Below are 124,304 nucleotides of genomic sequence, written 5' to 3'. Positions count from 1 at the left end.
CAAAGAAAAGCTCCACATCGCTCCTCATCTCTGCGAGCCTTTGATCAACCTCTAGAACTCAAGTTTTAAAAGAAGGAAGGAATGCTTGATTCTTATTGGTTGACGAATGTTCTGAGGTGCAATTATTTTTTAGGGAAAAGTAGTTCCAGGCAGGTCTTTACCGCATTACAGTTCCATATCACTTCGCCAAATGATTTTATTTATTTCAAAGGTCATTACAGCCTACAACAGCAAAAGAACCAAAACCCACTGACCAAGCAAATAAATATAGAAAACAATAAAAACGACAAATTATTTCCAAGTTTTTTGTATGTATTATGCATTTATTAGTTATTATGGATAATTGCAAATCTTTTTCTCTCTCTCCCACTCAAACGCACACACATACAGTACAGACACAAACTCGCGTGTTGTCAGCGCTGCTCTGACAATTCTATCAGTAAAATAATTTAGCAACTTAAAAGCTACATGACGTTTCTCACTATATGCAGATACGTAGTTTCGCTATTAGTAGACGCTGGTGCTGAACACTGTTGAGAGACGCACAGATTGAGGTAACTCACACACGCTTAATCTCTCTCTCTCTCTCTCTCTCTCTCTCTCTCTAGTAACTGCATTAGACTGTTACCAGTGGCTCAAGTCTCTAGCTCTAAAATTACGTTTTGGAATTAGCAACGGAGGCTTGGGATGAGATGTGTAAGAAATTAGTCCCACACACAAGAGTGTTTTAAGGACAAAAACCTGACAAACGTCTTGAAATACAACATCTGAACAATGTTTTGAGGTGTGGTAATTGAATAAGTGGTTCACTCCCAATGAATTATTAGAAAAATAATGCACACCCGAGGTGTAACGTCCAATAATTCAATGGCCCGTCGTCAATTATTCCTTACATGTTCCATACTAACAATAGGGGCTTTTGCACCGGATAGTTACCAGGGTGGTTCCCCGAGAACTAATGGTTCCCCTAGGAAAATTTTCTGGTTGCATTCGCACCGCCAGTAGGAACTCTGAAGTGACGTAAGCCGCGCTTGTTGTTGTGACTTTTATTTTGACGGAGCCTGAGCAAACAAACAGTGCTTGCATTCTCCGTGTTCATTAGTTTACGATCTGTCTAACAGTCCTGTCTAATATGTTATTTGATAGAACTATTATACATAGAAAGTAGACAGTAATGAAAAGTTAGTTGCGTATGCCGTGTGGTTGATATCCAGTGTTGCTGAGCAGAAATACATCATGTTTGGCTTGGTCCCCTCAAAGTTGCTTTGGATTTTATCCTCAGCATAAAGGTTAAGAGGCCCATCTATCACTATTTTCCGTGTTCGAAAAGGTTCCTCCGGTGCGAAAGCTCCTAATGGTTTGAGGTACAGTAGGTCTTCTATTATTCTTCTTAAAATGGCCAATAGTATATGAAGATTAGTATGAAGATTTCAAATTTTTCGCTATACAGACAGTCACACCAGGACTAACTTCACATTTAGGTGGGTAGTGGAGTTGAATTCACACACACACACACACACACACACACACACACACACACACACACACACACACACTAATAATTAGTAGCAATTTTATAGGTACACTATGTAACTCTTTTGTTCAAAATTTAAATATTGAGTCAATACATCATCAATCCTTCTTTCAAAATGTGATTCGCTATTGTAAGCCTACTATAAATGTTTATATTTTAGACCTTTCGGGATGGTTTTCTGTGGAATATGCATACATACGCCACTCACTCATGCATGTCTCGATGAGAAAAATAAAGATAAATATAGCATGTCGTAAATAGAGAAACATTGCTGAATAAGTTGAACCCCCACATTCATTCTCTGTTCAGTCACGTTCCCATTAGGTGTGTTTCTCTGCCCTTATTGGATTATCTTGCCTGTATGGATTTATTAAACTTTGTGTTGGAATGATGTTCATCTTCTGACTCTTCGTCTGTTTGTCTGCCTGCTACTCACACCCTGTTCTGCAACAGTATTAGGCTGATTTCAGAATCCTTACAACTTACAGTGCTATGCATAAGTTTAGACACCCATGCTAAAGTTGACTAAAAAGAGGAATAAAAAATCATCTTTTGGAAATTGAACTTAATGCCTTAATTAAAAAAAATAGGAAAAATCCAACCTTTAAGGACACCAATTTTCTTTGTGAATGAATAATGTATTGCAAATAAATAAATGTTCTTCCTTAAAATACAGGGTGCATAAGTCTGGACACCCCTATGTTAAATTCCCATAGAGGCAGGCAGATTTTTAAATTAAAATAGCCCCACATCATCACATAGCCTTCACCATACCTAGAGATTGGCATGGTTTTATTTCAGTTAGCCTAATAGCTGGTTTGATTTGCATTGAGAGATGATCTTATGGAAAGTACTCCATGCCAATCTCTAGGTATGGTGAAGGCTATGTGATGATGTGGGGCTATTTTAATTCCAAAGGCCAAGGGAACTTTATCAGGATGCATAGTATCCTGGATCCATGAAGTAACTGGCCTTTAAAAATAAAAATCTGCCTGCCTCTATGGGAATTTAACATAGGGGTGTCCAGACTTATGCACCCTGTATTTTAAGGAAGAACATTTATTTATTTACGATACATTATTCATTCACAAAGAAAATTGGTGTCCTCAAAGGTTGGATTTTTCCTAATTTTTTTAATTAAGGCATTAAGTTCAATTTCCAAAAGATGATTTTTTATTTCTCTTTTTAGTCAACTTTAGCATGGGTGTCTAAACTTATGCATAACACTGTATTTCCCCTTTTCCCCTTTATTTTACAACTTGCTTTTGACTGTCAATACAGTGTTGTGGAAGGGGAAAAGAGAGATGAACATGAAGGCTCAAAAATGAGAGGGAGCTCTAATGAGGTAAGTGGCCACTTGTGCTGTTCCCCGTGGAGATGACCCAGTTAAGAGTTTGATCATCCAGGTGTTAGCAATGCTGCCAAGCCAGCTGGGAGGAAAGGAATACTTAATCACTGTCATACCTCTGCACAGAGAATACATTTACCCCCCAATAACCACTATTACCAACAGTCCCTGTTAAATGTTGCACATTCAGGGTTCGTACGTTCATGAAAAACCTGGAAAAGTCATAGAATTTTAAAATAGCAATTTCCAGGCCTGGAAAAGTTTTGGAAGAATAAATAAACTCAGAAAGTTTTGGAAAAGTCATGAAAATTTGTTTCAAATTGTTATATAATTGAACATATGCTTAAGTGATACTATTGGTACAATACTTATCGTTCATTCGATTTATCCGACTGCGGCATTCCATCAGATTTATTTTTGGAGGGTTAATAACCAATCACAAACGTTTCTGTTGAGCTTATGAATGTGATTGCCAATCAGATGCGTTCAGATTAGTCATTGTTGAAACGAAGAGTTTTGTTCAGCGCGCAAGCTCTCTGACTGAATTCTGACTGAAACTCGCGAATTCTCCCATCATAAACTACAAAGTGCAGATTTGATGCAAGAGATTCATGTCGCATTAACGGGAGTGTTTGCGAGAGTGTGTAAACTTGTGCTATAAGTTATGGACAGCTTCACGATCGGTCATATTCTCTGCTCCCTTTCAGTATACAGTGTATTCCAGTTAATATAATTTATTCATCATGCTGATTGTCACAGGTTGTTTTGGGTTTGGTTCATGTTTATTGTCTTGTCATGTGATTCCCTGGCACTCATGTGATTCTGCCATGTGTTCTGTGTTGTCATTGGTTCATTACACTTAATTACACTTATTTCACTGTAACAAAAGTTATAATTACACTGTAACAAACATACACTGTGATAACAACGTATTATTAGACTTCATATACTGTAACAAATGTCTTATTACACTGTAACAAAAGTTATAATTACACTGTAACAACTGTATTATTACACTTTAACAAATGTATTTTTACACTTTAACAAACGTATAATTACACTGTAAAATGTTTTATTACACTGTAACAAATCTATTATTATGCTGTAACAAATATATTATTAAACTGTAACAAATGTATAATTACACTAAAATGTAATATAAAACTGTAAAAATATGTTTACACTGTAACAAACCTATAAGTACACTTAAACAAAAGTTATAATTACACTGCAAAAACTATTATTACACTGTGATTACAAATGTATAATTACACTTAATACACTGTAAAAGAATGCATAATTACAATGTAACAAATGTATAATTACACTTACAAACATATAATTACACTGATAACAAATGTATAATTACACTGAATTATACTGTCAACAAATGTATAATTACGCTGTAACAAATGTCTTATTACACTTAATTAAACTAATAAACATAATTTGGGGAGAGTGGGGCACAACCTAACGCTTTTTGACTTTCTCAGTTTGTGTAAATCTACTTTTGGTTCAGAGTATTTATTTTTTCCCACATTAATTTCCCATGTCTAGTACAATTATGTGGTTTTGTTTTATTAATACAGTGTATACTTTTTTACACATTGTAACATTGACCCTATGACAGCTTAAAATGCTATCTGATCCAATAAAAAACAAGACAAACTAAAATATATTCTCAATAAAATACAATTCTTAACTTTTTCATATAAAATAATGGCATTTTTAATAATTAAAAATGAAATAATTTTTGAGTTTGACAACGAGCACACTGGAAAACACAGCTATACAACATAGTTCAAAACATAATAATAATTGATCATTTCTGAACATTGACTCTCAGTCTTTATTCACCTTTTTCTCATGTTTTCTCAATAGAATTCATAAAGTATAGAATAAAATGGCATAGTTCTAAAAGGGGCATCGTGTCCCACCTGCAAAAGTTGTATTTAAACCCTGCTAGTGTCTTCTGCTAGTTAGCGAAGCATTAAAGAACCATATCAACTGTTAAATAACATATTGGAGATTCAAATAATATCAGATTTGTCTAATTTAAAATAAACACCAAAAAAAGTAATGTTCAGTGTTTTGGCGCAGTTTTTTCTCTTTATAGTGTTGATATGCCAACTGGTAAATACACTAAGTTTCGTCAAGCTAGCATCTGTGGAAGTATTTAATACAAGGGTGTTAGAGCTGCGTTAGGTTGTGACCCGCTCTCCCCTACTCTAAAAATGTTTAATTACACTGTAACAAATGTATAATTACACTTAATTAAACTGTAACAAATGTATAATTACATTAAAAATCTATCATACTTACAAACGTATAATTACACTGATAACAAACTTATAATTACACTGAATTATACTGTGACAACAAATGTATAATTACACTTAATACACTGTATTAAATGTATAATTGCACGGTAACAAATGTCTTATTACACTTAATTAAACTGTAGTGAATATATAATTACACTAAAATGTATAACACTGTAACAAATGTATAATTACGCAGTAAAAATGTAAAATTACACTTAATACACTGTTACAAATGTATATTTATACCAAAAATGTGTGATAACACTGTAACAAATGTATAATTACACTGAATCAAACAGATAATTTCACTGTAACAATATATTTACACTTAATTAAACTGTAACAAATGTATAATTACACAAAAAATGTGTAATTAACAAATGTATAATTACACTGTAACAAATGTATAATTACACTTAATTAAACTGTAACAAATGTATAATTACACTAAGAATTTGTAAGTTTGTTCAAATCCATTCTTTATACAGCGAGGTACCCGTCAGGGTTGCCCACTTTCTCCTTTGTTGTTTGCTTTATCCTTGGAACCCTTAGCTCAAGTGGTTCGACAATCTGAAATTATCTCCCCAATAATTATAAGGAACACACACCATCATATTTCATTGTATGCTGATGACATCTTATTGTTTTTGGAGAAACCGTCACATTCTATCCCTCAGGTGTTAAATTTATTTGACGATTTTGGATCCCTCTCTGGGTTTAAAATTAATTGGAGCAAGTCATGTTTACTCCCCCTCAACTTTAAAATTGACTCCACACCCCTATCCATATCTATTCCAGTGGTTCAATCCTTTAAGTACCTGGGGATAGATATCTTTCCATCCCTGCAGGATATTATCTCGAAAAACCTGAATAGTATTTTAGCAAAAATATCCTCAGACTTGGAAAATTGGTCTCGTCTCCCTACTTCTTTTCATGCTCGTATATCTGTAATTAAAATGAATGTTCTCGCACGTATTAATTTCTTTTCATCTATGATTCCTCTTTCTCCACCTGCTGGCTTCTGGAATAAACTCGATGCATGCGTTTCTCGTTATATATGGGATGGGAAACGTCCTCGAATCAAGTTGACTACCTTACAGCGTGGCATGGAGGTCTGTCTTTCCCTAATTTTAGACTTTATGCTCAAGCCTTTGCCCTCCGCCCTTTATCAGTCTGGTTTGATCCTGATGCTTCTGTGTCATGGAGAGCAATTGAGGAATCTATAGTTTATCCCTATGAACTGAAGCATCTTGTTTTTTCCGGGGTTCCATTGAGGCAGTGTAAATCTCAGTTTGGTCCTATTGTAACTCATCTTCTCTCCACTTGGAGGGAAGTCGAAAAGCAAACACACCAAGTTACAATCTGGCATAGGCATTCGCCTATTTTCCATAATAACAATCTTTTGTCTGGCAAGGCCCCTTTTCATTGTCTGCAATGGACGACAAAAAAAGTAAACACTTTGGGAGAGATCTACAGTATGACAATATGGGTCTAAAATCATTTCAGAACATTAAAGCTCAATATAATTTACAAGGTACATCTTTTTATATGTATTTGCAAATAAGATCGGCCCTTTGGGCATATGGGGTGCCTTGGGACTCCCATTTACCTATTCACCCACTGCGCAAATTAATCCTTCCTTCTGAGAGATCTCCCTCTTCTGTTTTGGTTATTTATTCGTATCTTCTTGAGCACTCATACAAACCCTTATCTATTACAACTGTTTGGGCCAAGGATCTTAATGAAGATGAGCATAGTTTATTTTCGGATCAGGTATGGAGGATGTTTAAGCTGTCTTCAAAGAACCCAAATCATCAAATGATACACTGGAAATTACTACATAGGGTTTACTTGACTCCTATGAAACGTTTCTATATGAATCTATCCTCCTCTCCCAAGTGTAATCTTTGTTCTCAAGGATCTCTAGGCACGTACTTGCACTTCTTTTGGGACTGTCCCTCTCTCTCACCTTTTTGGACCCAGCTCTCACAGGACTTATCATATCTGTTGGACACTGATATTCCTTTGACCCCACATCATTTTTTCTTGAACGATTTTAGGGACCTCACCCTATCCATTCAACAAAGATATTTACTGTTAACCGCTCTCACAGCGACAAAAAAAATGTTAGTTAACTGCTGGAATCCTCCTCACACAATGGACAGACGAACATGGACAGTATATTTGCTGGACATTATATCGATGGAACTCTCAACTTCTCGTATACATGGATCCAATGTCAAGACTGTGAATTTATGGCATGCTGCTTTTGATATTGTGTCAACTTTTTTAACATCTATTTTAACATCTGTAATTTATCTATTTTTATCTTCCTTTTTTTTTTTTAATTTATTTATTTATTTTTATTATTATTGTTTTTTGGGTTTTTTTTGGGGGTCTACATCTATGTTTGTATTTGATTTTTATTTTCTTGAAGTCTACCAGGGGTGGGATGGGGTGGATTCTAGATTTGTATAGTTGCTTCTTGCTTTGTATTTTTGTTTTTCTTGACTTTAAAAAAGAAAACTCAATAAACAGTTGTTAACAAAAAAAAGAATTTGTAATTAACCCTTTAGCACGTACGATCACACCGGTGTGATCAGTCTAGGCTGGTCCCTGGAGCGTACGATCACACCGGTGTGATTAGAACGGTCAGTGCATCACGTGATCAACTGCTAAATTCAAATGTGCTTTCACGCGTTGGCTGGCACTGAGACAGTCGCGCTCAGAGCTGTCATTTATCACAACCTTTCAGTGTTTTCAACCACATACTGTTTATTTTAGGTTTCAGACATATAAATTCACATAAGTACTAAAAAAACAATACATTTAGAGTTTGTAAAATACACACTGATGTCTATGGAAGAGGCAATAATAATCATTTCCATTATAATTAGACACGTTTTATTCATATCAGATACACATTGTGTAAGTAACTTTAAAGTTTACTCTATTCTTCTCCCAGTTCACCAGCCACTTACTTGTGTGTATTTCGGGAGAAGTGGATGAATTCACGTTGAAAATCCAACAGATCCGATTCTCTGAACTGCGTCTGCGGCACAAACTAAGATGGCGGCACCCATAGCGCATACAGCTCAACTAACGCGATCGTTATAAAGGTCTTTAAAGGGTTAGTTCACCCAAAAATGAAAATTCTGTCAGTAATTACTCACCCTCATGTTGTTTCAACCCCGTAAGACATTCGTTCATCTTCGGAACACAAATTAAGATATTTTTGATTAAATCTGAGAGCTGTCTCACTCCTCCATAGGCTTCTAAGTGATTGAAACTTGCTGGCCCAGAAAAGTTATTAAAGAGATTGTTAATATAGTCCAAGTGACTACAGTGGCTCAATCTTAAGTTTATAAAGCGACGAGAATACTTTTTGTGCGCAAAAACAAACAAAAATAACTACTTTATTCCACTATTAATTTCCTTCTCTCTGGACCTCGAGTCTTTTTACGTAGTGTTTAAGCGTAGCGCGTCTGTGTTGCACGTCACCACGCATCACACACATGATCAGCGTCGACCAATAGTGAGCCTACGTGGTGACGTGCAACACAGACGCGCTACGCTTAAACACTACGTAAAAAGTGATCAGCTCTCAGATTTAATCAAAATTATCTTAATTTGTGTTCCGAAGATGAACGAATGTCTTACGGGGTTGGAACAACATGAGGGTGAGTAATTACTGACAGAATTTTCATTTTTGGGTGAACTAACCCTTTAAACAACAAAACACTTCCACTTACATGTATTTGACAATCGGAATATCAGATATTTCATGCCATAGCTAACAAATTTGTGAATATTATGAATAAAAAAGGAAAAACTACATAAAAGCAGATCATCATTCATTCAGCGCTGTTGCTGCTGCGGAGTGTCACGTGACAAGCAATGACGCGTCACCATGGAAACCATAAAGTGACACAAAACTCACGCTGGGGGATCAGCCAGAATATTTTAAACTTACGTGTGAAAGGGTTAACAAATGTATAATTACACTTAATTAAACTGTAACAAATGTATAATTAAAGTTGATTAAACTGTAACAAATGTACAGTTACTGTAAAAAAAAAAAGTTATAATTAAACTGCAACACACATATTTTTACACTGTAACAAACATATAATTACACTTAATTAAACTGTAACAAATGTATAATTACACTGAAAATGCAATGTTTCATGGAACGTTAGGTCATAAATATTTGGCTCAAAAGTCATGGAAATGTATTGGTAGGAATGTGTATGAACCCTGCAAAGTGATTTCTGTATACATGCACTAGAAAAATGACTCACAATGCATTGGGGTGTAGATAAGATGACTGTATAACTTTACTCAGAAAGCTGTACCATTACTTAAATGTGAATCTACTGAAGTTAAAAAGTATGGTTTCTACTTTCCAGGAATGTAGATGTTGTCACATATTTCACCACTTACTAACAGACAAAGAATGTAAAATGTTCAGGATACAAATCATATTTGTTGATATGTAGTTGATTCTTTTAACAGAGTTAGAATCTAGGAAACAAAGCTGAATTATTTATAAAATAAAAAGAATTATAAGGTAGAATGCCACAAACTTTCAATTATGATATTGGAAACTAGACATTCTTAATATTTCTGACTGTTCTTTAGAATGCAAGATATCAGTATAACCTACAATAGCGTTGATGAAGTTTGTTGCTATTGTTCATTGTAACTGTCTATTTTTCTGTTGTTTCTGAATGTAAAAGACCATATTAAGTCAGAAGAGACATTTCAAACTCATCAAAAGTTGTGCTTGCCAGGAGTACACTGTTCCTTAGCAGAGTTAATGTAAGACCTGACAATGTGCCGAGCTACTGAGGTCCAGCCAAAAGCAAACCATCTGAATCCATTACCAAAAATAATAAGTGCCTGTGATATTAAAACTTTTAGAGCTCAATGTTCCCTAAAACAAAGAATCTAAATTTAGCACAGATACTCTTTAGATGTAGCTGGATCAAAATGTTCATAAAGATTTGCCGAAGGATACTGCAGATATGAGTGACAAAGTCTACAATTATGAAAAAAGTGTAGCTTCTAGCAATGGTACTGTGCCTGGTGTCTTACTTGAGCTCCATATCCCCTGGAAGTAAAGAGGGCAGGCATATCTCTGGATAAGGTTGTGTAACAATACTGGCACTGAAATAGCCAGCGGCTGTAAAGCAAAGCTGATGCCCTGCCAGACTCAGAAATGCCTTTGGCAGGAAGAGTGAAATAAAGCCTTTCATTTTAGAACTCTATTATCCAGACTGCCCGATCAATCTCTCCTGGGCAGGGCAATATAGACAGAAGTGTCAATCCATTCAGAAGTGGCATAGGCAAACAAAAGAAATATTCAATCCATTTTGAAATCCCTTTTCCAGTTACTAAACACGGATTGATTAATGAGGGAAGCACTTGCATTTAAATAGGATTTCAGAGAAGAAAGGATCACAGCTCACATGGTCATAAAATTGTGCTTCTATAAAGTCACTCTCTTCCTAATCTGACCGTATTTTTATGTTGTTTATTAATTTTTTATATCTCATTTCTCACTTAAAATTTTCAACACTGTAGCACTCTGAATTCTACTCTAAAACCGACTGATACTTCCTATCCTATAATACTTTAACGTACCTCCCTATAAATTACATTTAAATGCTTTTGCGTTGTTGCGAATGGTTTGCATTCAACTTAATGTTTGCTTAGCCGAGTTTCCACTGCCAGGCCAAAAGCGGGCATGCTAGTGTGTGCCAGGGCCAATCACGTTTCCTCTGTCACTTCCGGGGCTTGATCGGGCCTTGTCGGGGCTTCCTCTGGGCCAACGTCCCGGGTTTTTTGGCCCGCCGAAAACCTTGGTCCAAAGCGGGCCAGCTCGGGCTTGAGGAGTGGTTATGAACAATGGCGGAGTTTACCCGAGTCTCCAGACGGTAGCACCGCAGATTATTTTATATACCAGCTAAAATCAGCATTTAAGACTTTTAAAATCATTTTAGTTCAAAACTCACTTTCATACAGCAGCGAGTGTTTGAAATAACTTCTGTTTGTGATCCGATGTGGATTCTGATCACCGTACAAGGCAGAAATATTTATATGCGATGCAAAAGACTATGCGTGCTAACCATTACCATAGTAAACATAGTAAATACGACCGCTTGAAGAAATCAGACAAATCGGCTATCACAATAGTGTATTTATTTTATCTGTCAGTACGTCTCGTCTCTTTATACCGGACTGTCTGATATCCATATTTAGCTCTGCATATGTCATAAAATAAAACAACTCCGGTTTTTCGGAAGCTTCCTATATTTCTCTGACTGAAAATATAACTGTATTGGGACTGTCACTGGAAAGAGTGCTAAAGCTCCTCAGGTCGTATTTTTGGTGGAAAATTTGTAGAAATGATCATCGTCCTGTGACTACAAATAAAAAGATGAGACAGATGTGTCCTCTTTCTTTTGTGAAATAACGGTAAATACCACTTCATGTCTGTACGACTAATGTGCAATCTGGACACAAATTAATTCATTATGATCAATGTATCACTTATTATTGTAAAACTGTTGTAAAACATTGATGCTTGCGGTTTTAATCTTTAAGTAAACAACAAAAATGCCAACAAACGGCCGCTTTTATCATGTTCGTTTTTCGATCTCGCTAGAGTCCAGTGATTTCTTTATGATTCGTTTTCTGATAAAACTTCCATTTGTTGGTGAAATGAAGGTTTTGGTGATGTTGTTCCAGAGAGGCGTGTTACGGGCGGGTTTTAGTGAAGCGCTACAGAGCTTCTGGCCTGACGGTGGAAATGCAGCTTGGTTTTGGGCTCGGTGCTACAGGTCCAAGGCTATTAGCCCAGCAAGGCCTGTGGAAAGCCCTGGATCGCACCGACCCAACAGTGGTAAAGCGGCTAATGGGGTCCATCAACTGCTTAGTTACCACCATTATGAAATACTGTATGTTCTTTTGTGTTAAACAAAAGAAAAGGGTTTAATTTTGGGGTGAACTATCCCTTTAAAAGGTTCTATACTCACTAACCATAATAACATGGTCAAAACCTGGACCACCAATATAAAATGTGCTATACTGTACTATTGACATCTGACACTTATTCAAGAATTAAGACAAAAATGATGGGAGAGCTGCTTTCATTATTGACCTTGGACTGAGACAGAAGACCTTATCTGACTTATTCTGTGTCTGCCATTCTAGGCTTCAATTATGTGCACCATAATTGCCAACTTAAAGATGTGCAGTATCTATCTGTCCATCTGCCCCTTGGTCAACTTACATATTACATCACAAAACATCTTCTACCTGATCTTCAGGATGATTTTGCAGTGTGTGATAATACTGTGCTTGTAACAAAGAAACACAGGCACATATTACTAACATTAACTGATGGTATAGACACGCACATCTGTTGCATGCTCTTGATTGCTGATTGCACACATGCATGCCTCATTTGGATTAAAACTAAATTGTTTAAGTAAAAACTTGAACTGTTATGTGATTTATGTATAACGAGTGGTTCCCTACATTATTACAGGACGTTTACATGGCAAGAAGTTTACTGTGCTCAAACATTCGAAGTACGTTCCCAGAGAGCCAGACAGCGCTTGAATATGCATTGAATTTTTTCTTACACGTTGTCACGATCCTTGTATCAGGGTTCCTTGTTGGGGACTCTTATTTTGAAATGTATTTTCTGTTCTCCGTATATCATTACTTCCCCGTTCCTGTTTAGTTCCTGTTTGCCTTTTGTCTTGTTTATTACCATAGAGATGAATCAGTTTCAGGTGTGCCTTGTTTACTTCTTGTTATGTGTATATATTCCCATGTATTTCAGTCTTGGTTTGTCGGTTGTTGTCTTTGCATGTTGTGCGAAGCTGTTGTGTTAATGGTCTTTTACTATGTTTTATGTTCCTGATCCTGGTTTTGAGCCTATATTCGGATTATCTTTGTTTTTGTTTTCAATAAATACTGCTGCAAGTGCATTCTCACTTCTCTTCGTCCCTGCCTAAACGTAACACACCTCTTCTTGCGCTTGAACACCCGTCTTTATGAGTATCCTACTAAACATAGGTCTGATTTCACAGACAGGGCTTAGATTAAGCCACAGAATGTTCCCCTAACGTTAGTATTTGGTTCCCTTTTGTTTTTATGAGAACCACATAATAATGTTTTAGGATTATTTTTTATTTATTTTTTTGTTTTTTTGCAACCATAACATTGGTTTTGTTGCAGGAACGTTGTAGGGAGGTTATTTTTGAGTACATTACAGTTATACAGTTATATTACAGTTAATAGGCCTGTTGTTGTGTTGATTGGCCGATTGTTTTGTTCATTGTAACTGTCTATTTTTCTCTTAGCAAAAACTTTAACATACAGTTGTAGGTAATTTAATTATGCAGTTAACTTCACACAAGTATGTGCTACTGCATTTATCCAAAGTTGTTTCATCAGCAACTAACGGTTGTATCTGTGACCAAAGACGCACACAAATTGACCAGCACTGTATAAAAATGACAGATTATTCTCTCACAGAGATTAATTTGGCTGTGCATACTTGACAAACTGCCCAGACTAGATTAAGCTGTGACAGATGAGGTTAATAATGTTGATCCAATGAGGGGTCATGAAGACTAGAGATTTATAAAGCAGACAAATTAAGAATAAAGCTTCCATCATCAAGTCTCATTAAATTCTAATTGTAAACTAATTGTATTTGTAAAGTTAATGTACTCACAGTGAGTCAGTTTATGGAAACTGATATATTTACCACAAACCACAAACAAAATCCATTAGAATTAATAGGCATATCTATAATATAGTAAAACAGAATGGCAACATTAAGTCCCATAAATCCATAAAAACAACTGTGAAAAGAAAGTATTCCAAAATGAAAAATCTATTCTTCTGATATCTAATATTCAATTAAATTCATATTAATAGATGCATAGACTGTGAGCCTTTAGTTTTGAGCTACTGTATATGCATAAAAGGACAGGAATGCCAATCTAAATGAGTTGACCATTGAAGATCATACTGTAGGTTTGGCATTATGAGGGTCGTGCTGAAAAGAAATCATCTCCTTACTTAAAGTAGGTTCGCAGCTGCCTTTGAAGCAGAATCATTCATCTCATACTGAAGAGAGGGAAAGGAGCCAAGAGCCACAGGCGGCTAACTCCCTTCTCAAATCTCTAATCATACCTTGGACGTTCCCTTTAAAAGAAAAGAAATAATTAGGTGGATTTAATGATACAAGGTTGGTAATTATTTGTAATCAAGATTTAACAGCCAAGGTATTTTTTCATTATCATTTTCAAGATATCATTCAATAAACATGCTCCATAGCACTGCATAGGCCTGATACAATAGAACTACTGAATAATTTAGTGAGATTACAGAATCAGAAACACAAATATTAGCTGCATCTTATGTTACAATGAGTGTCTCATGTTATTGCATGTCTAGAATGGTGAGTTTTGTGTAATAAATTCTTTCATAGCATGCCCTTGGCTCTATGTTGCAAGGGATGCCTTATTTCCATAGCAACACTATCTTGGAGCAGACGTATGTGGAAGGTTGGCATGAAAGAAAAAATGGTGGGTGGGTGTGCCTTTCTAGCAGCGGTGTGCAGTGGGGTTCTGAAATGAGGAGGCAAAGTCTATATTTATATATATATATACAGTGCAATGCATAAGTGAATACACCCATGCTAAAGTTGACTAAAAAGAGAAATAAAATTTTTTGGAAATTGAACTTGAAATTGGAAATTGAAAAATCCAACCTTTTAGGACACCAATTTTCTTTGTGAATGAATAATGTATCGTAAATAAATAAATGTTCTTCCTTAAAATACATGGTGCATAAGTGAGTACACCCCTATGTTAAATTCCCATAGAGGCAGGCAGATTTTTATTTTTAAGTATTTTTTTTATTTTATTTTTAGGATACTATGCATCCTGATAAAGTTCCCTTGGCCTTTGGAATTAAAATAGCCCCACATCATCACATAGCCTTCACCATACCTAGAGATTGGCATGGGGTACTTTCCATAAGATCAACGATCCCAATTCACACGGATCCGCAAAAAACGCTGTATTATGCTGCCAGGCCAGTAGATGGCAATGCAACACTATAGACTGAACACGTAATAGGCACATGCATGATGTCATCATTTTCACAGATTCGCATTTTTGTTTTTTACATGGAGACGGTTTTCAAAAACTTGCACTTTGAAACCCGTTTTCAAAAGTTTGCGTTTTCAGGCACCCAAAACGCCGTAGATGTGTAAATTAACGGCCAAAATGCATAACATTTTTACGTTTTTAGTTTAGTAATTTTGTTCATTCAGACTGTTTCGCAAACGTGGAACATGTGTGAAATCAAGAGGCAGGATTATCGCACAAATCAATCATATCCAATCATAACCTTGCCTTCTTGGAGGAAATGCCCCTGCTTTCTTGGCTACTCTGAGAAAACAGCATTGTTAGATAAACAGAATAGACAAAATTCTAATATAAGATATACTGACTGAGTAACACAGAGTTAATGATTTAACATTTAAAAGAGCACTGAAATAAAACCTGACACTCTATATAAGCATTTGTAACCACAGCTCATTATACTTAATGCCTAACATACGGGACTGTAACAATATCGCCATTTCCTAGCATTCTGTCATGCTTGGTCGCTTCTTTTTCTTCTCTCCGCCTCTTTGTCTTTCCTTTTTATATCCCATAGTTTAATTTCTGTCTGTTCTATGTTATGGCAGCCACACCCTCATAGCTCAAGTGTTATGACAGCTTTGATCAAATCTTGGGTCTAGACAATGTGATGGGTGGGTGGCCAGATTTTCCTGCTGTTATACACAGCATGCAACTCAGCTGTCTTTATAAAGTGTAAATGGTTTATTAATCATATCATAAGGGTTCTAACCTGAGGGCAGTCCTGTAGCTTTCTTGGTAAAGCAAGGTGAGGTTGTGGGTTTGATTTCCAGGAAATGCATGAACATTAAAGCCCATTAAGGGACTGGAACGTAACATAAAAATATACAGGAAAGCTATAGACCTTATGCGCCAGAGAAACAAGCACACAGCCATCTTTAGAATATTGTCTTTGAACTTCCGTTTTTGTGGTCGCTCTGTATATCTCTATGGCATCGCTGTCGAGGAGCAATTAGCTGGTGAAGTGGATTTACTTATTGTAAAGTTAACAAAAGTTATCATGAGAAAATACAGACCGGAAGACAAAAGACAATGAGCGCAGCGCTGAAAAGAGGCGGAGCTACATAAGGTCTATAGAAAATGGCTTTGGATCTTGTTTGTGAAAAGAAATACACTGTGGAAAAATAATAAACAAAATGTCTTCAGGGGTGAGATAAAGGGCCCAAAGAACAAACCAAGACCATTACTGTGTAAGAAAATCTATTAAAATGGGCTAGTCACATAGATGTGTTTTTACTTGTAAAAATGATGCAAGATACAGCGGAAAATAATGGGAAACTATGCAATGCCTCGAGACAAGTTTTTAAATGTTGAACAACACTTAACTTGACGCTGCAACTTAAAAGCGTGCCGCTCATGCACAAGATACTGGAAGAGCAGCAAGATGCGGTGCAACAGTCAAAGACCAGTGTTGCCTATGGTACTGCCAGTTTAGGTTTTTTATTTATTTACAAATTTAGTGATTTTCTCATTATTGCTGCAACTATTATTAATGATTTGTGAATTAATTTGTCTATATCTAAATATATTTGGTAATTGTGGCAAACAAACCACAATTTAGTATTTTAGTCACTGTTCCATAATCGTTCTGTTGTCTGACAACAGAAACAGAAAAATACTATACGCAAGCGTGTAACACCTCAGCCTATGACCAGATCACCCCTCCACCAGAGGGAGCCATCACCTGAGATTTAGTGGCACTTCCTGTTTGTATTCTCATTTCCTGTTTGTAGCTTTATAAGCCATGTGCTTCACTGAGCACATTGCAAAATATGCCAGTTGATCTGTCTTACCAAGTGTTTCCTCTTGCCATTGTCTGTTGTTACCCTATTTGTCTATTGATTGGATTTTGTTTGCTGTCTGCCTGCCTTGCTGTGTTTTGAACCTAGCCTGGACTTTGATTACATCTATTGCCTGTCATCTTGGATTGTTTGACTTTGATTGTCCTTGACAATAAAGAACCTCTGCAACATGCATTCTAATTCGCCTCCAGCTATGGGATCATTACAAAGTGAGAACAGCTTTATTGGGAATGAGGCTGTATTAAAAGAGTATGTGAGCACAGAGATTCGAAGATAAGCAAACAAACATGAAGGGCTGACACTAAGCAGAATGCAAATCTGACATGGATATCAAGGATAGGCTATGCTAGCATCTAGCTAATTTCCAATTAAAGTATTTGGTAACACTGGCAAAGATACAGAAAACTGCAAAAACCCATTCTCTGTAAACTGCATTTAAGTTAGCTTTGATAAAAGCATCTGACTGATTTGTTTTGCTGCACGGACAACAGTACATACTATGTAATGTAAAAATAGTACGAATAGTATGCTATTGCATGGGCAACGCTCTGGCTTATGGTGCTACAGAGGTTCGGGCGACTCAGGTTTGAGGCTAGGTTGGTGGTCCTTTCCCAATTCCATTTCCCTCCCCAAATGTTTCCTGTCTCTCTTTGAGAATCTGTAAAAAGGCCAAATAATAATAGTAAGTTATTGAAACATATACAAATAGTGCAGCTGTGACTAGCTGGGTGTGGGGTGTGTGGATCTGCTAGGATGTCCAGCTTGAGAGGAGGGAAATGGAAATTGTTTTGGTATTTTGTAGCAGATGCTTTGTTTGGGCTAGACTCTTTTGATCTAAATGAAAATCACCAGGGAACAGTGTTAATCGGTTGTATCAAAATCAAAGAGAATGAACACACACACACACACACACACACACACACACACACACACACACACACACACACACGTGTTTTCCCACACATCTCATTGTAAGTGTGAGCAGTCTGTTCCTCTGGTGACCCGTGCCCTAGGAGTGCCATCATTTTGATCTTCCTCAGCCCTGGCATTGTTCACAACTTGTTGGCACGGCACCTTTAATGGAAATAGGCAGAGAGGAAAAGAATGAGAATCAAAAACTAGTCTCATGCGCTGCACATTTAAACAGATTGAGAAGAGAAAATACCTTAAAGACCATTTAAATAGCTAGTTAGCCATAAGTTAAGTTCAGCATTTGGGCAACAAATGAAGGATGGTGAAAGTGAAACAACCCATCTGACACAATTGCATTCTGGGAAGACGCTGTGGCTAGGCTGGAGATGCAGATGTTCTTATAGCCCATTCATTGCATGCTCTTTCACACTATCTTTTAATTTATACTTCACTTCACTCCTTTCCTGAGGTTTGGCCTTCACTTGCACGCTTTTCTGGCAATTTCATTTTCCAGTCAGAAAAGAACAGCATTAGCATGGCTGTGCAATTAGTACAATTTTTTTTCTCTAATACAGACCAATCACACACAAAAAAAAGTGTTATATTGAACCACTGTGTTTTTCCCTGGGGTAATGCCGCCAGAATAATTTTTATGAAACATTAACATATTTCATCAAGAAGTGATAATGAGTATGATTATTCTTTAATTGCTGCAAGTAAAGGGCACAGTCATGCTGTGTTATGATAACTCCCAATACTGTTTTGTTAATGTAAAAATGTTTTATATTCACCCTGTAGCTAACATTTTGTAAACTGCAGCAGTTTTAAGACTGCTAAATGATTTAAATAAATAAAGTTCTCTGTATTTATCAAAAGTTTGGGGTCAATAATATATATATATATATATATATATATATATATATATATATATATATATATATATATATATATATATAAAATCAGTATGCATCAGTATGCAGGGTGCATTAAACTGATCAAAACTCAGTTAAAAAGGTTTACATTATTACAAAAAACTGCTATTTCTGATAAATGCTGTTCTTTTGAATTTTCTATTCATTAAAGAATCCTGGAAAAACATCCTGTCATGGCTTACTCAAAAATATTAAGCAGCACAACTGTTTTCAACACTGATAATAATTTTAAAAAAAAATGTTTCTTAAGCACCAGATCAGCATATTAGAAACGATTTCTGAATGACTAAAATAAGTAATGGCTTTCATCCCAGGAATAAATTACATTTTAAAATACATTAAAATAGAAATGTATTAAAATTTCTAAAAAATAACATTAAAATTTGTATGTAATACAATTTTTTTTTTATCAAAAAAAAAAAATGCAGCCTTGTTGAGCATAAGAGAATTTGTACGACCTCAAACAAGATGCAGGCCTATTTCTTTATTTCAAAACCAAAATATCCATTTTATTTTAATTCAGTGGCAATAAACAACTCCATGACATTTCCTGAGCAGTGCTTTACCTTCAGCTAAATCTCAGAGCCAACCGTCTCCAGGCTGACCTGTACATGATATACTGTTTTGATTGTCATGAGAACTGAATCAAAGTGACATGCATGGATCTGATCTGGGTTTCAGCTTGTATTTTAAGTAGAAACCAGGGTCTTCCTCTGAGAGTTCCTCCATCAGCTGTATCATCAAACCTCCACTTCACATCAACATGAATAAGATTTGGAATGACTCATTTGTCTCACACTGACAGCCTGAAACAGTCTGATCTCACACAATCCCTGACACATCCTGCTTTTCCATCTTCTCCTTAGGGGGAATTGTCTTAGGTTGGGTGGTGGGGATGGGGGGAGTCAAAGAACAATTAGGGTGCCTGATTATTCTAGGATAAAAAGAAATCATCCATTTTGTGCCATTTGCTTGTCAGGGGAAATTTGACGTCTTTGCGACCTGTTTGTTTCAAAAACTTGTTTTGAAAGGAGGAAATGTTTTGTTTCCCTCATGGTCCCCAAATGTAAAATTATAAAAGGAAAACACAATCCTCAATGTCATCTTTCTGATGCTGCTTGTGTTGCACCACTTCTACAGCCATATTTTTCACTTGCATTATGACTCTGTCATATGAAATGGTGTAATTTGGAGCATAATGACCACCAATTGTGTACTATGCACCCAAGTCCATTTGTCTTATTTGTTCTCGATGCAATATGACTCTGCATTAAAACAGCACAGTTTGACTTGCTCCCAGCAGTCAACATAAATCCAGCAGAAATGAGACTATTTTCCCACCCAGAATAAATGTCTGCCATTAGACTGTCTGACTGGCTACAGCTGACATGAGATATTACCTTTTTCTCATGACTTGGGGGACATTGTTAACTTCCTCATAACTCTCTGTGTCTTAAGGCCAGTTTGGAGAGTCGACCTACTTTGGAGAACAATTTGCAATCTTTTTTTCTAAAAGTCCTTTATCAGATCTCCACATACTGCTGGACAAAGAGTTTCAAAGCCAATAAAGGGACAATTTATACCTGACTGTTATGGGCTTTCTTGCGGTATAGTTATGAGCTGTGTCACACTGGCGACATGAGACTTAATAATAAAGTGAAAGAATTTAGGAAAGAGAAGCTCCAGACGGGCAAAAGAGACAATAGTATAGCATTGATTACAAACTCACTGCTGAACCGACAGCTTTAATGTGTGCCAGAAATGCCGAACATTGACCAAACCTACAGCAAAAAACGTGTTTGAATGTCTGTGACCATCGTACCAAACCCCATGTTGCTGGAAGTTAGGTAACACACATAGATAACTTTTTTTATCATGACTTCATGGTAATTCTTTTATATTGAGCTGTTTGATCTTACAAATGGAATACAGACTTCAAAGGCCTGTTGAGAGTAGACTAAGAAGTTTGATTTGCAATAAAAGACATGGAATCAAGTGTGCTAAGAGGTATTATGTGAGACAGCACAGAGAAAAGAGGCATCTGATTTTACAAAGAACTTATAAAAAATATTCCAAATATCCAATCTGTAGAAACCATCAAAGTTTTCACTACAAAGCCTTGCAATTTATCTTCAAAGAGCTCAGAAATACTCTTAACAGATGCTTTGAAATTCTGAGACACTGTGTTTATATGATACTTTTTGTTCTTGGTGAAATTGGACACAACCCCGATATACAGTGTAAGAAGGCGAGGCTGTCAAATGCTTGGAGGTATACATCAGCTAAAGACTCCGCTAGTGTTCAAACTAATTCAAAGAGGCATTGTGAGGCTTTGTAACCTCTTACCATGGAGCGGACCAGTGATTTAGGTCAATGGCATCCCAGAGCAGCACCCTGCCTTGGAGAATCTGGACCGTTTGCCTTGGACAGAGGCCATCTGAGTGAAGTCAAGCAAGTTCCACCCTGTTCAGACTCCCACAGAGAAAGAGGGAGAGCAAGAGATGGGTGTACATTGACATAAAACCATGACTGAGATCACACAAAAAAAGGATAATGCTTCCCTTTTGGTAAGGAATAAGCTGGTAAAACAAAGATTCAACAAGTAAGAGATAATGCATAAAACCACTCAGTAATCTGTTTCATTCACAATATTGATATACAGTACTTACTGTATTATGCTGTTTATTACATGGCTACTCAATAACTTGAGAAATTATTTTATAATATTTCCTCTTTATATTTTAAAGCTTCTGCTAAGACAAAATAATTCATTACAACGTACAAAATAATCAATGAACACTGTAACAATATTACAGTAATATTACCATTGAAGTTGATGCACAGTGTGATACAAGACATACAAGTCAATCCGGTTTAATTTGCGAGACCACTGAATATAACGATTGACCAATTAGAATGAAGTACAGTATGTGTAATAGAATGAAGTATAAATAAATAGAACAGCAAGTACACTAACATGTGTTTCAAAAGTTATGTTTTATATAAAGAGGAGAGGGCATTTTACTTTTATGTTACTTTTTACTTGATTATTTCTAATAAACACACTTGGATTCATAATTTAAATAAGTATTTATACATTTGCAAAGTTTGTATTTGAATGTACATAATTTAGATTCAATTTGCAATAGAGTTTTTTTTTTTTTTTTCAGAAAACTTTTTTTTGTAATATACTGAATGATGCAGTAGCCACCCTCAGCTATATATAACAAATATTCAGTAAATGTGAAAAAGGTCAGCAGATTCTGTCACAGCCTGACCATGCCTGACCTGAGCGTTCTTTATTACACACATTATTGATCCTGCTATAATACATTCCTTGTTCCCCAAACTAATTCCAATAGTTTGGCTGTCATATTCACCTAATACTTTTTTTTTAAATGAAAGGAGGAAATATTATAGATTATCTAACACCAGGGGATTGAAGGGATTTACTAAGAGCCTTCCTTCCGTTTCGGCAGTTTACAAAGAGCAACGGGAGCTATAAAAGCAGACTAACACCCTATGTATGCCATGCGCTGCGTCGTCCCCATGCCAAGACAAACAGACATTTTCCTCACATTAGACTCTTGCTGGGGCAATGGGTGCTGAATGCACATGGTGTATTCACAGGGAAGTCTCCTAATGAAGAGGGACGTCTAGTTAAAACTTTCCAGGAGCTGGCTTGGAAAAGGGCGGAAACTTCTCCTTTTCAAAATGAGATCCTTCCACTGTGTTAGGCATCAGTGGTTTCCTAAATTTGTAAACCTTCAACCATTAAAGAGTAAACTGACCCCAGCTGTTGTTTTTTCTTCTCCTCTCTTCCCCCTTTTTCTCGCTTCTCTGAACAACCACATCACTGATGTGGATTAGAGAGCCTGGAAATTGGTGTTTAGATGTGAATGGCACATTTTGTGGACTGCTGACTTGTAATATGGAAGTCTTTACATGTGGTTTGTGACCCTATTTTCAGTAAGGTCAAAGAGGAATGAGGGGAAAATGGAGGAGGCCTGCACCATTCTCCAGCGCCATTAGGTCTGTATGACTAACAAAGAGATGGTCTGTTTGTAATGCCGGGTACCTTGCAGGCTAAAACATGAATTCAAGACGGCTAGGGTCAAACTACACAATGTTAAGACACAGGGTCACTTGCTTTCTAGCATTCTGTCTCTCAGGTGTTCTCTGGGTAGTTTCCCCCTCACAATTCAGGAGAAGGAGAACTGAAGGGTTGGGACTATGTTCTCATCATTTGGGCTGCTTCTAGAATGACCTCCATGGATTTGGGTGGTCTGATGAAAACATTGTTCTTATACAAGCATGAGTAATTGCAAAGCTGACTCATTTGACAGCGATGTCCAAAAGTCGAACTCAATAATGAAGGTTTTTTTTTTCCTTGAAGAAGTGAACATTTTCCAGGCACATGCCCCTTCAGCTCCACCTTCTCATGATTTCTTTAGCTACACTGTGCTGTATGTTTTTCTCCGTTGTTACAAAGACCTGATTCAAGGCACAGTCCAAGGTCAATAAAAGCTCTCAATAAAATGTCTTGTGTAGGGTTCTTTGCATCCAGCTGGAATAGCTCAAAATAACTATTATCATCATAATGCATGTCAACAATAAAGAAAACAAGTAAGCAAACATACAGTATATATATACATATAAATTATTAATGATGATATTACCAATAATTATATTTTTATATACTAGTGCTGTCAAATCGATTAATTGTGATTAATCGCATCTAACATAAGTTTTTGTTTATATAATGTGTATATATTGTATTTGTATATATGTGTGTGTGTATGTATATGAATATATATGTATATATGTAAATAAATCGATTTTATAAGATTAATCGATTTGACAGCATTATTATATATATATATACATATATATATATATATATATGATAATAATAAATTAATAATTATTAATATATAGTATTTGTTGACATAGAAAGACATGAATAACTAATTTTTGTATTTGTCTTTTATATGTACCTAACTTTCCAATTTTTTATATATATATCCAGTTTTTTTTATGATGATAGTTTACATTTTGTGATGATAAAAACAACCACAAAATGTGGTTGCAAATCTAAAAAAGCAGAGGTTTGCTATTGTCAAGTCAACTTTATTTATATAGCGCTTTATACAATACAGATTGTTTCAAATCAGCTTTATAGTAATAAACAGGAAAATGATGCATACATAATTCCATTATGCTGTATTATATACTGCTTATAATGATGGGGAATAATATAGTGTTTATAGTGAATGTTTATATACTTTGTTAGGGAGACAGATTTGACCTACTGTCCCTTTCCCATTAAAAGCCATTTTACCTATCTTTTGTTTTTACATGCAGTTAGAACCACATGTGAATATAAATTCCTTACCAGTCATGTCAGTGGAATAGGCAAAGGGGATAAATGATGGCCTGGACTGAAAATACCATCAAGGAAGTTGTGGTTGAGTGGAGGTTCCTATTTGGAAAGAATAATAAATATGATTAGATCTCATTCATCTCAGTCTACATAGGGTCTCTTTTTCTTTATGTGTGTGTTTTTGTGATATTATTTTTCATGATCTAAAGTGTAGTGAATACATTTTGAGAGTTTGTGTCCTCACTATGCAATATTCTAAGTCATTGGCATTATTTTTGAAAGTTACTTTTATTAAAATGTATTGCAGCAAGGTAAGCAGAGTACGTACTCTCTGGTCAGCACTATGCATATTGTGTGAAAGGGTGAAACAGCATCTGTCAGTGTCAGATGGTTGTAAGCGTCCAGTAGGCTCAGCTCAACAGGGACTTCCTCTAGACTGATTACCCATGAATCTTTTGGAGGGAGTGAGGCTGACCTCTCTGAGCCTCAGGGTCATATGGGGAAGATAATGTGTGAATGTGAGATCAGGCACCAGGCACCTTATTCACACCCGCTTTTTCCATGCATTACCTTGCCAGACATAAGGGCAAGTGAAGCGTTATGGTATTATTCAAGATCAAAAAGAATTTTTGGTAAAAATATTTTTTGCAAATTGTGAATAATTTGTCCCTGAAAAATGACTTTTGACTTTGAATTCATAAATTCCAGCACAATCACTTAGTTTAAGTATGCCTTGTAATAAAACACTTTTTATTAAAAAATAAATAAATAAATAATAACCTACAATGTTTCTCTTTCAATACATGTTTTTGCCAACTCTGGAACCTTCAGAATTTTTCAGGTTTGAATGTTACAGGCACATCATATCACATTATTCCCATTCAATATTTTTGAATGCTAACCAAAAACTACACAAAACTGTAACAAAAAATATATATGAAATCTTGGGTTTGACAGGCCAATATAAGTGTAAACAATAAAGAAACATTGAAATAGGCTTTACGAGAAACTTGCTACTGTTTTTGAACAATGTGATTAAAAAGACTGGAGGATTAATTCACTCCAGAATTAACATTTCCTGATAATTTACTCACCCCCATGTCATCCAATATGTTCATGTCTTTCTTTCTTCAGTTGAAAAGAAATTAAGTTTTTTGAGGAAAACATTCCAGACTTCAACGAGGACCAACGGGCTGAAGGTCCAAATTGCAGTTTCAATGTAGCTTCAGAGGGCTCTACACGATACCAGCCAAGGAGTAAGGGTCTTATAACGAAACGATTGGTAATTTTCTCTCCCTCTCTCACTCAAAATAGAAGATTTTGTATGAATTAATGTTTTTTTTATTTTTTATTAAGCCGTATTAAGCTAGGGGGTATTAATAGGGCACAAGTCAGCATTTCTTGATAATGACCCCTTTGAGTGAAGGACATTGTTGTAGCCTTGGCTCATTCCCAGCGGGTCCAGCTCAGCCCTCTATATACAGGTCAGTGTTTATTATGAGAATGTGCGCATGAGAACATGCATCAGCACATTGCAAAACAAGGCTGTAGCTCTATGGAGAAGCTGCTCTGTCACATATGAAGAAAGTATAACTATCAGCCATGCAATGACGTTCCTTTAATGCTTTTGACATTAAGATGCCTTAATGTTACCACATGTTACCTTTTTTTTTTTTTTTTGCATAATGATACGTCTCAGTGGAAAGTTAGAAAAAGCCACTAAGATGTTCACAGTTCCATAGTGAGTGTTTTAGTATATACTGTATATATATATATATATATATACACACACACACACACTGAATACAATACTGAACAGTTCTAGATACACAAGCAATTATAAACTATCAAAATATGGCTTCTCCTGTTTTTAGTTTAACATTATTTGCATTTGCCTTGTTTCAGAAGCAAACCTCTTTTTTTTTCTTCACTTCTTTTTCATCAGACTTAAGACCTTCTCATTAACAGAGATCCTTAAACCCCAGGCTATAATCATCCCAAGCTCACTTTATTGATCTACAACTGTTAACACAAAGCAATTACTATGTATGTGGGATCTTTATTGCAGAGCTTAAAGGCAACGCTGCATTGATATTCCTCAAACATTCTGATTAAGAGTTTTTCAAACACCTTAAGATTTAAACATTGAGCTTCCACAATTTATCCAGCCCAAATAGTTTTAAAACATGTAAAAAAAAATTTGTTTCCATGTATATTTTCAGCCTTTGGTGTCCAATCAGTTTTTCTGATCACACTTTAATAATAATAATAATTTGTTTCATTTATATAGCGCTTTTCTAGGTACTCAAAGCGCTTTACATAGAAGGGGGAATCTCCTCAACCACCACCAATGTGCAGCATCCACCTGGATGATGCGACGGCATCCATATTGCACCAGATCGCCACCACACAAATTTTGGGCAAATTTGGCCAGGATGTCAGGGTTACACCCCTACTCTTTTTCAAAGGACATCCTGGGATTTTTAATGACCACAGAGAGTCAGGACCTTGGTTTTTAACGTCTCATCCGAAGGACTTTAGTTTGGAGAACACATATTCTCTTTTAATATGACTTAATAAACTCCTAATTTACTGCTTATTAATAGTTAGTAAGGTAGTTGTTGTAGTGGTTAAGTTTAGGTATTGGGTAGGATTAAGGGATGTAGAATGTGGTCATGCAAAATAAGGCATTAATACAGTATATTACATTATTGCCAATATGCTGGTAATATGCAAGCTAATAAGAAACTATTTAAAGGGTTAGTTCACTCAAAAATTATTTCATTAATTATTCACCCTCATGCCGTTCCAAACCTGTAAGAATTTTCTGTCATCTTTGGAAAACAAATATGTTTTTAATGAAATCTGAGAGCTTTCTGGACTCTCCATAGTCAGTTACGCAACTACCACTTTGAGGCTTTATATGATGAACAGATTAAATTTAGGCTTTTATTCACATAAAACAACGCTGCATCAATTCAACATTGATCAGCAAACACAAACAAAGCTCAATCGAACCTGATTGACGCATGAGAACAAACCTCATTGGTTCTTCCGGAAGCTCAAACGTGTTGCTTAACACATGAGAAAGAACCTCATTGGTTCTCGCGCATCAAGCAAACATGCCTGAGCTTCCATTTACCATAACTGATGTGTGAGTTGATGAATGATAAAAAAAACAAAAAAAACAGGATACAAAATATTTACATTTGTTTTTATCTTTAACATATTTTAAAATGCAACTTATTCCTGTGATAAGCTGAATTTTCAACATCATTATTCAAGTCTTCAGTGTCACATGATCCTTCAGAAATCACTCTAATATTATGATATGGTGCTCAAGAAGCATTTCTTCTTCTTAATTAGGATAACCAATGTTTAAAACAGTTGTGCTGCTTAAAGAAGGTATTATCGCAACTTCTGTTTGATGCCAACTTTAAACACTAAGGTAGGCTACATCTAAAAACTGGTTTATTCATTTAATCTTTAGCTGTTTCCATTATGGCATTTCAGGAAATGCAAATCTAGTTAACTGATAATGTAGCAGGACTGGAACCACACTTTCAAGTTTTAAATTGTCAGCTCCTTGAGATTGAACCAAACTGTAACCCACCACCTGAGGAAAATGTGATTTTCACTCACATGTGAGACACACGGTGGAGTGTGGCCTTGACCGCTCTGCCATCTTGTCTACATTAACACTTCAGAAAGTCAAAGCTCACTTACATTAACTTAGTTTGGATTATAAAAACAGCATTAGATGTATTAACCTTCCAGGACCCTGAATACGTATACGGGCCTATGAAATACATGCATTATTCAAAGACTAGAGGCAAATGCAGTAGTCTACACTTTGCCCTCTATCTGTTCTAATCGGACATGACAGATTAAGGTTTTCCAAGACAAATGGCCTTTTCCCTGCCCCTTCGGAATAAGCTTGTTAACACACGCACACACACACACACACACACACACACACACACACACACATGATGTGTGAGACAATGTGACTGTAATGTTTTGTGCGTAAAAGCACTGAATGTTCTAGAAAGAGATTACAGGCCCTGCTTATGAGTTATGCATATTCAGTGCTAAAGGGAATCAAACCACATCTGACTGTTACTTTTAGTGCAGTACAGGTTGGACTTGTGCTTTTGGAATAAATGTTTTTCAGTGGGCATGCTGTTACTTGTGTATTTTTATAAATCTAAAACTGAGTGCACAAAGTTTCCCACATGTATAAAACAGGCAAGATCAGGCATAATAGTAGAATTGTGCAATTTTAAAAGTAATATATAGATTGTATTAGTCAGGATGTAAAAAAAATAAATAATAATTTGTGTATACACTACAAAGTTTAGGATCAGTAAGATATTTGTTTAAAGAAATGAATACTTTTATACGAATTTTACGAGATGGCTAATTCGTAAGATTTTTGCTAAATCGTACATATTTTACGAGTTGCCCAATTCATATGAATTCGAACTAATTACCTACCCCTGATCCCGCCCCTAAACCTACCCATCACGTGGGTTTAGACAAATCGTACGAATTTGTGTATACACTTCCATTCAAAAGTTTAGGATCAGTAATATTTGTGTTTAAAGAAATGAATACTTTTATACGAATTTTACGAGGTGGCTAATTCGTACGATTTTTGCTAAATCGTACATATTTTACAAGTTGCCCAATTCATATGAATTCGTACGAATGAGGTCATACGAATTAGCCACCTTTTAATCACTGGTCGTGAGATAGCATTGAATCGGCATATTAGAATAATTTCTGAAGGACCATGTGAGACTGAAGTAATGATGCTGAAAGTTCAGCTTAATCATGAATAAATTACATTTAAAATATACATTTTATTTAAATTGTAAAAATATTTCACTATAACTTTCATATTTGATTTTTGATCAATTAAATGCAGCATTCGTGAACTTCTTTAAAAAGCAAACCCAAACATTATGAACAGTAGTGTAAGATTTTTGTTTATCTAAAACGTGATTCACAACGACACAAGCAGTGGAAAGGCAAACTGTCATCATCACTTGATTAATGTCACTCAGATGTCAGGTCATTACATTACCCAGAAACCACAGCCAGTTCCTGGAGAACCACAGAACACCTACCCTGTAATTATCTAAATAAGACCAAGCCCACAGTGCAACGCTCATATACGCACATCTGGTTAAATACATTAATGCTTTGTTCCCAGACAATCTCATAAATTTGCAACCATCATTTTTTACAATTAACTGTGACAGTGAATTTCCCTAGCCTCTGTAGAAAATGCAGACCTGTGCTAATTCATATTAAGAGTCTTCCCGGTTTCACAGACGAGGCTTAAACCTAGTCCCAGACTAAAATGCATGTTTGAGCTGTTTTAACTGAAAGCTACTTGCACTGACATATCTTAAAATATGTCAGTGCCATTGATTTGTCTCAAAGTGCACAGTAATATTTTTTTTAAGGTACGTTTATAAAAGCTACTTAAATGTCCTAATTGAACGAAGGCCTAATCCTAGCTTAATCTAAGCCCTGTCTGTGAAACCAGGCCTTCATGTTATTATTCTCATGAAGTAATAACAATCTCTATTTAGTAATGACCTCTAACAAAGTATTATTTAACTAACGTGACCAAACTATATTGCAAAAATATGATTTTTAACAAAGCAACAGTTTTGATAACATAACAGAACCACTGTGTTTACATTTTTCAGGGAAATAAACCTGTGAATGGCTAGGTCTCTCCAATTTAAGATGGGTTGGAAGAAAGTATTTTAACGAAAAAAAAAAAAATACACTTCACATCACTTTAAGACTCCTATGTACAGGGGATCTGACGATGATCTGAACTGACACACACATTTCAAGATGTAAACCATCAAGAGATGATGAGGAACACCCTTTACAATCATCTCTCAGAGCCGTAAATGAGTCCCATGAAGAGAAACCTCATGATTTACATTTCTGTGTGCTGTTTAACAACATCAAGGGACTTCTCTCACTTTCACATGACACATCAACAAAATGCAGATTCTCATCCCCTCTGTCAGAATGCACAAAAAACGAGCCTTTCTTCTTTAAAAGATGATCTCAAAGCCTTACAGCTTACAGTTGGTGGCTTGTTAAATTGGTTTGCCAAGTGTGAGGAATCTGTGATCAAAGTATGAAAACAAGCCACAAAAATATTACATCAAAGAATAATAGTCTGACAAAATGACAGCCGAAAAGGTCATCTAAGGCGGATTAAAAATATGTGAATAATGCTGCATGTCTTGTTTACTCAGCTCCTTTTTCCAGTAAATCAAAACTGAATTTATGATGATTTGTGAATAAATCACATTGTCTTCATTTTACACCAGTGTCATGGTTTGTTATATTGTTTCAGCAGTCACATAATCATAATCTACTCCATGCAGTTGTGATCATTCTCCTCCCAACAAAACAAGGAAATTAAATGTGTAATGTCATAATGCAGAGACGCGTCTTTTACATCTAATTACGCTCTCAATCGATGAAGACAGATTTCAGTTAATAGTTCACAGATAGGTTCCCTGGCAGTGCTTTGCAATTTTGTGACAACTGCAGATTACTTGAACAAACCAATGCTTTAAGTGCCATTTGGAAAAACCACAACAATTTAGTTAACCGTTTAATGGTAGTGGAATATGTTACTGGCAGTTCTATGTCCCTTTAACTTCTAAAAAGTCTATTTACATGAACATCTAATAGTTTTCAGAAAATTTTGTATCCAGTCAAAATAACGATCTTATCTCTTTTCAGTTATCTCTATTAAAACAACAATAACAACAACAACACGAATGAATGTCTCTACAAAAGGGTGACTAATACTGAAAATACTACAGCGATTATGAAAGGGGAAAAAATATTCTTACATGCCAAAATTTTTGTACCAAAAACAATAATGACATAGAAAAAGTTGACAAATCACAATTTGAAATGTATTTACACAAGATTCACTTTTGTATTTTAGCGTTCTCTCTTGAATGGAGTCATTCTCATAAGAGTCTATAGTTCATAGTAAATGAGCAGAAAATGCAGACATGACCGCTCAGATCTGGTTTAAAAAAAGATGGACATCCTTATCTTTCCTGGAATATTCTTTAAGAATTATTAATGAAAATGTCTAATTTCATTTCACAGATGAGTAGGCGACGAAATACTGGCTTATGACACAGTTTAGTCAATTTCTTTGGGATGCTATTGAGGAGAATGTTCATGCCACCTCAAAAAAATGTCCTTGGATCGCTGAAAGTGGATGCATAGTCAAGGTCCTTTGAGATTTTAAGTTGTAAAAAAATAAGTAAAGAAAAAAATTATGTAAAAGAACATGCCAAATCCACTTGTTCCCCCAAGTAATAGCAACCTCACTTCAGGCTCTCTAGTTATCCTGGAATACCTCATTTTCTGAACCTGCAACAAATCACAATTTACCTCTCACAAATGTACATAAGCACATTGTTTACAAACCTCCACATACACAGACAAGCAAAACCGTGTCCAATTTTCCTCCAAATACTCCATGCTCTCTTCTTCTTCATGGGTCAATTCTTTATGGTTTGCAAGCCCAAAACCAGTGGAACCGCAGGCTTAGATAAGTCAAGTCAAGATAAGATATCCAGCGCTGGGTTTCATTAGTTTGCAACGTCAGGGTAAAAACTCGTGCTCATTTATGCACAAAGCAAGACATATTTTCCTGGGTGAGTCTGTGTGGGGCCAGTGTAGCTCTCTCTCGGTGGGACCGCTTTAGTCTGAGTCATTTTTACACACACAGCTACACTCCTCATGGTGCTCCAGGGGGACATCCGTTAGAGTCTTTTGCAGTCCCCGACTCCCTGCCCTGTGTTTCAGCATCAGAACCTGCACAAAAACAGACAAATATAGACACACACAAAAAATGATTCAAGGACTTAAACATATTATACCACTTACACCATTTACACCCAATGGGTCTCATTCACTAACCATGTCCAAATCATGATTTACAATTACATTTTCTCTAAAGTCAGAATCAATTTTAGAACCAACTCAAATTAAATGTGCCACAAGCATTTATATTCATATACTATGCATTTAAATATAAATAAAATATAAATATATAATAAACATGAACACATGAATAATAGATACATCTAAATAGATACAAATACATTTATATAAAAATGTTATTTATGTATTTATTTATATTTATATATATATATATAAATACATTTGTATCATTTATATAGCTTCATAATATCTTAATAGATATATCTTAATAGATCTATTTACATTCTATTTCCATCTAAATAGATACAAATACATTTATATAAATTCTATTTGGATACACATACATACATGTGCATATATATTGTAATTTTATATAATATAATATTATAATTTGTATATAGTTTATATTATATATATATATATATATATATATATAGATAAAGAAAAAAAAATATATAGTATCTCACAAAAGTGAGTGCACCCCTCACATCTTCTCAGGGGACAATACTATAGAAATGAAACTTGGATATATTTTAGAGTAGTCAATGTGCTGCTTGTATAGTAGTATACTGTCCTCAGAAAATAACTCAACATACAGCCATTATTGTCAAAATAGCTGGCAACAAAAGTGAGTACACCCTAAGTGAAAATATCTGTATGTTGTTTAACCATGCAAAGCCACATGTCCTATTCATCATGTTTATGTTTTTGTCTGCTTGACAGGACCATACAAATTGTTGTATCTTATATAAATATATATTTTTTATAAATATATATTCATATGCTCCAGCATCCCAATGACCCTACATAGGACAAGCAGTTTGGAGAACAGATAGATTATATTATTATTAATTGTTAGAAATAATAAATTATGTAAGTGGCCCTATAGACAATAAGTTAATTAATTATAGTATTATACCTCATTTGGGTTAGAGTTGCAGATCACATGTTGCCAAGACCTATATAAAGCCTACAAAAAACCTTTGATTTGGTATGTATAATGCTAATGTTTAAATGTTGGACATGCACTCATCATAATCTGAAAACATCAACATCACAATGACATTAAGATATAAATAGCAGAAATGTTGCGTGAGATACATCGTTTTTATTCATATAAGAAGTTATAAGTAAAAGAAATCCTAAATGTGAAATGTAGAGTAATGGAAGGCCTTTTGTTCTTTGCTATACCTCATGATATTTTTTGACCACTTTGGTAGGCGAGCACTGGCAATCATAGCAGTTGTGAGAGCAGCATGCGCAGTTCCCTCCACAGCGCTTCACCAGCAGGCAGCTGGGCCAGAAGATGGCGTCCGTCCTTTTCAGCTCCTCACGCAATGAGACAGAAAAGTTCCGTGGAGTGCAACTGTAAAGCCGAACCTCCTCACGAAGCAGGTTCAGGTCCACCATTCCTATGCAAACAAAAATAGACAGCAGGTAAAAAAAATAAAAAAAATAAAAAAAAATGTTCCAATGTTTCAATTGACTAAGTACGTCCAAATTCAGGATATTTACCCCTGGATTTCTTTTGATGGAAAAACGATTTGCCCACCACCTGCCAGTTAGGCTTGTAGAGGTCCTCCATGTCCACCTGCCAGCGATCTGGCTCCAGGTATTTCATCACCTCCTCCATTGTGCTGAAGCCAGCTACAGCTTCCCTCAGAACATCCACACTCTGCATCCATGCAGGCATCACTGCAGGGGCCTCGGGCTCCGACTGCCTCTGAACACACAATCAAACAAGAAATCAGTGGTACGGCAGCCACTCCATAGGGGACTTTTCATTTTTAACAGGTGATTTTAAAAGTGTTCTGCAGAGGCCTGGTTTATTTTTAGAACTGTTTAATGCTTTAATTTCACATGCTTAGCTGTGATGTGAGAGGAAACAAAGCAAAACCAAGGAAAATATCACTTAATAGCAGATTGATTTTGCATAATCTCCAATTAAGGAGTAACTGAAATGACATATTATTGTATTGTCTATTTAGAATGCAGAAAATTGCTATAGCTGTGAAAATGGCCTTTGTAAGATAAGGGAATTCTGACAAATTATCAGTTAATAAGAGAATGCATGGTTTTGCTAGATGAGTTAATGATTGACACTGGTTTAGCTACAGGATCAATTAACCTGTCCACCCTATTTGAACTCAAACACACAATTAAAGATGTGTGCCAGGGCAGCAACACTGATACCGATGGTGTTAGGCAACCTGCAGGAAGCCACATTTCTGCACTCAGTTCAACTCTGCTCCACTGCTTCGGGTGCCGTGGCATCTGTCAGCATGTCCTTTTCCCAGAAGCTTAATTCAGGCATACTAACATAATCCCCCTGTGAATGACACGTCCAATGCTGCACTCTAAAACCAGGTAACAAGTGAGGAGTGAGTTGGCATGGTTACCATTGTGTAAAGGACAAGGTGTCAATGGAAGGCCTGAGATTTCTACAATGATAAAAATTGCATTGATGCCACGAACAGTGTAAATTAGGTCAGACAGACTGATTGAGAGCATCTGGGTCAAGCACTGGAAAAATGTCTGTCAGTACAAGAATACTGTATGTGGGCATTATGGCAAGGAATGAAAAACCTTCTTTAGTACTTCTTAGTTTGATGTCACATATATTTACTATATATTTATCTATTAAGAAACACAAAAAATACTTATAAACCCACATGAATGTGAAGAGTAAAAGAATAGGATTCTTCAAAATAAAACAAATACAACACATTGTTTCATTGCCTTGTCCACATGCAAAAACAAACAGTTTAGTCAGATTCACAAATGTATGACTCTAATGAGCCAATTATTTTATTGTCCTTTGAATTGTTCAGAAAGACTCAAGAACTCCCAAGTGACCTGTTTGTATCATTATAATGAATAGTGAATTAATATCTGCCTTAATAATTAATGTCTTACTTTCACTTGTGTCTGACTAAAATTATTGTGTTGTGTACTTTAATATATCTTTAGTCATAATTCACTAAAGATGTAAATCAACTGCACACAATTTTTTTAAAATCATTTTGTTGTTGCTCAAGAGCAGTTACAATGACCTGTACATTCAGCTGTCCTTCAATGCTGAAAATTGGCTTCCAGTTTTGGCGCTGGTCAGCGGTGGGGAATGGAAACCATTAACAGCTTGTGAATGTGAGGCACTCTTTCAATCTGTCAATTAAAGATCCTCTGAGCCCTGGTCTTTAAAGCCACAGCCAAACGTCCCTTCTGAGGTGGATAAAACAGCGCTTGTGCAACTTTGCTAACAAGATAAGACATTTAGGAGACTTTCAGACATAAAACATGGGATCATATATTGAAATTTAACGTATTTAAAGAAAAATACCTTCCCCATAATTTAGAATTCTATTATGCAGGTATAATCTGAATTTAAAAATGATTTAAGAGTGCCCTTAGTAACTGATGCCATTGTAGAAATGCACTATCCACACTCAGACATTAATTTATTTTGGTTAAACTTTTTAAATTAGTAAATACTAAGTGCCATTTAAAACTAAAAACTTAAATATCCAGGAATTTAAAAATGCATAAATCACAGTCACATTTAAAGGTAGGGTATGGGATTTGCAAAACGGCCGGCAGATTTTGAAAATACACAACTCAAATGGTCCTACCTTCTTTCCTCCAACGCTGGCCCTGACTCCACCCATTCATGTGGAGGGAGTGGGATGGGGGGAGGGGGGTATGGTACGACTGTTTGATTGACGAACTTACTGTCCAATGATTCTAAGTGGTCTTGGAAATGATTGGCTGGAGTTTTTCGAGTCCTGCCCGTTCCACAGATGATTAAATTGCTTAATTTTCATTTCAGTGCTTCTAACTCAGTGGCTGCAAGTGGGTTAGGAATAGGATTTCAAGTGATTTTGAAAAAATGGACAAAAAAGAGAATCACATACCCCACCTTTAAGGCACCTTTCCTCTTATTTCATCAAATTTTATAACAGACGCATTGATTTTAAGGTAAAATATTATCTGAAAAGTAATGGCCTCATTTATGTTCTGCAGCTTGACAACAAGATGTTTCAAATTACTCGCAGGTTGTAGGGTTCTGTTAGAATACAAGGAAAATGACTTAACAGATGGACATGAGCGCACAGACTCAGATGTCTGCCAGTAGCCCGTCAGAACACACATAAGAGCAGTCAGTTCTGTAGAAAACCAAATAACAGTGCAGAGGTCTCTCAAAAATGTGGGTGATACACTGTGGACATATTTTGGTGAAGGCCATGCTTGGTGGCATGCCAATCATACACAGTGGTTGCAAGAAGAGAAGAGAAATTTCCACATATCTAACTCTAAATTTTGAATAGGTATTGTATTTGAAATGATATGCTTTATGTAATTCAATAATACTTGTGGTTGTCCTAAACAAATGCTGCTGAGAGGGAAGGTCTGGCCAACAAAACCACCATCTACAATTACTTTAAAAACAAACTGGCAAATACAAAGGTTCTTATATACAGAACAAGTGCATACGGTGTTCACACTGCATGTCAACCTCTCTCTTTTGAAGAGAAGCTGTTGCCAATTTAAAATGGTTTATAGAAAAAAGTCTGTCCTGAACTTAGTTTTTGCCTCAGCAACCATATGTTACTAAAACCTGTTACTCTGCTTGGCAAGTGATGCTGCATTGTATGAACAATATATAATCAGCCGCCTTGTATCAGCTTCTTGTACGTCTTCGAACCAGAACACGGCAGGGGAGTGGAGAGTTCACAATAACAGCTTGTGATGCCATCCGCTGAGGAAAGGCTTTTATATGGTGAGGAACTTATGTCAGACTTGTTCAGGCGTTGCAAAGTTAATGGTCTGAAGAAAGATTCTGAGGAATTGGTGTTCAGTGTGGCTTTATAAAGGCAGAGGGCCAACCGTCATTCATGGCAATGCCACGGCCGATTTTTTTTCTTCTTTTCCTTTGCTGCGGATCTCTTGCACCCCCTGCATACCCCCCTGGCGGGCACCTTGAGAACCACTGCTGTAGCAGATCTAGGCAGGTGGAAAGTTTCAGAGGAACTTGATCTAAATTAAATTATTTTATAATGTTTCCTGAGGTGCACTTATAATGTTAGTATGATTTTTACATACAAATTTTCATAATTTAGAAATAAAAGGCCATTTTCTACCCTGATTTCAGTCCTCTGATTTGAACACCCTGTTGAAAGGGGTGTGTCTGCTGTGAGACTTCACTGTAAAAGCCCACTGCTGATTGGCTAGCATCTTGCATATGAAATAAGTATTACACGTGGAACTCTCGAAAACTGTCGAGATTAACTAATCGTGAAAAGTGTTGATTATAGCATTATATTTAGAACTGAAAGGTTGCAGCGATGAGCCTTGTAGCCAATGACAGACTGTCTGTTGAGCGCATGATATCTGCACTTTCAACAGTTCAAACATGATGTAAACAGCACGTGTAGACAGCGTCATTGATTATAACAGTAACAATTAACATGGTTACTTGCATGTTGTGCCATTGCTGTCGGGTCCATTACTGTTTGCAAAGCCTGCGCCGAAATGGGACTGATTTAATCAAAGAATCCACAGTGAAATGTCCCGAACAAACTAATACTGCTCTTCTGAGACATTCACATAGTTGAAAATAAATAAGCACTTTCCTAGCATTAGGAACCTTTAGAAGGTAATGTTATTTTAGTAGAGTGATCCTGCATTTCTTTTATCTTCTCATCTCACTTACGCACCAGTGAAGGGATGATGTAGAAGTAGGTGTTGATCTTCTGCAGAGGCATTCTTTCAAATATCTATGACGCCATAAATCGGCACATTCCAAAATGAGTCATTTGCACACCTTGGTTTCAACAGAAGCTGTTTTTGGACTAACAAGGAGCTCTGAAACTTACAGGATATTCTTATAGTATGATGAACTCTTATGTCGAAAGCTCAAGAAAATGTGATTTCTCAATTCATGACCCCTTTAAAGGTTGAGGAAGCAATATTATTGGCTGCAGGATCAGCAGAGGCCAGTCAGTTTGTGCCATGTGATGATGTTATTGCTTGTAGATTGCATGAAAAGGACCTCAGCCTGCGCCCTCTAGAGTTTCATGACTGACCTAGATATTTAAGATGGTACAAAAGCCAGTAGAAATCAGTAAGCACATGCAAAAGGCATCTTTCAGGTTGGTTCAAGGAGGAAAACATCTATGAAATCTAGCTGGGAGCTAAAAGCAGCAGTCCAGTTCCTGACTCTCGTGAGAATCACAAAACTTTTCTTATTTCCAGAGCTAGGTGCTGTTATAATGACCTCTTACCTCAAACCCTTACCAGTTCCCAAAATCTCTTCCTGAGAATCGCAGCTGGGGCTTATTTTCCCCCTTCTCTCGGTGGAAGTGGTGAAGGGGAGTGATTGCTTGTTTAAACAAAAAGTGCAGAGCTGCCCCCGAGATCCCGGGTTTCCAGTAGCTGAGGTTGACCACAGAGAAACAGAATTCGGCTGTTCCAACATGGCAGCCCGTTGCCACGGTGTACAAAGCCAAAAGTCAGCCAGCTAGGCCACTCATTTCCCTAAATTGTGTCATAAAGGGACTAAATGCAGAACCTTAAACCAGAAGATCTGAAGCACACATTATTTAGCTTAGCATCAATGGACAGCAAAATAAATAATTAAAAAACTGAGCTATAAACACAGGTGTGGTAAACACTATAACAACACCATTAAGTGTTTTATGAGAAGTGCACTGGATTTGTGAAGTGAGGCAAATTAACCCTTCCACAATGCATGGTGTTGCTCAACAGACAATAACTGTATGCCACATAAAATGGGAATGCTGATCTCTGCAATTGTCTGACCTTATCCACTTTATCGGTTTGTGTAGTTGGGTTTTATTGATAGATAGTTTTACTGATAGATTTTATTGACGTTTATATATATATATAGGGGTTTTCAAACTGCGGACTGGAAAAGGGTGCTAGGATGTCTGTGAAATAAGTAAATAAACATTATATATAGTTGGACCTTTGTCCAACCTTTGGACCTTGGACCTCAGTTGTCAACTCGGTTTTTGTCAATTTTGTAAAATATTTTATTCTTTTTTGCATTTATTATGTTAAAATATTAAAACATCAACTGAACTACATGATTTTCTAAGAACATTGGTTACACATGTAAGACTGGAGAAACTGGAAGAACTGGAAGAGGAAGAGAGGGCTATTCTCTGAGAAAACAAAGGAAATCAACATTTGAACTCTCTTGCAATATTACCATCCCCATTCGAGACACGATCACACTTGAATTGATCACCTCCCAATTTACATATCATTCCCTTCACCTATCCCTCCCTGAATTCACCCAAAAATCTATATGGTTTAATATGAACAATTATCATAGAGTATTATACATGTTTGCTATCATTTGAAATGTCTCAATGCAACTGGTACAAAAGGTCTTTCCCAGAGAAGTAAACCAAAAAGGTAATAAGGTGTGGAGAGTTTAGAGATATCTTGTTAACTGCTGTGGGTGTGCCCCCATGTAAATCAACATCTATCCCCAGTAAGTTTGGGACAGTGATTAATGCAAAATCCCATTGTGAACTCATGTTTACATTTGAAAAGAGGTTTCTGCCTTGGCTTGAGTATTTAGGGAGATGCTGAAGAAGGTTCGGGGCAATTCTGTAACTCAGATCTGAATTTTTTTCATTTAGCTCCTTTACTAAACACCATTATTACATAACTGAAGACTTTACACTGTTGGATGTATCAAATTAAAATAGCATGCTTTTTAATGGGTCTGACGGAGTGAATAAATGTACATTTAAAAAATAAATAAATCCAAAAAACCCTTTACCTTACGTGGTTCATTAGCTGAGTAATAACAAATACATACATTTATAAGAATGCATTTTGAAATAATGCAAACTAACTTCTAAAACATGTTTTGTCCCTAATCTCAAGAATCAGTGATATCAAGAATCACCCATGCTAAAGTTGACTAAAAAGAGGAATAAAAAATCATCTTTTGGAAATTGAACTTAATGCCTTAATTAAAAAAATTAGGAAAAATCCAACCTTTAAGGACACCAATTTTTTTTGTGAATGAATAATGTATCGTAAATGCATAAATGTTCTTCCTTAAAATACAGGGTGCATAAGTCTGGACACCCCTATGTTAAATTCCCATAGAGGCAGGCAGATTTTTATTTTTAAAGGCCAGTTACTTCATGGATCAAGGATACTATGCATCCTGATAAAGTTCCCTTGGCCTTTGGAATTAAAATAGCCCCACATCATCACATAGCCTTCACCATACCTAGAGATTGGCATGGAGTACTTTCCATAAGATCATCTCTCAATGCAAATCAAACCAGCTATTAGGCTAACTGAAATAAAACCATGCCAATCTCTAGGTATGGTGAAGGCTATGTGATGATGTGGGGCTATTTTAATTCCAAAGGCCAAGGGAACTTTATCAGGATGCATAGTATCCTGGATCCATGAAGTAACTGGCCTTTAAAAATAAAAATCTGCCTGCCTCTATGGGAATTTAACATAAGGGTGTCCAGACTTATGCACCCTGTATTTTAAGGAAGAACATTTATGTATTTACGATACATTATTCATTCACAAAGAAAATTGGTGTCCTTGAAGGTTGGATTTTTCCTAATTTTTTTAATTAAGGCATTAAGTTCAATTTCCAAAAGATGATTTTTTATTCCTCTTTTTAGTCAACTTTAGCATGGGTGTCTAAACTTATGCATAGCACTGTATACAGTATATAAAACCAAGACTTAAAACAGCCTTTTGAGTAAGGGAATCCAAGGAAGATTCCTACTAAATTTAAGTGTCATTAACATCACTGCTGTCTTTTTACAATTTAGTTGACAGCAGGTGGTGCATGATGTGCAAATTAAACTAGGTTTTAAGGCATGCTACCAGAGAGAAGCTGACTTTAACAGCACTGAAGATAAATAACTAAAGGCTCTTGTAAGCATTCAAGAGCTAGAAAAGGAGTTTCGTGAAATTGTATTTACCTGGCATTTAACAATGTATCACAAGACACACGCTCACATAATTGTCATGTCGAAATGGCAATATTTATAGAACTGCCAAACAGTTTCATTAAAGTGCAAATTACTTATTTTTGGTTTGTCGAAGATCTTCTGCCACACACTTTCAGACATTTTATAACACAACATTTCGAACACTTTGATTTCACACAGACAGACAATGCTCAAAATGCAACTCCCGTCCACAAGGCTCCTAAATACAAATGTTTGGTGAGCAAGAAAACAAAAACTGTGCACACTGTGAGTCAGGGCTGAAGGAGTCAGTGTTGGAATTGTAGGTTCTAGCTTGACATCCTCCTCCACAAACACTATAAATAGAGCTCGATTCAGCCACACCTTCTCTGATGCGAGCTCTGTGTCCAGAAACCAGCCATAACACACCACCTCCTCTGCAATAATAGAGCATTGCTCAAAGAAAAAGACACCACCTAGTACAAAGAGAGAATGTACTCATTTACACAACATTTTACATACAAACATACCTGATTGTATATCTAAAAGCCAACATTAAAATGTAATGTAGGGGGAAAACCCCCTAAAAATAGCAAAACTAAATGTACCATTTCCATGCAATGATTTGTGCCATTTTTCAGAAGATCTCCTTAATGTCACACCATTACACATCCATATTGTTAGGACATCAGCATTGAAGCCAGAAATGAACTAAATTGCATTTATACCACAGAGAAGGCCGGAAAACTCAGTCATGAGTCACTTCAACTCAGTCACTTCACTGGCCACTATACTCAGTCATGCAAAAAGGAAACAAAAAAATTGATCACTCAAAATTTAATTCTAAATCAATGTGGTGATGACGCATTAAGTTGCATTGGCATGATACATCTTGTTCCTTCATGTCACATTGCAAAATAATAACAAAAATTTGTTACTAATAATGTGTGATATGAATTACATTTACACTTCCATTCAAACATTTAGCGTCAGGAAGATTTTTAATCTCTTATGCTCACCAAGGGTGCATTTATTTGATTAGGACACACAGTAAAACAGTACTATTGTGAAATATTAATACAATAAAATAATAGTTACTTTTTAAAATATATTTTCAGTTACTCCAGGCTGATTTGCTGGTCAAGAAACATTTCTTATTATTATTCTTATTCAGTTCAATCATCGTTCGGCTCTCAAAACAGCAGAAAAGCAGGTCAGTTCTGAAAAAGACTTGCAGATCCACATCAGCAATTTCAATGAAAAAGCACTTTGAGTTCAGAAGGAAATGGCAGATGGAAGTGCCATATCCATTTTTCTTTGCCTTTTAATCATCCACAGCCGCATTTGTCCCGTCTAATTTTGGTGCCCTATCTTACCACTATCAACACTACAATAATTACATTTCAGCAGAATAGATGCAGCCGTTATCTACCAATAGGAGATAAAGAACACCTTTGTTCACTGGAATACAATGAGAGCAAATTTCGCGCAACGTAGCAAAGCGTTCAGACATGCTCTGAAGGCTCAGTAAACAAATGCAAGGGAAAGTGGAGTCATAAAACTTTGACAGGCATCACACATCAAAGCCAAGCATGTCTATTAAATCATTTCAGGGGAATAATCCTTTTCAAATGTGCCGTGTGACGCCTGTCAGGGTGTAAATTAAAGGGAGGAAACTGAACCATGGCCAAGGTGGAAAACACCGTAGCACGCCCCGCTGTGGTTTTCACCACCACATAAAGTGAAACATTGAGGAGAAGGTCTCTGAGGTAGGAATACGATTAGAACTTGAAATTTCCAACTTAGTAAGTGCCATTTAAGGTTGCCATGGTCATTTCAGAGGAAGGGGATGGTGATTACAGCAACAGATGCATTGTAATAAAATATGTTTTTTATTTATTTTACTTTTTGGCCCCAGTTTTTTTCAAGTACATCTCTCTTCAATTATTTTACTTCTATTCAACAAAGCTCACTGTATTTCTCATAAACACCTAATTATCATTTGCAAACTGTGTATTTAAGTTAATCAGGAGCAGAGATAATTAGCATAGGGCCATTAGGGATTAACAAGGTTTTCAGCTAAAACGTAGCAGGCCCTCTCAATAAATGTTGCATAAGCATTACACAAAGAAGTAATTTCTTACCTGTTGAAGCAAAGTGTAACGGATGCAGAATCCCGGGTCTGAGGGAAAGTATTCATCAGAGACAAAGCGGATCAGGAACTGGTTCCCCTTGGATATCTGGGGCCCTGGAACCATCTGTGAGCCACACCAACGACCCAACACTATCCCTCCAACAGGCTCCTCCACCTCCACATAATCATACCTACAACAGCAAACACACTGATTTACTACAGAGATTAATGAATCACTGGCATTCAGGTCCTGTTTACACCTGGTATTAACATCCATCTGGACCAGTGTTATTTTAGTATAATTGAGACAATGATACTTTTTGAGATAGTTATATTTTTATTATTTTAAACTAGTTTTTATTTTGTTTACACATTTTAATTGTAGTTCAAGTTTTTGTAGTTTTTTTGCGTTTTGTCTTTTCATTTTTTTTATATTTCTGTGTAGTAAAGAATTTGTATTTCAGTTTTAATTTAGTACATCATGTAACATTAGTTACATCAAGTTTTCCACATCAAGTTTTCCACAGTTTCCACAAAGATATTAAGCAGCACAACCATTTTCAACATTGATAATAATATTAATATTAATAATTAATGTTCTCTTACGAGAGGTTCTCTCGTACTTGCGTAATATCTTACGCTAGGGGAAAACCTCTTTTCCACGAGATACTGAAGCCAAAAATTATCCTTAATTTTGCAATAATGTAAAACGCATTGCAGCAGCATGCAGCCATGGGCGAGACAGCTCGCGCGCCCATTGGCTGCTCTGCGGCAACTGCACCAGCCTATCGAGAGAGGCCCATCATGACGTCAGAACCAATGAGGGCGCTTCGCGCCCAATACGTCATGTCCCGCCAAAAGAGGGTGGGGCTCGGCTATAAATATAGCCTCGAGAGGCTGGTTTGACCAGTTTTTCATCTCTTCAGCGAAGCTCACGCATCGCTGGATCCAGAGAGGAAGCTGCGCCGTTTGGAATAAGCACTCAGCGGGATTAGCGCCACATCTGAAGCTGCTGGACGACAACTCGCCGCCTTCAGTCGCCGTTCCTGCTCACGCTTTCCGGCGTATATATCCTTTTACTGCTGTGTGTGTTCGCCACCGCGACACACATTTTCTCTAAAAGAGCACGAGCGTCTTTATCAAGATGCCTCGTTCATCCTGTGGCTCATGCCGAGCTCCACTCAGCGACGGGGACCACCATGTCATCTGTGTTTCCTGCCTGGGTGAGGATCACGCAGCTCTCGCGCTCGCTGAAGGCGGCTGCCCTCACTCCGAGTTAATGCCTATGGTGACTCTGCGGACTCGCCTGGCATTTTTCTCCGAGACTGCACCTTCGCCCGCTGCGTTGCCGCGCCGTAAAAAGCGGCGCGCTCAGCGGGTCCCGGAACCTCCTCCATTCCGCGAAAGCTCGCCGGTGCGCCCGCCAGCTTCGCCGCCTGCTTCACCCGAGTCTCTCACTGCCGGTCAGCGGCCGCTGTCTGCCGCCGCTTCCGCCATAGGGGACTACGAGGAAGCTGAATGTGTGGAGGACGACAGTTGCTCTCTCCTAGCGTCGGGCAGTGAGGACTGGTCGAGCTCTGCGGACCTCACACCGTCTTCTCACCAGCCCCCTGGGAAAAAAGCCAGCATTGAAGCGGAGCTTATGCGTCTGCTCGAGCAGGCCGTCGAGAGCCTCGGCCTTGAGTGGTCGACGCCCCAGCAGCCTGCACACAACCGCCTGGACGGCTGTTTTCTGCAAAGGGACCGTGCTTCACAGCCTTCAAGACCAGCGCCCTTTCTTCCTGAGCTTCACGAAGAGGTCGCTAAGTCTTGGAACGCTCCCTTTTCAGCCAGAGTGCGTGCTCCCGTGTCTGCAGCATTCTCCGTAGTCGACGGTGCTAAAGACAAAGGGTACCACTCTCTCCCCCCCGTCGAGGAAGCGGTAGCCGGCCATCTTTGCCCGCCCTCCGCTGGACGGCGTGCTAAGACGGCGCTGCCATCTAAAGCCTGCCGCACTACGTCAGCTTTGCACGGTCGCGCTTACACCGCCGCCGGGCAGGCTGTCTCGGCGCTTCATTCAATGGCCATACTCCAGATCTTCCAGGCCAACCTTCTCCGCAAAATGGACGAGGAAGGACCGGAAGCTGTGAGTCTGTCGGATTTGAGGAGCGCGACGGACCCTCCCTTCGCGCCACTAAATCCGCTGCACAGGCCATAGGGCGGAACATGGCCTCTATTACCGTGGCTGAGAGGCACCTGTGGCTTACGCTCTCGGAGATGTCGGACTCGGAGCGCTCTGCGTTTCTCGACGCCCCCGTCTCCTCCGCTGGCCTCTTCGGATCGTCTGTCAAGGATTTCGCAGACAGATTCGCTGAGGTTCAGAAGACGTCGCAGGCCATGAAACATTTCCTGCCCAAGCGCTCAAGCTCCGCAGCGGGTCGCCCTAAACAGCCGCCTGCTCGCAGCTTCCAGCCGCAACCCTAAGCTGCCGCCGCTCCACAGCGCGGTCAGGCCCGGAATCAGAGACCGCGCTCTCGCTCCGCCGCGGGCCCCGGACGAAGATTATGGTAAAGCCCGAGGCCTCCAAGTCTTCCTAGCCAGCTTAAGGAAGCGACGGTGTTCAAGTCCCGCTGCGGCCGGACTTCCACCGAAAATTTTCGCTCGTTCAGTTCCAGTAATTGCGACTGTTCCAGTGTATTCTGCAGTAAACAAGTCGGCAACACAGCCCGCTTGCCTGCACACAAACGCCGTTTTTACGGCGACCCAGATAAATCCCATAAAGAGTGTATTTTCTGGTATTCCGGCCACGGCCGATGGTGTTATGAGTGTAGTAAAAATGCCCACTGCCCAGTGCCCATTCCTACACACAAACACGGCCCACCACACACGGCCCGCACAAATAAAATCGACTCATGTCGATTGTGCAATAAATGTAGTGATTGTGCCCACGTCCCAGTGCCCGCAAACACTACACACTGCATGTCTCACGGTTTCTGTAAAAACGAAACCAACGCACATACAGTCTGCACAAACAGACGGTGTTCTCAGCGTTTTGCATGGGCCCGATGTCCCGCGCCCTCATTCGCTCAGACATAAACCCCACGGGGTTCGCCCCGCTCGCTCTCTCTCAGCACACCGCTGTAGGAGAACTGAGCGCGGGCAGGCTGCCCGCTGTGATCAGCGCGCCCCCAGTCTCACACGCTGCAAGCGCGGCGCTCATGTTACAGCACACCGGTGCTCTCCGCTCGCCACTAGGTCGCGATCAGAGCCCAGATATCATTCTACCCCTAGCCACTCACGCGAAAGCGTGGGCAGAGCTTCCCGGGGTATCAGAGTGGGTGCTGAACATTATAGAAAGAGGCTATTCGCTACAGTTCGGTCGACACCCGCAACGTCAAGCGGCGCGAATCGAAACTACGGTGAAAGAGGAAGCAGCACACCTGCTTCGAGCCGAAATAGCGAAGTTATTGAGCAAAGGGGCTATAGAACCCTTATCACAGGCTCAGAGCGAAGGGGGCATGTACAGCAGATATTTTCTGGTACCCAAAAAAGACGGGGGTCTCAGACCCATTCTAGATCTAAGACGGCTAAACAAAGCACTTCTGAAACGACGGTTCAGAATGCTCACGACCAGGAAAATCCTCTCGCAAATTTGCCAAGGGGACTGGTTCATGTCGATAGATCTGAAAGATGCTTATTTTCAAATACAAATAGCGTCACGTCACAGGCGATTTTTGAGATTCGCCTTCGAGGGCCAGGCATATCAGTACGCAGTCCTGCCGTTTGGCCTTTTCCTTGGCACCTCGCGCATTCACGATGTGCATGGATGCAGCGCTCGTACCCCTCAAGCTCCGAGGCATACGAGTGCTGAATTATTTGGACAATTGGCTGGTTCTAGCTCGATCACAGTCAGAGCTCATAGAACACAGGACCATATTACTCGATCACCTCGAGAATTTAGGTCTCAAAGTCAATTGGGCGAAGAGTTCGCTGTCTCCCAGTCAGAAAATATCCTTTCTGGGCACAGAACTGGACTCGCTGTCTATGACAGCACAACTGTCACCGCAGCGCAGGCTGAGTATCCAGCGCATGACAGAAACGTTTCGCCACGGCACGTTAGTCCCGCTCAAAAAGTTTCAGAAAATGCTGGGTCTCATGGCTTCAGCATCTTAAGTGCTTCAGCTGGGTCTGCTTCGCATGCTCCCGCTGCAGTACTGGTTAAAACCGCGCGTTCCGCGCAGAGCGTGGACCTCCGGTCTCTTGCGCCTCAAGGTCGATCAGAAATGCATCGCAGCTCTGAAACCTTGGTCAGTGACCGATTGGTACCGATCAGGTGTAAGCCTGGGGACTTCCTCGAGTGTGAAGGTGGTGTCTACGGATGCCTCAACCTCGGGATGGGGAGCGCTGCTAGAGGGCAGACCGTTCTTCGGCCAGTGGTCAGAACGGGAGAAGCTTCTACACATAAACTGCCTGGAAATGATGGCAGTCGACAACGCGCTGAGGCGCTTTTGTCCCCATATAATAGGACACCACGTCCTGGTCCGTTCGGACAACATGTCAGTGGTGGCTTATATAAATCACCAAGGAGGTATCAGATCCAGAACCCTTCACAGGCTGACGGAACGCCTCCTGGTCTGGGCTCAGCACAATCTGCGCTCGCTCAGAGCAGCGCATGTGCCCAGCCACCTGAATGTGGGACCAGACAGACTGTCCAGGAACAATCTTCCGGCAGGAGAATGGTCTTTACACCCGCAGACAGTCAAACTGCTGTGGAGGACATTTGGCAGAGCGAAAATAGACCTATTTGCGTCTCAAGAGAACGCTCACTGTCAGGAATTTTTCTCCAAGAGCAGGGATGCGCTGGCCCACGTCTGGCCCCGCTGCCCGCTCTATGCGTTTCCCCCTGTCACGCTTCTACCCCAGGTGTTAGAGCGAATCAGGGAAAACGGATGCCCGGTGCTACTCGTCGCCCCATTATGGACGAACCAAGCCTGATTTCCAGTCCTGATGCAGCTGACGAGTACTGCCCCGTGGCCGATACCGGTGAGGAGGGATCTCCTCTCGCAGGCAAACGGCTCGATCTGGCATCCTTGCCCGGAGCTTTGGTCCCTACACGTGTGGGCCATCAACGGGTACCCATTAACCTCCCAGCGGGAGTGTTAAACACGATCACGCAGGCTAGAGCTCCATCTACGAGACGGCTCTATTCCTCAAAATGGTCTGTGTTCACTAGCTGGTGTACAGCGCGTGGCACTTCACCCTCACACTGTGGGGTGGCGGAGGTTCTTTCCTTTTTACAAGAGCTTCTGGATAAGGGCAGAGCCCCATCCACGCTCAAAGTTTATGTGGCGGCCATAGCAGCGTTCGCTGAACCAACGCATGGCCACTCATTAGGAAGGAACGATCTGGTCATTCGCTTCCTTAGAGGAGCTAAGAGGCTGAATCCTCCCAGACCTCCCTCGGTTCCTGTTTGGGACCTTTCCACGGTTCTGGAAGCCATGAAAGGTGCCCCATTCGAGCCAATACAATCAATAGACCTAAAACACTTGTCTCTCAAAACAGTGTTTCTTCTGGCTCTCGCTTCAGTGAAGCGCATAGGGGACTTGCAAGCGCTCTCAGTGAGCGTGACGTGTATGGAGGACGTTCTAAGGGACTAGCCGCGTCAAAACAGAGTTTATCCAGATGGATAGTTGATGCTATAGCGCTAGCTTATACATCTAAGGGCCTGCAATGCCCGTTAGGTGTCAAAGCGCACTCCACGAGAGGCATGGCCTCGTCGTGGGCTTGGTCTAGTGGGATTGCCTTGCAAGATATCTGTATGGCGGCAGGCTGGGCCTCCCCGTCTACATTTATAAGGTTTTATAACCTCGAGGTTCCCGCTTTACAAGCTAAGTTGCTCTCGGTCTAAATTTTCAGTATTGCCTGCCCGATGCTATCGGCTCAGGATGCTGAAACTGCTAGAGCGTCGATCACTGATCATCTATATCCTCCTGGGACCCAGAAAAAAAAAGTTTTTTGAATTTAGTTTTTTTCCATGTCATCACACTGTTTAGAGCACAATAAACAAATGGTAAAAAAACATTTTTGAAAAATAATATTTAATTCATACGTTATGCTATGTCCTCTGTAGTGGACGCCAGTTGTTTAAAAAATAAAATGACATGAAATTATATGTATAGGCAAAAACAATGGGATTTTTTTTTCAATCACCAATAAATTTGGGGGTTTCAGGATTTTTTCAACCAAAATTTGTATTAAGATGATTCTCAACTATGTTATGAAAGAAATAACGGAATGAATTGATACACCATTTTACTTTATGCAATATGTGGGTAAAATGTCCATAAATTAATATTCCCATTCAATGCAATGTATCTATAAACTGTATCTAATTTGCACCTTAATGTGTTCTTGGAGCAACATTTAATGAAAAAAGAAGTGTAATAATTGGAGTAATAATTGGCAACATTTTAATAATAATATCTAATATTTCATAGGAATATTGATGTATAATTTATTTCCATATTCACTTGTTGTGTCTCACAAAATGCCTGATAAACATGATTTAAGTCCTGGTGTCCTCTACAGTGCACACATTTGAAATCAATGCCCTGTTCTGTAACAGAAAATATTTTTTTTATTTGAAACCCCTTAACATTTTCCTGAGATGTTGTTTTATGAAATACAATTTGAAAAGTAGTCCAGTTTAAATTATAATTACAATATATTATCATATTTCCATAAGAATGATACATTTGATCACTAAATTAATGTCAGACATTTTTAAAGACCAAGGAAAAGTTGTTTTCATGGTGAAACCTCCAAACATTTCATATCTCTGGAAAGTCCTGAATGTGCTCTTTACAGGACACCCAGGTTGTGTCATGTGACATGTATGATGTCAGAGAAATTCACTAAAATATAATGTCCACTACAGTGGACAAAAGTCTATTCTTGGGTCCCAGGAGGGTATACTTCTGTGGGCAGTGCGTAAGTCCCCCATATTTATCAGTCCAGGCCGAGTTCGCCCTGGCTGTGTGGAACACTTGATATAATCTGCTCTTATTAGAGCTCTATATTACAGGAATGATGCTATTCTAGCCCCTCTTCCCGGACTCTCTGTGAGTCCCGTGTGATTAGGCACTGTATGAGCCCCGGGCACCTGCCCTTGGGACTTTAGTGTTGTATCTCAAGCACGCACGGCGTTTTACACTGTGTTCCCCTAGCGTAAGATATTACGCAAGTACGAGAGAACCTCTCGTAAGAGAACGTACTCTGTTACTAACGTAACCTCGGTTCTCTCTAGAGAGGGAATGAGTACTTGCGTATCTTGCCGTGCATGCATCACGCTCCGGTTCGCTTCGGCGATGAAAAACTGGTCAAACCAGCCTCTCGAGGCTATATTTATAGCCGAGCCCCACCCTCTTTTGGCAGGACATGACGTATTGGGCGCGAAGCGCCCTCATTGGTTCTGACGTCATGATGGGCCTCTCTCGATAGGCTGGTGCAGTTGCCGCAGAGCAGCCAATGGGCGCGCGAGCTGTCTCGCCCATGTCTGCATGCTGCTGCAATGCGTTTTACATTATTGCAAAATTAAGGATAATTTTTGGCTTCAGTATCTCGTGGAAAAGAGGTTTTCCCCTAGCGTATTACGCAAGTACTCGTTCCCTCTCTAGAGAGAACCGAGGTTACGTTAGTAACCGAGTACGTTTTTTGAGCACCAAATCAGCATATTAGAATGATTTCTGAAGGATCATGTGATACTGAAGGCTGGAGTAATGACAGGAATCATCACAGGAATAAATCACATTTTTAAATATTTCAGTTATTTTGTAATATTACCATTTTTACTGTATTTCTGATAAAATAAATGCAGCCTTGGTGAGCATAAGAGACAAAACAAAAACATTCTTACTGACACCAAATTCTTTGAACAGTAGTGTATATGAAAACAAGGTAGAATTATTCTGAATATGTCCATCAAATCAGCACAAGGAGGTGTGGAAGAAATTTTCTCTTTAAGATGTATTTGCCACAACAGAGGTGAAAGGATAAAGGCCATTTGTGTGTCTGATGGTGTTATGACTTTTTTTTTTTTTTTTACTTCCTATCAGAAGTACAGGCTCATGACAGGATCTGGGTTGCATCCGAAAACTTAAAAGTGCTGCCTTCGGAGGATGCATTCAATGGTTGGAAGGCATCATGGCACGTCCAAATCCAATGTTAGCTTCACTTCCTGTCTCCTGAGATACCTTCATCTGATCGATTTTTGAAAGCAGCATCCTTCGCTGCCTTTGATATCCCACAATCCTCTGCTTTCCATTCTGAGACAGTTGAGCTAAAAAATAAAGATGGTGTCTGAAATTTGCAGTCGGTGGTCAGTTTGTGTGTAAATGTCTGTTTTTGACCAATGTTTTCCACTTCTGATGTCATTTCTAGAGAGAAATTACTATTGTAGTAATTAAATATTCACTTGGTTATCACCAAAGCTTTGTGCGCAAATGCTGCCTACAAAGTCATTGCCTGATAAGGCAGTGAGGCAGCAAGTCAGCAGCCGAAGTTTTTGGACACAGCCCTGGTGTGACGTCAGTCCTGCCAACAGCATGTGATGATGCACACCTGAAGCTAACTGTGCCTCATTGCCACTGCAATAAATCCAGCACCATGTCAATCCTGTTGGCCACCAGGCAGCTTCTGTAACGTGCCTGAACGTGGGGAAACGGCCAGCAAGAGATGATTTGAGGGGAGGTTGACACTGCTCTGTCACAACTATACAGTTAATTCATCATTGTCCATTATCATCAAGTGTGAGGGAAGGCTAACAGCTATGAGGCATCTAAATGTAGGTCCAATGCTTTGAAGGCCTACACAGGGAACTATGCCAACTAAGCTATTTACAGACACACTATTACACAGGAATTTAAACAAAGGTAACGAGGAAAGATGGGAAAAGTAGAGGGGAAAAACAGAGAAAGAGGATTACTGAGAGAAAAATTGTGCTAAAAAGCTTGTGAGAAAGTGAAGAGTGAATAAGATTAAATGAGGACTACAGACATGTAAGCTCATAAATTATATTTATCTGTATTTGATCTCAAGCTAATATGCTAACGGATTAGGCTTTTCATAAGCCACAATAGCTGTGACCTAGAAATCCATTCTCACAAGCATTCAATGAACTGAATAAGCTATAAAGCGAAGCATGGCTAAATGTATTATCTCAATCACCCTGATGGCACTGCAGTCCACAGAGAACATGAGAGATAAATCTATCTGTTATTATGACGTCTAAAAACATATTGGATTCTGGGATTACTTAGCTATCCAAAATCACAACTGAAGGATTGTTCTGCATCTACTTTTGGGGAAAATCACACCTAATCATATGATTAATAAATAAATAAATAAATAAATAAATAAAATACTCCTAAACCGGTACAGATTTGACTGGTTAATACAGTAATACTGGTTAATACAGTAATACAGTAACTTTTCATTACAAGCACTGTATACAAAAGTACCCATACAGCAAATTCACATTGGCACACAGGGGGAAACTGTCTAAGAATGAAGAGCACCTGCTGAAATAATAGCATCATTAATTTAAACTGTCTATTAACTGTTTTAGCACTCCGTTCACTAACAGAATTATGTTAATGATGCAAAGATGTTCACAAAATCATTGTTTTCCCAATATGACTGCAATTTACAGAAGGCAAACTTACAAATTGGACACAAGGCTACATTTTCACAGACAGGCTCATGCAAGTGTGTGTATAGTGATAAAAAACAAACAAATTTGCATTGGGTACAATATACCTCTCTCTATAACTTATACTCACACACCTGGTTGAACTGGATTGTGCAAGTACCACATGCTAAAGTAGTGTAACTTAAGTGAATTCACCCCTAATGTCTCTCATGGCCCTCTTTTGGGCTCTAAATTACAGTCTTTTGATGCAACTTGACCTGAACACAGTGGCCTGAGCATTTTCTTTTTAATAAAGGAAAGAAAAAAACAGCAGCGTTGAGGTTGTGTTATCCCTGCCTGCATGGCCTCAATGCTCCTGCGGTGTTCAATAAAGGCTGGTTTCAGTCGCCGCAGCCAAAGCCTGGTAGTAATAATTTGATTGGACAGAAATACTTTCCCTATTCTCCATGTCCAAGCTCAACCGTTTGGCTTTCTGGAGTCATCGTTTGCTCTCTCCCCAGCCTGACACTAATGCTTCAAACCACATTCAATAAAAACAACAGGTCATCGCGCATTGCACAAAAAACAAACACTTGCTGGTTAAACGGACGTTGGACACCTGAATTTCTGACACACAATCGTATACTTATATAAATGTACAATACAATAAATCCAATGAACAGGTGTCCATATATCAAGCATTAGCTACTGAATATAACATACTATCAACATTTTTCTCTGCCCATGATTCTTTTCTACCTCAGAAGAACATAAAGCAGAGGGGGTTTGTCTCGTTCCCAGTGACAATTTAGGCAGATGGCTCATCAATAATGTAATGTGATTTCACTATTACCAGGTTTACATGCATACATTCACTCCACAGAAGCTCAAGTAGGACAGAAGCATGAAAGAGCAGCAGATATCTTTTAGAAAATATGGCACGACATCAGAAAACAAGCACTGGGTGTTTTGAATAATTTTTAACACTGGAATGTTGAAACTGAATGCTTAAAAAACAAGGAACAATGAGATTTCAGCTAATAGCTCGTCACAAAGCAACACAGCACTTTGTGCTTAACATCTTTTACCTTCATTTATTAACCGAGAGGATGAGTAAGTAATCACATTAAGGAAGTTATGTTATAGATTATTGTGAAAGATATTAATAAAGATACACTGTGTTCAAAAGTTTGGGCTCGGTAAGACTATGTTTTTGAAAGTAGTCTTTAATGCTCTTAGGCTGCATTTATTTGATCAAATATACAGTACAAACAGTAATACTGCTAAATATTACAATGTAAAATAACTTTCTACTTTTATACATTTTCTATTTTATTGAATATTAAAATTAATTTAAATGTACAGTATGGGATTTTTTCTCCACTAGGGGTCGCTAACCTATTTACAATAACAAAGACGTAGTTTGATGACGCAACATTTGCTAAGAATTATGGATCTTGTCGTCAACGTCAAGCCGACCGATCTAATAATGTTTATGGATGACTGAATACATCTATGCTTTTATCATGACTGTGATATGAAGCAGTTCGGGATTGCTAAGAGACAGCTATCAGCTCCAAACGCGACGCGAGTCCCGCGGATATAAAAGGAATATGGACATTTCATTCTACCGAACTACACGCAGAATTACTACTCACAGGTCAGTTTATTAGACAAATTAAACTTGTGAGGTAACGCAGCGCTGTTTCACTTGGTCTAACATTACACTAGCACACTAAACTGCATTTGAATGTGTTGAAATATGTGTTCGTTTGTCTGTATGAGACTAGCAGTAAACTAGATCAACATTAGAATAACATACAGATCATATTCTGACATTTTATCATTGTTGAACTATATAACATTGATTAGTTTTATGTAAATGTGCTCACCTGTTTAATAAAGTACATGTAGGAGCGGTCAGAGTTTCGGACGTGGAGCTCTCGTTTATATACTGTCTATGGGAGCTCTCGGCATCTCGAAAACACCGCGCTGATATTGATTCTCGTTTTAGTTCTCTTTTTTATCCAAAGTCTGCTTGCCATGGTCCATAATGTTTGAACGAAACAACAACAGCGTGCAGATAGACATTGCGAACTACAGTGGTCCACGTCTGTCGTCTTGGTTACTATCAGAGGGCTCTGGTTCATAACTCTGGTTACCATGGCAGCACGAGCGGAAACCAGGGACAACGCGGATATGACGCCATTGACTGCGACAAAACGGAAATAAAGAAACGTCCCGTGTCTTCGAATTAAATTAAAATTTCTCCTGGTTTGAAAGTTGTTGGAAACAGTCGGGATAATGTAAGTACACAACTAAAAAAAATATATAACATAGATATAGTGATTTTTGCTATTTTTAAAGCAAAAAAGTTACATATTGTGCCTTTAATCCTGTGATGGCAAAGCTGAATTTTCAGCATCATTACTCCAGTCTTCAGTGTCACATGATCCTCCAGAAATCCTTCTAATATGCTTATTTGATTTATCAAAAGGTTGAAAATTTGTGGAAACAGTTTTTTTTTCAGGTTTCTTACAGGAATCGTTTTCAGGTTTCTTACAGGAATCGTTCAACATAAACCTGAATGACAAATATTCCTGTACATTAAAAAGGGTACTGTTGATCACAATTCAAATTCCTAATCGTTGCGTTGACAAACTTATTTTTTATGTGTCCTTTCAACACTCTTCAGCTTTTCATCAAAGACAGAACCAACATTGTAAAATTTCCTAAGTAGTACAGAAAATCTGGCCCAGTTTTCTTATCAGTCTGAACAAACACACAGGATGATGAGAGCTGTCTGTAGTGGCCTGTCGGCTCTGGGCTGGGCTTTGCTGGAGGCAGCGTGATATGATTCAGCATGCAGCTTTATTACAGTTTATTCCAGCCCAGTTGCTTTGATTCGATCCAAACAGAAGGGATCTTTTTTCTTCATTAACTGGCATTAGATCATCATACCAATGTGTATTAATGCCTTTAAAATATTTATAGCAACCATATATTGAAAAGCAGTAAAGGAGGACAGCAATGACATTGCATGGTGTGTGTGTGTGTGTGTGTGTGTTCATGTTTTTCTATCCCGGTGGGGACTTCAACCTGAATGCACACAGACTCATGGGGACTCGTGTCACAGTGGGGACCTAAACTGAGGTCCCCATGGGTACACAAGCTTATAAATCATACAGAATGAGTTTTTTTGGAAATGTAAAAATGCAGAAAGTTTTCTGTGATGGGTAGGGTTAGGGGTAGGGTTAGTGTAAGGAGATAGAATATACAGTTTGTACAGTATAAAAACCATTAAGTCTATGGAGAGTCCCCACAAAGATAGTGAACCAGACGTGCGTGCGTGTGTGTGCGTGTGTGTGTGTGTGTGTGTGTGTGTGTTTTTGGGGGGGGGGGGGCGGGGAGTGCCTTTGGTGACTATGTATGTGAAAGTTGTGAACGAGTGCATGTGCCATCACTTGTTCAATAATGACTTTAATAATTTATTGCTGGTGCAATCATACAGACCAAGTCACTGCATGCCTGGTAGATGGGTATATATATTGTAAAACATATACATGAACACAGATGAAAAACACACACACAAACTCTTTCCAGGTCAAATATACTCAGACTCACGGCAAAAATCCAACTCCAACCCTACACGTTCCTCAAGGCCACAGCTACTGATTTAAACAAAGTGGACAAGCAGGCACAAATTCATTGCATCAATGTGGGCAACTAAAAAAGGGTTCTGTTATGTTCGCCTATCGGTACGATATGTCTATGAGCAGGGAATAAAGCATATTTATAATTTAAAGTCAATATGAAAAAAAAAAACAAGTAATAAAAACTTGTTGAGTGTTTTAGCGCAATTTTCTGACCTCATGGGATCACAACACTAAGAGATAGTAAATCTTTTCCTGGATTTTTTTTGTGCGTTCCCGAGATTAGACCTTCCTTAACATAATGCCGAAAACCCGAAGTCTCTAGGTGGTCTGGTTGAGGAGTAGATAGAAGTGCAAGATTGGTGCGCACAGACAGAACAGAAATCATGAGTTAACAATCGCAATTTTGTCCGGTGGAAAATTGCGCTAAAAAATCTATGGATACCATTTAATTCATACACATTCCTGGTCTTATTGCGAATACTTAATCCTTGTAAATAACTTTGCTTTCCTGCTGACATCTCACACATGCTGGTGGACAATTTTAACCAATAGGCAAAACGCTATAGGGATAGAGGAGTAGCATTCGATCTTAATCCATTCTTCTATGTTACACCCATGTTTTACCATCCACCCAATTCCCGATGGATAAAATACATTCCTTCACATTGAATATAAAAAAAGTGTCACATTAAGAAAGTAAAATGGGTTGTGTTGTGCAGTTTGTTGAATTTATATAAGATATAAAGACTAAGATCTTATAAGATCAATAAGACTTTTAAAATCAGGACATCTTCAATAGATCGATAAGACTTTTAAAAGAAGACTAAGGAGTCCATTAACCGAAACAGTGTTAATGTGCTGTTAACATGAAGACACTAGGATATACACAGCTGGCAAGACACCAGATTTCCCTTTTGAATGGGAACTCGCACTGTGTCTTAGGACGCTAATGGGGAATGTCCCCAAGAGCTGTTTGTTTGTGACGTGTCGAAGGCAGTAATGGCAGCTAAAGCTTTAAGGAAGTGCGTACATATGTGTCAGCCCTATCTGATACCTGTTGATACACACAATCTGTGCTTGATCTGATCGGGCAAGGAGCATCGCTCAGTCCTCAAGGGGGCTGAATGCGAGCATTTGCGAGAGTTTCTCTATGAAGAAACTCCACTCTCATTTGTCCCTTTTTTCAAGGGAATTGGGATAATCATCTGGATTAAGACCTGCTGCAAATAAGACAAGTAGGAGACTGAGATCATGGGGCTCTCAGATGGAGCTTGCTGAGGAATTTGAGAAAGGTATGGCCATTTCTCATTCTTTAGTGCCCCAGCGTCCTAGTACGCACTGTCTCGTTCCCCTTCTCAGGGAAACAAGGTTACATTCGTAACCCGAGACAGTTTGCTGATAAGCGTGTATCAAAACACATTATCTCATTTATTATTAACAAAAAATAAAAAAACTTTACTGATTTACTTGTTTAAGTACAAGAGCACAGTCACAAATCACTTCACATGAGGCTTGCAGACAATGAGGAACCTTTCACAGGTTGTGTCCACAAGTCAAGAGGATATTAAGACAGAATATGGCTTAGAAAAAACACATTGTTTTTTTATCAATAACTGGCAGAGGCCTACAAGCATTTTTTCCACATGAAACCACCAGCTATGGGAAGGTCATCATCATGATTCTGGGAAGTAAAAAATGCACAGATGTGCACGTCTACAATCGATTGCACCATAAAGCAAAACAGAGGCATGGACAGAGGCCTGGAAGGAAGGAAGGAAAGCTAGCCTATAATTGAAAGGGTCTTTAATGTGGATTGGCTGGCTGAGCTGTGTGTGAGTGTCTGGTTTAGTATGCGCCTTCAGAATCTCAAACAGATGCTATGGAGTTACATAGGAGACTTGGAACTAAATATGCACAAAGCAGAAAGGGCTGTTCTTTATGTCAATGTATCAGTCATGGAGAAAATAAATAAATCAACTGCCAGTGTTGGCTTGTCCTAGATTGTCACAGCCCTGAAGAACCATTTAAAAAAAAAAAAATTTAAAAAAAAAGTTTAATTTGTCAGGTACCACAGAAAATATTTTGAAATGTAAAATTAAATTTAAGCGCTGAGTCCATAAGAGTCATAATGATTACCAAAACAGTCTTATGAATTTAGTAAAAAACAATTCACAAATTAAAATAGAATGCATAAATATTTAATATATATCAATACATTTAATTTTTTCCAATTGAACAACCACCTTCATTAATAATTAATAATACACAATATTGCTCTGGACTATATGTCATTATGTTCAAAGATATGGAAATGAATAACAACAAATTATTGTTTTTGTAATGTCTACTCAATGATTTACTCATTTAAACAGTAAAGTCTATAGTTCCTTTTATTTACTTTTTTATTCTCTTTCTCCTATGCTTTCACCATGTTAAGATATTGTCTTTCTCTAATTGTGCATGTGAGGTCCAGCAAGTGACCAAAGGGTCAGAGTCTCTTACTTGCAAATACCGTCCTCTGCGTCCTCCAGGCCAAAGCGCGGATCAAAGGTCAGCTGGATCCTGGAACTTTCTGTGACTGCCACCAGCCGCCACACTATAACTGTATTCCGGGGATATGAGTTGGGGAATTCAGGACTTTGAATAATTCCATCCCCAGTAACACTGAGGACCTTCTCGTTTTGAGACTCATGCACTCCTTCAGAAGAGAAAAGAAAGGTTTATTAGTACATTTTTGAACCTGCATAACTCACCAGAGCGGAGAAAGAACATGTAATACAGTCATTTGTGATTAGTCCTTTTCTTTTTTCTTAATACAAATTAACATCAAACTGGATTTAGCTTCTAATGCATCACAAATAATATGGATTATGCGATGCACTGTGTGAATACTAAATAACTGATCACACAAAGCAAGGATGAACCAAACTCTTCTGTTTTTTATTGAGCATTGATTGACTGCAAACCTGGTAATCACATTAATGGAGTGATAAAAGAGAACTTATGGAAATGATTATGCAATATCAACACCATAAAACCAGTAGAATGATGTTCTAATATTTGCTAACACCGCATACGCTTAATGGACATCTGTGCATCCAAGCAATATTGTGCTTTGATGTTGCTTCACCATAATAGTTTTCAATTATAGATCCAGATAAGAAAGATGAATCAGTAGCTATAAAGTGTTATTTATAGTGACATGACAGCTGAAATGGCATTCCTAATTGTAACAGTAAGATAAGAATTAAAGCTGGGTTGAAAAACATTGTTTGGGTGGTGGAAACTTGAAGGCTACCAAGTTGTTCTGCTACAATCAATTGTAGTTCTTAGAGCTCTGATGGTTTAACAGTTCAGAGAAATGCAAGGTGAAGAAGAAAAGATTGAAGTACTTTTGAGCTCAGTGATTCTGATTTTGCAGGGCAACAGAGGTATGCCAAAACTTTAGTGGTGTTTAAAGCTCAGAAATGATTACACACCGATTCACTTGCTACTGTTATGACAAGATTTACAGAGTTGTTCCTCCCTAGAGGAAAAAAACTATAATGGCTTCCTTTATACAGCACAAAAAAAAAATTTTTTTTTTTTTTTTTTTTTTTTTTACCTCTACCTTTGCCAGGGAATGAAAATGAGCTTGTAGAACACAATGCTGACTTCCAACATGCTTTTCACTTGAAACAGAGTCATTCTTAACTCTTTATCAACATTTCACAATGTTATTCTGGGTTCGTAATTAATCCTATAGTCAGGATTCTATATCACACTCTGCATTTGTAAACGCTGAGTTAATATGCTTGTTTACATATTTTTGAGGTTAAACACATTGATTGGACAAGTACAACATGCACACAAGCGGTTCTAAAAACCACTTGCCCATCAGTGCAAATGGTGCCATGCATATCTGCACTTAAGTCTGGTCGTTTGCTATAATTGTTCAACAATAACGATTTCCTTCAGACACAAAAACTCTAAAAAGTTGCGTGAATGTACAAAACTGAATGAATAAAATAACCACTGAGGTGTTTATGATTGGTTGCCCATTAAATATAACATCAAAATGTTTCACAGTGTATAATCTTAACATTCAGATTTCACATTCCAGGGTCAAAAGAAGTGTGAATTACTGGCAAAGCTAGAGTAAAAAACAGTCTGTAACCGAGTTTTAAAAGGACGTTAAAGCCAGTGTTAAGTGGGGTAAGAAAAGTCTACAAGTATTTCTACATGTGCTGATGCACTTTCGCCAACATTTCATAACAGTTACATCACAGCAAAAATAACTAATAAAGAACAAGCCTGAAAATATTTGTTTCAAACTAGGTAGAGGTAGAAATTATTCTTAGAAAGGGATGCTTGCTTCCCATCCAATAAAATGTTATTGAATTCTGAAAGTGGATTGAAATCTATCTTATCCTGTTGTTGAACTAGGTTAAGAAAAGATGTTTGATGCAAACAGACAGCTGTTGAAATGCAAAACCAGTGCTGGTTTTACAGGCCTGTCACATTCAGAGCCCACCCAGGGGAAATGCACACAGATTTTCTTTCACACTCCAATCCTCAAACACGCACACGGCTCCATCAAGTTGTGTGGAAAAGCCCGTGTCAATAGGTATCCTGGTCTGTTACAGTGATGATACAAGATCTGTAATGCTCTTCCCTGTCTATATGAATTAAGCAGCAACACCAGAACTATTCATCTTCAAAAGTAAGACAAAACCCCCCAGCATTTTTCTATGCTGTATTTCCAGGTATCAATACATAATGAATGAGAAACTATCATTGCGTCCTTTCAAACAATGGATAATTATCTTGTTAGCTCACTGGGGTCCAAAACATGTTGACTTTCACTGTATGAACAAAAATATTCATCAAAATATCAGGTTATACAGGTTTGGAAATGAGAGTAAATTGCAATTTGAGGTGGTAGCTTTGGTAAATGTCCACCATGAATGTGATCTTTTCCTATCTTCTGTATGCATGTATATGTAAGGATTGGCAAATGACTTATTTATCCCTCCACAGTCTGGATGACAGGTCCCATCACAAGCAGCAGTTAATGCTGAATGATGTTTCAGGAGTCACTGGAAGAGTAATGACTGAACCAATGGGGTTTTGGAAAGTTCTGGGGAACAGCTTTAACCCCTGAGGTGTGTCAGCAACCACAAGAGATAGTAATCCGATCACTCTGACATCCATAACTGAAGGAAGGAGCAGAACAGAGAGAGAGAGAGATAAAAAAATAATCTGTTTAGATCATCAAAATTCAATATGTTTGACTAAGACTCTGTGTGACTTGTTTATAATAGGCAGGAGGAAAAATTTAGAGTGGAAAAAAAGAAAAGACATTAAATTAAAAGATATAATTTATCTCTGTAAACATGACAGGGGCTGCTTTGATGTCTCTTTCTCATGTTGTGATTAAATGCACTCTGGTGAGGAGATGTGAAATACAATACACAAGTCACTTTTTAAACAGACAAACTTTGTACACGTCCCAAAAAAAAAAGAAAAAAAAAAAGTAGTATACCTAAATTTGCGCTCGACACGCAGAAACCTGGAATGCCCCGCAAACTATTGCCCGCTTTAAGAATAGACACCTTTGTCAATGTTAGGGAGGCAAAGCAAGATCGCTCATGCTCTCCGGAGTTGAGGAGCATTTTGTGTGAAAGATATCCAAACAAAAGAGCCTGAGGCCCGTGGAACAGTGTTGAACACCTCAGATCTGTTTGCAGCACAGGCCTAAACCCTTTATGGATTCAGTTATATAAACAGATCAGGGTTGGCTACAGCTGCCAAGGTCTTTGAAGTCCCTTGAAACGAGAAAGAAAGGGCCTTTCCTCAGCATGTTGCAGCATTTGCCCAGCTGACTGACAGCTTCTTGTCAAGCTCTGTATTAATGTTTATAATTCTCTTAGGTTTCTGGTGTTAAGGCAGGCCCTCTATTGTTGAGGCCTATGATTGTAAGCTGTTAGAAGTTATTGGAAGGAGGGAAAAGGTGCATTCCTGTTCTCAAAACGCTAATGTAACAGGAGCAGATGTAGCTGGTCTCTTACTGGAAAAGACATGGATCATTTTACATTAACATTTAACTTACCAAGTTATCAGCAAACAACTTTGTGGAGAATATGAGTGATAAATGCACATATAGTATATGATCTGATATACATGATCTAATTGTTTTGTTGAAAAATTGGAAAACCCTCCATTGTGTGACTGCACTTAAATCCAATTCATAAAAACTCTTTCTGTCAATCCTATTCAAATTAAATTTCCCGAGGTGCATGGTCAATTCAAAGCATATTCCCTCATTATTAAAAAAGAACCAATGAATTTTGTACAACCCTGCTTTTTTGTAATGTCAATTTTACTGAATTCTGCACCTCAAAACTCCAACAAACCACTTTACATTGTGCCGTTTCAGTGAATCACAATAAGACTACTGACCAAAGAATCATAAAAGCCTGTTCTTCATTAAGATTTTCCATTAAAAAAAAAGTAAGAAGACCGCATTGCTTGCAGCATAAATTATGACTGATACTTAAACAAGGAACAGTGCGTTTTACAATCAGTTTAACGAATGAGCTCTTAAAACAGAACACGGTGATTATAAACTGCAGCATGCCTCTGAAAAACAATCCGGACATCATTTCTTGGGGAAAAAAAATCTTAAACAATACGTGAGGAATTTCTGTAGGTAAACAGCTTAATACAAAATATAAGGAACAGGAAAACTAAAGTTTTGTAATGCTTGTTCAATCGTTACTGTATTTGTGCACTTCATGTAGGGTGTTTGATGTCATTAGATACTGAACCTCAGCCTTATCACTAAAACTTGCCTTGTTTGATTTTTGAAATTTAGGCTTAGTACGGATTGAGAGAGGTTCTGTGTCTGTGCTTTGAGATGACCTCATCTCTGGGTTAAATAATGTCATATAATGATCAGAGGCTGGCCCCTTGGGTGCATTACCTCAAACATGACTTTTCCTTGACCCACTTCTCTTTTTTCCCCTCTTCCCTCTCTCCTGAGGAGAACGCTACACTGATTAAGGTAGGAAGCTGAGCATGAATAAATAAGGGCTCACAGTGCTACCATTGTGCCTTGTTCACATGTTAGACCTCTGACTGAGCCTGGAGTTTAAATATTAACCTGGCAGCGGTAGAAACAAAGACGGCACAGACATTCAAGAGTGCATACGTCAGCATGTGGGCAAGTGCATAAATAAAAACAAAAACAGAGAGAAACATATTCCTCAAACGCTGTATGATGCATTATTTACATCATACATATGTAACAATTAATTATGCTAAAATTGACCACAAAGGAGACTGAAAAGGAATGAAAGGTATTTTGAAGGACAATGAGGTCCAAAAAACATTGGACCCCATGCACTGACTTTTATTATATAGACACTGAGACATTCTTCAGAATATATGTTCCTCAGAAGTCATAGGTTTGGAGCAACATGGATAGATCACCCATAAATGTCATTTACCTACGTTTAATTTGACAATGCACATTTAGAAAAGCACACTAAACATTTAGTCTTCAATCAAAGAGACATGCAGTGAGGAAAAAGTTACTTTTGAATAGTCTGTTGCAGTAAGCCCACTTAAATCAAAGCTCCAGCCTACTGCTTTGTGCAGTCCCCTCCGATCAGGTTGTAATATGTTCGGGGTTCAGAAACTGCATACAAGAATGAGCATTACAATCAATCGAGCACATAAAAACTCTTTCAAACCTCCTGTTGGAAATTTGGCATAATAGCACTACATTTCACTCAATTCATATCTCCCAGTTGTCTGGCAGAAGGCCTTGATGTCTGTATTCATTTCACTCTAGAAAGTTCATGCTAGACACCTACGCTAGTGCCCGTAACAGCATTTAACAACTTAAAGTGCTAATGTTTCTGATTCCAAGGGACTTGTTCAGGCGCTGTCTGTGTTTTAATCCCCCATATGTTGGGAGCTGACTGCAGCCGGCTGGTGAAACTGTACCCCACGCTTACCATTCTCCCCCCTTTGCATGCTGATTTTACCCCCCTGCTTTTAAGTTGCTCTTACATCTGCTCATGATTAAGGGTTTGCGGCAGTAACTACAGGTGCTGTAAATTCCAGTTCTGGCCTTTTCATATTTATTGCTTTAAGGTTTACAGTTGGGAAGCACAGAAAAGGATAGAAAAGGAGAGTGAGGGGGGAGAGAAAAGTGAGGGGAACGCAGCATGGGAATTTATCATACCATTAAAAAATAATTTGGCTTCAAAAGCGTCGACTTATTTGGAATGTTTCAATCTGCAGTGCAGATGCTCCGTATGGAGACTCACCACCACAGGAGTTTGATGCTTCGACTCAATGAATTGTTTGGTCCCTGTCGACCATTTAGCATAATTTAAGTGGCAAACCTTTTTCCCTAATATATTTAATTCTTTTTACAATACATATTGAGTGTTTATGTTCACAATCTTACACTGATTAGGCCAAACAGACATAGTATAAATTTTATTTTGTATTTTGGTAATCCATTCACTTATTACAGCATCTCATGCAATCTGCAGAAAAACATCAAGGTTTCAGTCAAGGTCAAAATCAATAGGCAAGTGATTGGCATCACGACTGAACCCCATGACATTGACCATCACACACATTAAGTCCTTTTCAACACAGGTCACAAAACACACTCCAACCTCCTTGACACTCACAAGTACCTCCACCCAATAATGATCTTTCACTAAATACAACAAAGACGTTGCATGTCATTTCATAGTGCTATTGAACTCTAAAAGAGACGGTTCAGTCCACCCTCCTTTTGTGTTCCACAGGAGAAAATTGCTTACACAGGTTTTGTAACAACATGTGAATGTTCCCTTTTAAAAGTAAATTTTAGTGGTTACCCCTTTAATATGACTAATTACTGTACTGTACATTTGTCTCAGTCATTTTACAAATAAATTGTGGTAAAGAGCAAGTTCAAGTGAAGCTTGGATAAACTAAATTCTTTTAAATGCTGTGAGCATAAGGTTGCTGTTGTGTCATCACATGCAGAGTAACAGAATCCCACAAGGCACTTCACCAAGGCCTGATTAAGATCCTAACAGGCCACCAAAACCTTCTCTCTCCACAGCTCACAGAATGAGGCTCATCCATTAACACGTCCTCTCTGAGAGCTCCGTAACATCCGCACATGCTATCGTATGGCCAAACATCGACACTGAACTAACCCACTTGCTGGGTGGGTGAATGTGAGTGTGTACGAATGTGTTTAAGAAGCACTTGCCCAACAGGAAATTTGATTCTGAAGTTAGCATGACTGTTCCCTCTGTCTCTCTTCATAAGCTTTTTCTAATGTCTCACTTCATGTGGTTTATACTTCAGAACGTCTTGACTGTGAGCTTGAGCTCATCACTGTTAAAATGATTATAAGATCAGGTATCATCATGGTGCAACTATTTTTCTTCAAGACCACTTTACTCACGCTTTATGCCAGTTCTAAAATTAACAGTAACAACTGGGAAAATAAAAACATGTGGAGCTGAGACACACTGTAAGTCATGCTGATTCCCACAGCCATTATGTTGATCTACAGTTCACCTCTGCTCTTTAAAGACTTGTTTTTGTAGCCAAAGTAAAAAGCAATTATGTCCGGTGGGTAAAATTAAAACAGAAAGTTGATAAGAGTATAGTAAGGGGCACTTTTATTATTATTGTGTCAAGTATAAAAAAAAGTCACTGTAATTTGTTAGAGAAACTCACAACCAAAAATAAATTCTGTCATCATTTACTCACCATCATGTCATCCCTTCCTGTATGACTTTCTGCTGTGGAACACAAAATACATTCTGAAAAACATTGGGGTCCAAACCACATTAGATCCCATTAACTTTTGTAAGGACTTTTGTAAGGAAAACTATTTCTTCCAGACAGGTTTCCCAAACACTTTTTTTTTTTTGGGCCTCTCCATTTCAGACAAAGTTTGAATAGTTTAAACTTATTACAAGTAGCAGTTGTCTCTGCTTATTAATGTAAACTGGGAGACATTTTAACATTACACATTTCAAGGGAAAGTGAGGGAGACCTCGTTGCTATTTTACACACCATGCTAGTCTAAAAACAATAGTATCTGAGTTGAATTACTTTGGATGAGGGGAAGATACAAGAATTTAAATGTCCCTGTTAAATCTAGCCAACAATAGTAGGACCAAACATGGCAAAAAAAAATCTTTGTGGCTTTTCTCAAATAAAGTGTTTCCATTTGTTTTTGTGAAATGAACTCAAATTAAACTTCCGACACGTCAGCTGCTTGCATACTTGTGTTTGCGGTTCTGGCCACACACACACACTTGCTCATATTGCATGTAGACCACATCCTTTAAGAATTTGGTGAGCTTCAATTAAGCAAAACACGTGTGCGTATTATTCTCTAATGGATGTCTGGAGTACTGCCTGCCTCATGCTTACTTTCACCACAGAGCTCTGTTTACATAGTTAGGCACGGCTTTGGTTCTCTGTAACTTCGCTTTAACCAGAAGGGCCTTGAATTAGACATGACATCATCTGTGAAATAGCAGAAGACAGTCAGCAATCAGAATAATAGTGTATCTATGACAGGTAGATATTGGGTTTTCTCATAAAATCTAGGCTCAGTTTAACCGCATCCTTCCTTATAAAGGGAAGTGTTCTTGTTATTGGTGCTTTTAAACATTTTTGCTTTACTGCCTAATAACATTTTTGATCAATTCAACTTTATAAACTGGCGGTGGAAATTTTAATAACATCAAGGTCTGTTACACCAAACACTTTGTGAAGAAAAGATACTTGCAAAACAGTGCTAAGGAAAATGTGTGCTTTTTTTTCAGTCACTAATTCAAAATCTAAAATATAAATGCACTGATATGGAATATTTTGACATACATATTTATATTTTGAAGTCAATAACTAATATGCATTTACCAGAATTATATATATATATATATATATATATATATATATATATATATATATATATATATATATATATATATATATATATATATATATATATATATATATATATATATATATATATATATATATATATATATATCAGTCTACATTTTGTGATACTGCATAAAAGGAAAAAAAAAAAAAATCTCTTTCTTATTCTACAATCCTTCAACAAATGTAGGCCCTAATTGGGATTTAAAAAATTGGAATAAAGAAATTACACAATTTATATTATGTATTATTAATGAAATGAATATTAACAAAACATAATGTATCATCTCAAATATATCAGCCAGGGCTGCACGATTAATTATGAAATCGCAAAGGCTGCGATTATGGTTTATGCTCAGCTTGTCAGGCTCTGTGATCTGCAGTTAATGCTGCTTCATCTGAAATCACTGTGAGTTTGAGTCGCTTATAATGTGCATTTGAAAAAGCAACATGCGTCAAACATCTTTCCAAACATGAGAAGCATTTATGAACCTCTTGTCCAACAAGACAACATTTAATAAATCAAAGCATTTCAATCTTCTGTTTATTCAGCTACAGTGATAGTATGATTTCCTGGAATGACGTGTTGTTGTCTACTTCTGGGGCGGGTCATTTGAGTTTCTGCGCAAGAGCACCCTCTGGGTTTCAGATGGAGCAGCAATTACTACCTATCAGCCGCGCTGTACTGACAAGCTGCGCATAAAATAATCGTAGCCTTTGCCAGATCATGTGTGGTTTCATTTTGATTAATTGTGCAGCCCTAATGTCAGCCTATTTTATTGTTTGTTTGATTTTTTTTAAAATGTCCATTGCTTTGTGCAACATTAGCCGCTTTTCCACTGTCGGGCAAGTGCGAGCCAGGGCTAGCAATGTGCCAGGAGGGACCAATAGCCTCAAGTAGGACCTCAAGTAGACGACCACAGCGGCCAATATCAAGCTGCATTTCCACTGTCGGGCCAGTAGCCCCACAGCACTACCCTAAAACTCACCCTTAACACACCTCCATAGAACGTCGTCGCACAACCCCATATCATCAGCATGGGGAAAGCCTGGCTAGCTAGATTGTAGAATTTGGTATTTACTTAAATGATTGACACTATAAATTGTTTTACAGTGACAGTTATTTATTAATTTGTGTCAGGACTGCACATCAACATGCTGAATCAAACCGTATTTATCATAATTTCACAATGAGAGAACACACATACTTGTACCTGCTTCTACCTGCTTCCATTTACTTGTGACCACAGAAATGCACAAACCAACTCCATTAAGGGTTTTAAGTCTGAAGGCTTACATATTTAGAAACATTATCATACATTTACGTCACATTTCTTTAGAAGGAATGAGCATTATTCATTTTCCACAAAAATATGCGATCTGAGGACGTTTGAGAGATATCTTCCCTCTCGATACGGTTATCCTTTTAGCCAGAGCAACAGAGGGAGCTCACGGACAGAAAACAGGAGTAATGAGTTATACAAGTTTACAGAAGTATGTATAATTTATGACATGCGGATGCACTGCAGAAGTCAGGTATCAACAAAGGCGCGGGAAAGAGATGGATGAAACATGAAACCAAATAAATACACTTATAATCATATGATTTGTTTAAGTTCTTTAAGCAGTATCTGGTATTTTCCATAACCATGTGCATTTATTATGGCAATGGTAAGCATAAGTAGCCTTTAACATCGCATGTACATTTCTGCCTCATACAGTGATCAGATTCCGCATATGAACGCAATCAGAAGTTATTTTAGACACTCACTGGTGTTTGAAAGTGAGTTCAACTGAAATTGTATTAAATGCTTATGTTAGCAGGTAGTCTGTTATGAAGCATGAGAATTGAGCAGTGGTGTTGACCCTCTACTGACTCAGATCAACTTTGTTCATGACCAGTCCTCAAGCCCCAGTTGGCCCACTTTGGACCAAGGTATTCGGAGCGCTATAAAACCCTGGCCGCCGGACCAGAGTGACATTTTTCAACCAAAAAAATTTAAATAAAAAGTACATGCCTGGAAATGCCTTATACCCAGAAGTATACTAGTCCATAAATGACTGAGCTAATTAAGGGCCATGTGTCAGCCGAGTTCTCACCACACAAACCAGCTCATGCTTAGCCGGGAATCCATTCTCATCAGGGTGGGTGGCCACATTTATGTCTCGAAACCCCTCTAATCTCATATTGACCTGCCAGAGTGAAAATCTTCTGAGGATAAACTTTCATGTAATAGCAGAAATCGCTGGCTAGAGATGACACCAGCTGCCACAATAGATGAATTCCATGTACTAAGAGCAAATGCTTACCTTTCCACTAAATCTTTATTGCACCCTCTTTAAACACACGAACAAACAGACACGTGTATCTGGCCAAACACCAAAATCAGACACAAGACATCTTCTTTTAAAGGTTTTTTCTTCTTCTATCACAGCTGTGCTGGTTCTCTTGTGGAATGGCTGTGGGGCTTTTTGTAATCCCATCTGTGATTTTGGGAGCTGAATGTGTGTCTGTGCGTGTGTGTGAGAGACTGAGCTCTCATAAGCTTTACTGCAGTAATGCAACTCTCCCCAGTAACACTATTCATCTCAAAACACATTTTAAATTCACATGCGAGTCTTCATAAAAGGACAAACTGCTGTATAAGACCCTACAGTCTGTTCCATGTTTTACTCCATTTCTAGCTGTCTTTGAAACCAAGAACATTCCGTGCAAACAGCCCCGAAAGAAATTGATGTCTGATGGGCCATTATTATTCAGGATTATAGGATAGTTCACAAAAAGTCATTTACTCACTCTCATCTCATTCTAAACCCGTTTACATTTTTCTTCTGTGAAACAAGATATTTTGAGAAATGTCTTTTTTTTTCTTCTATACAATGGAAGTCAATGTTAACCAAAAATGTTTGGTTAAAAATATCTTATTTTGTGTTCCTCAGAAGAGAGTCATATGGGTTTGGGTGACCATTCAACATGAGGGTGAATGACAGTAAATTACAATTTTCATTTTTTGGTGAACCATCCCTTACATTTTGCACATCCCAATTCTAAAGAGCCACAAATGACAGTTTTATTTATTGTTATTATTTTTGTTATTTTTTTATGTCAGATTACTGAAGCATCCTGCTTATAGTCAATTTGAATAGAAAGAACATAGATTATGGCTAGGAAATTCCGATAAAACCGAACAAAGCTGTAGTTTTGTAACAAATTGAAATTATTTTTTGCTCTTGCATTTATTCTGTAATCTATAGAGCCCCTAAAGGGACATGGGGTGATGGGAAAAATGATGGGGAAAAATATATTTCAATGCTTTTACATTATCATGCAAACGGTTTGTAGTCCCTGAGAAACTTTGCGAGAGAACGCAAAATATTTTTCCATCACCATTCCCTAATCTACTATAAATCTTTTTAACCACACTAAATGTTTGACAAGATTTGGATAAGAAAGATGGTATAATGACTGGCGTATTGTAAAGAGTTTTTTTTTTTTTTTTTTAAGGACATGAGCAGAACAACAGTACTATAGCAGGACTCAGGAGTTTGAGTATTTATAAGGTAAACAGCCAAGATACAGGTCAGGGCTTTAAATACCGTATTTACTGTTCATTACCATCACACGTTGAGACATGCAATGCCCAGCTGTTTGCTACTTGTTTAACATATCAGATGCAGAGCCAAAGAAAATATATGCATTTCTAGGCAGATAAATAAATAAACCATTAAATCCCTAGTGGTGCAAATACGTAATAGCGGTTAAAGACTGAAAACTAAATACAGCCACCAAAATAAGCATCCCGATTCATGAGTGAGGATCAGTCACTCTGCTAAAAGCATTTAACAATCCGACCCAGCTAATGGCTAAACATACACGAAAACACACGTGTTCACATTCACTGACTCCTGCTTGCTCAAGCATGCATGCATACCACTGGAAGATGGTTTCAGACTTTTACAATGAACCAAATGAACTTGTCTTGATGGATGTAGGCTATAAAGTACATTTGAGGGGTGATTTCCTAGTTCCATGAACCTGAAGTTGATTTTTTTCTTCTCCACACAGATCCAATCTGCAACATTACATCTGAAATACATTTGGACTGCAACTATACAGCAAATATATGTAAATCACACAATGCAAAGCACATTAATGGTTCCCTAATGTGCACAGCGGACCAATAGAAAATGATTTAAGACCAATTAAAAACCTATGGACAGAATAATAAAAGCTTGGATTACTTTTATTGTAATGTTTTCATGAATCTGCTACTTCAGAATAACAGATAAAAGCATTTATATGAATAACTTAAACACTTTGTGTCTCATTGCATTTTAACAGCCTCCACACACCATTAAGCATCAGAGTGCCTTGATCTGTCAGAAGCTTGCTGTAAGTGTTAGCGGATAACAACAAATTCTCAATCATGTGTGACTGATAGATTCCCAAAACACCCAATTAAACTGTAAAAACAACAGGATAACAGGAAACAGAACATAAGGAAAAATGCTAATTCAACAATTTGGTTTCCAACTCTTTATTGAAAAAACATTTACACATTGTGGAAACACAAATGTTTGAATTTCCACTTCTGTGTATTAAGATAAATGATTTATAATTACATCAGAACAGATGTATGAACCAGTGATGTTATTTATAAAAAAACGCTTAGAATTAAGTACATTGTTGTCGTGTAAAAGTACCCTTAGACTCTTACTTTTAGCTTCTTTATTTAAAACTTTAAGCCTTTGATAAGAAATTGGCTCTTAGTCAATATTTTTAAACATACAAGCACAGGTTTGTTTAAATGGTTTGCATTACTAAGAAGCATTCCAGACCATCCAAGAATTGCTTTAAATCTCCTAATCTCTTTAATCTGGTGTTCCTTGTGTTCATCTATCTCAAATCAAGTGAAAGGGGCAAAAAAATATATATATATATTATCCAAAATACCCTTATTTCTCAAAAGCATCCTGCATGTCATGATTGAAATATGCAAAACAACACACTAAACCATCCATGATTAAATAAAATAAATACCTTAAAGAACATTTCAGCATGAAACTGCACCTGGTTTCTGCAAGTATGGGCATATAAACCAGGTGTTTAGTTATGAGGTGAGCACAGGTGCATTGCAGGAGAACGGAATCGCAACATTGCCAAATTATCTGAAAGAAGTCACTTTAACAATCAAATTCCATCATTACAGCCACAGGTGTGGGGACAGAGACCATCTCTTGAATTGGTGAGTGATGCAATGTGAAACATGCACACACACTCAGCAGTGGCACAGAGATGAATGAGAGCTGTGTCTGGCATCTCATTAGCCGCTGGGGTTTCCGGCCTGAATTAGTGCTGTCATTCCGAGGAGCTAATAGGCTTTTGAACAGATGTCCGATGCAAGGGGGGTGAGACAATTTCACTTTTGGTGCTATAAGCCTGATTTATCCCAACCTTTTCTCACCTCAGTTGTTCTGATGCACTTTTCTGATTACCCACCCAACAGCCAAATATATACTACAGCAAGACAAGAAAAGGAAAAGCATGGTTCATTATAAATACACCCAGACTAAACCTCAGGGTTTGATTCAGTGGATAAGCTCATGGAAGCTGCCTTTTTGTCAGTACCAGCATGCATTTCACTTATCAATGCCATGGCCCTACTATGTCACAAGCCAACGAGAATTTAACAGCCCATTAGGGATTGGACATTAAATTAATGGGGCTGTAAATGCATATTCAGCATCCTTCATCTGCTGGGACTGATTATGTAGCACTATCAGATGAGAAAAGACAGCGAGAGTCATTCAAAACCACTAAAAAGTCAGCTTATAGTCTCCAGCATTGCCTGAAGGAATTAGACTTACGGCACTACAAAGTCAATACGTTAAAAGATTCAGTGGCAGTCCAAGCGAATTTTCCTGAATCTGGCCTTGCATTCCTATAGCTATAAATCACAACTGGAGTCCATCTTAGCTGACAGCCAGCCTGCTGCTGTTCCTCCATCTGTAGGGTGGGAAATAGATCTTCAGTCTCCAGGGAGAACCGAAGTGCCACGCCTGACACCAGCATCTGTGTAAGTGTGTGCGGAGAACCTATTTGTGCTCCGGCAAAAAGCCAGACATTCTCCGAATACTATGTGTGATTGAGTTACACACACTAGGGTGTGCGACTGGCACATTGTCGTATATCAAATCGCAGCATGTGCAAGGAAACATAATGCAATCTATTCGGCGTGGGGGCACTGGTGCTCAGCCAGCGAGTATCGCGACAGGTGTGCTGCCACTTTTTCCCCCCCGATTTCAAATAACACAACGTCCATATTTCACCAGCGAGCAGCGTACCGCTGACAGAATAACGATGAAGCTGTTGGATGCCACATTCCAACACATCTCATTACATTTTCAGAGAAATCAGAAGTTCTGCATGAGCAATTACTAATCAAACACACTGTATTTATCATAAATTACATTTCTAAAAATAGACAATGTTATAGGGGATAGCTGAACAAAAATTAAAAAAAGGTTTTATCTTTACTCACCCTCATTTCATATTTTCCACGAAAACACAACATGGTTATTTAGCTGAATGTGCAAAGCACTCTTTTCCGTACATAGCAGGTGAAAAGTAACTGGTGTGGTCTTGGCTGCTTTGGGCCTTCTCATCCCCTTGTTGTAGCTTAGTGGTTCTCAACCCTTCCTGTAGCTTAGTGGTTCTCAACCCTTCCTGTAGCTTAGTGGTTCTCAACCCTTCCTGTAGCTTAGTGGTTCTCAACCAGGGGGACAGGGCCAACTAGGGGGGCCAAAACAACAACAAAAATATTTTTTCTTTTGAAGAAACAGGGTTCATGTGGCCTTGAAAGCCCTGAAAATGTAGCCTAATTTTGAAAGTTTGAATTATAGATGTCATGACATTAAATATAATTTATATTCAAATCTCCACAGGCATTTTTATAATAAATAAATAATAATAATTTTTTTTTTATAGTTATGTCATGATCTAAAACATCTTACAGGGTAGAAATTGTGAGTAAAAATATCCTTTTACTTAATAGTTATTCACTAAATCATGAATAAATAGAAAAGTCATGGGGCTTTTGAATGTTGTGAAAAACAGGGGGCCTTAATAATACTAATAAAAAAAAAGAAAAAAGGCTAAGAACCACTGCTATAGCTAGAAATGCCAAAGTTGGTTTGATTCCCAGAGAATGCACTGATAAAATGGTGATTTTTTTTTATTTTTTATTACAATTATGTTTAGGGTGGGGCTTTACATTTAAAGGTGACATCGTGAAAATCAGACTTTTTCCATGTTTAAGTGCTAGAATTGGGTCTCCGGTGCATCTACCAACCCAGAAAATGTGAAAAGTGACAACCCATTAACTCTGTTTTAGTAAGCCTTTGTCAAAAAATAAGCCGATCAGATTTCGCTCCCTTTCTGACGTAGGAAGGGCATCTTATAATATTACCACGCCTTAATCTGCATGTTTCCACCCACCGCACGCCATTTGGTTTTCGCAGGCGACAACAGTAACCAGTTCTAGCGCAATTGCAAACGTTCGAGCAAAGCATGCAAACTGTTCTGTCGTTGGCTGCTCAGACGAGCATAGAACACTATTTAGAGTCCTAGCCACAGATAAGACAAGAGAGCAGTGGATTAATGTTATTTTAATCCCCCAGAAACTGATGAATCAATGTAACTCCACAACAACTACATAAATGTATCCACTAACCATTCAGAAATGTCCAGGTGCAGTCTAAAAGTTGCAACCTCTTCCTGAGTCTATCATAAGGCTGCACTCCGCTACTGGTTATTTCTGAGATTTTGGATGAGTGAGATTATTCGCATGTTTTTTTATTATATCCGAAACTCGTTTAAAGGATCGGCCATCTTCTGAACGGGGGCGGGGAGCAGCAGCTCATTTGCATTTAAAGGGACACACACAAAAACAGAGCGTTTTTGCTCACACCCAAAAAGGGTGACAAGCAAATTTGACAAGCTATAATAAATGATCTGGGGGGTATTTTGAGCTGAAATTACACATAAATCTCTGGTGTCCCCAGAATGTGTCTATCACATCTTGTGAAAAGGGGCATAATATGTGTCACCTTTAAGTTTATGTTTAAGAATTCCTTTCACCATCTTGTATGGACACCAAGATAGGCTGAAACTATAAAAGAGGAGACAGGACATGATTGGAAGAAGAGCGATGGGGTGGGTGGTATTCGAAAACTAGACTTAAACTTTGGTCGCCTGCACATAAGCTCCATTGTGCAACACATTGGACCTCGTGCACTACCCTCCAGGTCACAACTCCGATAGTACAGCATAATCCGAATGTCTCAGTCATGAAATTTCTCTAAAACAGGTAATATGCTAACATAGAAATGTACATTTATAGTCTGGCTTCAGTGAATCCTCAGTGGCCACTGGACATTTTTCACACCATTCAGAGGACTGAGGATTCTCAATCTTTCAAGCAAAACAGCAGCCTGGGGTCAGCAGAGACCTTCTGAGAAAGGCTGATGGAGGTCATGTCACCACAGTGATGTGGTGTTGACAGCAAAATATTTCCTCATTTCAAAGCCACAGCACAAACACACCAGTCATAATGGCATATCATTTGGCTAATAGAGTGTGTCTTAGTGAGTGGGCTGGAGATCATCCAGTGATTCCCTACCCCAGTCATAAACATGCCGAGGAGCCATGCTGTAATGAGTGAATTTCAGACTCGTGTCTCAAATAGGAGGGGTTAGCCAAGGTAACAAGACAGGATATTGGTCAAATTTTACAAAAGACTTTGGACTTGTCACTTCAGTAATTATTACAGCCAGGATAATTATTTTTCCAGATGCAAGCTACTGTATGTCATATAAAACAATGCCTGGATATTAATGCAATCTAGAGCCTGATGCGAGTTTTTTTCTATTAATAATGTCCAAAACAGACTCGCTCCATGAATTAGTCATTTCATTTAACATGTTTCCGAGAAAGGTATTTTGGAACAGATTTTGTATGATTTCTGACTACACCCAAAAAAAAAAAAAGAAAAAAAAAAAGAAGGAAAATTAGTGAGCTAGTGCACATTGTGCTCACTCACAAAGTATATTTCCAGATGTCAAGCAAATTAGTCAATCTAGCAAAAAGACAAATGAGGTTAGAAAACTAAAAGCATGGATATTTAATAATATGGCCCAATAGATTCTCATGATATACTCTACCTCTAAAGGACAATGCACAGTGTCTGAGAGAGAATGTAGTAGTAGTAGACAAGAAAAAAATAGATAATTTATATAAATATATACATACATATATTTTGTCACACAGATAGTAGAGACAAAGCAAGATAAGTTAAGACTAAAAAAGGAGAGGGCACTTCCAAAATACCTCTCTGACAGCAAGTGCTGACATCTGCCAAGGTATGTAGACATGCCTTGAAGAGATAGGAACCAAGGTCAAGTCATCACATTTACCTGCTGCCAAAAGTCTAAGGCCTTTGGAATTCGGTTTGCTCTGAAAACAGCCAATATCTACAGACAGTTAACACCTAAGAGCGTAGAATTATCTGTTCCGGCAGAGCATTAGCCCTCAGAAACAGTTACAGGTTATCTGCTTGTTTCGGCACACATGATTAAACTCTGGGGGGCACATTTTTGGAGGGGGTGACTAAACCCAGTCTAACTTAACAATAATTCCACACTAATCCCTTAACTTTCACTGTACTGTACAATATTAGAAGGCATTTGTTATACTATAATCTCTGCATTAAGTCACTAGCAGCTGATAAGTGTTGTCTGAGTGCATGCTTCTTTATTAAAAGTGCAGATACGTCCATCCTCAAACTGTCTGGGGGTGACAGGTAGGATAAATAAAAAAGGGAGCAAAGAGTCAAAGTGAGGGATGAGTAAAAGCTTGAGGAAGTGTTGTTGTCAGGGAGTGATTGACAGGCATTCATGGCACAGGTTAAGCTGGACCTGAGGCTGCAATGTTTAGCTCCTCCAGTCTAGACAAGTGCAGATAGTCCAAGTCATGGTCAGTGCTGGAACTCGGCTCGTTAAAGCATTGTTTTCATACATATAAACTAGTGTTTAAACTAAGCTTGGGGTTGCTAAGATTTTTTAAAAGTGTGTGTGTGTGTGTGTGTGTGTATATATACAGTGAGGAAAATAAGTATTTGAACACCCTGCTATTTTGCAAGTTCTCCCACTTAGAAATCATGGAGGGGTCTAAAATTGTCATCGTAGGTGCATGTCCACTGTGAGAGACATAATCTAAAAAAAAAAGATCCAGAAATCACAATGTTTGATTTTTTAACTATTTATTTGTATGATACAGCTGCAAATAAGTATTTGAACACCTGAGAAAATCAATGTTAATATTTGGTACAGTAGCCTTTGTTTGCAATTACAGAGGTCAAACGTTTCCTGTAGTTTTTCACCAGGTTTGCACACACTGCAGGAGGGATTTTGGCCCACTCCTCCACACAGATCTTCTCTAGATCAGTCAGGTTTCTTGGCTGTCGCTGAGAAACACGGAGTTTGAGCTCCCTCCAAAGATTCTCTATTGGGTTTAGGTCTGGAGACTGGCTAGGCCACGCCAGAACCTTGATATGCTTCTTACAGAGCCACTCCTTGGTTATCCTGGCTGTGTGCTTCGGGTCATTGTCATGTTGGAAGACCCAGCCTCGACCCATCTTCAATGCTCTAACTGAGGGAAGGAGGTTGTTCCCCAAAATCTCGCAATACATGGCCCCGGTCATCCTCTCCTTAATACAGTGCAGTCGCCCTGTCCCATGTGCAGAACAATACACCCAAAGCATGATGCTACCACCCCCATGCTTCACAGTAGGGATGGTGTTCTTGGGATGGTACTCATCATTCTTCTTCCTCCAAACACGTTTAGTGGAATTATGACCAAAAAGTTCTATTTTGGTCTCATCTGACCACATTACTTTCTCCCATGACTCCTCTGGATCATCCAAATGGTCATTGGCAAACTTAAGACGGGCCTTGACATGTGCTGGTTTAAGCAGGGGAACCTTCCGTGCCATGCATGATTTCAAACCATGACGTCTTGGTGTATTACCAACAGTAACCTTGGAAACGGTGGTCCCAGCTCTTTTCAGGTCATTGACCAGCTCCTCCCGTGTAGTTCTGGGCTGATTTCTCACCTTTCTTAGGATCATTGAGGCCCCACGAGGTGAGATCTTGCATGGAGCTCCAGTCCGAGGGAGATTGACAGTCATGTTTAGCTTCTTCCATTTTCTAATGATTTTCTCTTTTTTCACCAAGCTGCTTGGCAATTTCCCCGTAGCCCTTTCCAGCCTTGAGGAGGTGTACAATTTTGTCTCTAGTGTCTTTGGACAACTCTTTGGTCTTGGCCATGTTAGTAGTTGGATTCTTACTGATTGTATGGGGTGGACAGGTGTCTTTATGCAGCTAACGACCTCAAACAGGTGCATCTAATTTAGGATAATAAATGGAGTGGAGGTGGACATTTTAAAGGCAGACTAACAGGTCTTTGAGGGTCAGAATTCTAGCTGATAGACAGGTGTTCAAATACTTATTTGCAGCTGTATCATACAAATAAATAGTTAAAAAAATCATATATTGTGATTTCTGGATTTTTTTGTTAGATTATGTCTCTCACAGTGGACATGCACCTACGATGACAATTTCAGACCCCTCCATGATTTCCAAGTGGGAGAACTTGCAAAATAGCAGGGTGTTCAAATACTTATTTTCCTCACTGTATATATATACACTAATCTTACTAACCCCACACTTTGAATGGTAGAGTACTTACACATTTGCAAGAAAACGGTGATTCAAAGATAAAACTTTGTCTGGGGAAGAAGCAAACCTCTTTGTGGTTATGCACAATTGACCGTAGCCAAAACTCTAGGTATCATATTTGTTGTCAATGCAATTTGAGATTTACTGCTTTTGAAAGTCAAAAGCAGCATCTGGGCTCAGCATTACAACTAGACTTGCCTGGGGCCAAGAAAGCATTAAGAACTCCTAGACGTTATTTCTTATCACGGCATAAATCATCAAAAATGAGAGGTAAGCAGACAGGAGGAAGCAGCTATGTAGCACAATTACAGTCTTTTAAATCTGATTCCTATTTTTTATTTGCTTTACAGTAGAAGCAGTGGACTAAACGTCTTCTACTGTTTCTGTGAATAGATAAACATAAAACATTTAACAACAAAACATTTTCCTTGATCTTTTGACATACAAGAGGTCATTGTACAATAAAAATATCCTGTAAGTTTCAGAACCCAAAACTTCCTTGTTATTCCAAAATCAGCTTTTATTGAAATTAAGCTCAGAAAATTACTAGTTTTAGATTGTCACAGTACATTATAGTGCGACAAAAGACTTCTGCCCCTGCAGAAAAAAAACGCATTCATGTAGTAGTAAATATGAAAGAGATGCAAAGACAGGATTACTGAGCAACAAAACCATAAAGATGCCTCTGAGGATTACAATACATTAAGTGCTATTCTATGACGTTTTTTTGTTGTTGGTACAAATAGTGCGAGCAGCGTGTTCACACTGAAAATTTAAAAAAAATTAAAAAAAATTTAAAAAAAGTGTACTTTAAATAGATCATACTCTTAACCGAAAAAACGAAGTGTGGAATGTTGGACACTTCATGCACTCAACTGTCGCAGCTTTAATTACGTTGTGGAGTGGCTATCAAATTCCAACGGTGAATGACAAAATAACCCTAATATATAGTGCATAAGTACATAGTGTATAGTGTATAGTGCATCATTTGGGATGCAGCTACAGTCGTTGCATTGCCATTCTTCTGAGCCTATAACATTAAGAAAGCATGGATGGAATTTATTTTAACGAGGCTCAAGTCAATCACGTCAGGCTTTTAAGTTCGACACAGGCTTTTTAGAGAGACTGAAAATAAAAGATGTAGTGCCAACTACATTGGATCCGACAGTAATGTCGCAACACACAGGTATGAGTAACAATGTTTTTACCATTTGTCACTATTGCTTTGTCTGATACAGATTGTTTGATATGCACAGTATTTATACTGTAGTGCCGCAGTCAAAATGTGACTAGTTTTTGATAGTTGTAATTTGTTGTTCTTTCCTTTGCTTTGGCATTTATGTGGTTAACAAGTTTTTTTTCGGATATGGAAGGACGTAGAGAAGGCTGCTTTGGTTATTGTTTTGATCTAAGCCATTCGCAGTAACGTGTATACGTTTTTCAATTTATCAAAAAGGATGAACTAAGAATGACAGTGTGAAAAACAATGGTAAATTCATTCATAACGAGATATTTTTCAACAACGGAAGTTTTCAAAACAATTCCACACGTGTAATGGTGGGGAAGTTGGAAGTAAGTTGAATATGCAAAACTGTTATCCAATCATAGCAGTGGGTGTTTACTTCCAAGTCTTGAATGCGCCACGCCCATCAAAATGGAGTGTTCGAAAGAGAGGGTCAAAAAAATGATAGAAAACAGCTTGTTACTTCTAAATTTGGATGTTTTTTGAAAATGTTTTTTTATGAAAAAATGCAGTTCATGAGCCCTTTAAACATAAAATAATTCCACTATCTGCTCTAATCCCACTATCAAGACTATTAATACTAGCAACACAGAGGTCATAGGTTTATTTCTCAGAGAAGACAAAAACTTAAAGCACTGTAAACTGTTTTAAATAAAATCATCTGCTAAATTAGACCGAATTCTAAGGGCAAAGCAGGGCTAGCAGAGACATTTCTCCTTGGGGCAGATGGACACCACTACTGAGGTCTTGCAATGACCATTTCAGCACACAAACCATGGATTTCTTAACCTCATATTTAACAAACAAGAGGACAGATCATTCACAGGATTATGGGTATTAGGTTGATGATTGCACAGGTGTCAGCACAGGGGACAGAAAGGCCATGAAATTACATTTCATGGGGAATCCATGGCTATGACCCAGTTCCACAGAGGAACTCCATTGCCCTGCTGCTGATCCCTCTAAATTGGAGCTCTGTTTGGGTTAGGAATGTATTTTTCTATGTCCATTTCTATGTTCACTGTCCATCATGACAAACAGCAGACAGGCATTGACTTGCTTACTTAACAAATCTGTCGCATTGCCTTTAAAGTGTGCTGAAAGCAAAAACATGGACATCCCAACCAAGCAATCTTCTATTTTAGATGGGTTACATTAGAGACTTACCTTTAAACAAACTGCACAGTATTGCATAAATAATGTCTTCAGCTTCCCAGTGCTTTTTTTCTCCTTAAGTCTGAAAGGTTTCAATGAAAAAGCACGGTCCCCAATGAGCTTTTGAAACTCTGGCATTGGCAGGGTACAGCGTGTCGATTGACAGCAAACTTCAATACCTACAGTATTACAGCCAGAAGGGCTTGGTGAAAAAGGACTGGGGTAAACTTTTACTTTAACAGGGAGTCATTTGTCTCAGGTGTGTGTTTGTGTGCGTGTGCGTGTGCGTGTGCGTGTGCGTGTGCGTGTGCGTGTGCGTGTGTGCGTGCGTGTGTTTAAGTTACCAGAAAGCTAGTTCTCTTTTTCATTGGACTACGGGGTATTGAAAATCCTTTTTGTTAAAGTTTGCCAGTCGCTACCCACAGTGTATGCACAATTCACAATCGCACTATAAACTTGAAATGCCATGGAAACTACTTAACACAACAAGCTAGTCATGTAGAGGTTTGCCAAGCAAGAACACTGCCAGCTGCCACACAGTTTCTGAGTTCTGGGTACCACTTCCTTCTGAAGCCTTTATAACAAAGGGAATACCAACAATATATTACTCCTTTGAGGAATGGATTAAGTATGTAGCTTTAAATTTCATTGATGTCTCCACAGAATAAATTGTCCAACAGAATAAATTGAGTTCAAAACAATGGAGTTCAAAACAACATTTATAGTAGGGGTGTAACAGTACACAGATGTCACAGTTCGGTACGTACCTCATGGGGTCATGGTTCAATTCGAGTTCGGTACAATAGGAAACATGGTCACACTTTAGTTTAGGGTCCAATTCTCACCGTTAGCTAACTATTAACTATGACTTTTGCCTCAAACTCCTAATTACTGCTTATTAATAGTTAGGAATGCCATGGAAATAGCGACTAGATTTAAACTCTTGGGTTAGGGTTAGGGTTAGGGTGAAGTGAAGTGTTTCTTGTGATAATTCAAGCAATTTTGCTTTAATCATTACACACCCACCACTTAACTGTCAGATACGTGAGGCAGGCTGTATTTCGCAGTTAGCTGGTGGATCACATTAACCCCATTCCTAACTAAGTAATCCAGTAATGCAGCGCCTTGAGAGGCATTCAGTTGTTACTGAGGCTGACTCTCACACGTCTCTGGCTGGGACGTCACAGGGGTTACAGCAGATTAATGGTGGATAATCTGGCACCATTAGAAAACTGCAGCTGCTTTCTGAACCCACACCACTGATATAGATCTGACTTATGGACGCAACTAAATATGTGAACTGCTAACGGACAATGGTGCAAGTATTTGTAGTTCTGTCATTAGTAGGGTAGGACTCTGTTGCAACAAGGGTTAATAAGCAACTACTCACCATTTCAGGATTCGTTCTAATTCTTTGCTTGAATGTCATCTAGATGTCTTCTGATAACACTAACATAATAAAATTAGATATCAATAACATGTAAGACCTCTGTTATACGTTAATAATTTCACACTAAAGTCTAAAATAAATTTAGATGGCAGAAATCTTGCTCATTCAGATGTTGGAATATGAAAATAAATGGGGATTTTAAGCAAAGTAAACAGCCATTAATGTTCTGTTCTCAGATTCAAAGCGCTATAGTCCTTGTATGAGTCAATTTAACATGTTAAATTTTAAACATGTTAAATGACAAACCAGATTTACTGAGAGTAGGCAGCATAGAATGAGTAATGAGCTGTTCATATCGAAAGAGCCAGTATGTTTTTAAAACTTTAAGAACTTATTAAATCATGGGGCAAATAAATGCAATGCAGATAAAATCAAATTAAATTTAACACCATTTAAAACGCATCAAGATTAAAAAACATCCTACGTCAACTTGACATTATAACCACTGAAAGATCTAAGACATTTTCTAAAATAACTGAAAATGTGTTCGTCTGAAAAATGATTGACATATGCATCTCGAACGGCTTGAGGGTGAGTAAATCATGGGTTTAATATCATTTTTGGCCGAACTATCCCTTTAATACCCAGGGTTCACTTTAACCAGTCCCCTCCAATCGTCAGTCTGCTATGATTAAGGGATGGAGAGGAGGTGCAGTAAAATAAAACCCTGCCCCCTACTCAATACTCCGTTTCACTTGGAATTTGGAAATACGTCACAACACTGAAGTTGGTTGCAACTTCTGGTTAACAGGGACTTTAAGTCCTTACCAAATTTGATAATAAAACGGATTGTTGTGGATTATTTCCAACTAACTATACTGATTTCTAAAGCCACTTTTTATCATTTAATTTACTCATTTACCACAATAATGAGTTTGAATATGGCTTATGGAAAACATCGACATAAAAGATTAACTCGCATTTTGATTAATCAATTGACAGCCCTTGTTGCAACACCATGGACATGCCTCTTCCGTAAATGGACTAACCTTCAGCAACGGTCAGTTATAATGTCATGAATCAGCTTTTGAAGGTCAGGTCAATGCAGGTATTGCCATTTGAGTCATTGGTGTGGACGGAGCACTGTAAATATCTTTCACCCTCCTTCCTCAACTACATCCTCCTACTCGCATCAATTTGTATGAAAACCATTGAACCAAAATAACTTTAAAAAAGTGTTCAGAAAAGCCTTTGAGATGGGTGAACAGCTCAGTGAACTGTGGGCTGGCAAATTCTCTATTGAGGTTAACCTGAAAAAGTTGGTCAAGTAGCTTTTTAACCTGACCTTAACCTCACACTGCAGCTGCAAAATAAAACCAGCCTCAGATCAGTGGTGAAGAACTGCCTCAATCAACACCAACCAGAGATGGCTGCCACAGAGCATCTACTGTTTTTACAATTAAAGAGAGCCAGAGAACAAGACTCCCCGTTCAGAAACCCTTGGCAGAGCACACTACCAATTCACCTCCATTCTTAAGTCACTGGGGAATAAAGGTGGCGTTACAGCTAAAGACCCCTATCAAATGGCAATCACAAAGGTCTTCCCTGGCACACAACTCTGACCTGAGGGGACTAGATACGTACTGCATCAGAGGTTCCAATTCAATTAAGCCTTCCTTTTTAATAGACAATGATGTTAAGATTTTAGTCTTCTGAGAAGGTTTTCGTACTTTCATAGACTTCCAAAAAAACAAAGTATATTTTCCATATAAACATGGCTTCCCATTAGACATGTTCTGCATGTTCCACAGTTTAGAGAAAGAATGATAACACAATGAAAGCTCTGATACTGGGCCCAGAGAAGCTGTTTGAATGCAAGATGTTTCCACTCTGCTTCACCCCTGACACAGTAAGGGGCGCTCCCTCGCCTAAGTCAACACAAGTAGTAGTTTACATTTTGTTAATGGTGCGCAATGAGCGACAGTTTGCCTGTCCCCACCAACGCCTGCCTTACAACACTGAGCTTATAGTTTCAGAGCAAAGTTAAATGGAAACTTTTGCTTTATTTTATTTTTTATCATTTCTGATTTTCTTTAGTTCACCTGTGAGTTTTGGTGGGATTAAGAGGAAAGCAAATTGCATGGCCCCGGGGCACCCCACGCTTCATGAATGGAGTCTTTCTGCGATCAGAGAGAAAACCCTTCCCTGGGGACTCAGTTACCCAGAGATTTTTTTCCTCTTAAACACACATACAGATGTGCGTTTCATGCACATGAAAGCCAAAGGTAACTTCAACTTCCTACTAAGCATAATGCTGTGTGAACCCCATAAATTGTGGACATCCCATGGCAAGCATGTAATCAATTTAACTAACTTTAATCCATTTTTGCTACTGTTCTGTTACATAGGTTATCCAATAGTGACTTGTATATTTTTTAATTGGTAGTAATTATTCATCAGACATCAGCATTTGTTAATTTGCTATTAATTTTTCTCTGTGGGTTAGATATAAATTATCACTAGTATGTATTCTAATTGTCACTGGATTAGTTTTACTAGTACTACCCCAATAATTATGTATTCCAGCTTTACTACTACATAAATATTATGCACTGGTGTAATATATATGAGAGATTAATATGAATAACATGTATCTTACTAGCTATATTTTTTCAGTAAAATGAAAAAGATTAGTTAGTCTTAAGGAAAAAATGTTACAAAGGCTTGCCATGGTCATTCATTGAAAAGGTAAACTCAATGCGTTTAGTTGTAAAGAATAATCAGAAGTCTCACACACCCCAACAAGAGAAAAAGATGACTCTCTGAACTTACCATTTTGCTCTTTAGTGCTGGCGTGGTGAATCTTACTGATGTGACTCGATTCCGCCACCGACTCATGCTGATGAAGAGACGATATAAGAATCAAGAGAAGCATTGGAATCATTTGGATTAATGGTGGCTGTCGGTGCTTATAGGCACTTAGTATGTGTTGTTTCAATCACCATGCAGAAATATTGTTCGTGAGACGCGTATCCAACTTTGGACACATCTGTAAGAGGCACGCGTAAAGTAAAGTCCACATAATCCTGATCGGGCAGAGTTTCTACAGCGAAAACTTCTTTGTGGAAAGTTTCCCGAGAGGCATCTGAGCAAAGAGCATTAATTGCTGTTAACTTAGTGAACGCACACCTGTTCGCTTAAACACGAGTGTTCAAGAGGACAGCTGGAAACGTGCACGGCTGTAATTTAAGATCTGCTTAGACGCGAAACATACTTTTGCCTGTTTGCAAAGTGTTCGACTTTCCCTTGCAAACACTATAGTCCATTCGAGTAACGCGACCGACTCTGGGTAAAACGCCACTTGTAGCGTTGCGCGTCCGACTTTCTGAAGGAAATGAATGCCTTGAGGTGGCTCCGAGTGCTTGGCGAGCGCAGACGGCCGACTGGCGACACAACAGGTGCTGCACATAAAGTAAAAGTTCCCTGTGGAGGAAACTCCCCGGAGAGGCGGGGACCATTCACAAGCTGGTGCTGGTGCTGCCGCTGCAGTCGCTTTAGAGTGAAAGACTATATTTCTCACATATCCACCGCCACACAAGTATATATGTGTGTGTGTGAGAGAGAGAGAGAGAGAGAGCGAGAGCGAGAGAGTTGGGTTTATGAAGTTTATGGGTCGATGATGTCTGTTGATCGATGAACTGTTCAAAAATACATTATATACATTTAAAAACACTTCTGATGAACATATTTTCTTAATTTAAATTATTTTGTATACATTTTGTGGAGCTTAGTCAAAATTATTTATGTGGTGTAACTGTCCAGAAGATAAATAAATAATTAAATAAATAAAAGGAAGGCTTGACGAAGTATTGGTATGAGTATACTGCAAAAAGTTAGTATATGATCAATAAGTTATGACAACATGTGTTTTTACCTTGCTTTAACTCATCAAAATAATTAAAGCTATTTTCAACTTTTTAAAGTTATACAAGTCATTTTAATGTAATTTAAGTTTAAATGACTTAAACTTCCAAGTTGATTGTACTTAAAAATTTAAAGCAGCAACTTTTTTTTTTTTTTTTTTTTTTTAAATAGTAGACACGCAAGCACAATATCGCAAACACAATGGCACCAGAGGAAGTGAATCTGTTATCTATAAGACTGTAAATAAACATAAGACAAAATTTGCATAGATTACCAATTTACAAATAAAGCGATCATAGCATAATTAAACATGCGTTACAGAATATACAGTGTTAAATACATAAGTTACAGTGTTCACAGCTGAGTTGGCATTATTGAATAACAGATATTGTGGAAAACATGACCCCACGTACGAATATGTGTATTTCTGAAAATACCTGAGACGGAGCTGTCAGATTTAACAAATAAATAAATAATAAAAGTTGATGCTGGAGATATGTGAAAGATCTGTAAAGATCACAAAAAAGTTGTTCTTAATTTAAATTATACTTGTTTAAAAACACTTGAGTAAATTATTTTCACAGTTGTAGTACATCATAGGTCAAATATCCTAGGGGTCAAAGGACAATGACAACATGGATGTATTCATACTATACACCTGCATTGCCAACACATACTCCATCAATGGGATGGGAAGTAAGTTTGTCATCACATTAAGTACATACTCTGGAAGTACAGGAATTTGGATGCAGATACTAAAACATGAAAACATTTTTTTTTATTTTTATTAAATAATCTTTCCTCATTTGTACTGTTGGTTGGCCGATTTAAGGTTGCCCTGCAAATGGTCTTGAAGGTGCATTAATCATTAGCTCATGACTGCTTCACATGTTTATGTAAAGGCTTCCTGAACGGATGTGACCATTTGGAACAAGGCCTAACACTATTATTATCACAAGTTGTGGCCTGTGTCGGTCCTCATGTCTAAATCTTTTCATCATTTTGTTTGGCATTTCATCATTGTGAAGTCAGAACAATGCCTAAAGCATCTTAAGGGAAACGCTAAAGACCTCTTAATTTGTCAAATCAAAGCTGCAGACAGTGCACTTACTCCCCTTGTGTAAGTTATTTCCTTCTCCCTACTCAAAGCATCAACTCATGAAGGTCTTTTCATGTGGTTAATCTCATCTCCCTGTTGTCAACGTGTCCCTTACATGCCTGTTAGGTGTAGATTTCTATAGCAGACTAAACAATTGAAAGGGCACACACTGAAATGATTATCCCAGACAAATGATGCAATGGCAAAGCAATTCACTTTCAGTAGATGTGGGGAAAATCTGAGACCAGGAGCATGTGGAAGCTGAAGATTTTAATATAGCTGACATGATCAGATTTCTAAGTTTGTTATTTTATTGTTGCAAATTATTGTATTGTGTGACATATCTATAGTGCTGATATAGATGGTATATATTAGTGCTGTCAAATCGATTAATCATGATTAATCGCATCTACATAAAAGTTTGTGTTTATATAAAATATGTGTGTGTATATATTATTATTATATTTATATATATTATATATACACAGTATGTCTTTGGTTGTGTGTTTGTGTATATATACACATTTATGTGAATATATACACATTTATGTGAATATATATATATATATATATATATATATATATATATATATATATATATATATAATATACACACACATATTTGATATTGTTTAAATAAAATGTGTGTGTGTGTGTGTGTGTGTGTGTGTGCATTAAAATGGTACATATAATGCTTTAATTTTTTTGTAGAAGTATTTACCTCTAGGCATGCAGGAAATATTGCTTATGGATCCCTCAGCAACAGAAAATGGAAAGGTGCAGTATGTGGTGCTGCCAGACTGGAGGTCATGTGCAGACTATGGGAGAGTATCATATTCCATCCCAAACCCTACAGCAGATGTCAGCACCTCTGCCAGAAAGAATCTCTCCCTGTCTGTATATGGGGGAGGGGTTTCAGTAGATTGCTATTTTGCCTTGTTTGAGACACTACAGTGTTTTATGCTTCCATGGTGGTCCTGTGAGTTCCATGGAGTCACTTTGATATTGATAGATAAACAATAGATATGAAATTATAAACAAGGCTGATATTTGTGGATTGGATGAAGAGGTCACTGTGGTCAAAGCCTGTCTGGCCAGCAAACACAGAGTTAGCATCCGGCAGTAGCATTAGCAAAAAACATAATCTTTGTTTGTTTACAATGAGGTCATAGAGGAAACTAAACTAAACAAATGTTGTGTCACCTTCAGTCCAGTGCAGTCTCCATCATGCAGGATGTGACACATCAGATTGGCAAGAACAGGATATGCATCACCATAAGGGACATGACAATAACATTCTGATGATTTTCTATCAAATTTAGTGTTATTTTAGTATTATTTATTTAACACTATTATAGTATTTTTAATGTTTTTAAATGATCTTTTTTTTGTTTTGTTAAAATTTTAGTTATTTTTTTGTAAATTTCATTATAAAGCTATTTATATTTAGCTATAATTTATTTTTATTTATTTATTTTTTTGTCATTTTAGCACTTCAGCTTTAATTTTTATTTCAGTTAGTTGCTAAGGCAACATTTCTAATTTTTGTTTCAGTTTCTCATTTAATATTTCTATTTTATTTCAATTAAAGATTTCAAATCACTATGATAGGCTATTTGTCACGTTTAAGGTATTTTGGCTTGCAGACATGGTCGTCATTGTAAAACCATAAAGATTTTTCTTTAAATCCTGTTGTATTTAACATCTGATCTCTATTTGCACTGCACTGAACATTTGTAGCTGTTAAAGTTCCATGTAATTTGTCAGGTGAGTAAATTCTCTCCTTGTAAATTGCTTCTAGTCTGTGATTTGGTTCTGTTCCAATGTGAGAAAAAGGGTAATGACCTGTTCACTTTGATTCATTTGGGTCTGTTCCAAGAGACATAAAAAGAGAAAGTAATAGTTAAAACAATCTCTTGTTAAGCTGCAATTATGACCTAAGGAATTATCACACTCCATACTTCACTAGACAGATAAACTTGATAGATTGTATCAGATAAAAATGTTGTAAAGTGAACGAGTGAGATGAGAGCCTAGGATGAGTCATGTTGCTAGCACAGCTTTTTTGGCAAGAGAAACAGTGTAAATCCTTGAAATAGACATTGTCAGGGGAAAGTGAGACATATATCTGTGATTAACAGATTTATTAATAAACGTCCTGTCATTTCTGTCAATTCTTTGTCAACACTAACTTCTTTAAAGTCACAATTCACTGTAGGAAGACCGTTTTACCTCTCTATACAACTTCCTGTCTGCCTGGAAACATGACAATCCCTTTCTTAGATGTCATTTCTTTCTAGTGGCTATATGTGATGACTAATGCAGAGTCCCAGTTATTCTCAATCCGGGTCTTCCTGATATTCCTTCAGACCCCTGGAAGGCTTGTCAGTCACCTCTTGAGAGCTACACAACATCGTACAACAAAAAGAAGTCTTTGAGAAAGCCAAGTGGTACCTTCACCTTATGACTGCTTTTATTTTCATTTTAAACATGGAATGTGTCGACTGTGTGGAGACTGATAGCGAAGTGGAGTCTGCATGCCAGATATAATACCACATTCGATTTGCTAGAATGTACTGACATATTTTTGGACCGGTGCAGCACTGTCCGTCAGCTAGGTGGCTCTTGGCCAAACATTGAACGTTTTCTGAAAACAAGCCTCCCTTTGTTCTTGGTCATTTATTATTGGGGTTTTAATTCAACCGGTATTAATCAGTAATTTAGTTTATGTGCACGCATTATTAATATGTTCTACTCCACTACAATAAAAAACAGAGATTAAGAAGTCCATTGTCCTGACAAAGCTGATGAAGGAGGTATCGTATTGCGTATAATTCACATGAACAATGCCTGAGGTCTTTGGACCTCTGCTAAATGCCAGAGTGCCCTGTGGAAATTTGTGAATGTCTATGTTTTCATTCTCACTTAATCCAAACACCATTCACCCAAGACCCTTGGAGAGTATCTGCATGGGAGAGAAATGTGTCTGAGCTTTGCTTTTGGTTCACATCTAAATGTTTGAGTTGTCTTTTGAGGAAGTAATAGTGTTTGACTTCGCTCAGAGAGAATGAGAGTGTATTTGGCCTCAGTTTGGGACTGTACCTGACGGCTACATTCCACCCAGGGCAACCTCAACGTATGTCTTGATAAGCTTAAAAATACAGACATCCCTTGTGTCTGTTGGCTGGCACACTTGTGTTTTACTTTGCTTGTTACTTTAGTACTCCATGGTTTAAGCCTAAAAAGGCACCATTCATTCATCTAGGAACATGTATAGCATACAGTATTAAGCTTTAGATTATTTACACATACACAAAAAATACACAAATGTTCTTATTTTGTTTTTTTCTTTATTTGTTGCATTATTTTTTCTTGCATGCATTTATTCTTTATTGCATTTGGCCTTGCATTCATCTTTGCATTTTTCTTTCTTGCATTCATTCAGACCCAGTAAAGAATACTGCATGTGATAATCATTTTCAGGGTTATATAGGCTACTTGTGCTGAAATGGCAGAGCAAGTGTGATGGCCTTGCATTCCAGTGATACTGTGGAAGCTGTGTGATTAATTCTGTCCTCGTACAGCGTGCTACTGCGCATGTTGCATTACATGTGCACACACAAGTCTCCATCTTGGCAACCCTTTACCAATGCAATAGGACAGCGGGAATATATATTCTGCTCAGGTTATTAAACTTGAAAAAGAAAAGAAAAAACTGACGCGAAACGCCGTCGTAATGAACGAAGATTCGCGCTGATTGAGGGAACGACTATCAGAATGCGATTTAGACGGCGACTTGTTTTGAAGGCTCTTTGATAGATTGCACTGTCAGCTCTACCGAATCGAATCTGTGGAACAACAACCGTTACTATTTTGAAATGGTGAGTGAACCACTCATAATATTTTAAAGAAAGCGCGATCGGGCGTTTTAAATGTGTATTATGAATGGGGAGGTGCGACGCGCGTATTTGCTGTCATTCTGTGTTGTACTATTTCCCCCATCATCATCATCATCATCTTCCCAACCCCCTCGTCGTCATGGAGGATGCTGTTGCTATGTTTTCCCTCTTCCCCATATGCTGCCGTAACCTGCTTTATTTTCTATCACGCCTGAATGCAACTTCTTCAACTGGTCAAAACATCCACAGGTCGTTATTGTACCTTTACGCATTTGCATGAACATAAAATATAAGCACAATGTGAGAATGTGGTGAGATTTCCAATATAGGTATGCTCTGTCAGGCTAAAATTATGTAATATGGGCCTAATTCTAATTTTATTGCACTACTGAAAAATGATAACCTCAACGTATAATGAGTGTGTTTTTTTTAAGTGGACAATTTTCTATATCTATATTTTTTTGTAATTGTATTTAATAGGCATATACTTGTGCATATTTTTTTATTTTTTTTACTTATATATTCAATTTGTATTTAGTATTATATTATAAATATTGTTATAAAATACATATTTATATTTTATTCAGTTTCATTAATAAATTGACCGTGCCACAAACGCATTTGTGTTTTTATAAATATTTATCTTTGCACTATATTGAACCTTCATAAATATGATTAGCAGTTGGTTTATACTTATTCTGATTTTATGTTGTAGCATATTGTGTGAAGTACAGCAAACCTAAATTAATATACTGGACACAATTTAATGCATTTTCCACCTGTAACGGTGGCTGTTTCAGAGGAACAAGAGAGGGATCCAGATGCAGCAGACATTTATTCAAACAAACATAATAACAGTAAACCCAGGCAAAACTGATCAATGCAGACACGGTCAAGGAATGCAGTCAAAACTGACAACAAGAGCGCACACATATCATCCATAGAAGGACAACACCAGACAAAGAACATGAGAAACACTTGGGTATATATACACTCAAGGGGAGATAGAACGAACAAGACACACCTGGGAACAAACATGAACTAATCAACAAGAAAAACTACAAAGGACTACAAAACATGGCACAGAACAGGAAATAACAAAAGTCTGCACAAGACAAGGGGAACACAAGACAGGAATCATGACACCACCTCAGCTACCTCTAATACATAATTTATAGACCTTTATAAGACCTTTGTTATAGGTCAGAGATCATGATATGAAAACTGATTTTTTTAAAGGGGTCCTATTATACTTTTGTAACTTTACTAATGTAATGTGTTGCCTGTTTGAGCTGTCAAGTGTTTTCCCGACAGTTCCTTTCCTACAGTGTTTTTTATTAACAGTTCTAATTAAGTTCTATGTAGTTGCTAAGCTATGATGTAAATGAAGGGCAAAGTTTTGCCTCCACTCGCCTGCTAACTAACATTGCAGTATTGATGTAGTGTTTACTGTAGCTTTTGTAAGATCTTGCTTTTGTAAGACTGTTCACCACCCCTTAGGAAAATTATTTTGTGATCAATTACTATTAGTTTTCCGACAAATATGATTAAATGGTGGATAACACCATAAGAAAAATACCAAAAAACATACCACTCTGAAATGTCCTGTGAAATCCGTGCTTGAAATCCATTCAGCAAATTTCCCGAACACGCGCTAAGCGTTGCCAATCACAACACACTGGGCCAGCTAACCAATCACAGCACATTTCGTATTTTAGAAGGAGGAGCTTCATCGAAAACAATGCATTCAACCAGACTAGAGATAGAGAGGAGCTGTAATAATGCAAAATATGTGAAAAATAATGCGTTTTCTTGAACAATCGAGCATGAAAACATATTTTAGTACACCCCAAAAACAAAATCAAGACTTCGTAAAAGGGCATAATAGTGAGTGAGCTGTGAATGAAGCAGTCAGACTTACTAAGGGCACACAGCCAAAAAGGAGGGGTGTTTCAAATGAAGGGTCAAGTTTACTTAGATTTAGTCTATTGTGGAAATAAAGCAGAACCATGTCTCTCCTTCCCTTAAATTGTCTTCTATAGTTAAACATTATAATCCACTACTTGAATTTCTATTCTTCAAATGTAGACCTACAGTGTTTGTGTGTGTCTTTCCAAGGAGGAACATTAAACTCAAATTGCCATGACCGCTGAATCAGTGAAAAGTAAGGGAATGAGAGCGAGAAAGAGATTGAGAGATCTGGAGAGATGTGAAAGAGAAATAAGCATCTGGTGATAATAATAGTGATGGAATGAGTGAGAGATTGGAGGAGTGTGCATGAACACTGGCCTGTTTCATTTAAGATGATGATCAATGCACTGGCGTAGAATCAGGCCTCCAGAGGTGGAGGGTGGAAGAGTCTAGACAGGGGAGTTTTCTGGCAGTGTTCCTCAGAGGGGAATTCCTCATGCTGATTTTTCCAGTTGCTTCCTCTGCTCTACATTTTGGACACTCATTGATGGCTGTGTTTTACAGGAGGACTGTACATGTGTACATTGTCGAATAGATCAGTGTTTGGCATATTTCAAACTGCTAGGCATGCATGTGTCTTCGCATTTTAAATTCAGTTATTTTAAAAACAACTTAAATTCATTTTCTTTTCATGTACATGCAAGGATACCAAGTATGGTTATGTATCTGTAAAGCACTGTTTACATGGGGCAAAATTATTAGTTTTGATAATAAATTCATTAATTGTCCTATATAATTTGTGGAAACAATGTGCTTTACTGTAGAAACACATTGTCAGACCACCCACTGTGACAGACACCCATAACCATTTTTAAAGCGGTCACGGATACAACAGAACCACATTTCCTGAGCCAACAGGCCATCAGTCTCTAAGACAGCCTGTGTGTCCTCTGAGAGAGGACGTTGTTATCCATTGATAGTCTGGGAATATTGGTGCTCTGCTTATAAAATGTCTTTGAACAAAGACAATAATATCAGAATATTTTTTCTAACTGTAAAATTGTGACATAATATGCAAATGCGTTGTTCTTGACAATGCCTACTGACAATGATATGCAGTTTAAAAAAACAAAAAATCAGTATAATGTATGTAATACCCTATGTACTTGTGATTTGGTTACTGCATTATTTGCTCTTAATGTACATGTTGTTTGTCTTCCAGGCTAAGTTGAGTTGTTGTAACATGAAGGCTCTAAAGGTGATTTTCTTGTTGCTTATCATCTGTGTCTGGATGGAAGGAGGATTCACCAAAGAAAAATCTGCTAAGAAAGGAAAGAAGAAAGGAAAACAGGTTTACTGTCCTTCGTAAGTGTATTTGCATTCAACATTTTGTGGCAACATGGTGCAATACATTATGTTGACTTTCTGACTATTCAACAGGGAACTATAGAAACAGCTAATTTGCTCTGATGTTGTGTGTGTACTTCACACTGTGGCAAATGAAGTAATTCACTACTCACAAGCCATCAGAGTCACAATGGTTTTATGTAACTATGCATGGTGACTTTTATTATGGCGTCCTTCACAAAAATGAAACGACTTTTTAATAAACAGATGACTGCATTTTTAAACATGAGCACGACTTGATGTAGTTTTGTTGTAGTTTTGTTGTTGTTAAAGACTGCTCCCTAACACTCCTTGTTTCTGGTCCTTTCAGGCAGCTGTCATCAGAGGATCTGGCACGGGTTCCAGCGAATTCCACCAGCAACATCCTTAATAGACTTCTGGTCACCTATGACCCAAGAATACGACCCAACTTCAAAGGTCAGTATAGGCTACCCTTGCAGTGTTATAATTTATATTTATTACACGGCTCTGTGGAATACTTGATTCTAATTGATTAATCGCGTCATCCAGCGGTATGTTATCCCCCGATAACAACTGGTAAAAACTGATAACACAGGCTCATTCGAGCAACTGAGGTCAGCGCTATAAGCTTGCTAGGAACGGTTTTTCTTTGTGAAAGTTTTGATCCCCCTGTCAGGGTTTATTCTGCAATAACAACCGGCTGGATGTATTATCCCTTACATATACACTCACCTGCCACTTTAGGTACACCTGTTCAACTGCTTGTTAACGCAAATATCTAATCAGCCAATTACATGGCAGCAACTCAATGCATTTTGGCATGTAGACATGGTCAAGACGATCTACTGAAGTTCAAATTGAGGCATCAGAATGGGGAAGAAAGGTGATTTAAGTGGCTTTGAATGTGGCATGGCTGTTAGTGCCAGACAGGCTGGTCTCCTTTGATTTTCATGTGCAAACATCTCTAGGGTGTACAGAGAATGGCCAGAAAAAGAGAAAATATCCAGTGAGCGCCAGTTCTGTGGGCGAAAATGCCTTGCTGATGCCAGAGGTCAGAGAAGAATGGCCAGATTGGTTCGATCTGATACAAAGGCAACAGTAACTGAAATAGCCACTCGTTACAACCAAGGTTTGCAGAAGATCATCTCTGAACACACAACATGTTGAACTTGAAGCAGATGTGCTACAGCAGCAGAAGACACACCGGTGCCATTCCCGTCAGCTAAGAACAGGAAACTTAGAATACAATTCAGGCTCACCAATACTGCACAATAGAAGATTGGAACAATGTTGCCTGGTCTGGTCTCGATTTCTGCTGCGACATTCAGATAGTAGGGTCAGAATTTGGCGTAAACAACATGAAAGCATGGATCCATCCTGCCTTGCATCAACGGTTCAGGCTGCTGCTGCTGGTGGTGTAATGGTGTGTGCGATATTTTCCTGGCACACTTTGGGCCCCTTAGTACCAATTGAGCATTGTTAAAACACCACAGCTGATTGCTACTTCCAACAGGACAACATACCATGTCACAAAGCTCAAATAATTTCAAAATGGTTTCATGACAATGAGTTCACTATACTCAAATGGCCACCACAGTCACCATGTCTCAATCCAATAGAGTACCCTTGGGATGCAATGCGATCTCATGCGTAATACAGCGCAGTGATTGGATTAAATGAATCTATTCTCCTGAATAGTACAGAGAAACTGATGACGTAAAAGCATACTCTCTGGCCATGGCAGCTAATCACCATTTCGAATGAATGCAAATACCTCACTTTTTGTGGCATTATAGTTCAACTTTGCTTTTATAACCAGAAGAATGAAATAGCCCAGAAAACAACAACAACAACAACACCTTTCCCTTAATAATAAACATAATATTGTTGTTTTCATTTATGTGCAACCTGTACATATCTGTTAACATCTCAAAAAATGTGTTTTAGGGTTTCATGACCCTTTAACAAGATACTGTCTCATCTATAAGGCTTTGTCAAGACAACATTAAAAGTTGTTTTCTTTGCTAGTGTAAATGTATTCTTCTGTTGGTACTGTTTACTGATATTTGTCCTTTTCTTGCTCACTTGTTAGTTTTGCACTTTTTGCATGCCCTTCTGTAAATAAATAGCCTACATTTATGTACAATTATTAAATAACAAATCATGTTTTATTGTTGTATATACATTGTGGCAGATACTTAATTCTAGGTTATGCTACTGTTGGCAGCCGTTCCAGATATAATGAAGCAAGTTTTTAAAGAGTGAGTTTTAAAGAGGCTCTGTAGCCTCCTGCTCTCTGGCATTCAGTGTAAACGTGGGCCTTGATGTGGTCTGAGTGTTAAGAGCTCACTGTATGATTCAGTGTTATTAGTCTCTATGGCCAGCCAGCTGCTCTTCATATCTGAGCAAGATGAAAGCTCCTGGCAGTCATTAAAGTCAACATAATCATCTTGAGAATTGGAATAGCAGTGGAGTAGTTGGAGGATTTTCCTATAATGCCATGCTTTCCATTTAGTGTATACATATAAAGTGCAAACATATGTTTCATGGTATAAACCAAATAGTTAATGTTACCCATAATAGTCCGTGAGAAAGTGCCCTGCTAAAAATGTTAGAATGACTTTTGGGGCGTCTTGTTTGATAGATGTGTTTGATGTGCTGAGATGCCCACTTTGTTTTTTTGTTTTGTTTGTTTTTAGGCATTCCTGTTGAGGATCGTGTGAACATTTTCATCAACAGCTTTGGGTCCATCCAAGAGACCACTATGGTATTACTTTCATACACATCCACACGTCCAATACTCAATATAGTATCACATGATCCTTCAGAAATCAGTCTAATATGCTGCTTTACTGCTCAACAAACATTTATTATTATTATTATCAATGTTGAAAACAGTTATGTTGCTTAATATGTTGCTTAATATTTTTGTTAACAGTGACACGTTTAACAATTTAGCAGGATTCTTTGATAAAATTTAAGGATTCTTAAAATAACAGCATTTCTAAAATAGAAATGATAGTCTATACTATCACTTTTGATCAATTTAAATTATCCTTGCTAAATAAAGGTATTCATTTCTTTCTTTTTTTAAATCTTGAATAGTGTATATATTTATTTACATATTTTCCTCAACATCTGCTGTTTTAAAACAGAAATATTTGCACTGTAATGTAATGACAAAATCACGGTCAGGGCAAGTTCTTTCCTATCAGTCAGTTTCTTTGTACAGTTACTTTACAACATAAATGTGCCTGGAATATTGATATGTTCATCAAAAGAAGTTAAAAAGTGGCATTTGTCATATAACTTATTCATAATTTTTTATTAGAAAATGGATGTGTCCGAAATCGCATTCCCTTTTGAATAGGTACTTATCTTGAAAAAGAAATTCACGACTGCTAAAAAAGTATGTTCTATGTAATCTGGACATTCACATGATGCCCTTATCACATGATCTACCACCGTCAGAAGCGTTGTGTCTTTGAAATGTACCTTGGTCGCTTCACTGCCATTCATAAATGCTCTCCTGTGGCCTCATGGCATAGTAAAGTGTCCATCGGATGCACACTTCAGAAATAGTAGGTCAGACGGTTACTTTATACCTATAGTCTTTTATGAGTACTGTAAATTCAGACATACTTTTGTCACGATACTGTTTTTTTTCGCCTACTATATAGTATGCGATTTCGGATGCAGACAACCTTTTGAAGTGTTCTAAACAAAACTTTTGACTTCAACCTCAGTTTTTATTCTGCTGTTTTAGTTTTTTTAAATGACATTTTTTAAATGTCATTGATGTTGAAATCAATAATTTAGAACAAAAGAACACAGATAAGTCTCAAACATTTTGTACAACAAAAAAAAAACATATAAAAAAAGTGTAGTTTCCAAAATGCCAGATTGTCAGGGGAAACTCCTACAAGACAGATGATTGGATTCATGACTGTGTGCTTTATTTTGGGCCCACCGTGTTTACTTAACACTCCACCAGGGAAAAGAAATCAGCTCCAGACCCCACAATCTTACGCCTGGCTCCTTATGAGCAGTGACACCCATAAACAACCCATCATGCCAGAGTGTCTAAGATCACCTCTACTGAAAATATTTCCCCTGGAAAGACATCAGAGGACTGTGTTTTCTGCCCAGCACTGCATGGTGTCATAGGTTGAATATAATTTGCAGTCAGTTCTACAGGAGCGCTGCGTGACAGCAGGCATTGAAAATGAAGTCCCACTTTGTTGTTGCATCATTCTGCTGTGGTTAACCTTAATATGCACAGGTGGCATAAGACAGAAATACAAAAAGGCTATTCATAACCTCTCCAGAGACCCAACTAGTAAGAAGCAGGCCACTTTGCCTACCACAGCTTATGTAGCACTTTATTAACATTTGGACAAGTCCAACAAAACAACACTTGTTAATATGACACAATGCCATCCATGGTGTGTGTAATATATCCTGAACGAAAAACAGGACATACCAAGATGTGAATCATACACGCAAAAACACTTAGGGACTAAATTCACTTGACTCAGTAGTGCAGCTGGAGTGTGGCCATTTTATTTGGCATGTCATCTGTCTTCACAGTATCAGCGCTAGCAAAACAAGCTCCACTAAAAAATGCCACTTCAAAGCCTTTTTGCTCACACAAGCCGGCAGGGAATCTGGGGCCAATCTGACTTAACGAACCCTGTGTTTTCCCCAGTGTAGGTGCTCACATACAGCGTGAGCCCTCATTGCAGCACCCGTTGCATGCCTCTGATGTTTGCGATAGTTGGAAATGTAAATAGGAGCAGCTCTGAGCGCCGCAGCTGCGCGACTTCAATACCAGCCATTATTGGAGCCTAGATACTTCAGAGACAAGCGTTTTTTAAAACATCACACAGAGGTCGTGAGAAATGCTGGTTGCCATGGCGTTTCCTAAGACACCTGGGCTTCTCTGTCACTCTAAGAACTAATGTGATGTTTTTGTGTCCAAGTCAAGGCTTCTCACAGTTCCTGTCACGTAACACAAAGACAGGCGTCAGCCCTCCTAACTAGCACCCACCAACCCACCCACCCAGAATCAAGTTTTCGGTGTCACAAAATAGTTGATTTTTCAGGTTTAATGCAGTTCAACAGATTTATGAAATCTTTCGGCCTGTATTTTATAGGACTATCGTGTCAACATCTTCTTGAGACAGCGCTGGAATGACCCCAGACTACGGCTTCCTCAGGACTACAAGTCGGACTCGCTCACCGTTGACCCGACGATGTTCAAATGCCTTTGGAAACCCGATCTTTTCTTTGCCAACGAAAAGAGTGCTAACTTTCACGACGTTACTCAGGAGAACATCCTGCTCTTTATCTTCAGAAACGGAGACGTACTCATCAGCATGAGGTGAAGTTTAATGCTCTCTTCCTGCTAAGCACCCAACCTCTGTCTTTGTGGATGGTGACAAATGAGGTCTAAATGCCGGTAACACCTACTCACATTATTTACCACCGCAATCTAAACAAAGCAAACACAAGAGTTTATCAGATGTCAAGGCCTTTTAAAGTGGAACAAATTACCATGCAGTTTAATCGGAAGGTGTTAAATTGAATGCGTCAGCCAGGTTCATAACTTAATGGAAGCTTTTTTTCCGAGAAATAATATATACAATTATGAGATAAAGTTTAAAATAATGATGTGGCAAAAGTTTGAGGTTGGTAAGATTTTGTAATGTTTTTGAAAGAAGTCTCTTATGCTCATCAAGACTTTATTTGATTAAAAAATTCAGTAAAAATAGTAATATTCGTGAAATATTTTTACACTTTCTATTTTAATATATTTTAATACATTTTGTAATTTATTCCTATGATTACTCAAGTCTTCAGTGTCACATGATCCTTCAGAAATCAGTCTAATATGCTGATTTGGTGCTCAATAAACATTTTTTTTATTTTTATTATCACAGTTGAAAACAGTTATGTTGCTTAATATTTATGTGTAAACCGCAATACCTTTTCTTCGATGATTCTTCGATTAATATAAAGTTTAAAAGAAAAGCATTTATTTGAAATGGTATGTAACAATATGGAAGTCTTTACTATCACTTTTGATTCATTGAATGCATTCTTGCTGATTCAAAATATTTCAAAAAACATACTGACCCCAAACTTGGTAATAAATTAATTAATAGTTATGAGAAATCAAGTTAAATTACTTTTTAATATCTTTTTTCTCTGAGGCAAAACTGAGGCAAAAACAGGTTTCAACAATTTTAATTATTGATACAATGAAAACAAGTAAAATAAGTGTCTTAAAAAGTATATAAAATCAAAGTAACATACAAAACACCCCAGTGAAAAAAAAAAAAAAAAAAAAACTTTCAAAATGTATTTAAAATACATTTATTTCATTCTAAGTATACTACAAATCCATTTACTGACATATTGCTTGAGACTAACTTGAATAAATATTATGATTAAACTTTATTTGGAGTACTTCTCTATTGCACAATGCACTTTTCTTAATGTCTAAAATGTGTTTTAATACCACTATTAGTAAGGATAGTATGATCACTATATAATATCAGTCTTTAAATGCAAGATATTTAAAGTGTACTCAAAATATACTTACAGTTGTTTCACTTAAGCACAATCAAATATACTTAAATATATATTTATCCGGAACTACGTCCAGATAATTAAAGCACATTAAGTACAAAATTTGTTGTTCTTATTTAGCAGACTTTTACATGTAAATGTATTTGTAGTATACTTAGCATAAAATAAATGTATTTCAAATGCATTTTGGTATATTTATTTTTCACTATAGGGCATGTTTGAATGACAGGTAACATAGTGACCGAACCCTCCTCTGAGCTCTTCTTCATGCGTTTAATAAACCTCAGGGGACTTAAAGTGATCTGAGAATTGGAGATTCGATACATCTGTCGACCCTAGAGTTTCACCTCACCACTGACACCTAAATTACAGCTCCTGCTATTTGATCCCATGTGAAAGTTCAGTCCTTTAGTAGTGGTGGACACCTCTTGTCATTATCTTTCCATGGCTTTATCTACAGGTCCTGCTGAGTGAATGAAGCTCTCAGTGTCTTCTAGCAGTCAGTGACTACACCTGCTGTAGATCTGTCAACAGAGTGCTGTGTTTTACAAACCCTGTGCTGTGGAAATATGATTTTTTAAACGTAAGGTTTATCAGCACGGATTGAAACAAATGGTTATTTATAAAGGTAAACAATTCCACAGGCTGTAATGCTTCAAACAAATGTGAGTTGTTTCTGTGGTCACCTTGCCAGCCGTGCGTTGGACATGGTCCAGTTTAGGGTAAATGATAAAATCTAAACACTGGCACAGAGCCATTTCAGTCTGGATGGGAAGTTTTTATAAGAGCATCACGTTTTGTTCTGTTATGTCTGAGGCAAATGTATTTCCATAGTGTTTTTCCATGCCACCCGTATCACATGAGCTGGGTGGTCTTCCGTGAGCCCTTTCTCACTTTTGGCATTGGCCCAGGATACCTTGCTCTTTCTCTGGGTATGTGTGTGGCAAGGGATTACTGTCTTAATGAGAGTCTTTCAAAAAGAAACAAGAGTGTTCATTTCATATTATACCTCCCTGAAACAAATTCTGCCTTTACTCGTCCATCGACCTTCCACTTCTTCCCTACATATACATTACTTTTTTTATATCTCTTTTTCTCAATGAAACTGACACACCTTATAGCCCTTCTTATCACTTTCCCCCCATAACCTCTCCATTCCGAACGTCCAGTATACTGGAGAAACATTATTTGATATTTTTATTTTGGAACATTCTGACTGGTCATTTGTGCAAATATTTATTTATGTATTTATTTTTAGGTCATCTTGAAAATAATTTCAGAAATGTCAATGTCAGAATGACACTATAACACTATACATATGAAAAGGAAACATGTAACAACAATTAAACTATATATATATATATATATATATATATATATATATATATATATATATATATATATATATAAACACCAAATTGTATGAAACAAGTACATATAAAATAATTATCAATATACTGTACTATATATATTTCTTTATGTTAGAATAATGTCCTATTTTATATGCTTTAGTCAAACTGTTCAGTTTTGGAGATTGGATACAGTAAGTCCCCTTCCCTGAAACTGCTTTTTGCTACTTAATACATAGACATTTCATTTTTTCGAAACTAAATATTGTTTGGAGCAGGATAATATAATGGATGCAGTGTTTATTTTCAAGGGGAATCTTTATTTTGTATCTTTGTTTGTCCCCCTGTGTTTTCCCGCCTGACCCCATCTTTCATCTTGACCCTTGTCTCTCTCTATCTCTCTTCCTCTCCGATAATTTGTATAACACACCGTAAAGATACATCTTAAAGAAAAACAGATCTTACAGGGAAGCAATGATTCTCTCTAACCTCTCCCAGGCCTTTACAAAAATAACTTGGCACAGTGCTTCAGTTGCTTGCTGTGCACTCATTTGTTGTGTGGCCTTGCTGGTGTAAAAAGTAGCTCTTTGCTGCATCTGAGACTGTGCTTGTCAGATTATGAGAGAAAACCAAAAAGCTTTCATGTGTTAATGGTGTTTTAAATAAACATGCCTTGGTGTGCATGCTGTGCACAAAAAGAGAACTGCATGAAGAATTTATTTTCCTGTTGGGAAAGACATTTTATGTCTGTGGCATCTATCAAATCGGTTAAATTTTGATTGACTGAATATACTCATATAAGTGAACTGTGAACGTTTCACCATAACACTTTAAATGCAGTTAGTGGAATCTGTTATTTTTCTATTTCACTCATTATTATTTTATATGACTTCTTATTATGGTTTTGAAATGGAACGTTTAACAAGCTCAAATGTGTATGATATTTAGGTGTCCATATACAGTTGATCAAAAAAGAAAATGCCTCATTCCAAATTACTACCCTGATTCAAACTGACCAAGCTGCTGCATGATTCATTGTCTCAAATTTATTTTCTCTCTCTTTTTAGGTTGTCTGTTACCCTCTCTTGTCCACTGGACTTGACTCTCTTCCCCATGGACACCCAGCGATGCAAAATGCAGCTTGAGAGCTGTATGTGAATATGAATAACATAATTTAGTAGTATTTAGAAGAAAACAATACAGTAAAAAAAAAAATAAAAAAAAAAATATATATATATATATATATATATATATATATATATATATATATATCCGAGTTCCCACAGTCATTACAAACTTGGAAATATGAAGCAATATACGTTTTTAGTAGACCTAAAAAGGTCAAGCAAATGAGTAATATCTTAAGAAGACATGGAAAATGTAAAGTATCCATATATTGGATTTAATATCGTAAAAAAACACACAAAAAAACATGAAAATAATTTACTTAGGTGTTGTTAAACAGTACAAGGAACAACTGTCTAGCTTATATATCATTAAAAAATTAATTATATATTTCATTAATAATATTTAATATTTTTAAAGTGTGTTTAAATATTGTAAAAAAAATCCTTATCTCATGGACTCAAAAGTCATAGAACATACATTTAAATCTCTGACGTATGAAGCTAGCATAACAGGTATTATTGTTATTTGAGGTGTTATTTTTCATTTTAATGTGTGTGTGTGTGTGTGTGTGTGTGTGTGTGTGTGTGTGTGTGTGTGTGTGCAGTCGGCTACACCACAGATGACCTGCAGTTCATGTGGCAGTCTGGTGACCCCGTACAGATGGAAGAGATTGCTTTGCCTCAGTTCGATATTAAACAAGAGGACATTGAATATGGCAATTGCACCAAGTTCTACGCAGGGACAGGTAAAAGTGTTCACTTTTTATGAATGGCACTAAATGTGTGCATAAGTTCTCTCACTGGTCTAGCTGAAGAGATAGCCATTAGATGTGATTCCACAATAAATGTACCCTATTGTCCATTTAAAGCAACCTTTTGAACCGTTGAATGATAGGCTACTACACGTGTGTGGAGGTGATTTTTACTCTGAGGAGGCAGGTGGGCTTCTACATGATGGGTGTGTACGCTCCCACCCTGCTCATCGTCGTCCTCTCCTGGCTCTCCTTTTGGATCAACCCTGACGCCAGCGCTGCCCGTGTGCCTCTGGGTACTTTTTCCAATCATCAGTCCTGCCACAAGCATCAGCACCTCATCTCATGTCTCTGTGGAGTCCTGTTCCCCCATAAACAACCCCATCCTTTACATTTTTCATTCCACGGTTTCACCAATATAACATCCACCAATGAATCTTTTCAATGCCGCTGATTTCACATCAGTACAGGAGGTTTAGGGTGATAGTTTTTTATCCCCTACAGCACTATAGCTTCTTTTCATCAATTGCTTACCTAAAGGCATCTCCAAGGAAATGTAATGCACGTCCAGGATATTTCCATCCGCCTCAGCTGCAGCCCACAGGCGTTATTTCGCTATTAGAACCGCAGAGTTCAGTGAGAGAAGATTATCCAAGATACGATGAAGATTACGCGAGATGCCGTGAAATGTGACAATTTCTTGTGTTTTCCAATTATAGCCTGATATTGCTGATAAATGCATGTACTGTTTTCATGGAACACGCTTATTCCTTGTGCTAGTTCTGTTTCATGGGTGGACATTACAAAATGTCTGCAAATCCTCTGCCGTGATTTGGTTACAATTGGATTTTTCTGCGATTCCATTGGGGATGCCATTAACACCACCATTCTGTCCACATTGTTGTCCTTGTCACAGTATAACGTGATTACATCAAGTGTGTCATCTCAAAAAACCACTGTCCATGGTCTCAAACCCATACTATTTCAGGTCAGTCATTTAATGCAGTTTGTGAGTGTTTGGTTTGTATGTGTGTGTCATTTTGATTATACACAGGCCTAGATGGAATCTTTCTTTGCAGATTTTGTGGGATTAAATATTTAACTCTTTCCCCGCCACTGACAGAATTTTCCGGCAATCTATGTTTTCACTGTTATACGTTAGAGGGCGCTATCATGTATCTTCTAAAAGAGTACATAATCTCCAGATCCACAAACAAGCGAAGAAGAAGCAGAACGAGCGATAGAAGAAAACATCAGACATTCAATAGCATATAAATCAAAACTGCTTAACGAAGAGGTACACTGTAAAAAATGATCGTAATTTTAACGGTAAAAGAAAGTTTTGGTTAACAGAAAGTTTCCGTACTATATACGGTAAATAACTGTGATAGATCTAATGGTACATTTAATGTAATTTTACTGTAAAATACCGTTAAATTTACAGTTTTTGAAAGTAAAAAAGAACAACTCATTTTATAATTTACAGTGAAAAACCGTAAATTGACATTCCCACAATTCCCTGTGTGACACTTCACATTTTATGTATTTTTGTTGAAATAACTATGTTTCTTCATAGTTTTCTTCGTTTTTTCTAATCAGTTATGTACATTAGGGTTTTATGTTACATTTAATGTTGTTAAATTAATGTTTATTGCATTTTTAAAATTTCATGTGTTACCATGATGGTGTTTAATATTTGTGTGAATGACACTGTGCAGCTTCTATATATTAGTATTAACTTTCTTGTGGAAGAGCTGCTTGTGATGAGCTTTGATTGATCATGTGACTCTCATCACTGCTGTGATTGGTGGTTATCAGTGTATTACAATTGTACAAAACAGATATTAAAGCTTCAATAGGATGGTAAATTCACATTATATCAGATAATATAAAATACGGTTTATTACTGTAAATTTTAAGTTAAGTCTGTAAAACCAATAACGTTGCTACCGTATTTTTGACGGTAAAGTTCTGGCAACCACAGCTGCCGTTTTTTTACCGTAAAAAAATCACGGTTTAATTTTTTACAGTGTAATGACTGTGAAGCTTTTGAGTCGTTGATCGACTCGATCTGATCCGTCTGTTTTGATCATTGTTCTGAATCTGATCTGGACAAAGTCTTTATCAAAAAAAAATTTGAGTTTAAAATGTTGCTTTTTTTATGAAACGTATCAACATTCAAGTGTTGATTATAAAATAATGCATGAATCTAGAATATCTGTTTTGTTTTGTTTAAAAGCAAAAGGCTCTGTTATTTCTTTTCATAATTTTCTTACAACAAAATATTCTGGGGGCCACATTTTTGTGAAAATGCTGGCAACTTAAAAAAAAAACTGCCGGGGAAAGAGTTAATAGTATTTCAATTTTAATAAAATATGAGGATAAGCTGTAAGATTGAAATATTTATAAATTATTATTAAATTAAATTCAAATGTGTAGTAAACAAACACATAAGGGACAGGGATGTGCTTCTGTGTGATTCCATGTGAGCCTGCTCATAAAATAAAATATTTTGAAATATTTTGAAGTAAATATATGCATCTTTAATAAAATAGATGAAATTCTCTAAGCAGCATTGTATTGGTATAGGTACCAATTTGCAATTTTGGGGGCAGTAATATTTTCTATTTTCGGCAAAGATGCATTAAGTTGATCAAAAGGGACAATAAAGACGTTTAATGTTTCAAATAAAAGCTGTACTTTTGAAATTTCTATTCATTAAAGAATATGCACCATGGTTTCCAAAATGCATCATGGTTTCCACAAAAAAATATTAAGCAACTCAGCTGTTTTCACAACATAACTGTTTTTACTGTATTTTTGATCAAATAATGCAGCCTTGGTGAGCTTAAGAGACTTCTTTCAAAAACATCAAAACATCCGTCACCAGATTGTATAAACAGAGAAGGAGATGAACATCAGTTGCAAAGAACTTATAATACATGGATGGCATTTTCAAACCAATGCTGTCACAGATGCATTCATATTATGTGTGAACAACTTAAGATCAATGTTTAAGCTCATCTCTCCTCAGCTCATGTGATCTAATGACCCCTCTCTTTGTCTGCAGGGATACTATCAGTGCTCTCGCTCTCTTCTGAGTGCACGTCTCTGGCCTCTGAACTGCCCAAAGTCTCCTATGTAAAAGCGATTGACATCTGGCTGATTGCCTGCCTGCTCTTTGGCTTTGCCTCTCTGGTCGAATATGCTGTGGTTCAGGTGATGCTTAACAGCCCTAAACGGCTGGAGGCGGAGAGAGCAAAGATTGCCAGCAAAGAGAAAGCAGAGGGAAAGACCCCTGCCAAGAACACTATCAACGGCATGGGAAGCACCCCTATACATGTCAGTACGCTACAGGTCAGAAACAACCAGCTGACTCTATTTAAACAAAATGATTATACCGTATGCTGACACAATTCATAAAACTAATAAAAAGCACCACTGGTAGTGATAATACTATGATAACACTATAGTTTTTGGACACGGCAATATCACTTCTTTGAACATCGACCATAATCTTAAAGTACCATTGTTTTACCATCTAATACCATAATTGTATCCTGGTGATGTCACAGTATTTCATTTGAATTATTGATTTCATATAGAATTTTATAGAATTTTTATACATTTAAAAATACTTAACAAAGCATGTATATAATTATGTATGTAATTATATATTTTATATAATATACTACTGTTCAAAAGTTTAAATGAGTTAATACTTATATTCAGCACTTCTATGTGACAAAAGTCACAGTATACTGTAATGTGACTATTTCGAATAAATGCTGTTCTTTTGAACTTTCTGTTCATCAAATAATCCAGCATTAGACTTTCCACAAAAAAATATTAGGCAGCACAACCGTTTTCAACTTTGATAATATTAGGAAATGATTATTGAACATCAAATCAGCATTTTAGAAATAAAAAATAATCATCTCAGAAATAAAATACATTTAAAAAAATATTCAAACAGAAAACAGTTATTTGAAATTGTAATTATATTACTTTTTACTGTTTTTTTTTTTTTTTATCAAATAAATGCAGTCTTGGTGAACATAAGATACTTAAAAAAATTAAAACATCTTACTGACCCAGAACTTTTGAACAGTAGTGTAAATATTTGAATATTAATATACAATTAAATATATTAATTATAATCATTTATTGTAAATATAATATTCTGTTAATTAATTATTATTTATTTTGTTTACTATATTTTCGACTCTGAAATACAAATGTGACACATCTGTATTCATTCTAAGTATGTTTTATTCCATGACAGCATACAATAGAGACACACATTAAGCAGCACATGGGGACACACATTATATTTAAATGAGTAATTTTGCCTGTACAAAGAGATCATTGTTTAAATTCTGTTTTTATTGTGTTCAGTTGCATTGCTGTCCCTGTAGTTATATAATCCAAAATCATGCACTGCTAATGTCAGGTCTGCATGCAAAAGTGTAGGTGGTATAATCACAGTACTTCATGTTCTTCAAAAAAAAAAGACAGCTTTATAGCAACAATTGGAAGAGGAGCTTGAAGGCAAGGGTTGCCTGACAGACAGGAGAAATAGGCTGAATAATGTGGTCTGCTGAAGTCTATTATAAGCTTTAAATTGGCCCCAGAGGGAGGCTTAAGGATGCAGTGTGTTTGCAACCACTGTCACACATTTACTCCCAGACTGGAACTTGACAGCAGAAGAACATCTGACCTGAAATTAACCCAAATGCTCTTTGCACAACCCCTGAAAATTACTGACCTCCAAGAAAACCTCATTCATTGCTCTGAATTAGAGCTGTTTGGAATTGTCCCAAGGCTTGTTTTCTGCCACTGATTCTCCAGCCATGTAATTGCTGTTCAGACATGCTGAAAGCTTTTGAGCAGACAATATTTATTAGAAGGATATGAAAGCTCCAATACTGTATTTGACAGACAGTTTCCTAAATCTTTGCACTAGAAAATATATCAAGCTGTTTGAGGATTTAAGTGTTGTGTGCCCAGTGGGAAGTAGTACGGTCCAGCACTGCATGGCTTCTGCCCCTTTCCACACATTCAGAACTAATACAACAGACAAGTTGGCATTAGACCATCAGACATCACTCCAGACATCCCCCTGCTCTGTTAGTCAGAGAGAGAGAGAGAGAGAGAATCAGACACAGTCACATCAGTTCTTAATGCTTGTCTTGTCCTGTTCTATTTTGATGCGAGGTAGGTGTTTCTACTCACCACTTCTTTTCTTCTCTTGTTGTTCCTGCGTGGGAGGGCCATGCTACACTGCCTCTGCCCTGTTAGGGCTTTAAGAAGAGCCCAAAATAATTGCCTGTCCTCAAACTCTCCCTCTCCCAGCACCTCAGAGTGTCAAGAGAAAGGAAAATGCTACAAGAAAGAGATAGATAGTGTATGCGCCTCTACATGAGGGACACAATTCTGCGGGAAACATTTAATCAGATTTGGTTTGAGTTGTCCATGTCTGATGCCTGAATGAGTATCATAATGCATAAATGATCCGCCTGCCAGCTATCGTTTGTTCATTTCCTAATTATATAAATGAAAATACCTAAGTGTGAAATTAAAGGGATAGTTCAGTCTAAAATGTCCTGTTATCAATAACACTCATGTCGTTCCGAACCAGTATGATTTTCTTTCTTTCTTTCTTTCTTTCTTTCTTTCTTTCTTTCTTTCTTTCTTTCTTTCTTTCTTTCTTTCATATATAACCCTAATTCACACTTTGGAAAACGCTAATGTATATCAGTTACTCTTTCAATGTTTAAAGTGCCTCTATAATGCAGTGTAAAAAATATAGCTGTTTGTGAATGTAAAAGGTCTGCAAAGTTTTAGAGATCTAAGTGCATGACAAATAAAGTTATTGCCTGCTTAAAGAAAGAATCGATTCTGAACTGTTGAAACGAGTCAGTTCAGTTCACGACTCACTTCCTGTTACATACCTATGTAACAATGTAACAAATTTGCCAGCCTATGGTTTTCATTGGCTGCGCATGAACAATGACTACTTTGACCCGCCCTCAAACACTGTAATTGTAGCTGAGGCCTGGAAGAGTTTGGTTCGTGTTGTCGTCATGTCAAGAAGACTTTCACGGATCAAGAAATCCACTTTACATGCACTTCAAAAGGATCAGGACTCACGCTAGAATTGATACGGAAAAACCGATGCCATCATTACTGTTCGTATCACTCTGTGTATACAAGCACTGAGGAAGCCTCCAGAGCTGAAATTCAGTTATGGTTATGGCCGTTTCATTTCCGACACGCGCTGTAAGTGGTAGACCAATCACAACAGACTGAGCCTTCTGACCAACCAAAGCAGAGTATGCTTGTGGAAAGGAGGGGTTTAGAGAGACTAAATCTTCGAACAAACTGTGTGGGTGGGAAGTCGTGTTGATGACCAACAGCCTTGTTGGTTACCATCTGCTTTCATTGTATAGAAGAGAGCAGCTTGGACATTCTTCTAGGTAACTCCTTTTGTTTTTTATTGACGAAAGTAAGTCATACAGCTTTGGAACAACATGAGGGTGAGGAAATGAATGGAAATGGGGACATAATTTCATTTTAGGGTGAACTATCCTTATACTGTTTCAGGAAAAATCATACCAGATGTTGCTGGGATCTGACATGTCTCTTTATTCATCTTTTTCTCACTCTCTCCCTCTTTATCTCTCTCAGGTGACAGAGACAAGGTGCAAAAAGGTATGCACCTCCAAGTCAGATTTGCGCTCCAATGACTTCAGCATCGTAGGCTCACTGCCACGGGACTTTGAACTCTCAAACTTTGACTGCTACGGCAAACCCATCGAAGTCGGCGCTGCTTTGGGTAAATCACAAGCCAAAAACAACAAGAAGCCGCCACCTCCTAAACCTGTCATCCCCTCGGCAGCTAAGCGTGTAGATCTATATGCCCGTGCGATCTTCCCTTTCACCTTCCTATTCTTTAATGTTATTTACTGGTCTGTGTATTTGTGATTGTGTAAAGTTCAACCTGCTTTTGTTCAGTTAACCTTTTTTCTCTCCTTCGTAACGTTTCGGTCCATATAATTTTTTACCCCAGATATCAAACGGAGCAGTTATGCCAATGGTGTGCAGAGCGAAACAATGGGAAGAAACAGTATTGCTAAACAAAAGCAACATTTTCTTATAAAAAAGAGCGAAGGCATTGCTTGAAACGTTTGATTTTCAGATATTTATGCACAAAAAAGAGAGAAATTATTATCTTGCATGTGAAAATGGAATATATGGATATTAATATATTATATTTAAAACATTTAAAATTATTTTTAACCTACAGATCATCAGCTGTTAAGATGATGCTGAGACATTTGTACTGAAAAACACTGCCATAAGAACTGTCTTTTGATGATGTTTCTATTACAACAAGCATTCCAGAAATTACAAGCAAATGTATATATATATAAATACATCTCCTGTGCTTGTGAATCATCCATCAATAAATGGCCCAATGGCTCAGCTGACCTCCTGACCTGTGACTCTCTTTCCTGCTAAATCCTCTCTCAAGCTCATTGTATCTTGAAAAGGCAACTTATAGAATAAAAAAAACATGTTATTGTTATATATATATATATAACAAAACATATATCATATAAACCCTCAAAAAAATCCCTCAATTTCCCTAAGTACTTTTATTAGATAATGTTTGTAAATGCTTAACAGACACTGTCCTCTGCAAGTACATTAACTATTGTTGAAAGTTAAGGGACTGAAAAAGCTACTGTGCTAACTTTAGGAAACGTTTTCAAAACGGGTGGTTCTGAGGTCCACTTAACCAAAAACGTCTTAGCAGTTTGAACATGTTCAATTGAACAAACCCTGATAATGCTAATGGTGTCTCAAAAAACAACAACAAAAAAAAAAAAAATGTTTTATCATTTAAACCTATCGGATATCAATATAGTTCAATCAACATTAGTGTCTGATAAAAAAAGTTTTTTTTTACAGTGTTGTGGCGATAAATCATAATATCATAGTTAATTTAGCTGAAAACTATCAGTATTTTTCTATATAATGGCTGTTTAGAAGTTCCTGTTAATCTCTTTTAATGTGTTATACTGACCTAGCATGTAGGCTACTTGAGACCGAAGACACACAATAGGCTACACATCTTTCTGGATGTCATGGTTTGGCCTGTTCCTGCACCCAACCCAAGAACCAGTATTCATTATGCTGTGAAATATGCTGGCAGATTGACCCACGGGTGTCTTTGCACTAGTTGGAATATGAAATCTGTCTGGAATGTAATGAAGCGTGGTGAATGGAGAATGCCCCACCCCTCCCTGCCACAAATAGGCCATGCCAATAAATCTAAGAGAAACCTGGAGTTGTTTATATAAAAAGGGAAGGGCAATTGAAAGGAAAATTGTCTTAAACCTGACCCCCCCCCATTGTCTTTGTGGTGGTATACACAGAGTTGCAGAGCGAATGGTTAGTTAGTTGCTATGGCAACAGACACAGAGACAGCAACTGCGTGATTTCGCTGATATATTTGACTGTGTCTGGAGCCAGGTTTGCTTTTGAAACCTTTAAAGCAGTCACATTAGATGCTGGAGAAAGTCATCTCAGCCAGTTCTTTCCTTATAAAGACCATCATCTGAAAATGTTTTTGATTAGCCATTGTGTATTTTAAGTAGCCTACTTTAGTTTAACTTAAGGTTTATCAAAAGCCTCAGACTTCCAAATGTTAAGATGCACTATAGAGCCCCCTAGGGGTACAACTTATGAACTAACTCACAAAAGAGACAATCGTGAAGTAAAGCTCAGTAAACCTATATGCAAAACCATGCCAATGTGTGTTTGAGAGTGGTGAAAAAACTATTCGCAGACGTATGAAGTTCTCAGTTATCGGGCAAATTACTTGATATGTGGCCTGTTTCTTCCCTCTGCATCCTCCTCCACAGTCATTTGACTAATTACTGTGGTAGCGCCGCTCTTTGTGCAACTAGACGGACTAACATGGAGGTGGAAGCCTTTGAATAGGCTACAGTATATGGATATCAGTTTCATAAAGCAGCCCTCGTGAAATGGTTCACTCTGTGTCCAAGTGCATTATTTCCTTTTAAAATAATTTGATAAATTCGTGACATAGGCTATATCACTTTATTATATAAAACCTATTTAGTTAGAATAATTTTTTAGTAAATTTAAATTTACATAATATTTTATGTTTTATCTTAAACCCCCAAAATGTCAGGTGGTGCAACTGTCCGAACAAATGAACAGACTAAAGAAAACTATTTAAAATGGCGTCTTAATAATAAAAAATTAAAAACTAAATACTATGGCATCATTGTAGGGTTTAAACCTTTCATATAAACACATTTTATTGCTAAATATCAATAATAATAACAAATCCCAAACTCGAGCACAAAAAAATATGACTGTGCACACAAATCAGCACGTTGCAAGGAGAAATAACAAAACTGCGAGTCCTGACAGGTCTCACACGTGCAGATCTGAACACATGCCACTTTATGCACAGTAGTCAGTTTTGACAGGGGGCGGGGTACAAACAGTTAACAAATGCTATTGGTTTCTGGCCTTCTCTGAAACTCTTATTTTGATGGACTTATTTTAAATAATATTCTTATTTTGTTTAATTTCGTTAAAGATATACGTTTTCTTTTGGAGTTTATATGTCTTAATAGCTGTAAGATTCTTTCTGCAGAAGGTTTCCATTAAGGCAAACATGCACAGTTTCATAAATGTATGATGCCTGGGGGGCTAACAGCAAATTATAAACGGTCAGCTATTTAAAATGAAAGATGAAGGTTGTGATATTAATGTTGTACACTAGTGGAAGCCACAGGATCTTTTAAGGCTTATGTTTTTCCTATCAGTTTCCATCCCTTTGAATGGAAATGCATTGATCTAGTTAATTTGTATAATACTATGGTTTACTGACAGTAGTTTTATATAAGTGGTGTAGAAATATGTGAAAGGCTTATAGATCATTAAATTATCTTTATTTTATTTTATTTCCAGACATGATTAAAATATATTGCTGTCTTTTGAAGAAAATACATATTTTAAGATTTCTCTAAAGACTTCGAAACATAAAAAGACAGCACATTCTCATATAACCTGACACCAGCTTAGAAGCACCTGCATCACAAGAATTATTCCATTTATGTATTTTTATATAGGCTATTGACAGTCGAAGATTGAAGGTTGGGGCCAGATTGAAAAGGTAAAATCTTTTCAGAAATGTGTCTCAGAGGTTTCAAAGTTATTTTCAGCAGCTTCAGCTTGCAGTTGTGTGCTTGAGCATGACACTACTCAGCATGTGTTTCCAAGCCCACCCACACGCGTTCGCCTCTGCGTTTTCTCCGTGATTGCTGTCTCACACATTTGTTTCAAGCAGCTTGTCTTGATTCCTGCTGGTTATCTGTCCTCCCACCCCACAGGTCAGTTCACTCTGTAACCTATATCACATATACTACTGCCTAATACAACCTGAACACACACTGGGTGGGGTGGGGGTGGAATGACTGCCTCTTCTTCCTTGCAGTTTCCACACCCAACACCCTTTATTATAATGAAACGGTATGAAAATTTCATATCACAATTATAGGGACTTAAAATTATCGTGGTTATCAGAATTAACACTGTATTGTTAAAATGGTCTGGAAATGTTCAAAAAGTACTAATACACAGTGCTGCTAATTTTATTTGTTGTTAATTTGTTTTCTATGTTATTTTTGTTTGCATAAATATTAAAAATAATAACATTAACAATGACAGTCAGGTCTTAAATGAACAAAATTTGTTGGTTGGGTGATTAACACACTAAATGTTCAAATAAAAATCATTTTATGAAATGATAAACCTCGCATTTCAGCATTTAAAGCATTTTTAAGAAAAGGAATGAGTCTAAGTGATTATCCATGAATAATTCTATAGATAACCGGGTTCTTTTCATTTGATAAAAAAAGGTTCTATAGCTATAAGGAGATGCAGATTTCATGTTTAACGAATTATTTAATGTTTTTTTTTCCTTGTGATAAAGGATTTTACGAGATGTTTGATACATGCACTAATTCAAAATAAAATGAATTAAAACTAGAAAAATTAAAACTAAATGCATAAAATGATCCATAATAGGAACCCCTAATGCTTGTGTCACAAACACAGGAGGAGACAGACAGGTTTAGGTGCACACAGTGTTTATTAAAAGCAGAGTGGTGGTGGAACAATGGGAACCAGATGATGGTGAGACGATGGTGACTTGTAGAATGATGATGGTGACTTAGCTGGCGATGACTGAAATTAATTCTCTGTGCAGGTGACGAGTGAACACAAAGACAGGCGATCTGCATCAGGATGATGGACGGAAGACGGACAGGAGATGATAAAGGACGAGACGATCTCTGGTGAGTAGATTGGTAAGAAGTCTGACATAAAACAGTGTATACTGCAACGAGACCAGACGAGTGAAAGGTGAACGGGGCATATAAAGGGTGTGTAGATGAGGGAGTGCAGGTGCAGCGAGTCAGTACTCTGGTGATTGTGAACAAGTGGGCGGGTCCTGGTGATTGAGTGATGATTGGGGCTGTGACGGTGTGGCTGACTCCGTGACAGTACCCCCTCCTCCATGGCCGGCTCCTGACGGCAGACGGACTCTGCGACGGGGTCGGCCACGACCTCGGGGGACTGGACGGTCATGGGGATCTTCATGGAACTGGGTGAGTAGCAACGGGTCCAGGATGTCATCCCGAGACACCCATGAGCGTTCTTCTGGACCATATCTCTCCCAGTCGATCAGGTACTCAAGGCAGCCGCCCCGTACATCCGCCTTGCAATTCTTGGTACCGGGTCGGTAGGTCACAGTGAAATCGAACCGTGTGAAAAATAGCGCCCAACGGGCTAGTCGTGGGTTGAGCCGCTTGGCCTCTCGAGATACTCTAGGTTCCGGTGATCGGTAATGACATTGAAGTGGTGATGAGCTCCCTCCAGCCAGTGTCTCCATTCCTCCAAGCCGAGCTTGATGGCGAGCAGCTCACAATTTCCGATGTCGTAGTTCTGCTCCGCCAGGGACATCTTCTTGGAATAGAAGGCACATGGATGAAGTCGAGGAGGCTCACCCTGCCGCTGGGATAGCACTGCTCCAACCCCGGTGGTAGACGCATCAACTTCGACCATGAATGGGAGTTCTGGATTAGGGTGCAGCAGGATTGGAGCAGTCGTGAAGGCATTCTTCAGGTGTAGGAAGGCTTCGGTGGCCAAGGGGTTCCAGGACAGAGACTTGGGCCGGTTCCTGAGGAGTGAGGTGAGAGGTGAGCTGAGGAGACTGTAATTCTGGATGAATCTTCGATAGAAGAAGTTCCTTGGCGGTGACAGTTTAGGGCCAGTTGTGAATGGTGTCCACCTTCCTCTGGACCATCTGGATACCTTGTTGGTCGATGATGTACCTGAGGAACTGGAAAGATGGCGTGTGGAACTCGCACTTCTCCAACTTGAGTGTAGTGTTTTCTCAGCTTCTTGAGGACCTGCGTCACGTGGTGGCGATGTTCGGCCAGGTTCCGGGAGTAGATCAGAATATCGTCGATGTAGACGATGACGAAGTGTTGGAGGTACTCCCGGAACACTTCATTTATGTAGCCTTGGAATACGGAGGGTGAGTTGGACAGGCCATACGGCATTACCTGGTACTCGTAGTGGCCTGCCGGAGTAATGAACGCCGTCTTCCATTCGTCACCCTCGTGTATCCGAATGAGGTTATAGGTGCTCCGCAGGTCCAGCTTGGAGAAGATGCAAGCCCCACGGAGCTGTTCCAACGTGGCAGGAACCAGAGGAAGAGGATAACTGTATTTAACAGTCTGTGCGTTAGGGGCCCGGTAGTCGATACACGGCCGCAAGCCTCCGTCCTTTTTTGCCACGAAGAAGAAGCTGGATGCGGCAGGGGATGTCGATGGATGGATGAAACGTTGTTTGAGAGCCTCCTGAATGTACTCCTCCATGGCCTTCTGTTCCGGGATGGACAGTGGGTAGACTTTACCCTTAGGTGGCGTTGCCCCAGGCAGCAGGTCGATGAGGTGGTAGACGGGTCGCCAACCATTTGCTGAATACATCCTGGAATGCCCGGTACTCTGGAGGGACTTCAGTTTTACTCTCAGTCTCTGGGCTTTCGACGGAGGTGGAGTTCAGCTGGAGACTGGATGAAGATTTAGAGAGATATCGACAGGTTTGACGTGTAGACGGTTTGATCACAGATGACAGACAGTTCTGGAAGCAGGAATCACTCCATTGTAGAATCTCTCCAGAGATCCAATTGATGGTGGGTTCATGCTGGGTCATCCAGGGTGGCCCAGGATGATGTCAGCTGTGGATCTTTCCAGCACCAAGAACGAGATCTTCTCCTCATGCAGGCAGCCGACACGTAGCGTGACTGTGGGCGAGAAGTGGCGGACACGACCACGACCCAGCGACCCTTGCCGAGGATGGTGTAAATGGCTAATTCTTGTGAGCAGCATTTCCTCTGGAGGTTGAGTCTTTGGAGAAGTTGATGAGAGATGAAGTTCCCTGTAGACCCGGCGTCGATGAGAGCTTGCGCTGAAATGAGAAGTTTTGGGGTTCGAATTTGGACAGGTGTGCAAGTGAGAGGTGCAACTTTGGGCAGAAAATGGATGGTACTCACCGCTGGGCATGGTGGTCATATCGGGCAGTTGGTGATATGACCTTCTTCCCCACAATACAGACACAAGTGCTATGTTATTCTTCTTTGATGCTCAGTGTTGGTAAGTGTTTACCTGCATGGGTTCTAGTGCTGGAAGGGCGACAGATGGAGAGATGGGCGGAGGATGCGAAGCGGGTTAATCCAATGAGTGGGCTGAAAGACGTTGAGAGATACGCAAAGCTTTCTGAATGAAACTCTCCAAACCGACGGTGTCATCATAAATGATGGTGGCGCACTTCCGGGTTCTGACTCTGGCGATAGGCTGTCAACAGGGCCGTCTCATTCCAGCAGCTACATGCCACCAACGTGCGGAACTGCAGAGCATAAGCATTTATAGAAGTATTACCTTGGCGGAGGTTGAACAGCGATCATGGACAGATAATTCTGATGCGGTTTGACCGAAGACTTCCTGGAAGTGACTGATGAAGGATGCCAATGAAGTCGTGACATAGCCGTTGGCGTGCCAGATGGATTGGGCCCAATGGAGTGCACATCCAGACAGCAGGGAAATCATGAAGGCGATACGCGCCCGTTCGGTGGAGAAAAGCTGTGGTTGCATTTCAAAATATAGTGAACATTGTACAAGGAACCCGCTGCAATCATCCGCCTCACCGTTGTATGACGCTGGTAGGGGCAATGGGACTGGCAGAGGCAGGTGGTGAAGGAGCGGGTGGTGCAGAGGAGAGAGTTTGCTGAAGCGCCTGCACAGGTTCGGCAAACTGATCTGGTGGATGCTCCCCGCTGGTTCTAACAGGACTCTGCAGGATGTTCTGGTCTTCTGTCACAAACACAGGAGGTTTAGACAGACAGGTTAAGGTGCACACAGTGTTTATTAAAAGCAGAGTGGTGGTGGAACAACGGGAACCAGATGATGGTTAGAGGGTGGTGACTTGTAGAATGATGCTTATTTTTTTGATATGCTTGCAGAAAAAAGGCTTACCAAAACAAAGGTACTGGGTTGTCACTTGTCACTTTTTCTGGGTTGGTAGATGCACCGGGAACCCGATTATAGCATTTAAACATGGAAAAAGTCAGATTTTCATGATATGTACCCTTTAAGTTTTAGCGTAATGTCACGTTGATCAATACGCCATTTCATGTTGCATTTTTATTGGCTAGTTAGTAGACGTAGGTCCTAGCAGCAAACACACTGGCTGCATCAGAAATCACATACTTTCCTACTGTGTAGCCTATAGTAGGCCAAAAAACAGTATGTGACAAAAGTAGTATATCCAAATTCACAGTACTCATAAAAGAGTAGGCAAATAGTACCCAGATGACCCACTTCGTCCGTTGAGATTCTGAAGTGTGCATACGATGGACACTTTACTATCCCATGAGGCCCCAGGAGAGGATTTATGAATGGCAATAAAGCCATGCACTGGTAGGTCACATGATAATGACAGCATAGTAGTATGTCTGGATTTCATTCATACTACACCCATTCATACTACAACATACTTCTTTTTAGCAGTCGTGAAGTAATTACTTATTCAAAATAAGTACTTATTCAAGAGAGTATATAATTTCGGACGCAGCACTTTGAGATGACCATGCTAAATTTCTGACACTGTCAGAAAATTATTGCAGGCTTTCTTTGGCCGCAAGACCATGACAACGGCCGTCTTTGAACCTCTCTCACTGTACGATGTAGGACCATGCACAGTTTAGGAGCCATGACCACAGAAATCGCCATGATTGGTCTTAATTTCGTCTGAGACAGCCAAAAATCGTACAGTGTGCAACAGGCATAGGTTCTATATGAAGTGCCTGACAGGACCCATTAAGGTTCTATATAGAACTATTTCCTCTAAGAGTGTATAGTTACATATCTTTAGCTGATGTTAATATGGCTGATGTCATTAGGTATTTATGATAAACTGGCAATATTTCATTCAAAGGTGTTTCTGTAAATCAGAACGGGTGGCACTGGAAAAAATTTATTTGAAGCAATGTTCCCAATGCAGAATTTTACAGTGTCATTGTTTCTTATCCACGCATGAGTGAATTCAGAGTGGTCAAATTTTATCATGAGCTGAGACTGATGATAAGGTTTGATATGGAGTTTGTGCGCACAATATATAGTGTGTGCATAAATTTGGTCTTGGTGTTTGAAACGGCTGCCATCTTTCAAATGGAGGCATGACAGAACTGGATAGGGCAGCAATGAGACGGAATAATGTGTGGAGGAAATGGATGATGAGAGCTCATTTTTTCTCCCTCTTTTTGTCTTTTTCATTCTCCATCTCTTCCTCTAAACCCCAATTCACTGTCGCTCTCTTTCTGACCAGTAAGACTGCATGTTGCATGGGTGACACTGCTGATTATGGCCTCAATGTCATGTCACCATGGATTAGAGCAGCTGCAGTCTACAGCACACATATATGGGGGAAGGTCCATATGCTTAAATATTACCAAATGCTGAATTATCAAAGATTTGGAAACATTACTATTTTTAATGTTTTTGAAAGAAGTCTCTTATGCTTGATTTCTTATACAGAAAAAAACTGTAATATTGTGAAATATAAAAATAAAATGATATATATATTACTCCAGTCTTCACAATTCTAATATTCTGATTTATTATCAATGTTGGAAAAAGTTGTGCTGCTTAATATTTTTTTATAACCTGTGTTATTTTTTTTCACGATTCTTTGATGAATAAAAAGTTTAAAAAGAACAGCATTTATTTAAAAAAGAATAACGTCTTTTTCTTTCTTTTTTTTTTTGAAAGAAATTAATACTTTTTTTCAGTAAGGATGTTTTAAATTGATAAAAAGTGATAGTAAAGATTTATATTGTTTGAAGACTGGAGTAATGGCTGATGAAAATTCAGCTTTGCATCACAGAAATAAATTATTTTTTAAAGTATATTAAAATAGAAAACCATTATTTTAAATTGTAATAATATTTTTCTAATATTACTAATATTAATATTACTGTTTTTCTCTTTTTTTTTCTCTCTCTTTTTTTAACCATTGGTGTCATGATTCCTGTCTTGTGTTCCACTTGTTTTGTGTGTACTTTTGTAATTTCCTGTCTTGTGCTAAGTCTTGTAGTCCTATGTAGTTTTTCATGTTGATTAGTCTCCCCAGGTGTATCTTGTTTCCTCATTTCCTAGTTAAGCTTGTTTGCTGTGTTCCCTGTGTATTTATAGCCCTTGTGTTTCACTTGTTACTTTGTCAGTTGTTGGACATGTATGGTTGCTTCTAGTTCGGTCATTCTCGTGGTTTTGTTTCTTTATCCCTGGAGTTCTTTATTATTTGTGTGTTATTTGATTAAAACCCTGCAGATAGATCCTCACCTTCGCCTGCTTTCTCCAGCACGTTACAATTGGAGTTTGATAAGATTTCAGCAAACTGTACAATATCATGTTCAGTGCATGCCTTGTGTAAAAGTATCTAAAGCAAAGCCAGAAAGACAAACACACTAGCATGTGATATAGCTATAGGCTAAATCATGCTGTATCATGTGAACTTCTGTCAGTGTGTCACACTTAGGTCCATGCCATGCGAAATGGCCATTAGTCCTGCAGCCAATCTCCTTGCCCACTGCATGACCTTTCTACTCATATATGGGTAGATTCACGGTGGCTTATCCGAGAGGATAGAGCAGTAATGTGTTAATGTGAGGACGACCCACTTGATAAACAGCCATGAGCATGAAAAAGGACATTGAAGAGTGCTAGAAGACACAGAGAGAGAAAGCGAGAGCATGAATGTGTCATGCACAACAACATATACTAAAGCTTAAATGGATCAAATTATAGTTCAGACTAAGTTACATGGCTTTCTCCTTTTCTTAATTCTACAAAGACATATATTGGGCAAACATGGTATAGTTTGTGTGGCTTGATGACTAAACACCATTGTTTACAGAGATTCAGCATGTTATATTAAACTGTCTTTCAGTTCAGACATAAGATCTTCCAGGGAATTTTAGCCATACTGATTGAAGTTAAAATATGCTTGTGGTTAGAAGTTACTGTACCTGAGCCTGGATGATTAAATGTGGTTAAAAGCCCCCTCTTGGGTTATGGTTATCCTCACCTTTCTTTAGATAAACACATTGTCATTTTTTCATCATGAAATATTTAATTTTCCATTTATCACTTGAGTGAGCTCCATTTTTATATTTGCAATTTAACTCTGGAAGACCTTGCAGCCTGGGATCTTGTTTTAGCAACTCATGCAGTATGGAGCTTGGGCCGAGGGGAATGAAACTGGGACATGGAAGTTGGGGAGCTGTAAGAGGTGATGATTAAGGTGTTGCTTGTGGTCTGTGCTAAAAGGAGGTGGAGGCAAACAGAACAGTTTCCAAAATCCAATCAGATATCTGTGAGCAGTATTCATTGCCATTATATATTCAGCAATGAAAGCAGTCAGGGGTTTAGCGTGCTGTGATGTACACTGCAAAACTATGGCACAAAGAGTTGTAGTACAGAGGTACAAACTATACCTAGGGTTATTGGTTGGGACAGGTGTAATAAACATCATGCAAACCGATGATCCACACACACATATATACACATATGAGTGCACAAATAGTGTGAAAAAAAAAAGACTGGTCTCACAGGAGGTTCAAAGCTGTGCAATGCAAAATATTCTGTGAAATTTTAATGACTTTGTTTCATCACAGACATGGACATCCAGAGAAATAACGAAGTGTGGCTATATGTTCGGCTCATCAAATCAGGTCACTTTTCATGTAATTTGTTTTGTGGAGGTGAGAGGGACCTGTCCATGGTCCTGAATGCAATGCAACTTCTATACATCAGAGATCTGGCCAAAATCTAGGAAGTCCAGTATTCTAGAACAGGATATATAGCGAGTGGGGTGAATGGTGGGAATGACTCAAGGGCGCACAGATCCAATTTCTAATTTTATGGGGCTCACAATAAATTCTAATTTTATTTTGAAAAAGTAAGAGGCCCAGAATGCCTAGATACAGCCCTCTTTACATACACTGCAGTACTTCCATGGAGATATTCTCTATATTTAGCCTATATGGATGGTAAAATAAAATCTGTCTCATTTAGCACTTTTTGTATGACTATAAAATATTCATTCATTTATGATCGCCTGTTCTCATTGA

The 124,304-nt window shown here is 38.0% G+C and overlaps 2 protein-coding genes across 3 annotated transcripts; one reads left to right on the top strand and one right to left on the bottom strand.

Moving 5' to 3' along the window:
• Positions 1–31,120: 31,120 nt before the first annotated feature.
• Positions 31,121–86,562, bottom strand: pdgfc (platelet derived growth factor c). Its single transcript, XM_084133647.1, has 6 exons — positions 86,312–86,562; positions 59,433–59,628; positions 43,618–43,798; positions 34,005–34,212; positions 33,681–33,901; positions 31,121–32,360 (listed from the first exon to the last, which is right to left on the bottom strand). Exons 1-6 carry the CDS (start codon positions 86,421–86,423, stop codon positions 32,247–32,249), a joined length of 1,032 nt encoding a protein of 343 aa, XP_083989773.1. The 5' UTR covers positions 86,424–86,562; the 3' UTR covers positions 31,121–32,246.
• Positions 86,563–92,092: 5,530 nt separating this feature from the next.
• glrbb (glycine receptor, beta b) lies at positions 92,093–112,995 on the top strand. 2 transcript variants are annotated; one of them, XM_084133980.1, is made up of 10 exons: positions 92,093–92,383; positions 95,535–95,677; positions 96,030–96,136; positions 98,380–98,447; positions 100,837–101,063; positions 104,691–104,773; positions 105,356–105,496; positions 105,646–105,798; positions 108,573–108,844; positions 112,193–112,995. In XM_084133980.1, exons 1-10 carry the CDS (start codon positions 92,381–92,383, stop codon positions 112,487–112,489), a joined length of 1,494 nt encoding a protein of 497 aa, XP_083990106.1. In that variant the 5' UTR covers positions 92,093–92,380; the 3' UTR covers positions 112,490–112,995. The 2 variants fall into 2 exon arrangements, with proteins under 2 accessions (XP_083990106.1, XP_083990105.1); XM_084133979.1 differs by having other exon boundaries at positions 92,110–92,383; positions 108,573–108,859.
• The last annotated feature ends 11,309 nt before the right edge of the window (positions 112,996–124,304 follow it).

Source organism: Abramis brama, assembly GCF_963993115.1.
Source record: "Abramis brama genome assembly, chromosome: 13".
Lineage (NCBI taxonomy): Eukaryota > Metazoa > Chordata > Actinopteri > Cypriniformes > Leuciscidae > Abramis > Abramis brama.
Note: the sequence above shows the minus strand (reverse complement) of the source record. Positions and strands in the feature narration are given on the sequence as shown.

What these genes read in the sequence shown, in the direction of transcription:
- pdgfc (XM_084133647.1), bottom strand. Translation starts at nt 86,423, where the DNA reads ATGATTCCAATGCTTCTCTTGATTCTTATATCGTCTCTTCATCAGCAT. An exon ending in CAGCACTAAAGAGCAAAATG is followed by an intron (nt 59,629 to 86,311) that starts GTAAGTTCAGAG and finishes TCTCTTCTGAAG; the next exon opens with GAGTGCATGAGTCTCAAAAC. An exon ending in CCATCAAAAGAAATCCAGGG is followed by an intron (nt 33,902 to 34,004) that starts GTAAATATCCTG and finishes TTGTTTGCATAG; the next exon opens with GAATGGTGGACCTGAACCTG.
- glrbb (XM_084133979.1), top strand. An exon ending in CAAAATGCAGCTTGAGAGCT is followed by an intron (nt 104,774 to 105,355) that starts GTATGTGAATAT and finishes GTGTGTGTGCAG; the next exon opens with TCGGCTACACCACAGATGAC. An exon ending in TACATGTCAGTACGCTACAG is followed by an intron (nt 108,860 to 112,192) that starts GTCAGAAACAAC and finishes TATCTCTCTCAG; the next exon opens with GTGACAGAGACAAGGTGCAA.